Below are 139,899 nucleotides of genomic sequence, written 5' to 3' on the forward strand. Positions count from 1 at the left end.
CTGCCATGGCTCAGTGCAGCTCCTGGAAGTGGCGGCATGTTCCCCCTCTAGTTCCTATGTGTAGAGGCAGCCAGGGGGTTCCGCGCACTGCCCCAACCCCGCAGCTCCCACTGGCCATGGTTCCCAGCCAATGGGAGCTGTGGGGGCGGCACCTGTGAATGGGGCAACGCACAGAGCCGCCTGGCTGCGCCTCCGTGTAGGAGCCGGAGGAGGAACATGCCGGCACTTCCAGGAGCTGCCTGAGGTAAGCGCCGCCCGGAGCCTGCACCCCTGAGCCACTCCGCCCCATGCCCCAACCCCCTGCCCCAGCCCTGATCCTCCACCCGTCCCCCAAACCCCTTATCCCCAGCCCTACCCCTCCCACACCCTGAGACCCATATTTGTGGCCCCACCCTGGGGCCTTCACCCCCTCCCACACCCCAACCCCTTCAGCCAGCCCGGTGAAAATGAGCATGTGAGTGAGGGTGGGGAGAGTGAGCGACAGAGGGACGGGGGATGGAGTGAGTGGGGTCTCTGAGAAGGGGTGGGGCCTCAGAGGGGGGCAGGTCAAGGGTGTTTGGTTTTGTGTGAGTAGAAAGCTGGCAACCCTGAACACAGAAGGTTTACTAGTCGACAGGAACACAGCACAGAACAGATCTTGTTAGCACAGAAAGCAGGAACATTCAGTAAAGTCCATCTTGGGGGGACAGGAGCCCAGAGCCAGGACCCTGGCCCTCCCCCTGAACCCTAAGCCATCAGAGACTGACCCACTTCTAGCTGCCTGGCACCCAACACACACGTTGCCCCTCCTCTGGTCTTTGTCTCACTTCCTGGGGAAAGTATCATCTGGTCGCATCCCCCTCCTGGGTCTCAGGTTATAAAGGACACCCTCCATTGCTTATGGGGAGATGGCTGGAGCCACCTCACCTGCCCCCGAGGGTCTCAGCAAAAGTGACAGACCCTTATTGCCACCACCTAGGCATTGGTGCAGCACACAGGGAAACTGAGGCACACACAGTATTCATGCAAAACAGTAAGACTCACATAGGCTCACATACAACATAAAAAGGGGGAAAACCCACTTAGTCACACGCATCCATCTCTGGTACAGGAACACGGCACATAGTTCCTGTTCCCATAAGCATGGTTTCATTCAGCTGGCTGTTGACTAGTCCTGTGTAAAACAAGCTCACCTGCACCAATAACTACATTCTGTTGCAAGCCTAGAGCGTCTCAGAGCATGTCTACACCACAGACATAAAGTTGACCTATGGTAGGTCAACTTACAGGCACCACTGTGATGGCTGATGTCCATGTTGCCCTCCTTCTGTCAGTGGTGTGTGTCCTAACCAAGAACGCTTCCACTGACTGAAGAGGGGCAAGGGGGGAGGGTGCTGAGGGCCAGAGCTCTCGACTCCACTCGGCTTCCCGCTCTCAGCCAGGAATGGGGGGCAGCTGCCCGGGCTTCTCGCCTCCCCATTTCCTGCTGGGAGCAGCAGGGAGCTGTCCGGGCTTCTTGGCTCCTTGAGTGGGGAGCCAGGCGGGCACAGCCAGGCTGGGAGTGGGGAGCTGGGGGCAGCTGGGCTTTAGCTGCCTGGCTTTCTTCTCAATTTCATGGAGACAGCCAACAGCCAACACTGCAACACCCTAACTATACCAACATAAGGCCTACGCCTCTGGTGGAGGTGGAGTTATTATGTCAGTGTATGTAGTGGGGTGGCTACCCCACTCCTAAAACAGAAGGGGTTAAAAGCAGCCCTGGAGAGGGCAGTGGCTGGGGATGGTTGACTGGGGAAGCAGCCGCAGCTGGGCCATGGCCCAGTCAGGCCCCAGCTGGCCTGTAGCACAAGGCTGGGAGCCAGAGGCCCCAGGAGTCTCTCTCCAGGCTGGGAGAGAGCAGGGCCTGCTGGCCTGCTTGACAGGGGACTGAGGGTGGTGCCATGCTGGGGAAGGAGCAGGCTGAGTGGGGCGCTCCAGGCTGGCAATTCCCCAGGCTGTAGGGCTTGGTCCAAGGCCCATAGAGGTACTGGGAGGCAGAGGAAGGCAGCAGGTCTGAACCCCCTTGCCTATGATGAGTGGCCTTTACACGGCAGTCTGCCCTAGGGAGCGGGGGCTTGGTGATGACTGGCAGTAGCCCAGACTGAGGCAAGGTGGGGATAGTGGGTTGGGGGTTCCGCAGGAAGGGGAGACCCAGAGGCAGAGTGTGGGGATACTGCCCGGGGGCAGAACCCCAGAGAAAGGGGCACCGGGATCTGTGAGGGACACGTGGGCCAGAGCTGTGCGGATCACAGGCCTGCAGAGGGCACTCCAGGTGGAAGAAGAGCTAATTCCCAATGACCCACAGGAGGCGCTGCAGGGGTGAGTCCTGCAGTCTCACGGTGTAGTACGGCACTTACATTGGCAGAACAAGGCTGTAATGTGTACACTGATATAATTAGGTCGACTAGGGTTGCCAATCCTTCCAGATTGGCCAGGAGTCTCCCGGAATTGGCCTCAATCTCCTGGTTGCTATTGAAAGCAATCTGGGAGATTCTAATAGGCCAAAAGTCCAGTTCGCGGCACAGCGACGCTAAGGCAGGCTCCCTCCCTGCCCTGGCTCCGCTTGGCTCCCGGGAGCGGCCAGCATGTCCCTATTGCAGGGACAATCAGGGAGGCTCTGCATGCTGCCCCTGCCCCCAGCGCTGCTCTGCAGCTCCCATTGTCCAGAAACCATGGCCAATGGGAGATGCGGAAGCAGTGCCTGCAAGCAGGGGCGGCGCGCAGAGCCACCTGGCTGCCCCTGAGCCTAGGAGCTGAACATGCCAGTCGCTTCCGAGAGCCACCTGAGGTAAGCGCTGCCCGGCTGGAGCCTGCACCCCTCACCCCCTCCTGCATCCCAATCCCTGCCCTGAGCCCTCTCCCACACCCAACTCCTTCCCAAAGCCTGCACCCCACACCCCCTCCTGTACCCCAACCACTGCCCCAGGCTCAGGGAGCCTGGAGCCCCCCCACTCCAAACCCCTTGGCCTACCCCCCCAGCCCAGAGCCGGTACCCCAACCCCCTGCTGGTGAAAGTGAGTGAGGGTGGGGGAGAGTGAGTGACAGAGGGACGGGGGAGGGAGTGAGAAGGGGCGCAGGGGGCAGGGACTTAGGGAAGGGGTGGGGCAAGGGTGTTTGGGTTTGTGCGATTAGACAGTTGCAACCCCTAAGGTCGACGTAAGCTACCTTACCTTGATCTTACTGTGTAGTGTTGACCAGGTCTCAGTGTCTGCACATTGGCTGCCTAGGCAGAACCTGCTGATTTGCTGATCAGGTTGTTTCTTGCATTTATTTTCAGTGAGGTCTTGCAAAGGTGCTCCTTCTGTCATGCTCTGGTCCTGTGTGACACCTAGATACCCAGGCTTTGGTTCATGGTCCAGCCTGGGGCCGTTCAGAAAGCTGTTTGTTGGCTTTTGTATGGTTACAGTCTGAAGCAGCTGGAAATAATCTTTTTGGTACAAAGTTTGTCTCCATCCTTGGCAGCAGTGGCCAGCTCTTTCATGTCACCATTCTGTGATTGAAACCCTGGTCCTCTGCTTCCAGACAGCTGTCATCTGCATAGATAAAATGCCAGGTCGTGGTGTTCGGGAAATCATTTGTGAAGAGGTTGAAAGGTGTCAGAGCTAGAACTGAGCCCTGAAGTAGACCCTTGTTGTGGGACCTTCACATGTTGGTGTTTGTCCAAGTGAAGCTTGGAACCCGTGGCCTCTCGGCCATAGCCCTGAGAGCCCACTGCAGGCGGCCCAGTGACCGTCTCTAAAGGAGGCCAGTGTGCCACATCGTGTCACATGCAGCTGTGAGATTTATGAATTCTGCTTGGCCTAGCCACCATGCTCGCTGTGGGGGTGAGTGCTAGCCCGTAATCACGGGTACTGCGGTTTGATCTGAAACTTGCCTGAGCTACATGCAAGAGATCATGAGCAGTGGGGCACTTTGATGAAGGCTGAGAGCTTTCAAGGAATTTGTACGTGCAGCTTAGCTAAGAGAGGGTGCAGCAACTTGTTCAGTGTCAATGGTCTCTCTCTCTTCCCCTCCCCTGCCCCCTCCCCGCCCCAGTTTTGGCCAGGCTGTTACTTTTGCTCTGCGCCAGATCTTATGTATTTTATTTGCCTGGATAATGCTAGATAGAAAGATGGCTATTGGCTAGCCTAGTGCTACTCCCTCCCTAGGCTGCTGCTCAGTGCAAAGTACCCACTGACCAGCTGCTGCATCATGTATTTTCTCCAATGGTCCTTGCTACTCGCCCACCTTTCAGCTGCTTGCTGGCTGCAGAGGGATCTGTGGGATTGGCTCTGGGGGCCAGAGCAGTGCATGCTCAGCTCACATTTCTCCATCTCCTTTCTGCCATCTCAGGTCACCCAGGCCATCCATGGAAACCGTCTATTCTGCCCTCCAGGATGAGATCCATGCCTTCGAGGCACATGTGCAGAGCTGCCAGAAAGACTTTGACCTGCACACGCTTTACAACGTGCTGCTGCTGCTCCTCCCCGGGAGCCCGACCTGGGAGGTGCAAAGCCTAGAGCAGCTGGAAAAGCTTGTCGCAGGCAGGGACTGGCCAGGCCAGGACACCGTGAAAATTACAGGCAGCGCTGAGAGTTGTGATGTCCCTGGCTATGTCGCCTGGCTCAGCTCCTACCTGGGGTATTTAAATGCTTTAAAAGAGACGTTTGATGCTAAAGTCGTGTTCCCTTTGTGTGAGCACCTGTATGTCCACGATGAGCTGGATGTCAGGGCCGAGCGCCAGTCTCCTGTGGGTTCCTACAGCAGGTCTGGTGCTGGGCATAGGGGGGAGAAGAGGCCCCACGCTGTGACCTCCATTGCAGATATTGCCAAGCAACTGTTTGCTGTCAGGAGGAAGTGGGCCTTGCTGCTCAACCGGCGGGTGATTGACGACCGAGTCTTCAGCCCCCAGAGCCTGTGCGCCCTGCAGGGCTTTGCCAACATTGGCCCCGTCGTGAAGGTTCTGAGGCTGGTCCCTGACATCTTTCACAAGAGCTTGGCCACGGCAGCGCTTGCCAGGCAGTGGCTCAGTCTCCATGGAAGCAGATACAGCGTCTTCCAGCTGCCATCAGAACCAGGCCAGGAGAAGGGCGAGTGTAGAACTGGGCTGGCTCCTGGCACCTCTGAGCCCTGGAGGAATGGAGTGGCCATATGCCTCCCTGAGTCTGCCAACGGCTGCAGCAGTTTCTCAGGAGGCCAGTTACACCCCAGACCCAGGAGAAGCAGCAGCAGCTTCAGCTCCCATGATGGAGGAGGCTGGCTGGGCAACGTCAGTGCGATGCGAACCAAGCTGCGGGAGAGTCGAGAGGAGCTGATGGCCCTGCTCTGGCGAGTGGAACGTGCTGGAGTGCTGGAAACCCAGCTGCACGAGCTAACCCAGAGCATCTCCAGCCTGCAGCTGGAGCAGCAAGATACAAGGCACAAGCTGGACAATTTCCAGCAAAGACTGGAACAGGCAGACTGGGACATGCCTGGCAGCATACCGCTGCTTAGCAGCCAGTGCCAGGCAACGCTCAGACAGCTGGAGGACCTGGGGCGGCACGTGGAGCTGGAGGAGTATCATAAGAGCATCTTGCAGAGCGACTGGCTGCTGGAGCTGGAGCTCAGACCATGTCTTATTCGGCAGCTTGATGCAGTAAGAGGCTTAGCTGCTGTCACAGGTCACAAATCTCATCCCTGAATGGTGTGCGGGTGTTGCCACGTTCTGGAGGGTCAGGCGCATCCCCCCCCCCCCCCCCGCCGCCCACACACACACAGTGAGGACGTGGGCCTGTGTTTGTGGTGTGGGAGCCTCTGGGTTTCTGTGGGCCTGAGTGTGTGAGTGAGCATGTGTATGCGAGAAGGGGCATGGGGTGTCTGTGGGCCTGAGTGCATGAGAGAGGGGGCCAGGAGTGTGTGTGGGCCTGAGCATCCGAGTGAGCATGTGTATATGAGAGAGAGGCCCTGGGGTGTGTGTGCACACATATTGATGCACATGGGCCTGTGGGTGCAAATGGCCATGTGGGGCACAAGGGAGACAGTGCGTGCTGAGACTGAGGGCAGCAGGAGGGAGCAGGGGCGGGGCCATCTAGTAGGAGAAAGGGGTTCCTGCAAGGGGAGGGCATGGCTTCTCAGGACAGATGGGACAGCCAGAGGGGAATCCTCATAAATCCTCTGCCACGCAGCCTGTATGGCCAGACCCTGCTGTCAGTACAGGGGCCAGCGCACGTGTGACGCCTTCTTCTCTTCCCCAGTTGCAGCAGCACTGCAGAGAGCTGGAGCAGTCGCTACAGGCCGGGGACCAGGCCACACTGCAGCATCTCCTGCCAGCAAGTAGGACGGACTCTGCTTCCCTGTGTGACTCAGGGCATTGCTCCACCGCGTCTCCCATGCCGACAAATAAAGCCTGAGTCCTGCCTTTGGAGAGGGACAATGGCAGGAGGGACTGGACCCCATTTTGCTGCCTCTGTTAATTGATAGACTCTGTGTATATGTGTACTGCTCAATGCACGTGTGTGTCTGCCCCCCCGCCTGCTGCTGGATGGAGTCTGACCTGCATCTCTGACCTGCCTTCCAGGGTGGGAGACCCACAGCTGCTGCTGCCAGCGGCAATCTGAGATTTGGGGCACATGTTTCAGGAACAGACGTTAAACCTGGAAAGTGAGAGCAGGAAGGACTCAGCTCCCTAACTTGTGACTGCAAGGAATCGCGGTATCTGCCCAGCAGAGTCCAGGCCCCCTAGGCCAGCTCAGCGTTCCTGAAGAACAAGGCCAAAAGCCTTGAGCAGCCAGCATCCGCCCCCCCCTCCCCGCAGTGTATGACTCAACTTATCCTTCCCTGCAGTGTCCCTGTCATCCAAACACTCAGCCCACATGCCACCTGGGACCCACATAGCACCAGCTCCAGACTCTGCCACCAGAGGGGGCAGGAAATGCACCCGGGGGTGTGTGTGTGTGTGTGTGTGTGACACAAAGCTGTTCCAGTTGCCTAGGGCTGGAGCTATTCAAATTAAATGCCATCAGCAAAGGTCTGGGCCAGCCTAGTTCTAGGGCCCCCATCCTCAAATTTAGCAACAGCACCCCCAGTCTGGGCCCTAAGAGCACCCTGCTAGGGATCTTTGCCCCCCCTATTGCTTCCCCATGACCCCAGACAGCATGAGTTAAAATGGTGTCCTCTGCACAGTGTGACTTTGCATGCACCGTATCCATGGGGTCACATTGTATGGAGGATGCCAGTTATCAGCCCAAAATGGCATCCTCTGTCCACTTGGGCTTGCCACTGCCACTGATGGAACGACCCCACTTGGGACCACGACCCAGACTTTGGGAACTGCTCCGCTTGCCCTTTGTAACCTGGTTGATGTAACCCACCTCTCAGGCCCTGTTTGGCCAGGCTGAGACTTGCATGTTTGTGGAGTTTACATCCTTGTCCTGGGCACTGAATTCTGCTGCATGAGTCTGGGGTAGCGGGAGACTGGGCAGCCTCTCCCATGACCCCAGGGTCCAGTCATTGCCGCTGTAGGCAAGATTCCCCTGTAACGCCAAGCAGTTCAGCGCCGCGGCAGATGCTGGTGATGGTAGAGCGCGAGCAGCTAGCCTTTCATAGGTGCCGCCCCACCTCAAGGGTCGGGCCAGGCTCTACAAATGGGTAAAGCCAGGCAACTGAGGAGAAATCGGAGATGGGGAAGGGAAGGGACTCCGCCAAGGCAGCACAGGGCAGAGCTCAATTAGAATCCAGGTGTCCCGACTAGCCCTGCACTAACCTCAAGACTGAGTGCGCAGAGCCAGCTGAAAGGGCGCGTGCTTCATGTAGGGCTGGGGGCTGAGTGTCTGCCAGCCAGGAGACCCAGCTGGGTAGGTCCTGTGGGCTCCTCTTTGCCATGGAGCTGGGGGCAGTGAGGGCCTTGGCTCTGTGGGGCTTCCTGCAGCCCTGCTCTTCTCACCCCTTCACCATTTTCTGAGTGGTACCAGTGGGTCAGAGCAGGAATTCAGTCCCCTGGCATCCCCCACCCACAGCTCTGTGTGGACATTAGGCTTAAGTGCCACTTCCAGGGGTTCCAGGCCATGGGTGGTGAGGGGTGGATGGTGTGGAAACATGATCAGGCAGCCCCAGTGGTCTCCCGGATCTGCTGCCATGGAGGAGCAGCCGTTCCCTTGTGGGCTGTAGCATGCAGAGAGACTTGGAAGTTCAGTTCCTGTGAAGGGTTTATTGGTGCAGCCATTTCCACTATAGATAGAGGAGTCACAATGCACAGCCAGGCTGGCAGGGATGCAGCAACAGCAGGCCTCCTACACTACACAGAGACAGGACACGCAGCCACAGACAGACAGACATCTCCTAACCAGGAGGCTTCACTGGCATCACAGGGGCTGTTGATGTGCCAGACTGTGGCCTGGCGGGAGCAGGACCCTGGCTCTGAAGGCTCCCCTCCACCTGGCTGGGTATCCATGTGGCCATAGTGTCTGAGCCTCCCACACCATAATGAGCACCCCCATGCGTGAGGTAGGGAAGGATCAGCCCCATTTCACAGATAGGAAACTGAGGCAGGGAGAGTCAGTGGATTTGCTGAGGTCCCACAGGAAGTTCTGGTAGAGGCCGGACTCCCAGGCCAGCGCCTGTACCACAAGGTCCCCCCTTCCTCTGATGCCTGTGTGGAGGGGCTGGGGCGCCTGCCTTCTCTGACTTTGTCACATCAGGGCCTCCTGCCCCACCGAGCGTTGGTACTGGTGACCTTCGGGCTCCATGGAGCTGCCAGGTTACCCTACTACAGGCCGTGAGCACTACTGGTGATCTCCTCAGCAGAGCTGGCGAGAGCTGGGCTCTTAAGGGCCCAGGCAGTAACCCACTTGAGGCTTCAGACCCTGATGTCTGGAGAGACCTCGGGCCTTCCAGGTGTGAAGACATTCAGGGTTGCCCAGGGACAGGCCTGGGTGCCAGGGGCTCTGGCTCCAGCCACTGTGGGTGGCCCAGGTATGGGAATAGGAGAGGTGGGGAGCCACAGCAACCCAGTCACCAGGAGCATGGGTGGCCCAGTCACTGTGGTGGAGGCTATGTGTCCTGGTGACCCCAACACCAGTGCTGTGGATGCCTGCTGCTGGCTGCAGCCCATGTGGGCAAAATGCCATGTAGTGGGAGACAAGGTAGGGGAGGGAACATCTTTTATGAGATCTGCCCCCGTTGGTGAGAAAGGAGCTTTCGACCGGAAGAAGAGCTCTGTGTAAGCTCCTAAGCTGCTCTCTCACCAGCTGAAGTTGGTCCCATAGAAGTTCCCTCCCGCACCTTGTGTCTCTAATATCCTGGGACTGACGTGGCTACAACCCCGCCGCATGCTCAGTGGGAGACACTTCCTCTGGAAGCCCTCTCAGCCCTGCCTGCTCTAGGAGGCCCCTCCTCCTGCCGCTCCTTCCCTTGCAGACATCACAATCCTTAACACACATCACAGCTGGTTACTGTGGGACTGCCCATGACCTCAGACCCCTCCACCCCAGAAATACAACTTGGAGCGATCAGCAGGGAGGGCAGGCACCAGGAAGGGACTCGGACAGGCAGGGGGATGGGATTTGAACTCCTTGAAGCTCAAGAGTGGAAGCCCCTGCCTATCCACAGGGAAACCGCCTGCAGCTGGGACACAGAGAGCTTGGGGCAGACTGGACACAGGCTCCTGAGTTGCCCTAATCCTGGCCCCGCTGTATAGGACGTTCTGCAGCCCAGGATGGCACAGAAGCTCTGTTAGAAACCAGGCAGGGCAGTCTGAGGTGCAAAGTAGCCCATGACAGGGAGTCGTGCAAGGAGCCCACTTGTGTGCCCGCTAAGGCAGCTGGGCAGCCCAGCTGGGGGCGGCAGAGCAGACGAGTCTTGCCCTGCGCAGGCAGAGTCCGGCCGGGCACCGAGACTGGGACTCTGTGTGGGGTCCATGCCTCCCTCAGACTCCATGGAACGTGGAGCTTGGGCTGGCATTTGGAGGAACCAGAGCTCTGTGGTGAGTGGATGGGAGGTGGCGGCTCCCAGCTGCATGGCCCCCCTTTGCTAACCCACATACCAATGCAGCCTCAGTCTCCAGTGAGGGAGACCCATGACCAAAGGGAGTGTAGGCCCCTACAGAGACTCTGGATGTGAGAAGTGTCTCCCACTGGGTCCAGGTGGAGACAAGCTCACGCTTCCACTGTGCGGGTGGGGGCGGGAACAACCCTGCCCACCTCCCTCCAGGGTTCCGACACAGCTGCTCTTTGGTCCAGACAGGAAAACATCTGACGTGTAGTAAGTTCAAAGCCATTTTGATTGGTCCTTAGCCAGGGAGAACGCGTGGGAACGAGCAGCTTTCCACAGGGAGGGGGTGGAGCCGCTCACACAGGCATGTGCATCTCATTGTACTCGTCCCGGCCATCTTCGTCAAAGTTCGGCTCTGCGTCCTCCGAGTCCAGCTGTGGGCAGAGATAGAAGCTGGGCAGTGGCATGGCAGCGACCAGAGCGGGGCTTCTGGTAGCCATCCCACCAAACTCAGACACCAGCCCAGGAGCAGGAGCCAGGGCCCTAACTCACCCTGCTGGGGGGATGTTGGTATCGAGCGCTTTGCTCATTATGTCGCAGGACACTCACGTTGTCTCCTTCCCCTCCCGTGCGACCCATTCCTCCCTCCCCACTCTCTGGCTGGTGTCCTTCCCCGGCCATTCCCCTTCCCCTGGCAGCTTCAGTGCTCATGGTGCTGGCCCCTCTGCTAGGCAGCAGCTGCCCTAGGGAAGGCAGCGAAGCTCCTCCACACCTCCAGCTGTTGATGCAGGCTCTTCTCTGTGATGAGGACCCTGGACGCCACCCACAGAAGATGGAAAGAGGCCCCAGCCCCATGGCTCTCAGTCTAGAGAGCCCTGCTTTTGACAATACCAAGGTCCAGGGAACTGGGTGTATTGGTTGGGCTGTCCCAGCCTTATCCAGGGAGGGGAAGGCCAGATAGCACCAGACCAACCTCACCAGATCCAGCAGCCCTGACCATGAAGAGAGAGATGGAGCAGGGAGCCCCCGTTCCAGGCTTCTGCTTGGCATCTGTGCCCTTCCCACACCCCAGGCTATGAGCTCACTGGGGCAAGAGCCCCTGGCTCTGTTTGAAAGTGCTGGGACCAGATAAATCACCACCCACAAGAAGCTGGAGAAAGCTCCCAGCCCCTCTGAGCAGGCAGTGCCCCACATGCCAGCTGCCTGAGCGAACTGAAGACAGCCCAGCCCTGGGGAGATGGATGCTGTCACACAGAGCTGCTTACGGCTTTGAGCTCCCGGTCCTGAAAGAAGCGGGGCAGCAGGAAGCGTCGTAAGGGCACCGTCATAATCAGGACAAAGGGGAAAGCTAACGAGGCCACTGTTGATTTCACCACCCAGAGCACCACGATGCAGGCCAGCTGAATGCAGGTGAAGAGGTTCATTCTCCAGGTCTTCACCTGGGGACACAAGTCCAGCCTAGCAATGCACCATCCCTCAGGGACATAAGCCACCTCCCACTCCAGCCTGCGCGTCGCCCCATCCACTTACAGCTGGCTCCCCACCTACAGCACAGCCCCACTGAATGCTCAGCCCCTCCAGCCCGTGCGTCACCCCATCCACTCATAGCCAGCTCCCCGCCTACAGCATGGCCCCACTGAATGCTCGGCCCCAGTGCCCTGTCTACAGCACGGCCCCACTGAAAGCTCAGCCCCTCCAGCCTGCGCATCGCCCCGTCTACAGCACAGACCCACTGAATGCTCAGCCCCTCCAGCCCGTGTGTCGCCCCATCCACCCAGAGCCAGCTCCCCGCCTACAGCACGGCCCCACTGAACGCTCGGCCCCAGCTCCCCATCTACAGCATGGCCCCACTGAACGCTTGGCCCCAGCTCCCCGTCTACAGCACGGCCCCACTGAAAGCTCAGCCCCTCCAGCCTGCGCATCGCCCCGTCTACAGCATGGCCCCACTGAATGCTTGGCACTTCCAGCCCATGCATCACCCCGTCAACAGCACGGCCCCCGTGAACACTCAGCCCCAGATCCCCATCAACAGCATGGCCCCACTGAATGCTCAGCCCCTCCATCCTGCATGTAGCCCCATCCACCCATCCCCAGCTCCCCACCTACAACACAGACCCACTGAACGCTCAGCCTCTCCAGACAGTTCACGGATAGTTCCCCTCTTACATCTCCCACCCATCAGCCACCCCCATGTCCTAGCCCCAGCTCCCCGAACAGCCCCTGCTCACTCACCTTGATGACGTAGACGTGATCCGGGTGGTGCTTGGATGGCATGAAGATGAGGAGGAGACGCTCGTAGAGCTGGATGCCGGTGAGAGACGTGACCCCCATGTAGAGGAAGATCCCGAAGAGCACGGCCAGGGGGATCCGGCGCAGCATGTTGCCCATCACAATGGACAAGCCTGCAAGGACAGAGCTGAGGGCATCACTTACCTGCAGCCTCCCCAGCTGCATGCCTGCTGCACATGGACCATTGTCCTGACACCACCTGCGTCTCTCTAGCTGCCACGTGGTACAGAGTAGGCGCAGTCACTGTCAGGAGTCCCCAGCTGGGGGAGCTGTGGAGAGCAGGATGGGGTGGGGGCTCTATGGAGCTGTCAGGGGCAGGGCTGGGGCAGGGCTAATGTGCTGGCCATGGGGAGATGTCGGGGGCAGGGCTATGGCGGGGGCTGTGGGGAGCTGACAGGTGCAGGGCTGGGGCGCTGGTCATGGGGAGCTGTCGGGGACAAGGCTGGGGCAGGGGCTGTGGGGAGCTGACAGGTGCAGGGCTGGGGCCGGGCTAAGGCGCTGGCCATGTGGAGGTGTCAGGGAAAGGGCTGGGGCCGTGGGGGCTGGGCTGGGGCGCTGGCCATGGGGAGCAGGTCGGGCACTAGTTGTGGGGGCAGGGAGGGGCACTGGCTGTGGGGAGCAGCTGGGGCGCTGGCCGTGGAAAGTTGTCCAGGGAGGGTTGGGGCGCTGGCCATGGGGAGCTGTTGGGGCCAGGGCTGGGGCGCTGGCTGTGGGGAGCAGGGTTGTGCACTAATGGTGGGGGCAGGGACGGGCACTGGACGTGAGGTAGAGGTGCTGGCCGTGGGGGGCAGGGTAGGGGCACTAGCTGTGGGGAATGGGTGGGGCACTGGTTGTACATGCTAGGTAAAGTCGATGGCCGCAAAGTAGCAGGAATGGTTTTGGGGTCAGGGCAGAGGTGCTCGCCACAAGGAGCGGGGTGGGGTGCTGGTTGTTGGGGGCAGGGTAGGGTGCTGACCACGAGGTAGGGGTGCTGGTTTGGGGACAGGCCAGGGGTGCTGGCTGTGACAGGGTAGGGGCGCTGGTTTTGGGGGTAGAACGGGGTGCTGGCCATGAGGTAGGGGTGCTGTGTAACTAAGCTGGCCTGACATGAGTAATTACCACTTGGAGGGAGGCCTCATTTCTTGGAGGATAGAATTTGAGAGGTGTATAGACCATTAGGTTGAAAGGGACAGAATGTCTGAGCCAGCTGAGACAGGAGGGAGAACAGGCAGGAACCCTTTACTAACAACAGACAAGATGAGCTAGGAACACAGAGGTGAGGTACAGAGTAGGTCGAGCGTTTTGGACCCCAGAGAATGCGATGAAGTGTTCTCCCAGAGCTGGACAAGCTCTGTGGAAAAGGTCTTGGCAGGAGTCCCACCACGCTGGTTGGGGGAGTGGAGTAGGGCCGCTGGCCATGGGGGTGCTGCTAACCCTACCCCTGGATGACCGAGAGTGCTAAAGGAATTGGCGGATGTGATTGCAGAGCCATTGGCCATTATCTTTGAAAACTCATGGCGATCGGGGGAAGTCCCGGAAGATTGGAAAAAGGCTAATGTAGTGCCCATCTTTAAAAAGGGAAGAAGGAGGATCCTGGGAACTACAGGCCGGTCAGCCTCACCTCAGTCCCTGGAAAAATCATGGAGCAGGTCCTCAAAGAATCAATCCTGAAGCACTTAGACGAGAGGAAAGTGATCAGGAACAGTCAGCATGGGAAAGTCATGCCTGACTAATCTAATTGCCTTCTATGATGAGATAACTGGTTCTGTGGATGAAGGGAAAGCAGTGGACGTGTTATTCCTCGACTTTAGCAAAGCTTTGACATGGTCTCCCACCGTATTCTTGTCAGCAAGTTAAAGAAGTATGGGCTGGATGGATGCACTACAAGGTGGGTAGAAAGTTGGCTAGATTGTCGGGCTCAACGGGTAGTGATCAATGGCTCCATGTCTAGTTGGCAGCCGGTATCTAGCGGAGTGCCCCAAGGGTCGGTCCTGGGGCCGGTTTTGTTCAATATCTTCATTAATGATCTGGAGGATGGTGTGGATTGCACCCTCAGCAAGTTTGCAGATGACACTAAACTGGAAGGAGTGGTACATATGCTGGAGGGTAGGGATAGGATACAGAGGGACCTAGACAAATGAGAGGATTGGGCCAAAAGAAATCTGATGAGGTTAACAAGGACAAGTGAAGAGTCCTGCACTTAGGACGGAAGAATCCCATGCACCGCTATGGACTAGGGACCGAATGGCTCGGCAGCAGTTCTGCAGAAAAGGACCTAGGGGTGACAGTGGACGAGAAGCTGGATATGAGTCAACAGTGTGCCCTTGTTGCCAAGAAGGCCAATGGCATTTTGGGATGTATAAGTAGGGGCATTGCCAGCAGATCGAGGGACGTGATCGTTCCCCTCTATTCGACATTGGTGAGGCCTCATCTGGAGTACTGTGTCCAGTTTTGGGCCCCACAGTACAAGAAGGATGTGGAAAAATTGGAAAATGTCCAGCGAAGGGCAACAAAAATGATTAGGGGACTGGAACACATGAGTTATGAGGAGAGGCTGAGGGAACTGGGATTGTTTAGTCTGCAGAAGAGAAGAATGAGGGGGGATTTGATAGCTGCTTTTAACTACCTGAAAGGTGGATCCAAAGAGGATGGATCTAGACTATTCTCAGTGATAGCAGATGACAGAACAAGGAGTAATGGTATCAAGTTGCAGTGGGGGCGGTTTTGGTTGGCTATTAGGAAAAACTTTTTCACTAGGAGGGTGGTGAAACACTGGAATGCGTTACCTAGGGAGGTGGTGGAATCCCCTTCCTTAGAAGTTTTTAAGGTCAGGCTTGACAAAGCCCTGGCTGGGATGATTTAGTCGGGATTGGTCCTGCTCTGGGCAGGGGGTTGGACTAGATGGCCTCCAGAGGTCCCTTCCAACTCTACGATTCTATGACCTCTGCCCCCCAGGTTCAGTAGCTTGGGGCTCACCGACGAGGACAGCGATTGCAACTCCTGTCACGCGCTGCTCCTTCACCTCCTCGATCTTCGGCTTCTCCCCCGGAGCGATGGCCTTGCTCATGACGGTCAGGGCATTGACGTGGGTGACCGAGCGCACGGTGGCAGCAGTCAGCCAAGGGAGCCCGAACAGCGCGCAGAGGCCGCCCATGGTACCGATGAGCAGCAGGTCCAGATGGAAACCGGAGCCTTTCAGGAGCTTCCTCTCCTTCTTACTGACAATCAGGCTGGGGAGAGAGGAGGGTCCTGCTGTCGGCGCCAGGCCTGCTCAGCCCCAGGTCCCCCCATGCCTGTGCTTCTGGGGCAGACCATGTGCCCAGTGGCCCTTGGAGTGGGGAGCACTGCTCATGAGCTGCAGAGGTGCAGTTGGCAAAACGAGCGGCCAGCCAGAGGAGAGTCCAGCCTGGCACGTGGGGGAAAAGGGGATATTCTTCGCCGCTCCTGGCCATTCTCCTCTCTGCCAAGCCCAGGGACAGGCTCCTTTCCTGGGTGAGGCTGGCGCAGGCTATGTAGACTCCACCTGGCAGGGGAGGGGAACCCACAGCCACAGTCGCTGTGCAGGAAGAGCCATTACAGGAGAGTCCCAGGGAGCAGAACCCTGCCTCCTCACGTCCAGACTGGGCATCCCGCAGCCCAAGCCTGTGACTGAGGCTGAACGTCCAGGGCCCAGCCCAATGAGGAGAACCCCCCACCTCGTCCATCTCCCTGCACAGTTGCCAAACACTGGCTCAGAGCTCAGTGGGACGAGGAAGCTGTGGGTGCAGGCAGCAGTACTCACGTGGTGATCTGGGTCTCCATGAAAATGAGGATGAAGACCAGGAGTGCAGGGATGGCTGAGGCAAACATCATCCACATGGGAAAGGCCTGTCGGCTGCCCAGGGGGTGAATGAACCAGCCGCGCTTCTGGGGAGACGTGACTGACAGCCCAGTGGGAACATTCAACTTCTGTGAGAGCAGGAAAAAAACAACATTTACTCAATGACATTCAGCCCCTCAGCCCCCTATGGCTCTGACCTGGCTCTCAGTACCGCTGGGATCCTCAGCCCCCTATGGCTCTGATCTGGCTCTGGGTACCGCAGGGATCCTCAGCCCCCTATGGCTCCGACCTAGCACTCGGTACCGCTGGGATCCTCAGCCACCTATGGCTCCGACATGGCTCTCGGTACCACAGGGATCCTCAGCCCCCTATGGCTCCGACCTGGCACTCGGTACCGCTGGGATCCTCAGCCACCTATGGCTCCGACCTGGCACTCGGTACCGCTGGGATCCTCAGCCCTCTATGGCTCCAACATGGCTCTGGGTACCGCAGGGATCTTCAGCCCCCTATGGCTCCGACATGGCTCTGGGTACCGCAGGGATCCTCAGCCCCCTATGGCTCCGTCATGGCTCTCGGTACCACAGGGAGCCTCAGCTCCCTATGGCTCTGATATGGATCTCGGTACCGCTGGGATCCTCAGCTCCCTATGGCTTTGATATGGCTCTCGGTACCGCAGGGATCCTCAGCCCCCTATGGCTCCAACATGGCTCTCAGTACCAGAGGGAGTCTCAGCTCCCTGTGGCTCTGATATGGCTCTCGGTACCGCTGGGATCCTCAGCTCCCTATGGCTCTGACCTGGCTCTAAGTACCGCAGGGATCCTCAGCCCCCTATGGCTCCGACATGGCTCTCGGTACCACAGGGATCCTCAGCCCCCTATGGCTCCGACATGGCTCTCGGTACCACAGGGAGTCTCAGCCCCCTATGGCTCCGACATGGCTCTCGGTACCGCAGGGAGTCTCAGCTCCCGATGGCTCCGACCTGGCCCTCGGTACCACAGGGAGTCTCAGCCCCCTGTGGCTCCGACCTGGCTCTCAGTACCGCTGGGATCCTCAGCCACCTATGGCTCCCACATGGCTGTCAGTACCACAGGGAGTCTCATCCCCCTATGGCTCTGACATGGCTCTCAGTACCGCTGGGATCCTCAGCTCCCTATGGCTTTGATATGGCTCTCGGTACCGCAGGGATCCTCAGCCTCCTATGGCTCCAACATGGCTCTCGGTACCAGAGGGAGTCTCAGCTCCCTGTGGCTCTGATATGGCTCTTGGTATCGCTGGGATCCTCAGCTCCCTATGGCTCTGACCTGGCACTTGGTACCGCTGGGATCCTCAGTTCCCTATGGCTCTGATCTGGCTCTAAGTACCGCAGGGATCCTCAGCCCCCTATGGCTCCAACATGGCTCTGGGTACCACAGGGATCCTCAGACCCCTATGGCTCCGACCTGGCCCTCGGTACCACAGGGAGTCTCAGCCCCCTGTGGCTCCGACCTGACTCTCAGTACCGCTGGGATCCTCAGCCACCTATGGCTCCCACATGGCTGTCAGTACCACAGGGAGTCTCATCCCCCTATGGCTCTGACATGGCTCTAGGTACCGCAGGGATCCTCAGCCCCCTATGGCTCCGACATGGCTCTCGGTACCACAGGGATCCTCGGCCCCCTATGGCTCCGACATGGCTCTCGGTACCACAGGGAGTCTCAGCTCCCTATGGCTCTGACATGGCTCTAGGTACTGCAGGGATCCTCAGCCCCCTATGGCTCCGACATGGCTCTCGGTACCACAGGGATCCTCAGCCCCCTATGGCTCCGACATGGCTCTGGGTACCGCAGGGAGTCTCAGCTCCCTATGGCTCTGATATGGCTCTCGGTACCGCTGGGATCCTCAGCTCCCTATGGCTCTGACATGGCTCTCAGTACAGCAGGGATCCTCAGCCCCCTATGCCTCTGACATGGCTCTCGGTACCACAGGGATCCTCAGCCCCGCACAGCTCTGACCTGGCCCTTGGTATTGCACATGTTAAATCCAGAAGGGGCCATCATCATCCCCGCATTCTGAGCTCCTGCATAGCCCATGCCAGAGACCCTCATCCCTCCCTTACTGCATCCAGCCCATCAGCTGCGGTTGAGCAGGGGTGGAGGTTATCGAAGGAAGTGCCTGGGCTAGATATGAAGACTCCCGGTGATGGAGAAGCCACCACATCCCTGGGTGGCCTGTTCCGGTGGATGGTTCCCCTCCCCATTAAACATCAGTGCCGTATTTCTAGTCTGCGTTTGTCTCACTTCAGCTCCCAGCCGCTGGGTGTCACTCTGCCTCTGTCTGCTGGGTTAAAGAGCCTTGGCTCTCAGGGCTTGTCTGTCTGGTTCAGGAGTCTCAATTCTACTGAGCACTAGTGTGTCGCACACTGTCCTGGGGGCTGGCTCTGGAGGGGGCAAGTACCCAGCCTGCCTGTGACAGGCTCCACTAAGGAGAATGAGCTGACCCAGCTGGATGGCAGTTCATTAGGTAAGGAGCACCCAGGCCTTAGCCAGGGTCATGAGGGCTCAGACAGGGAGTGGAGCAGAGAGATAGAGAGCTCCTAAGCAGAGCTCTTCTCAGGGCTCAGCGCGGAGCTCAGCAAGCGAGGGACCTGAAGAAGAAGCTTTGAAAGGGAAGAGCTGTGAATGCCAAGCCCTAGCAGAACTTGGTCCCAGTGAGAGGACCTCACCAGGAGCTGCAGATCACAGAGGAATTATATGCCAATAGCTGCCTTGGTTTGAGCTCTGTGGGGACCCTTCCCCAGAGATTCTGACTCCAGAAGAGGATCCTGGGTCAAGAGCTCTTCATAGGTAAGGAGCCTGGATGGAGGTAGATGAGGGACATAAGTGGAGTTGATAGACTAAGGTTAATTTGGACCCCTTCTTCCTTCTCTCCCCCCATCTTGGAGGCTCATTTGTGTAGCACATTTCACCATTTTGAATTTAATAAACTAGACCCCTGAAGAGGCACAGTTTGATATATATAAGCCTCATTGGACTTCTTGAAAGCATGTTAAGGGAAACTGAGGCAGGGATGCAACCAGGGTTTCATGTACTAAGTGGCTCAGCGGGACTCTGCTGGTGTGGACTAAAAGTTCCCATTTCAAACAATACTACATTAATGCGCACAAGGGAACTTTTAGTGCACACCAACAGGGTCCACACAGGACAGTTAGTCCACAACACGTTAGTGTGCATTAGAATTTTACATCCTCGGGGAAGACTAATGTACTATGTAGACAAGCCAGAAATCTCCCTCCCCCTCGTCCCCCCGGAAGGTATTTACAGACAGTGATCGAGTCACCTCCTCACTCCTCTTGGATACACGAAATACAATGAGCTCCTTAGTCTCACTGCGAAGCAGGTTTTCCAGATCTCAAACAGTCTCTGAGCCCCTTCCAGATACTCAGTATCCCTTCTGAAGTGCGGGCAACAAAACTGGACACAGCCTCCAGTAATGGGTTTCGTAATGCTGAATTCAGAGGGAATACCACCTCCCTTCTCCTATTTAGATTGCACAGACCTCAGTTGTACACATTTCTAATCCAGCTCTCGGTAACACGCAGACCCTCAAACCTGCACAACTCTGATCTGGCTCTTGGTGTCACAGGAACCCTCAGTCCCTTATGGCTCTGACCCACATCTTGGTAGGACTCAGTGCCTCCCGGGGCTGCTCCCACAGCTATGATTCGCAGAAGTATGTGCACAAAAATCTCTCTTTGGTTTGCACCGTATTGACCGAGAAAGTGGGAAACACAAAAACATCTAGTTACACAAGCACAATGAATGGAACAATCAGTAGTCCCAACCATGCTGGGCTGGTGTCCAGGCTTGATGGGAGCGCCAGCACCTACCTGTGTGTACGTGTCTGTGATGGTGTAATCCACCAAGACCATGACCAGGATCGAGATGGGGATTCCAAAGTCTCCAATGATCCGTCGAGCCTGCAAAGCAAACACATTTCAGTGGGAATGCGCAGGCCAAGCTCTTAGACGCTGCTACAATGCCAGGCACTGTACAGAGCCCTGAGACAGGCTGACGATCCATCCCATCCAAAGGACAGGCAAGATGCCCACTACAAATGTGAATGCTGCTAGTGAACAGAGGAAACAGGAGCTCTGGTCACTCCCTGACCGCACTGGGCTGCTTTTCTCCCTGCTTGGGCCCCAGCTGCTCTCTAGCCACATTCAGGTATCTGGGCTACTCCAGACACCATCTGGCCCTGGGAGACTGGGTGGGAAGCCAGCAAACACCAGGCACATTCTAGCTGGAAGTGCCTTAGGAAAGCACTCAGGTTCCAAGGCACTGAGTGCTGTATTAGTGTCTCAGACGGGCAGACGGATCACAGAGAGAACTAAAATTAAGTTTATCCCTCCTTCCATGCCAGGTCATTCTGACACACACTGGAGTCCAGTCCCCTAGGATTAGCCTGACCTATGGAGACTCATACACCCACCAGTCCCTATGGCTGTAAAGCTCCAGTTTAGCAGACCCTTGACTCCAGATTCAGCCAGAGAAGCCTTGCTGAGGGCCTGAAGTGTTTAGGCCCAAGCAGTGTTTGGGCTGATGGATTCCTCCATCTAAAGATACCCTGGGGCAGATGTGGGTAGGACAGATAAGTGTGAGCAGCAGCCAGGTCTTATCTATGGCCTTGGCCTTGTGCCAAGGGAGCCTGCCCTCTCCAATGGCATTCAGATGACTGTTGGTGTTTATTTTATTGGGCCTCCCCAATGGCACCAGACTCACCTGGAGAGAGACAACACACCGGGGTGCCAGCTCTCTCTTCAGGCAGCTTCCTATCAGCATAAACAGCCCTTTGCCCACACAGGCCTGGTAAGAGCACATGAGCCAGGACAGGGTGCCAGGTTCAGACATGCTGGAATAGATAATGCTGGTGCCACAGAGGGCAAAAGTGTGCAGCCAAAAGGGATGCATGGTGAATGAAGAAAAGGAGGACTTGTGGCACCTTAGAGACTAACCAATTTATTTGAGCATAAGCTTTCGTGAGCTACAGCTCACTTCATCGGATGAAAGGGACACAGGATTGGGCCGTTGGGACACAGCTCAGCAGCTTACCTTGCCTCCTAAGAAACGGCTGTTCTTGAACTTGCGCATAAAGAAAGCGATGAAGAAGGTGCCCAGCATGAGGATAAGTGAGAGGAGGGCAGTATTGGGCTGCATCCTGGTTCCCAGAGACATGGCATCAGCAGAGAGCGTGCTGGCATTCAAGCCACTCTGCAAACTCGGCGGGTAAAACTTCAGCAAAGGATGCTCTGCAAACACCTGGACAGGGGAGACAAGCAGAGGGTGCAGTCACCAACCTGTGCAGAGGGACGGGGGAGGACAGTCAAGTGTGAGCTCAGCACTGTGTGTTGCCAAGCCCATCACGGCACATCCCCAAACAGCTCATCTCACAATCTACCTGTGAGGTTAGAGGAAGAAAGAAAAGAAAAAACTAGTTATGCGTCCAGGTACTGCTGCAGGGGAAGGGAGAGAAGGTTTGGGGTGTGTCCCTCTACGCTCCCCGCAAAGACCTGTGCACAGCAATGCGGTCAGAGCGCACAGGGGGCACTCATGTTTGGGGACTTGAGGGGTAGCAAAGAATTGTTTCACAGGCCCAGCCAGAAATGCTACAGCACTCTGGCCCTGCATCAGTGCCATCTATGGTGGCAGGTGCCTAGATCAGACAGCTGGGCAGACACTCTGTAGCATCTCTCCCTGGGGACGGTTCACCTTGTAGAGTTTATAGAAGGTTTCATAGATGAAGATGAGGGAGATGAGGAAGGCAAAGATCTCCTGTGTGAAGGGCGAGATGTATCGCACCAGGAAGCTGCCTTCAGCTGCCACAATGATGAAGATGAAGACAATGAGCCACAGGCCAATCCACACTCTGCCCGTCAGGTACTCGATGCCTTGGCTCTGGCAGAACTGAAATAGGGAAATGAAGGGTTAATCACAGCCCATGGGACAGCCTCTCTCCTCTGCTCTCCCACACACACTCTCCTCCCCTCTCCCATTCTACATGGTTCTTTATCAATTTCTGGAATGGCGTGTGTACATTTTTCCATGTAGCCTAGCAGGGAAGGGGTTAAGGTATGGCTGGAGGGAACAGAAAATGCTTCATTTGCTGAGTAAAGTCACAGACTTAGTATCTGTTGTTTCACTGGGCCTGTCCTGCTCAGACTGCAGTGTTAGTTACTGGGGCGCATCCCAGGCACACCGTGCATTGCACATCCCCTCTGCCCTGCTTCTGCCATGCTACAAATAAACATGACACCAACACAACTCCCCAAGAAAACTCCTGCTCAGTCTAGTCACCAGCCCCCCAGGAGAGACCAGGCCGCATGCTTGGGTTCAGCTGTAAGGCAGACTACACCCCTGTCAGATAAACGCCCAGCAAGCCCCGCTGTAGGCATGCAAAGGAACTTCCCCAACCAACGGCAGCTGAACAGACCTAGAAAAACTCCCTCTGCTATTGGAAGCACACAGTGTCCTGTGCATTGACTACCACCTCAGTCAAAGCACCGCACACTCCAGCCCCAAACCCTAAACACACTCCACTCCTATGCAAGCCTGGCTACTAATGCCAGGAACAACGGTACAGACAACCCCACTCAAGCACAGAGAACACTACAGATGGGGAGGAAGGAGGGAGGGAGAAGCACAGAACTCTGACAGGCCTTCACCCGTTACAAAACCCACAACCCCAAACTAGTAATTTAATCATAATAAACACTACGGATCACCACAGAACTGTCAATCAAACGGCAGTCACCACTTTATATGAAGTGTATGGATTTCCAAAAAGCCATGGATACAGTGGATAGAACAGGGTTATGGAAGTTACTATGCTACAATGGAATCCTCAGAAATTTTCATTAGGAGCTTTTATGAAAATATGACGAGTCAAGTAATACATAACTGACTCAGTCATTCGAGGTTACTATGGGCATCAGAAAAAGATGTCTTATGGCACCCGCAATCTTTTTACTCGTAGTGGGTTGGGTAATGAGAAAGACTACAGAACAACCAAGGGGCATACAATGGAGCATAGGCGCCAAGCTCTGCTGGCGCCGGTGGGTGCTCGACCTGCCCCGGCCCCAGGCCCTGCCCTGCCTCCACCCCTGCCCCGCCCCCATTCCAACCCCTTCCCCAAATTCCCGCCTCTTCCCTGCTTCCTCCCCTGGGCAAGCCGCGTTTCCGCTCCTCCCCGAGCTTGTTTTGCGGCGGCAAGCACTGGGAGCTAGGGGAAGAAGCGGGGACGCAGTGCACTCAGGGGAGGAGGCGGAGGTGAGGTGAGGCAGAGGGGCTGGGAGGGGAGCTTGGCTGCTGGCGGGTGCAGAGCACCCACCAATTTTTCCCCATGGGTGCTCCAGCCCCGGAGCACCCATGGAATCGGCGCCTATGCAATGGATTGTCACACAGAAGTTCGAGGACCTTGACTTTGTAGAGGACATCAACTTGCTATCCCATGACATTAGAAAGATGCAACCCACAATGCATTATCTCCAGGCCTATGCACAGTTAGCAGGCTTGAAGATCAACACAGCAAAAACTAAAACCATGAGAATCAACACATAACAAGACACACTAATAACACTTTCTGGGACTGACATAAAAAAGTTCTGATGTTTCACATATCCTGGTAGCACTGAAAGTACAACAGGAGGAACAGATGACATTAAAGCCGGAATAGCAAAAGCCAGACATGTTTTGTAACTCTAAAGCCAACCTGGAAAAACTGAAATCTTGCCTTCCAAACTAAACTTCAGATATTTAATACAATTGTAAAGCTGGTCTTACGAAGCGGTGTTGAAACTTGGAGACTTATTTTGACCTTTCTATCAAAATTCCAATTTTTCATCAACAGCTGCCTTAGACAAATGCTCAATACCAGGTGGCCAGAAAAAAATCACAAACGAGGAGCTCTGAAAGAGGATGAAACAGAAACCAATAGGATAGGAAGTTATGGAACAAAAATGGAGCTGGCTAGGACATATGTGGAGAAGAACATGACAAGACATGGAGCCCCTGGGTGAGAGGTAATAAGAGAGAAAAAGGATAACATGCAAACACACAACAGAAGCAGAATGGAAAGCTCCCAAAATGACATGGGAAGAAGCTAAGACTACAGCAGGAGACTGGCAAAGATGGAAGACCGTGGTGATGCCCTTAGGTTCTGCATGGGATAGAGAGGCATAAGAGAAAGCACTTGAAAACCAAGAAACACAGACTCCCTGGAAATGTGGAAAAGCATGACTAGACCCACTGTACCTGACCCTGAAAGACATTTTCCTTTCCACAGTCCACAACGTAAAGATGCACAAGTATGAGACGTCTCCAAACTGGCTGGCATAGACCCTCTCTGAACATAACTCGGGGATAAGCAAGAGGCAGCACAAATAACCACAATATGAAATCCCCTGCTGCCACATCAGAAATGAAGAATAATGCTAGGTGAGTGGTTACTGCTCTCCTAGAGAGACTGGACTGGACTGCCTGGGATGCAGGCTACAGTGGGATACAGTTAACTGAATCTGGAAAATCCGCACGCAAAAGAGAGGAGAAAAAGTGACTGAGAAAAGGAGCGTGGGCTGCACGTATGAGCATTCACCACAGCAATGCAGATCAGGGCCTGGTTTGGGCAGGAGCTTATATCAGGGCTGCTGGCTAGGGCAGCACTGTGAAGCATTAATAAAATCACAAGCCTAGACAGGCTCAGTGGAGTGGACCATGGTGAGAGGAGGCAGAAGTGACTGGGGTGAGCTGGAAGGGACAGGCAGGAGGGCAGGGCCAGCACTGGGTGCCCTGTGGTATGGTAGCAGTCTGCAGGAACGTTTCGGAGTCACCCCTTTCAGCGTCAGAGGAGTGCAGCTGCCCCTCTGATCAGATAAACCATGGCAAGCCAAGCACAGTGCAATGGCTGAGGAAGCATGGGGCAACATGTGACATGATGGCTTACAAGTACCTTGAAAAAAGCTTCTTCAAATACCAGAAGGGGCCCCGAGAAACCAATGACAAGGAGCGGCTGAGCTCCAAGCAGGGAGAACAGGATCCCCAGAACTGAGGTGGAGATGATCAGCTCCGAGACCCCCATGAGACCCTCTGTCTTCTCTCCTAAGAGAGAACAACGTGTACGTGATAAGCCGCCCTGTGGAGAGCGCAGTCCCCCATAGAGTTACTCTGGGGCGGATACACCATGCACAGGCAGGGAGTCCCCTCCTCCCCCCTGCACAGACATAACTGCCCTGCACTGGGCAGGGGGTCTCACATTTGAGGGTAGAACCCCTCTTCCCCTCCTGAGAATCCTGGAGCTGGAGAGGTCGAGTCACATGGAGAGAGCGCAAGCTGTGTGCAAAGCACAGCTGCAGCCTCCTGAGCGAGCGGCGCTGAAGCCCTGAGGCCAGACCAGGCACAGAATCTCAGACGGCAGAGCCAGCGCCCCCCAGTCCAGCCCGGGCTAGTTTGTGCAAAGAGCAGACAGAAAGCAGGCCCATTACCTAGGAGTCCCCCGAAGGTGATGGCAGGAGAGAGAGCAGCAAAGTAGATGAAGAGAACGGCTGCAAGGCACTGGCTGTGCAAGGCGTCTCTGATGTCACTGAGATATTTGGGGTACCTGCGCTTTATGTCCCGAACCAGACCTCCAAAACAAATGCCGGTTCGTCTCAATGGGTCGTCCTCAGCGTCCCCCTCCTCTTCCTCCTCAGCCTTCACTTCACACAGCTCTGGGGAGACATGGTGTACGGGGGTTACAACGGGAATGTAGGAAAGAGATCCACCCCTCTCTCCTGGGGACAGATGCTGGCAAATACCCACCTCCCACAGAACAGGTGAGCAGGAGGCAAAAGCTCGGCAGGCTCCCTACACACCCCACATGAAACCTGGGCTTCCCCTCCACCCCCACCCCACGGCCATGCTCCACCCCCTGGGCCTGATGCCCCCCCATGTCCGTGCTCTGCCCCCCTGGGCTTCCCGCCCCCCATGGCTCCCCATAGCCATGCTCTGCCCTCTTGGGCTTGCCAGCCCCCTGGGGCCTCCCACACATTCCCATCTCTGTTACAGGACTCAGCCCAGCTCACCCCACACTACCTGTCCTCGCTTTATCCTATGCAAGGGGGAGGCAGAGGCCTCCTAGCCAGTGCCCCTGGCACAGCCCCCATTGTGCCCTCCCAGGGCAGACAGGGAGACACTGGATGCAAATTCATTATCTGCCAAAAACAGAGTGAGGAGACCTTTAGCTTCCTGGACAACCCCTTCCTTCGTGGACTTCTTCTGCTCCCTCTCCTTTCTCTTCCTCAGTAACTCTTTCTGGAAGGTAGCGATAGACCTGAGCAAGTCTTTCCCCTCCACTTCTGATGGGGGAATGACAATGCTGCAGTCCAGGAATTCGTTGATGGCATTGAGGAGGTCCTGGCGGTCGTCAGCCATGTACGCAGCCTCGTGGAAGAGCTGCAAGATAGACAGGAGGCTCAACCAAGCCAAAGACACCACCAGACTACTTCTGCAGCTGCACAGCGCCTGCCCTACTGCCATAGCCCAACAGATCCACATGCTCCAGCATCCCTGCCCCACTTTCCATGCCAGAGCAGATCCCATCTCCCCGGGATCTCTTCTCCTTCAGGTGTTGGATCAGACCAGTGAGACTGCTAGCTAGATATCCCTACCACCTGGTATCAGAGCAATCTGCTCATCTAGCCAGTATCATAGCTCCTGTCACACCAGCGTTATGTAGCTGTTTTAGGCTGTTCTAAGGGACTTTTCCCCCACGGTCTCTAAATGCCAGGAGTCAAGGAGATGCTTCTAGTTCAGAATCCAATTGACTGGTGAGTCAGGCACTCAGGGACCACAGAGATGGATGGAGTATAAAAATTGGATAGATGGTGCATAAATAGATCAGATCGCTGGTCCACTTGGATCAGAATCCAGATTACTGATGTGACACAAAAGAGCACTGTTCTCTCTAATCTCATCTTGTGTACTCTGCCGCACTGACAGACTAACAGGGAGGAAATCAGTGCTGTGGGAAAAGGCTAGGAATTGTTAAGCACTGTAACTAAGGCACAAGAGAACAACGCTGCCTGGATTGCCCTCAATACTCAAATCATCTGCAGTTCTGCCTTAAGAAAATGACTATACTCAAATGTCATGCTTCAAGGCTTCATCCAGATGCTTGCAGGAGTCAGGAAGGAATTTTTCGTCCAGTGCACTATTGGCCAGATGTATTCTGGGTGTTTTTTTCACCTTCCTCTGAAGCATCATTGATTGGCCACAATTGGAGATGGGACATTAGTGCGGTGGACAGTGTTCTGAGGTGGAACAGAGAGTACTCTTTCTAAATGCCTGATTGAGATGTGTTGCTCACATGCTCAGGGTCATTCTGACGCCTGATCTGGAGTGGGGAAGGAATTCCCGCTCCACCCCTTGGGGGAGATTGGCAGAAACCTTGGGGAGGGGAGGGGGTTCACCTCCCTCTGCAGTATGCAGTGTGGATTTCCCTATCGCTGCAGGGCCTCAGGCATTGATGGCACCTTGGTCTCTCCTGTTCTCTCCCTGAGGCACACAGCAGCATCTCCTGAGGACTGAAATGCTTTGGTCTAACTTAGGTCTTTGGGCTTAACAAGGGGTATCTGGGTGAAATTTAATTGCCTGCGGTATACAAGTGGTGATAGTACATGAGCTCATGGCTCCTTCTAGCCTTAAACTCTATGAAACTAAGAAAGAACTTGGAATGCCAGGCACAAGGGGCAGTCAGTGCCAGGGGCTTCTCAGAGACCTGAGCGTAAAGACATGGAACATGGGGGAGGCAGCCAAACGGGAACTGTCAGAGGGAATCCTTGCAAGGAAAGGGCAGGAAAAATGGAGAGTAAGGCCATGCCTACACTATGGCTCAACAGGGTGCCATAGCTGTGCCACCTTAGCACTGTAGTGTAAATATTTCCTGTGGCCACTGGAGGGGTTTTTCTGTTGCTGTAGGTTATCCACCTCCCTGAGCGGTGGCAGTTTGGTTGACTGAAGCATTCCTCCACTGACCTAGCCGCATCTACGCTGGGGTTAGCTTGTCATAGCGACAGTGCTCAGGGACGTGAACCTCTGCAAGCTGTAGCAACGTTGACCTAACTTTCAAGCGTAAACCATGCCTAAGTTTCTGCTGCCCGGAGGGTTAAAGGAAGAAGAGAGGTTTAGAGAAAGCAGGGGGACAATAGTGCAAAGAAAAAAGCAGGCCCATTAACGACGGAGGGAGGAGTTTAATGAGGACTGTGAAATGGCTGAGGTACTGCACCACTTTCAGAGCATGTCTGAAGTGAAAGGGATGGGGAATTAGGACGGAATTAGAAGTCTATAAGGAGGTCAGGGACAGCTGAGCTCTCTGCAACATACAGACTCCATGGAGCTGCAGCTTCAAATCCTGGCAAGGCTAACTTGGCCCTTCACCCTTCTGATACCTAGCACTTGGCATGGCCAAAGCACAGCACCAACACTAACTAGCTAATCCTCCCACCTGTGTACCACGTCACTACCATCCTCCCCAGTTCACTGACAGAGAAGTGAAGGGAGAGGGAACTGGACTGACCAGGGCCACCCACAAAGTGAGTGCAGAGCCAGGGTTAAAACAGTACAGCTGCCGGTTCCCAGTCCAGGGCTCGGCCCATCAGGCCCATGCACCTCACTCTGTGGTGTCTTTCAGCTGAGAGCCCTCAGAAGCCAAGGAGCCACCTGCTCTACATGAACATTCTAGTGCCGAGCGCAGGGCATTCGGACAATCTCCCCTCCTATCAATCAAGTTTCCCTGTTATTCTCACAGTCCCAGTCAGTCCCTCTTGAGCAATAACCAGCAGATCCCCCAGGCTTCTTTGGATGGACTCCCTTCTTCTGGATCATGAAGCTGCACTCCATGCAGCCTATAAGTCTCTGTGCTGACGCCGATCTGGCTGGGTTTGTTACCTAGCAAACAGCTGGGGATATAAAGTTTCCTATGTACAATCTCCTGCAGCCAAGAGGACGCTGAAAGCTAGTCCAGGAATGTTTCATTCTCACTCTTCTCCTCCAACCCTGGATGTCTGTAGCAGGCGCCTATAATTGTCTCTCCTTTGTCATTCCTTGTCAGAGAATGAGTTTCACTGCCACACTATTCAATCCTAAGGTTAGACAATAATCTGCAACAGTCACCGTCACTTCTAGCTCTTGACGTCCATGTTCCCTGTGCCAGCCAGGCACTGGGCACTGACACACAAAAGCATCAACCCTCTTCTCATTCTTCCTCTGCCATTTCAGAGCACTCTCCCTCTTGCCTTGCGCTGGATGTTGGAAGTACACACGAGCTGAGCACAAAGGCCTCTTCTCCTCTGCCAGACTCTGAGGACCCCTTTACTCCTGCTCTTGGAATGAAGTTTCTGGGGATCTCTCCTTTTGTGTTCACCTCCCAATTTAGCACTTCCTGTCCCAGCCTGATGTCAGTCCTGGTCTTTCTCTTTCACAGAATCATAGAATATCAGGGTTGGAAGGGACCTCAGGAAGTCATCTAGTCCAAGCCCCGGCTCAAAGCAGGATCAATCCCCAACTAAATCATCCCAGCCAGGGTTTTGTCAAGAATTACCTTAAAAATCTCTAAGGAAAGAGATTCCACTGCCCCCTAGGTAACGCATTCCAGTGTTTCACCACCCTCCTAGTGAAAAAGTTTTTCTTTTGTACTGGGCCATCCTCCCTGTCCCAGGCTTGGCTTCTCTGATAAGACCTGTCCCCCCCAGAGCTCCCTGTCCCTAACCCCTGTCCAGAAGAGACTTGGTACAGAGCCTCTGCAGCTTTTCTGTCCTGTGTCTGACCTCTGTCCCACCATACCACTATTCCCCATGCTCTAGCAGGAATGCACACCCAGCGCCTCACCTTGTCAGACATCAGGGTAGAAATGGACCGTCCAATTTCATGGTAATCGACGTTGGCCTGACTGGGTCCCAGCAGGACAAAGATGAACCTGACCGGAATTGGGACCTCCAGGACAGATTCCAGGAAGACAGCCTCATTCAGCCGGACAAAAGCCATAGTGGGCTGTTCAAGGAACTGCACACAGCCTACCAGGAGGCAAAGAACAAAACCACAAGGTCACGGCAGAAGTCAGGAGTCCCAGGTGACAGAGACTGCAGCCCCAGAGCAGCACTAGCGTGGAGAAGGGAGCCCCTGGGCACAGGCCCCATGGTAACTCTCTCACTCAGGCATATGACCTCCCTGCACCATCTGCCTGGACATGCCCTGGTAACATGTTGACAGTGACATACCTCACAGCTTGAGGGAATTGAAACGTAAACCTGAATCTCAGTTGTCACTGAAAAGACAAATAAAGTCTCTTTTCTCGGCTTTGACAACACTCCTGACATAAACCTTCGGATGGGGATGGAAATGTAGTATGAGGTAGCCCTTGCAGTGCAATCATTAAGATTGCGCAGAGGTTTCTGTTTACAGCCAATTTTTCAAAGTGCTCTAAAATCCACATGCCTACTGAGATTGGTCTGAACATTACTGTGTCAGTTGAGGATCCAGGGTACAGTTAGTGAAGCCAGGTTGGGAGCAGTTGGTCAAGAGGTTCCTAAGATGCAGCCCCCACCAAATTACCTCATTTAAAAATCTGCTGGCTCTTATAGTGTATTTTTGCCCTGCAGCTAGGGAAAAAATAGAGGCAGGATCAACAAGGAACTGACATGAGTTTATCTCAGCTAGTGAAAGCCAACAAGAACCAGCCACCAAGCAGTCCATTTTTTAAAGTGCTATAAAATTAACAGGCACATTCAAACAGGCTTGAAACGTAGCCCTGGTCTACTGTGACAAAATGAGACTGTTCTATAATATTTTTATGAGTCCAGTAGGTGCCTCAGTTTCCCCTATGTGCTGTGTTGTTACCCAGTGGGTGGAAAAGGCCTCTCAGAGCAGGCCAGGAGACGTAGGTGTGGGTGTCACCGAGCTGTCTGGGTCTGGTCCGGTCCCCATAGCAATGGAGCATTGGAGAAGACAATGGCAAATCCAGTCACCAGGACAGTGACACCTAGCAGCCAATGTCCTGGAGTCTGACAAAAAAAGCTAAGTCAGCATGATCCTTAGTGTGGACACAGATAAACTGGTAGAAAGGTGCCTTGTATTTACAGTCCCTACATTCACAGCAAGAAGCTATACCAGTATAAAGATATAAGAACATAAGAATGGCGATACTGGGTCAGACCAAAGGTCCATTTAGCCCAGTAGCCTTTCAGGGACACTCAGAACATGGGGTTGCATTCCTGACCATCCTGGCTAATAGCCACTGATGGACCTTTATAACGGTCTGCCTCCACAAGAAGGGTTGTACCACTTTAACTATACAAGTTTCTAACTGATAAAATGGTACAAAAACAGTGTGTAGACAAGCCCTTATTATGGCAGTTGACGGCCTGGGGTACAGATTGTGGTGTACCTTTAGGGCCATTCGTTCAGTTGGCTCCTAAGATACAGCTCCCCTCAAAATAACCTCATAGATTCATAGAGTTTAAGACCAGAAGGAACCATTAGATCATCTTCTCTGACCACCTGTGGAGCACAGATCAGAGAATTTCACCCAGTTTCCCCCTTTTTAACCCAATAACTTGTGTTTGGCTAAAGCACCTCTTCCAGAAAGACCTCTAGTCTGGATTTGAAGCCATCAAGAGCTGGAGAATCCACCACTTCACTTGGGAGTTTGTGTCAAGGGTTAATTACTCTCACGGTTAAACTATTTCTAATGTGAATTTGTCTGGTTCAACTTCTGCCGCAAATGTGTGTGTGCGCCTTTCTCCACTAGATTAAAGAGCCCTTTAATGTCCTGTATTATCTCCTTCGGAAGGTATTTAGATACTGGAGTCAAGTCACCTTGCCATCTCTTTTTGACAAGGTGAACAGACGGAGCCCTTTAGGGGCTTGTCCTATACAGACAGTTAGTGTGTGGGAAGGGTGGGTATAAGTCTGCAGGGCACTTCCTTGCCACAGCACTAACTGGCCATGTACTCTGCTGCCATGCACGAACAGTTCTGTTACGTGCTTTGGTCTCCTGTCCAGCATTAGATCAAAGTGCATGATGGAACTTCTAGTGCACAGTGGCAGAATCCACAGAGCCAGTTAGTGCACAACAAGCTAGTGTGCTGTATATTTACACCCCAGCTTTCTGTGCACTAACTCTCGGTTTAGACAAGCCCTTAGTCTGTCACTGTAAGAGAAGGTTATTCACCCTGTGAAGTAACTGAGGTTCTTCGAGATGTGTGTGTCTGTGGGTGCTCCACTTTAGGTGTCAGCGCGTCCCTGCACCATTAATTGGAGAATTTCAGTAGCAGTGTCCGTCTGGCCTTCTGAATGCTGCAGTGAGCACATTTTTGGGAATATGTGACTCACCAAGGCACAAGAACATAAGAATGGCCATACTGGGTCAAACCAAAGGTCCATCTAGCCCAGGATCCTGTCTTCCAACAGTGGCCAATGCCAGGTGCCCCAGAGGGAATGAACAGAACAGGGAATCATCAAGTGATCCATGCCCTGTCGCCCATTCCCAGCTTCTGGCAAACAGAGGCTAGGGACACCATCCATCCCTGTCCATCCTGGCTAATAGTTATTGATGGACCTATCCTCCATGAACTTATCTAGTTCTTTTTTGAACCCTGTTATAGTCTTGGCCTTCACAACATCCTCTGGCAAGGAGTTCCACATGTTAACTGAGCATTGTATGAAAAAATACTTCCTTTTGTTTGTTTTAAATCTGCTACCAATTAATTTCATTTGGTGACCCCAAGTTCTTGCGTTAAGAAGAGGAGTAAATAACACTTCCTTGTTTACTTTCTCCACACCTGTAATGATTTTATAGACCTCTATCATATCCCCCCTGAGTCATCTCTTTTCCAAGCTGAAAATTCCCAGTCTTATTAATTTCTCCTCATATGGCAGCCATTCCATACCCCTAACAATTTTTGTTGTCCTTTTCTGAACCTTTTCCAAGTCCAATATATGTTTTTTGAGATGGGGTGACTACCTCTGCACGCAGCATTCAAGATGTGGGCGTACCATGGATTTATATAAAGGCAATATGATATTTTCTGTCTTATCTATCCCTTTCTTAATGATTCCCAACATTCTGTTTGCTTTTTTGCTGCTGCTGCACACTGAGTGGATGTTTTCAGAGAACTATACATGACGACTCCAAGATCTCTCTCTTGAGTGGTAACAGCTAATTTAGACCCCATCATTTTATATGTATAGTTGGGATTATGTTTTCCAATGTGCTTTACTTTGCATTTATCAACTTTGAATTTCATCTGCCATGAGGATGCAGAGTGAATGTCCATCTGACACAGACAGTGTCAGGGCATGATGTGCATCACTTAAATCCTGGTGAACCAGGCATAGCTGAATAGGAGTGGTTGGACCCCAGTGTAGACCCTAATGGTCTGAGAGGGAAATATAAAGAATATTTTTTAACACAAGGAAGGATAAGTAACCAACTAGTAACTAACTATAAACTTTTAACTATTTCTGTAAGTGTGTAACAAGCTAGTAGGGACACCACTGGGAGCTCTGTCTCTGGAGGAGGATGTTTGAGAAGGAGCTGAGGGGGTCGGTTTGCACGTGCTAGATGAGGCACCCGTGGTGCCACGAGACAGGAACCGTGCATGCACGACCCAGACGGGCACTGCTGCTGAAATTCTCCGATCAACGCACCGACACCTGAAGTGGAGCACCCACAGGACCATCACTTGAAGAAGAGCACAATTGCTCCAGCCCTGCAATCATTTTTATGTCTCTCTTCTGCAGTCTCTCAAATTTTTCAACATCCTTTTAAAATGTGGGTACCAGAACTGGACACAGCATTCATGGGCAGCAGGTGGAGCCCCCCTTTGGGGCGACTAGTCCCCAGCTCTGCCCCTTCCACCTGCACCCTCCCCACAGCTGGAGTCCCAAGACCCCCCTGCCCTGCTCACCTCCCATGGCCGGAGCCACAAGCCCCCGTCCCCCTGCCCTCCTGCTGGTCGCAGGAGCCCAGGGCTGGCTGAAGCCCGGAGGGCCCCCTCCCCACTTGGAGGAGCCCCAGGCTGGACGAAGCCCTGAGCGCCTCCCACCTTGGCTGGAGAAGCCCCAGGCTGGCTGAAGCCCCGAAACTCCCCCTGCCTGGAGGGCAGAGCCTCACCTGGCCAGTTATACCCACCACCCATGGCAGGGTTCCAAACTCCATCTCACCAGTGCCATATGCAGAGGTAAAATCACCTCCTACTCGCTACTTTTGTTTATGCGTCTGTGACAGAATGCAGGCCAACAGCACTTGTACTAGCATTCTGATCACTGGGTCACCCTGGAGTAAACCTCATGGCAAAATTGTGCCCAGATGATATATTTGGGGATGGGCTGGAGAGAGCTACAACTCACTAGCACAGGAAGGAAGTGCGTGAGGGAAAGACAGACACTGGCAGGCTTTTGAGAGTCAGAGCCAAGAGCGATCTTTTGAGGGAAGATACCTTCTGTCTCCCCTATCCTTGGCGGAGTGAGCTAGGCAATGTATGCCATGATAAGTACAGAGCGTCACCAGTTTGTAAGGGCCATGTGGAAAGAACACCGTAAATAAAATGCACAAGATGTTTGACCAGAAGAATGTCTGAGTGGTTTGTGGCTAGACAAGAGACAGGAGCAGGACAACACAATGTCACAACATCCCAGGACCGTATAAGCACTTTTTGCCACAGCATTACACTGGCAGCTCATGTTGAGTTGTTTGGCCACTATGACCCCTAAATCCTTTTCAGAGTCACTGCTTCCCAGGATACAGGCCCCATTTCTGTGGGTGTGGCCTGCATTCCTTGTTCCTGGATGTACAACTCTGTATTTGTGTTAAAATGTATTTTGTTTCCATGGATCCTGCCTGGAGCGAGGGTGTCTCCAGGTGGTCTTATACTTCTCACCTTGTCTAAAGAGGGTGTTCGTGATAATCATGCCACTTTCTAAAGCATTTGCTCAAGAGGAGGATGCCGTTGGAGTTAGCTTTTCCTACTCCTTTTCCAATAGTGCCATTCCAGAGATCTGACTCCTGCCCGACACTAGCGTTAAAATCTCCAAGGAGAATGATCTTGTCCTCCTTGGGAATGTTGGTCAAGACTTTGTCAAGATCTATATAGAACTGCTCCTTGATATCCGCGATAGAATCAAGTGTTGGGGCATATGAGTGTTGCTGAGCTCAGGACGAAGAGTCATAAGACATTCATTGATTCCTACCGGCAATTCTGTAAGCTGAATGACAAACTTATTCCTAACAGCAAAACCGACACCATGAATGCACCTGTCCTTTGCAGATTTTCCTTTCCAGAAAAACGTATAGCTTCCACCTTCTCCTTTCAGTTGACCTTATCTGGGCACCTTGTCTCACTCAGGGCAGTGACACTGATGTTATATCTCACAAGTTCCCTGGCGACGACAGCAGTTCTTCTTTCTGGCCGTATGTTATCTTTGTTATCCATTAGGGTGCGAACATTCTATGCAGCAAAAGTCACTGTCTTTTTATAGCTTCAACCGCCGGCAGAGTGATCCCACTGGATGTGGTAATCCAGCCAGAAGTGTATGAGACAGCCTAGGCTTAGGGCACCTTTTCTAGCCCTCTCCCCATGTGGGATGAGCAGAGGTGTGATAAATGAAGGGGGGTAGCTACCTTTTATGGACACCCTGCCAGCCAGTTAGCTATAAAATCCCTGTTAGTAGCTGCTCTCTACTTGCTTCACCTGTAAAGGGTTAAAAAGTCTGACTGCGTGCATAGGTAAAGGGAAAAAGAAAAGGAGTACTTGTGGCACCTTAGAGACTAACCAATTTATTTGAGCATGAGCTTTCGTGAGCTACAGCTCACTTCATCGGATGCATACCGTGGAAACTGCAGCAGACTTTATATACACACAGAGAATATGAAACAATACCTCCTCCCACCCCACTGTCCTGCTGGTAATAGCTTATCTAAAGTGATCATCAAGTTGGGCCATTTCCAGCACAAATCCAGGTTTTCTCACCCTCCACCCCCCCCACACAAATTCACTCTCCTGCTGGTGATAGCCCATCCAAAGTGACAACTCTCTACACAATGTGCATGATGTGGACTACAAGCCGTCAAGAACACTATCCCCGACAATGTCACGGCTAACCTGGTGGCTGAACTTTGTGACTTTGTCCTTACCCATAACTATTTTACATTTGGGGACAATGTATACCTTCAGATCAGCGGCACTGCTATGGGTACCCGCATGGCCCCACAGTATGCCAACATTTTTATGGCTGATTTAGAACAACGCTTCCTCAGCTCTCGTCCCCTAAAGCCCCTACTCCACTTGCGCTATATTGATGACATCTTCATCATCTGGACCCATGGAAAAGAAGCCCTTGAGGAATTCCACCATGATTTCAACAATTTCCATCCCACCATCAACCTCAGCCTGGTCCAGTCCACACAAGAGATCCACTTCCTGGACACTACAGTGCTAATAAACAATGGTCACATAAACACCACCCTATACCGGAAACCTACTGACCGCTATTCCTACCTGCATGCCTCCAGCTTTCACCCTGACCACACCACACGATCCATCGTCTACAGCCAAGCTCTGCGATACAACCGCATTTGCTCCAACCCCTCAGACAGAGACAAACACCTACAAGATCTCTGTCAAGCTTTCTTACAACTACAATACCCACCTGCGGAAGTAAAGAAACAGATTGATAGAGCCAGAAGAGTTCCCAGAAGTTACCTACTACAGGACAGGCCTAACAAAGAAAATAACAGAACGCCACTAGCCGTCACCTTCAGCCCCCAACTAAAACCCCTCCAACGCATTATTAAGGATCTACAACCTATCATGAAGGATGACCCAACACTCTCACAAATCTTGGGAGACAGGCCAGTCCTTGCCTACAGACAGCCCCCCAACCTGAAGCAAATACTCACCAACAACCACATACCACACAACAGAACCACTAACCCAGGAACTTATCCTTGCAACAAAGCCCGTTGCCAACTGTGCCCACATATCTATTCAGGGGACACCATCACAGGGCCTAATAACATCAGCCACACTATCAGAGGCTCGTTCACCTGCACATCCACCAATTGATATATGCCATCATGTGCCAGCAATGCCCCTCTGCCATTTACATTGGTCAAACTGGACAGTCTCTACGTAAAAGAATAAATGGACACAAATCAGATGTCAAGAATTATAACATTCATAAACCAGTCAGAGAACACTTCAATCTCTCTGGTCACGCAATCACAGACATGAAGGTCGCTATCTTAAAACAAAAAAACTTCAAATCCAGACTCCAGCGAGAAACTGCTGAATTGGAATTCATTTGCAAATTGGATACTATTAATTTAGGCTTAAATAGAGACTGGGAGTGGCTAAGTCATTATGCAAGGTAGCCTATTTCCCCTTGTTTTTTCCTACCCCCCCCCACCCAGATGTTCTGGTTTAACTTGGATTTAAACTTGGAGAGTGGTCAGTTTGGATGAGCTATTACCAGCAGGAGAGTGAGTTTGTGTGTGTATGGGGGTGGGGGGGATGTGAGAAAACCTGGATTTGTGCTGGAAATGGCCCACCTTGATTATCATGCACATTGTAGGGAGAGTGGTCACTTTGGATGAGCTATTACCAGCAGGATAGTGAGTTTGTGTGTGTGGTTTTTGGGAGGGGGGTGAGAGAACCTGGATTTGTGCAGGAAATGGCCCAACTTGATTATCATGCACATTGTGTAGAGAGTTGTCACTTTGGATGGGCTATCACCAGCAGGAGAGTGAATTTGTGGGGGGGGGGGGTGGAGGGTGAGAAAACCTGGATTTGTGCTGGAAATGGCCCAACTTGATGATCACTTTAGATAAGCTATTACCAGCAGGACAGTGGGGTGGGAGGAGGTATTGTTTCATATTCTCTGTGTGTATATAAAGTCTGCTGCAGTTTCCACGGTATGCATCCTATGAAGTGAGCTGTAGCTCACGAAAGCTCATGCTCAAATAAATTGGTTAGTCTCTAAGGTGCCACAAGTACTCCTTTTCTTTTTGCGAATACAGACTAACACGGCTGTTACTCTGAAACAGGTAAAGGGAAGTGAGTGGGCACCTGGCCAAAAGAGCCAATGGGAAGGCTAGAACTTTTTAAAATTGAAACAAGACTCCCCATTTGTCTGTCTGTGGTTGTTCTCCCGGAGAAGGGACACAAAGCAGAGCCAGGAATGAAAAATCATCAAATCATCCCTAGAAACTACTCATTTGAAACCCCCGATATGTAAGTAGATCAGGAAATGTCTAGGAAGATGCGATTAGGTTTGTCTCTTATTTCTTTATGGCTTGTGGACTCCCCTGTATTAACCCCAGGTGCTTTTGTTTTGCTTGTAACCTTTAAGTTGGACCTCAAGGAAGTTATTTTGATGCTTAATCCTTATAAGTGGTTCTTTTTAAAATCTAGCAATAGTCTGAGTTTTTAGATGTATTTTCTTTCTTTTGGTTTTTAATAAAATTTACCTTTTTTAAGAACAAGATTGGATTTTTGTGTCCTAAGAGGTCTATGCACATGCTGTTTAATTAGCTGGTGGCAACAGCTGATTTCCTTTGTTTCTTTCTCAGCTCTTCCCCGGAGGAGGGGTTGTGACGGGGCTTGTGGATACCCCACAGGAAGGAATTCCCAAGTGCTTCTTCCTGGGTTCTCAAAGGGGGTTTTTTTGCGCTTGGGTCATGGCAGCATCTACCCATCCAAGGTCAAAGAAAAAAGCTGTAACCTTGGGAGTTTTATTCCAGCCTGAAGTGGCCAGTATTAATTTTTAGAATCCTTGCGGGCCCTCACTTTCTGCACTGAAAGTGCCAGAGCGGGGAATCAGCCTTGACAACAGGGGATCCTAAAGAGGACTGCTCAGTCACGATAGTAGCTGCTGAATTGCACCCATCTCAGTCCAGGTGCCAGATGACCATCTATCGCCGCCTATGTGCAGATTCGTGGCTAGGGACTGCCAGATTCACTAATCCTGTCCCTGTCCCCGTCACCACTAGTCTGTCACCGCAGGGCTAGGAAAAATATTATTTCCCATGGTAGAAGCCTGTGCATGATTTCTTTTAACGTGGGGAAGCTGGTGCACCTACAGTGACCACACAATCATGACAGCTTGGAGGTATGAGGCCCAGTGGCAGGGAAAGTCCAAGACGACTGGAGATCTCCACTTGCTGCAGCCTTCATGCACTTTCACAGCCGTTGAGATCCAAAGACCCTCTTCCACCTGATCCACCATTAAGGACTTGGGGGATTGGACCATGCTTTGTCTGGGACCTCCCCTTAGACCTATTCACCTTGGGAAACCCTACCACAAACATGAAGCTCCCGACAACTTAGCTCTGAGGATCATTGGAACATGCAAGCCCCTTCACCACAACAAGATGATGGTCCCCAAATAGGGGCTGCTATGCCTACAGCTGATGATGATAATGAAAATCTCTGGAAGGGATTAAAGACTGCCATTCTCTCTGCATGTGCTGAGTCCATTGGCTATGTCACCCGCCATCACCAAGATTGGTTTGATGAGAATGATGCTGAAATTCAGGACCTGCTTGACCAGAAAATAAAAGCTCATCGCATGTGGCAAAATGACATATCACACCAGCAGAAGAAAGAGTCATACAAGCAACTTAAGGCTAAAACCCAAAGGAAAATCCGTGACATCAAAAATAAGTGGTGGCAAGAAAAGGCCCAGGAGATAGAGCTTTATGTTGATAAACATGCATGAGGAGGTTTTTTTCAGGCAATAAGGGCCATTTATGGCCCATGTTCCCATAGACGCACATCACTCCGAGCCCAAGATGGTTCAACGTATTTTAAGGACAGCGAAGCCATCAAAGCCAGATGGAAGGAGCATTTTGAGTTACTCCTGAACCGTGAGTCAACTGTCTCTGATGCCACTATTGAATCTATACCTCAACGACATGAAAGGAATCTCTTGCTGACCCCCCCGCCCCCGAAGAAATAACGCGAGCCACTATGAAAACTAACAACAAGTCAGCAGGGCCAGATGGCATACCAGCTGAAGTCTATAAGTTTGGAGGTGAAGAACTGGTAGGGAAGCTCCACAAAATTTTTTTTTTTTTCATACCTGGTATAATGAGAAGATTCCAGAAGACCTGAGAAATGCTAACATTGTTACAATCTTTCAGAAAGGAGATAAGTCAGAGTGTGGAAATTATTGAGGCATTGCCTTGCTATCTACAGCAGGGAAAATTCTTGCCCGTATCCTCTTAAACTAATTACTTCCCCTTGCTGAGGAAATATTGCTGGAATCTCAGTGTGGTTTTAGACCGTCCAGTCGGACAACCGACATGATCTTCATTGACCGCCAAATCCAGGAAAAATCTTGGGAACAAAATCAGGGCCTGTTCATGGCTTTCATCGATTTGACAAAGGCCTTTGACTCTGTCAATCACGAAGCCCTGTGGAAGGTGCTGGCCAGGTTTGACTGCCCTCCAAAATGTATTAAGGTCCTAAGACTTCTCCATTATCAGATGACTGCCACACAGTTCTCTGAAATGGTCTTGAGAAGGAACCTTTTGTCATCAAAACTGGGGTTAAGCAAGGATGCATTGTTGCCCTAACCCTGTTTTCCATCTACTTAGCAGTCATTTTTATCCTTGTTAAAGATCACCTCCCCAGCGGAGTTGATATTTAATACAGAATGGATGGGTGGCTCTTTAATCTTTGATGTCTCTACTCAAAATTTAAAGTCTTCAGGGTGTCCGTTACTGATCTTCAGTATGCTGATGATTGTGTTATCCTCGCGCACACTGAGAATGACCTTCAGCCCATACTGGATTTTCTTGCACAAGCTTACCGGAGCCTCACTCAATATTGAGAAGATTAAAGTGTTCTATCAACCTGCTTCAGGCCTTGCACATGACCCACCACAAATAACCATTGAGGGACAGACTTTGGAGACAGTCGAGCACTTTTGCTACCTCGGTAGTCAACTTTCTCAAAATGCAAAAATCGACAGTGAGACCCAGCACAGAATCCAGTGCGCAAGTGTTTCCTTTGGGAAATTGCTCAGATGTGTTTTCATGGACCATGACCTATGGCAGGACACCAAGATCCAGGTCTAAGAGACAATTGTTGTTCGTACACTCCTCTATGGATATGAAACCTTGGTGACCTATCAACAGCACCTAAAGAGTCTGGCAAAGTATCACCAACGATGCCTCTGGAAGATCCTTTGCGTCAAGTGGCAAGATCGCTGCACTAACGCCAGCATCCTCTCTGAAGCCAAGATCACCAGCATGGAAGCAATGATCCTTCTGCATCAACTTTGCTGTGCCGGACATTGTGTGCGGATGCCAGACTCTCACCTCCCAAAACAAGACCGCTACTCTCAGCTCACCTATGGTCAGAGATCCCGTGGTGGTCATAGGAAATGCTACGAAGACACACTGAAAGCGCATCTTAAGAAAACTTATGTGGATATCACATGCTGGGAAGAGCAAGCCACCAAACAACCCCAATGGCATCCTATCCTCCATCAGGCAGTGGCCTGCTTCACGGAGAAGCGCCTTGCCCTCGAAGCTGAAAAGAGGGAGAGCAGGACGGAAAAAGAAATAACTTTCTCTCAGCAGGCAGCTGCCCCACCACAAAATGTCTGTACCTACTGCAGGTGGATTTGCGGTTCCAGGATTGGACTCCTGGGTCATCTCAGGATCCATATGTAAATCCATGGTAAAGATCATCCTTGAATCGAGGGATCACCAATCAATCAATCACCACTGATATTGTACAGTGTCCTTTTTTAATCAGAATGTTGTGCAATATTAAGTCAAACATACATCGAGGCAGTTATCTCATCAAAGAATTAAATCAGGTTTGTTTGGCAAGACCATTCTCCATAAAACAGTGATGACTGGTATTAATTATTTTCCAATCCTTTAATTTGTTATTAATTGAATCCCACACCAGCTTCTCCATTACGTTGCCTGGGACCGATGTCAAGCTAACCAGCCTACAGTTATCCCCATCATCCCCTTTGCACTTTTTGAATACTAGCACATTAGCATTCTTCCACCCTTCTGGAATTTCTTTGTTATTCCAGGATTTACTAATAATTAACAGCACCAGGCCAGCGATCTCCTCAGCTGATTCTTTTAGAATAATAGAAGATTTGGGTTGGAAGAGACCTCAGGAGGTCATCTAGTCCAACCCCCTGCTCAAAGCAGGACCAACACCAACTAAATCATCCCAGCCAGGGCTTTATCAAGCTGGGCCTTAAAAACCTCTAAGGATGGAGATTCCACCACCTCCCTAGGTAACCCATTCCAGTTCTTCACCACCCTCCTAGTGAAATAGTGTTCCCAAATATCCAACCTAGACCTCCCCCACTGCAATTTGAGACCGCTGTTCCTTGTTCTATCATCTGCCACCACTGAGAACAGCCAAGCTCCATCCCCTTTGAAACCCCCCTTCAGGTAGTTGAAGGCTGCTATCAAATCCAAACTCACTCTTCTCTTCTGCAGACTAAACAAGCCGAGTTCCCTCAGCCTCTCCTTGAAAGTCATGTGCCCCAGCCCAATGATCATTTTCATTGCCCTCCGCTGGACTCTCTCCAATTGTCCACATCCTTTCTGTAGTGGGGGGTCCAAAACTGGACGCAATACTCCAGATGTGGCCTTACCAGTGCCCAATAGAGGGGAATAATCACTTCCCTCGATCCGTTGGCAATGATCCTACTAATTCAGCCCAATATGCCATTAGCCTTCTTGGCAACAAGGGCACACTGCTGACTCATATCCAGCTTCTCATCCACTGTAAGCCCCAGGTCCTTTTCTGCAGAACTGCTGCTTAGCCAGCGGGTCCTCAGCCTGTAGCAGTGCATGGGATTCTTTCATCCTAAGTGCAGGACTCTGCACTGGTCCTTGTTGAACCTCATCAGATTTCTTTTGGCAAACTCCTCCAATTTGTCTAGGTCACTCTGGACCCTATCCCTACCCTCCAGCATATCTACCTCTCCCCCCAGATTAGTGTCATCTGCGAACTTGCCGAGGGTGCAATCCATTCCATCATCCAGATCATTAATGAAGATGTTGAACAAAACTGGCCCCAGGACCGACCCTGCTTGATACCGACTGCCAACTAGACATCGAGCCGTTGATCACTACCCGTTGAGCCCAACAATCTAGCCAGCTTTCTATCCACCTTATAGTCCATTCATCCAATCCATACTTTTTAACTTGCTGGCAAGAATATTGTGAGAGACCGTATCAAAAGCTTTGCTAAAGTTTTAGGTCTCCCTGGTTCAAGTTATCCAGGCCTGCTGATTTAAAAATGTTTATCCCCAGTAGATGTTGTTTAACATTCTCCATCTGATGAAGTGAGCTGTAGCTCACGAAAGCTCATGCTCAAATAAATTGGTTAGTCTCTAAGGTGCCACAAGTACTCCTTTTCTTTTTGCGAATACAGACTAACACGGCTGTTCCTCTGAAATTCTCCCCTTGGTTACTGATTGACCAAAAAGTACTTCATCGTCTCCATGTGCTACGAGTACATCATCCCGCTTCTTTCCAAATACAGAACGGAAAAACTTCTGCTTTCTCTGCATCATTAGCCATTTTACATCTCCAGCTAGCAACGGGCCTATACCATTGCTAAGATTTCTTTCATTCCTGACATCCTTAAAAATACCTGAATCAATGTTCTGCACTTCATAACTCCAAATTTACATTTCTTGGTATCCATTTCCCCTTCTTTTCATTGGCTATGGATTGCTTTTTCTATTCCTAGTAGTTCCTCACAGTCTCTTCTAGTCTTGATGAACCTAAATAATTTTGTGTCCTCTTATTTTTCCACCTCCCTGCTCACCCCTTTTCCTACGTCCCCATGCTCAGGGACATCTCCACTTTCAACAGTTTCCTCTGAAGCCAGTTCCAATGATACCTCCTGACCCATTTCTTCCCCACCAAAATTCCTGAAGTAAGGAGTCTGTAGAAAGCAGACTGTAGGAAAGAGTCTGTAGGATGGGAGCTGGCCCCTCCCCTGCTCTAGAGTCTCCTTGTGAGAAGGAAGAATGTATCTGTACTGTCTCCACTGTGAGGTCCACACAGCCAGCAAGAGGCCACCCTGACCCTTCCTCAGCCAGCCCAAGTGCCTGGGGAAGTGTCATTCCACTGGCTATTGGGCAGCTTCTCATACCACAACTCACACAGCACTGCAGGGTTCATACCAAATTCCACCGGTGAGGCTCAGGGCCTTTACCCAGCCTGCTTAAATAGGCTCTGAAACTGGCCCGAGCGTGCAGCTTTAAGTAGAGATGGGCAAAACAATTTGGAAATGCACCACACTGAAGTGTCACTGGAAAGTGAATCCAATGCTTGACAAGGTTCTGAAACATTCAATGAAGGGTCACCACCCAATATTCCTCCCTCCCAGAAGGGGGTTGAGATGGGCAGAGCTAAACATTTGCCTGCCTCCCAGTCCCCACTCTACTCCCCACCATCCCAGCTGGGAGCAGCTCTTCCTGGGGAAGGTCCAGGGATATGCTGTCCCCCCTCAGGGCATGGCCTGGCAAGCTGACTGTAGCAGAGAGGCTTTTGGGGCCTGAAGGATACCCCCAAAAGCCACCAAGTCCCCCGTAAATGACAGCAGGAAGAGGCAAGAAGGGGCTATTGGAGGGAGGTTCTCAGGGCTTAGAAAGTGGCTCCCTCCCCCCTTAAAGTTTGGATAACAGGGATTGGCATCCAAATACTCCAGGCAGGTGAACGCATGTGTCTGGCTAGGCCCCAGCCTGGGCTCTGAACTGGGCCTTCCCAGCGGGGTTCTGACTGGCACTTCTTACCCACGAGGACCACGGACGCCTCAGCATCATCAGGAATCTTCTCCATCAGTTTCAGATATTTGCCACGATGCCCCTCGGAACTGTGCAGATGCAGATTTTTCTATCCCAGTCAGAAAGAAACAGGTGAGGACTGGACTCCCAGGACCGACTCCTCCCCTCCCCAGCCCCCTGCGTCACCGGGCCCGACTCCTTCCCGCCCCCACCCAGCCCCCTGCATCACCATTTACACTGGGCCAGACTCCTCCCCTTCCCCACTCAGTGCTGCATGTCACTATTTACACCTGAGCCTTATTCCCCCCCTGCCCCCGCACTGCATGTTGCCATTTACACCTGGATCTAATTCCCCACCCCCTCATGTGTTGTCATTTACTCTTGGGCCTGATCCCCTGCCCCGCATTTCACCATTTACATTGGGCCTGACTCCCCCAGCTGCCCCTCACCATTTACATCCAGGCTCAACTCTCCCTGCACCATCATTTCACCTGAGCCCAAGTGCTGCCCCCCACCTCCATACACACACACACGTGCTGCAGGGCACCATTTACACCTGGGCCCAATCCCGCATCCTGCACAGCATGTCAGCATTTACACTTAGACCGGGGGGCGGGGGGGGTTTAACTCATTAATGTTTATAAAGCACTTTAAAATCTGTGGGCAGAAGGTGCTGGGAAGGGCAGAGGCTGAGTAGTATATTTGTGTGCTGCAGCCATGTCTCGGGGGCCCAGCCATGGACCTGGGCCGTTAGTCTCTAAGGTGCCACAAGTACTCCTTTTCTTTTTGCGAATACAGACTAACACGGCTGTTCCTCTGAAACCTGTCGTTTGTTATGTATGTGTACAGCATCTGGCACAAAGGGAAGGTCCCTACCCCATGGAGCTCACAATCTAAGACAGGAGATGACATGTGGATACATCAAACCAGCAGGAACGCTTGGGTCCAGTAAAGTTGTTTTCTTGTCTCTGGACATCTGGGCATATGCGGCTGATTAGAAACTTCTCCAGGGTGACAAGCACAGTCTCTGAGCAACCCCCCAACCTGCTCTGCCCTTCTAATCACACAGAGGACTGACAAGATCCAAAAAGCGGCTTGGTGCCACAAGTCAGTTATTTCCTCCTCTGCTGTTGTGGCATATTGTCCCTCACCCCCCTAGGAGGAGCTGGCTCCAGACTTTCCCTGCACCAGTTCCATTCCTCTACCCTCGTCTTCACCCAGCTCCCCTTCAGCATCCTCGCCAGTCTCTTGTTCATCATTAGCACCAACAAGAGACAGAGAGGCAGGCAGACTCAGAGGTGATGCAGCAGCCAGCCAGCCCTTGAATGAGGGCAGCAGCACTGCACTGTCTAGGAGAATGGTCCCAGACACAGTGCTGCCAGGGGAGCTGTCACTCACACCATAAATTAAGGCCAAGATTTATCAAAAATGGGAGTCTAAAATTAGATTCCTAAATCCATATTTAGGCACCTCAATAAGTGACCTGAATTCAAAGTGCTGGTTGCCTGCAACTGCTGCTGATTCAGTGGGAGCTGCCAGGCACTCAGCTCTTGTGGCGATCAGACCACTTATTCAAATGCCTAGATAGGGGTTTGAAAGCCTCACTCTTGGCTTCTGCTTTTTTCAATGGTGAGTTTCTAGCCCCCGAAGAGTGCGGGGTGGCACCCCAGGTCCCTGCCCCAAACAGCTCCATTGTAGGGCTGTGGGAGGTAGGCCAAAGGTAAAGCAATAACTTGCAAGTCCCCCTTCCCTCACCTCTTTGCACTCCAAGTCCTGGGCTCTGGAGTCCAGCATCTCGATGCGCTCCTCACCCATCAGAGGCACGCATGTGTCGGCCGTGTGGTTGTGGTTGTGATGGTGGTTCCCCACTATCGAATTCATACTGGAGCTGGAGTGGTTTCGGGGGAAGAACCCCTCCTTCTCATCATTGGGGTGGCTGGAAAGGACACCAGCAGCTTTCAAAAGTGCTAGTGGGAGTCAATGGGACAGTCACTGCCCTCCAGCTTCCTTTCAGAAGCAGGATGCTGGGACACTCCAGTGGCAGCAGCAGTTTCATGGGCTGCACTCAGCTGGCGCTTGCAGTTTGGGAGGCACGAATAATTCATCCCCACAAACCAGCTGTGGCTGGGCAGGAGACGTATGAATTCCCCACTCAGAGATTCTTCCAGTCTAGATAGGGCCCAGGCCCACTGGGGGAGCAGGTGGTGTTGGGAGACAGCAGCCCGGATCCAAATGAACACAGGCACTGAACTCCCTCTGAATGCAGGAGACAGGTTTATGGCACTTGGCTGGAGCAGGGCAGGGCTGGGCATCTGTGCCCTACGCTCCCTTTGCAAGAACCAGAAATAAAGCAACTGATCTCTGATCTGCTCCAATCACTTCAGGACACTCCTCTCTGCTTGCTCCACCCCATGCCCCCTCTCACTGCCCCACTAGAGCCCTTTTACCTCATCATCATCTTGGCCCCACAGTCCCCACCTCGCTTTCCCTCAGGAGCCATTTCCTCACCACCTTGTCTCTGTTCACTCTCCTGGCTCCCTTCCCTTTCTATTCACCTTCCCCTGGCAATCTCTCAGGAGTCCCGTCCTGAGGGCCCTTCGCTAGCTCTTCTATTGCCTCCCCCAAGGCTCTGCTCTCCTCCCAATTCACCCACCCCACACCGCGGCCCTGCTACCTCTGCCCCAGCCTATGACACCCCCAGTCCCTCTCCCCCTCAGCATGGCCCTGCTTCCCTTGTGCCCCCAGGCTGTGACTCCTCCCTGCTCCCTTCACCTGCCCCCAGGCTCTGATCTCTCCCTGCTCCCCTCAGCATGGCCCTGCTCTGATGAACACTCCCAACCTTCCCCTCCATCACTCCCTCAGAGGCTCTGGTTCCTCCACTTCATCACCCACCACCAGGGCCAGGCCTTATTCTGAATTCAGGCTGTGAACTCCACCCCTTCCCTTTCTGTTCCCTCTACTGCCCCGGCTCCCTGAGCCTTTCACCTCTGATCCTGCTTCCAGCTCTCCACCCCGATTCTCTCCATCACTCCCCCATCCCCTCCTCACCCCCCTGCCCCCTCACGCAGTCCCCAGCTCCTGACCGCCTACCTGTGCTTGAGCAGAAGGGCACGCAGCACATTGGCTCTGTCCTCCCCTTTGATTTGGTCAGAGATAATCATGGTCTCCACCACGAGGTGAGCGATGCCAGGAAGGGTGGTTTGCTCCAGGTCCAGCAGCACAGCACCTGGGTGAGGGAGTGGGAGACAGCTGGTCACGGTGCCCACCTCCAGCATCCCCACAGACCCTGCCCAGATACTGGTGTCACCAGCTGGGAGAAAGCAAGCACCAGCACTGCCTTTAGGCAGGGCTCAACGAGGCCAAGGGGCCTGGCACTTCCCCCATGGCCAGTCAAATACACACTGGCATCAGCCACCTCCTCACACTCGCCCACCTCCCACACGTGCCTCTGCCCCTCACCGCCATTCACCCACATTGCACGCTAAGGGTTTCTCTGCACTGCAGTCAGAGGGCAGACTGCAGCACTGCAGACATACCCAGGTTAGCTTTGAGCTACCTAGCCTGAAGAACAATTGCAGCAAAGCTGCAGCTGCATGGGTGGCAGTGTGGGCTGTGTGTAGCCAGGTACGTACGCGAGCCAGCGTGCCCACGGCTTTGCTGCTGTTGTTACCGGAGCTAGCTAGATGTGCGCCACACACCCCTCACCCACGAACACACCACTCTCCCCTCGCACTCTCATGTGTGCACTGCTCACCCCCACCACACCTATGTGCGCACACGTACACACTCTACTGACCCTTCACACTCATTGTAACAGGATGGCTTGCCCCATGGGCTGGACTAAGCTAGCCCTGATTACAGGATGATCCCTCTGAGTGGAGTCATATGACTCCAGTACAAAGGGACAAGGAAGTGGCAGGGGACAGGAAAGCCCAAGAAACTGCAGTTATGTCTGTAGACCCTGAAGGACTCTGAGTCAGCACGGGGAAACCTCAAGAAGCAGAAGAGTGAGGAAACTCTCCAGGCAGAGAGGCCTGGAAGAGACTGCAAAGGCTTGTGGAGAAGGCCAAACTCCAGGCAGGAGGTGCTGGGAAGCAGAAAGATGTCCCTCAGAAAGGTGGGGCTGGGATGAAGACTGTCAGTTCGTGTTCCGTTTTTGTGAGACTTTGTGTTATTTTGGATTCTTGGGAGACAGAGACCAAACTGGAGTTGGGGCCTAGAGGTCAGCATGCACCTGAGGGGACTGAACCCCAGGAGAGGATTGTTTGAACTACCTGTGAACTGAGTGAATACTGAAAGGGGCCTGCTTATTGGGGGGGAAGCAGAGGTAAGGTGCTGCAGAGCCACCTCTGGCCACAAGGGGACACTCAGAAGGCGGCTGCCCATATTACATTCACACATGCACATGGCTTGCCCCACACACCCCCACCACTCATAACACATTCACTCCGGTCACCCCTCACACTCATGCCCAGGGACCAGACACCCTAACACTCTCATACACCCGAGCCACTCCCCCCGCACCCATCACTCCTCCCTCACACTCATCCACACGCTTCCATTCAACTGCAACTTGCTGGTGGCCAAGCTATCCAGCGGGTCACGCAGACCCCTCAGGCCTTTGCACAGATGGGGCTTCATGTAGCTTTCAGGGCTTGCTCCCATGATCCTCTGTCATTGCTAAGGATAAGATTTTGTCAAACAGATTTTGTGACTTTGAGAGACCTCTGAGACATTTTCTGCTTCAGCCCCATGTCCTGGAGTGGGGGTGGCCCCGCAGTGCCGAGCTGCCGTGGGCAGCAGGGGCTGGAGCTGCTAGTCCTCCCTCCCCCAGCCAGCCTACCCCCTCCCATTATTTTGAGTGAAAGTCATAGACAGGTCACGGGCTTCTGTGAATTTTTGTTTATTGCCCACGACCTGTCAATGACCTTTACTAAAAATAACTGTGACAAAACCTTAACCTTAGTCATTAGTCTCTGTTCCTGACTCAGGGGTCGTGGCTGTGTAGGGCCATCTCTGCATCTCTCTCCATCGCCCAGGGTTGGACACAGCTTCCTCATCACTTGGTGATATGACGTCTGGGACCATCCCCAGCAAACTAAGGAAAGCTCTTTCCCTTTTTCTGGGCCCAGAAGTCAATGTGAGTGTCTGTCCCTGTCTCTCCTCTGCCCTGCTGGCTGCCCAGTTGCCCCCTCTGGGCTTGGTCAGGGCTTTGTGTTTCCTGGTTTCCCTGTGCATAGAGAGTATGTATCAGGGGAGAGTCGGTGTCATTCTGCCCAGACCTGTCTATCACTGGTTTGGGTTTGTGCACCCCAGTCACGCCGAGATTGGGGGTTTTCTGGGAGGGTCTAGCAGCTTGAGCATTGTTCGCTTTGCCCAGGAAGCAAACTGCCCTGCCCCCGGAGCTGGGGCTGCTGCCCTTGGGGACCCAGGATGGAGGAATGGGCCGTGCTTGCATTGAGGTTAGCTGCTGATCCACTTGTGCTTTGTGGTGGGGGGCTGTGACAAGGTACTAATTAGAAAGACTGCAGAATCAGCCCCCTGCCATGCCAGCCCCATTTGGGCAAGCTGGCTGGAAAGAGCCTGCCCTAATTGGGGAATGAGAGCCACCTACCAGCCCAATTAGTCCAGGGATATACAAGAGGCTGGGAAGAAGGAAGTGGGCTGGTGGGACGTAGGAGAGTGAGGGAGCGCAGGCAGGGAGAAAGCCCTTCCCCCCTGGGTTCAAACACAGGGAACCCAGAGCTGTATAAGCTGTATGGTGAGAAGCTGGTGGGAGCACAAACTTGTAAATAAAAGCACAAGTAGTTTCAGAACCAGAGGGTCTCTGAGCGACTTTATCTGAGCCTTGCAGAGGCAGGAGCCAAGAGGGCCAGCTGTGCTCTGTTACAGGGGCGAAGGGGGCATTTGCTGCACTGGCTGAGGTGGCAGCAGGAGTGTTCTGTTGTGGGTGTCAATGAGTAGGGGGAACCGGCAGGTCCTGCTTGGCAGCTGTTGGGGGTGAAGTTCCCATGTGCAGAGGATTTGTCTACATCACTGCAGCTGGATCACAGCGCTGAATAGTTTTAGAAACCATGTATTGGGAGGCGCTGTTGCTAGGGGTTTCTTTCAGGCCTAGAAAAGCTAAGAAGCGTTTTATTGCCATGCTTTTACAGGCTGTCTGAAGCTCCCCTGGTGTTGTTCTGAGGCACAGGCCTGTATCATTTCAGACGTGTTCAGACTCATGTTTCTGCAGTAACATTTTAGTTTGTTTTGGGGCTTTTTCTGAATACCCTGACATGTGTCTCCCAGAGCGACCTCCAGGGTCCTGGTACTGTGGGAGGGTTCTAACAGGTGCGTGTTTCTTTGGAGATGCTCTTGTGCAAAGCATTTAAATCCAATACACCTAAAGAATGCCTCTCCTGGGTGCGCAGGGGCCTCTCCAACTTGCTCTCCCACATAGTCTGGATGCTAGGAACAGTGCAAAGTCATCCTCTTCCCAGAGCATAGAAATAAATTCAGCTCAGACCTTCTCCGTTGCCAAGGCTGGTCCTAGGGCTCCTCCCTCAGGATTGTTCAGCCCATTTCCCTAGTCCTCTCTGTGTAGAGGTAGAGCCTTACCTCACCCTTCCTCCCTACCCCCTTTCGGGCAGGATAATGTGCAATCCTGTTACACTTGGGCTCTGGGTACCTTTCATTACAAGATACAATACAAAATCATGTTAGTGCTAAAAGAGCAGCACATTTGCCACCCTTGCCCCAACACAAACGCACTGAGCTCCAGGCAGCCAATATGGCACATACCAGTCTCCCAGCCCCATTGTTCCACTTACCCACCCCCAACCCCTGCCCAAATGCTTGCTCATGCAGGGGGCTTTGCCAGCAGACTCAGACTGTTCCAGACCAGGGGGAGCAAGTTCCAAAGTCAATAGCTCCACCCAGAGAATGCCCTGCTAACAGCCCCCGCTCTTTCCTACTGAGAGGGCCCTGGCTCAGGTGCCGCTGTGAGCGTGTAGACCAGGGGAAGAGGTGTCGCCCTGGTAGGAGGTTCCCAGGCCATTCCAGGCTTTAGAGAATGTGACTCATTTCAACAAAACACCTCCGACCAGCAGCTCACAACTGCACAGCTTTTGGCAATGGTGTGTCCTGTTTCACTAGTTCCCATCTAGCTTGCACAGTCTCCTGCCTAGAGAGGACCTGAATTTCTTATGGAAAAGACAAAATTTAAAAACACAAAACCCTGTTTGGCCTCTTTATTGGCCCAATGCACAGGCCCTGACACAGGGTGCATGTTCCAGCCAGTGCTTAAAGTCAGCAGTTGGGTCTGACAGGACATGGGGCCTTGCACACCAGAGAAGGGACCCTGACACCCATGCCAAAGCCTGGTCACACAGGCCATAGGAGCCTCTCTCACTTCCTTAGCTTTCCTTAAAAGAACCTGGGCTGAGACACTGTTGAAGTGTCTTAAGGAAACAGAACCCATGAATAGCAGCTGCCCTACAAATGTCTCCCCCATGAGGCCCAAATTCACCTGGGCAGGTCTCCTGTCCTCTCTCTGCAGGAGCCCAATCGGTCATGCAAAGGCTGTCGAGACTCACCGTGAGCAATGGTCTTCCTGAGCTCCAGTAGGCTGCGGAAGGATAGTGAGGCTACATGAGGCTTCCCCCACCGTGCTGTTTCCTCCTCCACATCCTCCTCAAACTTGATCCAGCGTGCTGTCTCCTTCCAGTGCATCTCCTGGTTCTTATCTACGACCAGCTCGTTCAGCTCCACAAACACCTGCCGCCCGGGGTTAAAGCAAAATCATTCAACTCGACAGCAGCGGGGAGCCTTCTCAGCAATACCGGCTCCTCAGGCGATATCACCTTGTCTTCACCTCACTTCAACAGCTGAGTGGAGAACACTGGGCCCAAGGACTCTGTTAACTGGCCCAGGCACAGGACACCTAAAGGAATGGGGGAGCAATGGTGTCCTCTCTCGCTTTTTAATGTACAAAAGGTTTGGTGACCAGAAGCAGCTAGAACAAATATCCCAGGGACAGCTGGCAGGAGTCCCCAGCAATGCACAACACCAGAGCATAGCGCACCCATTCTTTCACATATGCCACTTCAGAGCACACAGTGACCCTGGAGGGACATGAATGGTTCTACACTGCAGCTCTCATTGTCTCCAGTGCAAAGATTTTGCCTCTCTCACCAATCACTGGCCAAGACAGAAGAGATTCCCCCCTGCCCAAGAGACCTCCCATCCTGTCACTGCTCTCAGCAGGGTGGTGCCATTACTGTGCTGCTAACTCCCCTGATTTTATTGCAATTATCAGGATATTTGATGTGTTTCTTAAAACCGGACCTTTTGCAGGGATATGATTTTTGTAAGAATCTCTGCTTTCATTTTAAAAAGCAAGTTTTCAGCCATCCTGGCTGTGGAGAAAAGATTGAAAATCTGAACCCTAAGACCAGAAGGCAGAAAGCAAACAATCAGAACCCCACATTTACTACTTTTAAAGTCTCGTTATTTCTAAGCCCATCTCCTGCTTTTGGGGGCCTGACGTGATTTGTGGTCACCTGGGGAGGGTGTGGCTTATATACCTCATGGGGCCGCCTGTCCAGCTTCTTCTTCTTCTTCTTCTTCTTGACAGACGGGGTTGACACCATCTTCCTGCTGGTTCTGGTGCTCTGGTTCCTAGATGGTTTCTTCACCAGATGCCGCCTCACACCAGGGTTATCTTCAAAGCGGTGGCCTGGAGACAAAGCAAGCAAGGAAAGATGGATGGTGTGTTTAATGGAAATGTGCTGGCAGGCAGGCAGGCAGGCAAACATACAGGTCTCTCAGCAGCTCCTGCTAGCATTCCCATTACAGCTGAAGCGCTCACGCTCTAGCGAGTCAAGTTCTTGTAGCCCCCAGTATTTGGCTGTTTCTAACATTTGAGAACTCTCACCCGTTGGGATGACTCTTTCCAAGCTGCACTCTGCCTGAGCATGAATTTGTCAATTAAAGGTCAAATAAATTGATTATCCCATTTCTGAGTAGGAGGTGAGTTCCTCCCAGGGGTAGCAATGTCCTGAACCCTTCTGGGCCAGCTCCAGCACCACAGCATGGGGGAGAGCAATGTTACAATCTGACAGGGAAACTGCCCTGAGTGATAAGTGCCTTTGAATGCCCAGGGACTGCCAGGCACTAATGGTGGCTCCAGGAACAGCCTCGCAGGGAGACGATGCCTAAGGTTGGGTAAGAAGCACTCAGTGGGAGAGTATTTTTGTGCTCCATTTTAATGTTCCTCTGCTCTTTGTGAGCAAGAGAGAAACCTCACCCAGGAAAGGGGCTCTCCTGGCTGAGTCTGGGGGGGTTTTTGCTGTAACATGGTGAGAATTAGGCCTGATTAGGCTCTGCTGGGAGAGTCTGAAGATCAGATTTTGTGTCCTTGCAGAGCTTGGGGTGTGAGGTTCGTTTTTAAAAGCCATTTCTGTCAATGCTCCACGTGCAGAAAGGCCACGCTAAGTGTGACTGTGGCTAATTCAGCCGTGTAGCATGGAGGGGAGGGATTCCTCAGCCACAGCCCAGTGACACATGGAAGTATCTATGGCTGCAGAAAACACTGGATGACATGTTCTGTTACATGATTATGCAATGAAAGGCTGCAGTGTAATAATGCAAACACACAAGGGGCCAGAGTGAAGGCTGCACAATTAACTCTAGCAATCTCTGACTTCCAAGGGATCAGTCATGCAGCTTTCTTGATCTCTTCCAGTTCTGAGTTGCAGCGCCCAGCTGGCTGACTCAAAGACACCTGAACAGCAAGGCTGCATTACAGGCTGACCACTGCACTCTGTCAGCGCTAGCTGTTACATCTACACCTGACTTGGCTCCTGCAGTGCTGGTGGCATTAGCAGAGAAAAGGGACAGTGGACATAAACCCCCATGCAACAGGCCTGAACAGTGACTGCCCTTCTGACTGCATTAGTGCTGTGACAACAGCGTGCTGTGGAGGGGTGAGACTCCCCTGCCACTGCCCAAGCCGAGGTGGAGAAGCTGAAGCTTCCTTGGAGAACGCAGATGAAAGGGGGCTTTGTTACGGGGTGATGAGCCACAGCGAAAGGTGGATTAGGCTAGTCAGGGAGCCCCCCAGTCCACTGTTTCCTATTATGTGCTGGTCTGTGGAGCTTCCCCAGGCCTGCCTGCAGGGGAAGCCAAGATCTGTTCCCCCTGAGAGGCTCATCAGGGAAGGAGAGTCATCTTGCCTGGGAGGCCCCCAAGTCTCTCAGGTCAGCCCTGCCTGCCCGGGATGAAGGGCAGCATCTGCACACTGTCCTCTTTCAGCCAGGCCTCAAGAATTTTGACCTTCAGAATGTGAAAAGCACCAGACTTCAAAGAAAAGCGATTTCCTCACTGGGGGCGCTGCAGCACCTCAGCAACAGTTTGCAGTGCTATGCCCTGTACCCATGGGAATGTGGGCCCCTTCCAGCCACAGGAAGGAGGTCTCCAGCGCCAGGACAGCCACACCACAGCCTCGCTCCTTGGGAATCTGGGTCACTACGTTAAAGATAGAATAGATCCATACTGAGCCTGTGGGGATTTTCCCCATTGACTGCGCGGCTGATGTGAGTCCTGCTGACAGTTTGACTCTTCCACATTCCATTACTGGAATATCAATGGCAGCCAATAACTGCCCATTGATGCCAGCGAGCTGCTGCTGGTGTTCTGGGAGCTGCACTGCAAGGGGGCCACATGTTCTCTCTGCATTCATGTGCGTGCACATGGATTTCACTATTTGTATGGGCAGAACAGTGTGTCTTTGTGCATGACAGTCCTTTATGAATGTGATGCGAATGCATGTGAAAAGAAGTGTGTGGCTGGTGTGTGAGTGCAATGAGCGTGTGTGATCTGTATGAGGTGAGGGCACAAGATGTGACTACACCTTTTGACACTATGCTCACGAGGCACATTACCAAACTGACTTGTTGATGTATACATTTCTTCGCCTCCATCCTCATTTAGTCTCACAACACACCCGTGATGTAGGGAAAGCGTACTTATCCCCATGCTACAGGTAGCAACAGGGGCCCAACAAGCCTGAGGTCACACAAGTGAGTCTCCCAATGGGAAATCCCAATCCAATAGCAGGGGCAGCATTCTGCACTGGTCACCTGAGGAACAGCCCCAGCCATCATGCCCTCGAGGAGCTAGAAGCCTGGAAAGCCATGGCGAGGCTTTGCCTGTGAAACTGAAGAGGCCAAGCCTCTCACTAGCCCCTCCAGTGGCCTCTTGCAGTCGGGGCAGACGACGGAGCTCGGCAGGCTCTGCATGAGGGCGCTCAGTGCAGGTGAGCAATTCCCTATAAATACTGCCTTCTGCAATCTCTTTGGGGGGAGGGATAGCTCAGTGGTTTGAGCGTTGGCCTGCTAAACCCAAGGTTGTGAGTTCAATCCTTGAGGGGGCCATTTGGGATCTGGGGCAAAAATTGGGGATTGGTCCTGCTTTGAGTAGGGGGTTGGACTAGATGACCTCCTGAGGTCCCTTCCAACCCAGATATTCTATGATTCTATGGAAGAAAGCATTGGAACCTCTCAGACACCTCCACTGCCTCCGCTAAGAGCGGTGGATGCAGAATGATGATCCCGTGGTCGCCATGACGGAAGGCAGCTGACAGAGCTAACTGACTCAGCGTGCAAAGATGGGCCTACATCCTTCAAAAATGGCCACTGGTTTGGGGATCTCAGTAAGGAACCCAGCCTGAGGCACCTTAGGACCAGTTCTTCAGAAGGGCTTCCAGTGGCTTCAGACTGAGTTCTGGGTGCTCTGCCCATCCACAAATCAAGCTCAAGGTATCGGACCTTCAGCACTTAAGATCAGAGGTCACTATTGTAAATCTGGCCCTTGTTCTGAGTCAGCAGCAGGAGATTATCAGCTAAGGCGTGTCTAAAGAGAGGCCTAATGCGTGACAAGCCTGCTGTGCACCAAGTCACGGTGTGGACCCTGCAACCGCACACTAAAAGTTCTTGAGTGCAGGGGTTCTCACCCTTTTTCTTTCTGAGGCCCCCCAAACATGCTATAAAAACCCCACAGCCCCCCTGTGCCACAGCAACTGGTTTTCTGCATCTAAAAGCCAGGGCCGGCGTTAAGGGGTACCAAGCAGGGCCGTTGCCCAGGGCCCCATGCCACTGGGGGCACTGTGAAGCTAAGTTGCTCAGGCTCCTGCTTCAGCCCCAGGTGGTGGGGCTCAGGGCCCCAACGCTTCACCCCCGTCCAGTGGGACTTAGACTTGTTGGGACCCAGGGCAGAAAGCCGAACACTGGCCCTGCTTGGCAGACCCCCTGAAACCTGTTTGTGGCCCCCCAGGGGACCCCGGACCTCTGGTTGAGAACCACTGCTCTAGTGCACTGATGTCCTGCTGTTACAATCTATGGAACTTTAGTGTGCAGTAACAAGGTCCAGATGGCCAGTTAATGTGTGGCTTGCTAGTGCCCTGTAGGCTTTCATCCCGGCTTGCTGTGCACTGAGTTTCTGTGTAGACAAGCGCTAAAACACTCGGCATAGTCGTCTGCCCCACCCTGGCCTAAAGCCAATGCGAGTGGAGTAAAAAGAAACATCCAAGGACACCAGATTCTGCGGAAGTTGCCTTATCACTACCTTTTTGTGATTGTGCCAGGAGTGAAGTGTGAGACAGGATGATAACTGGTGAGATAGAAGCTGGGAATGGGCAACAGGGGATGGATCACTTGATGATTGCCTGTTCTATTCATTCCCTCTGAAGTACCTGGCATTGTCCACTGTCAGAAGACAGGATGCTGGGCTAGATGAACCATTGGTCTGACCCGGTATGGCCGTTCTTATGTTCAATTTCCAAACACAGTTTACTGATCAAAGGTCTAATGATTGGTACATGTCCCTCCCAAAGAAAGTAATCGAGAGTCTCCTCCACTAAGAGATTCAGCAGGTTCCCCTGGCCTTCACCAGCCAAGGAGCACCTGTGCTGGACAGTCAAGCCATGGCCCAAAGCTCTCTCTCAAGAACCTTAGTTTGCAGCTGACACACCCAGGGCCACACATACTACTAAATTCTTCCCCACTATCTTTAGTCCACACTGCAGAGCCGAGAACTTGATACCAGCTGATAGTGCAGTCAGATCCCAGACCCTAGCTCAAATTCCAGCAAACAGCGTACATAACAGCCTGAGACTCTGCCCTAGGCTTTGCATATCCTGAGACTGCCAGGCTACACTAGCTTGGTGCCAAAGACAAATGATGAAATGGCGTTGCCACAATAAGTTCCAGTCCAGGGCTGCATCTTCTCTGGCTGTGGGGCAGACCACTCCGGATCTGCATCCAGGATTGCTCAGGTAACATGACAGAGAAATGCCTCAACACCACAGTGACTGGTCCTGCACAGATACCTGAGACACAACACAGACAATGGGCAGCGTCTTCCAAGTGCTCAGACACAGGGGCACAGAGAGGGAACACTAGGAACTGTCTGGATGGGAGCTGTGTGCTGCAAACTCTAACTCAGGGGCGCCTATTCTGAGACACAGAGCAATGGACAGACAGCACCCTGCATGTGTGAGTGAGTGTGAGAGAGAGCTCAGTTCAGGGCCCTGAGCCCTTCACTGCAGTGCGGGAGTGCAGGTCAGGTACTTACAGACAGGCTCCCCACCAGGGTAACCCAGCTGGTTTCTGATGGCCTCCCATAAATCATAATCTTCAAAACTGAGGGCAAACTCCTCCAAGTCTTCGTAGCAGACCGTGCCGTGGATGCAGCTGCCTGTCCCCACCTCTGGGCTGTCACCACCTCCTGCCTCCTCTCCATCATGAATGGCTGTCATTGTGTCCTTGGCAAGGTCAGGGGTCAAGGCCCATGAGCTATGCACCACACTTGCAAGACCAAAGTTTGGTGTCGTTTATCTGGAGTTCCAGAAGACGAGCTGCCCAGCAAGGTCCCTGCTCTGGATGACCTGTCAGGATTTTTGTAGCGCCATGGAGACCGCCATGCCCTCACTGTTTCGGTCCCCCTCGGCTGGGGGAAGGCATGTGATGCTGGTAGCGGCAGCCCTTGGGACTGATGAGCTCCTGGAAAGAAAGTTTCCACTGGGGGAGGTTTGCTGCGGGAAAGCTTGTAATTTGCAGGGCTTTCTTCACTAGCTCTCTGGGCCAAGGGGCTCTTCATCAGCAGAAGGGTTTCCTGCTGGAGGTCCAGAGACCCTGTGCGTGTGTAGCACTGTCTGCTCCTCTCCCTCTCTCCCCCTTTGATGTCTCGCTCCCTCCCTCTCCAGCCTGGAAAGCAGCCTATTGAATTCTCCATGTCCTCAGGCCCAGAGCATGCATTTCCATGACGTCTCTTCCATCTGCTCTCACGTACGCACAGGGGCAGATCCTAGGACACGCGCCGCACCCCTAGGGCCCCAGGTGCCTCTCTAAACAACAGGAAACACAAGTCACAGGTCCCAGCTGGGCAACAATTATCCAGTGATTCTGGGCTTCAGCTCCCTCAGAGTCACTTCAGCAGAGGTTTCTCCCTTTTTCAGAGAGGACAGCTCCTCAGACAAGGCTGCTGCAATACCAGCACCCTCCTGGCAAGCATAGGCACTGCTCGCTGGGAAAGCACGTCCAGAGGAGAGGGCTGGAACTAAGGGATGCATGGAGCCCTCAAATCAAGAGGGTAACAGGATGGAGGTGAAAAAAGACACAGAGCCAAGGGGTGGGAGGTGAGGAAAGGGTTGGAGCTACATGAGTGAGTCCAAACTGAGGGCATCAGCAGAGTGGAAGGGGGGAGTCCCAGGCAAGGCAGCAGGGGGCTGCGGGTTGGGATTAAGGGACACTAGCGGAGCTGTGGGGAGGGGAAAGAGAGCCCAGGACTGCAAGGCAGGATAGAAGAGCATCAGCAGAGCGGAAGGGAGAGCCCAGGGCTGGAACAGCAGGAAGGGTGCCGCAGGTAAGGATGGAGGGCTAATGGGGAAGAAGTGCTAGCTGAGGTCTCTTGTTCCAGGACAGTAAGTGACCGTTGAGATGGTGGTGCCTGCGAATGCAGCTAACAGTCTCCAGATAAAGCTGCAAGAAGTGTTTAGACTCCAGACTGTCTAAACCATCAGGTCAGAGGCACATCTAGTAACTGGGGCCCTGGGTCTCTCTCCAAGGTCCCCTGTATTCCACACCAGGAGGTGACAGCTCCCTGTGTGACAATGAGGATGGTTCTATAGACCCCAAAACACTTTACAAAGTCACCAAACTGATACAAGCTCCCCAGGAATCACCCACCCTCGCTGAAAGGCAGCCTCGACGTGCTGGGGGAAGGGGAGAGCAAAGCACAGGGACACCACATACCAGCAGGGGAGCTGGAATAATTTTTATAGCAGGGGTGCTGAAAGTGGCAACCATATATTTGGTTAAAAGAAAAGGAGTACTCGTGGCACCTTAGAGACTAACAAATTTATTTGAGCATAAAGTTTCGTGAGCTACAGCTCACTTCATCGGATGCATTCAGTGGAAAATACAGTGGGGAGATTTTATATACACAGAGGACATGAAACAATGGGTGTTACCATACACACTGCAACGAGAGTGATCAGGTAAGGTGAGCTATTACCAGCAGGAGAGAAAAAAAAACCTTTTGTAGTGATAATCAGGGTGGATTTCCAGCAGTTGACAAGAACGTGTGAGGAACAGTGTGGGGTGGGGGTGGGGAATAACTATGGGGAAATAGTTTTACTTTGTGTAATGACTCATCCACTCCCAGTCTTTATTCAAGCCTAAGTTAATCGTGTCCAGTTTGCAAATTAATTCCAAATCAGCAGTCTCTCGTTGGAGTCTGTTTTTGAAGTTTTTTTGTTGAAGAATTGCCACTTTTAGGTCTGTAATCGAGTGACCAGAGAGATTGAAGTGTTCTCCGACTGGTTTTTGAATGTTATAATTCTTGACTGATTTATGTCCATTTATTCTTTTACGTAGAGACTGTCCAGTTTGGCCATGTACATGGCAGAGGGGCATTGCTGGCACATGATGGCATATATCACATTGGTGGATGTGCAGGTGAACGAGCCTCTGATAGTGTGGCTGATGTGATTAGGCCCTATGAGGGTGTCTCCTGAATAGATATGTGGACACAGTTGGCAAAGGGCTTTGTTGCAAGGATTGGTCCCTGGGTTAGTGGTTCTGTTGTGTGGTGTGTGGTTGCTGGTGAGTATTTGCTTCAGGTTGGGGGGCTGTCTGTAAGCAAGGACTGGCCTGTCTCCCAAGATCTGTGAGAATGATGGGTCGTCCTTCAGGATAGGTTGTAGATCCTTGATGATGCACTGGAGAGGCTTTAGTTGGGGGCTGAAGGTGATGACTAGTGGCGTTCTGTTATTTTCTTTGTTGGGCCTGTCCTGTAGTAGGTGACTTCTGGGTACTCTACTGGCTCTGTCAGTCTGTTTCTTCACTTCAGCAGGTGGGTATTGTAGTTGTAAGAATGCTTGATAGAGATCTTCTAGGTGTTTGTTTCTGTCTGAGGGGTTGGAGCAAATGCGGTTATATCGTAGAGCTTGGCTGTAGACAATGGATTGTGTGGTGTGATCTGGGTGAAAGCTGGAGGCATGCAGGTAGGAATAGCGGTCAGTAGGCTTCCGGTTTAGGGTGGTGTTTATGTGACCATCGCTTATTAGCACTGTGGTGTCCAGGAAGTGGATCTATTGTGTGGACTGGTCCAGGCTGAGGTTGATGGTGGGATGGAAATTGTTGAAATCATGGTGGAATTCCTCAAGGGCTTCTTTTCCATGGGTCCGTATGATGAAGATGTCATCAATGTAGCGCAAGTAGAGTAGGGGCATTAGGGGACAAGAGCTGAGGAAGTGTTGTTCTAAGTCAGCCATAAAAATGTTGGCATACTATGGGGCCATGCGGGTACCCATAGCAGTGTTGCTGATTTGAAGGTGTACATTGTCCCCAAATGTGAAATAGTTTTGGGTGAGGACAAAGTCACAAAGTTCAGCCACCAGGTTAGCCGTGACATTGGCAGGGATACTGTTCCTGACGGCTTGTAGTCCATCTTTGTGTGGAATGTTGGTGTAGAGGGCTTCTACATCCATAATGGCTAGGATGGTGTTTTCAGGAAGATCACCGATGGATTGTAGTTTCCTCAGGAAGTCAGTGGTGTCTCGAAGGTAGCTGGGAGTGCTGGTAGCGTAGGGCCTGAGGAGGGAGTCTACATAGCCAGATAATCCTGCTGTCAGGGTGCCAATGCCTGAGATGATGGGGCGCCCAGGATTTCCAGGTTTATGGATCTTGGGTAGTAGATAGAATATCCCAGGTCGGGGTTCCAGGGGTGTGTCTGTGCGGATTTGATCTTGTGCTTTTTCAGGGAGTTTCTTGAGCAGATGCTGTAGTTTCTTTTGGTAACCCTCAGTGGGATCAGAGGGTAATGGCTTGTAGAAAGTGGTGTAGGAGAGCTGCCGAGCAGCCTCTTGTTCATATTCCGACCTATTCATGATGACGACAGCACCTCTTTTGTCAGCCTTTTTGATTATGATATCAGAGTTGTTTCTGCTCAAATAAATTTGTTAGTCTCTAAGGTGCCACAAGTACTCCTTTTCTTTTTGCGGATATAGACTAACACGACTGCTACTCTGAAACCTGTCATATATTTGGTTATTACTACAGTCAAGCCAGGGGGTGCTGCTGCATCCTCATAACCCCTAGTCCTAGCACCCCTGCACACCAGGTTCAGACAGGAAGTGAAGCAGAATCCTGTCACCAAAGGAAACTCTTGGCAGTATCTAGGGAGGCAGACTGCAATTCTGCCAGGTGAAATTGGGTCAAGCCAAGGGTGCTAACACCCTACTCCTGCTACAAGGACCCTGGAGTCTGTAGCCACTCACCATGAACTGCCAGGACTTCGGTTCAACTTTTCAACCAAAATTCAGCATAGCGCTGGGGAAACACCAGGGGACATGTTTCCTTGCTCCTGCACCCAAGGAATGGTGGGACCAACTACCAGGCCTAGCTCCCAGGGGGATGGCAGAGTCTTAGGGCTGACACAAAGTGGGGAGGGAAGGTATGGCTGGGTTACTCAGGCCTTCCAACCAAGGGGATGGGCCTGGGGGTAAAGGCCCAGGCCTGACGCCAAGGGGGATGGGCCCGGGGGGTGGGAAATGCCCAGGCCTGATGCCCAGGGAGATGGGTCCGGGGTGGGAGAAATGTCCAGGCCTGATGTCTATGGGTTGGGCAGAGGGTGGATGACACTTGTACAGGAGACACATTAAATGTCACAAAGCAGGGCCTCACTTTTCATGTCGTCCAGGTCAGCAGACGCCAGCATCTGGGCCTCGGCCTCATCGGTGGGGACGCGCTGGTACACTGCACTCTCCAGAGTGGTCATACTGCCAATGCACATCCGCTCCTTCAGGTCATAACTCACCCTCTGCCCGCTCACCACCTGGCTCCAGGGCTTGCGCCTGTCCCATCCCCGAGACGAACATTCTCTGGGCTCCGGGAGGCTGAGGAAACAAACGGGGAACCTGGCAGTAGCAGCAAAGCAGAGCTGGCAGCACTGGGGTGGGATGGAAGGGGGAGAGGTTGTTCCCAGTCTGAACTCCTGTTTGTAAGTCTTTTCTCATGAGATCATCCTCTGGGCTGAAGGGTCCCTCCCAGCCCTGACCTCAGACCCAGTTATCTGAAAAGCTTGAGAGTCCCTGGCCAGGAGCAGGCATGTCTCAGGGACTCCCAAACTATAGCTGGGGGCTTCAGGAAGTTAGGCCCAGTGAAAGCTGCTTCTGCTCCCTCCCCTACAGGGTAAGCCCCCCTTCCTTACAAGGGATGGAAGTCCCTCATGGGCCCACAGCCTCACAGTTCTTGCTCTGTGTCCACAAGCCCTGTCCTGGCCTGTCCCACTGCTTCCCAGTCTGTGGGTCAGGAACCAGGCGCAAAGGAAAGTCAGGCTGGAAAGGCAAGCTCCTCCCTTCCTGGCATGGTGCCCCCCAGATACCTGTGCTGGGGACTATCCAGTCCCCAGGTGATACCCCTGCTGGTAAGGGAGCCTAGTCACGGGGGCGATCATCTGTACCTGGGAACCAGGAAGGCTGTATCCAGACCCTGCCCCAGTTGGGTCTTGTAGCATACCTGGCTGAGCGAGTGAGCGATTCGGGGACGGGTGGGCACATGCTAGCACCCTTTCCTCCTTCCCAGGCAAACCCACATGGTGAGAGAGAAGGGGAAGTGTAAGGAAGGAGAGCTTGGATGCAAGGATGTACCCAGCCTCTGCCTCTTGTGTCAGAATCAAAGGGGAATTCATAGATTCCAAGGCCAGAAGGACCCCTTGGGATCATGAAGTCTGACCTCTGGAATAACCCAGGCCAGAGACCTGCCCTAGAATAATTTCTAGAGCAGAGCTTTTTAAAAAATTCCAGTCTTGAATTAAAACGGTCAGTGATGGAGAATACACCACGACACTTGGTAAGTTGTTCCAACAGTTAAATACTCTCACCATTAAATCTCACCTGATTTCCAGTCTGAATTTGTCTAGCTTCAACATCCAGCCATTGGATCGTGTTAGGCATTCCTCTGCCACACTGAAGACCCCATTATCAAATATCTGTTCCCCATATGGGTATTTATAGACTGTGATCAAATCACATATTAATATTCTCTTTGATAAGAGAAAGAGATTGAGCTCTTGGAGTCTATGACTATCAGGGCTTGTCTTCACGCACACCACTGAACCTGTGTTGCTGTAGTGAAGACATTATTATGCTGACGGGAGAGCTTCTCCCATCGGGGGAGTTAACCCACCTGCGTGAGAGGTGTAGCTATGTCAGTGGGAGAAGCTGGGGATTAGGTCAGTGTAACTGCGTCGCTCGGGGATGTGGATTTTAAAGCATTAGAAAACAAGCCTAGGCCATGTCTACACTATACCTCGCATGGGCATGTTTTCTAATGCTTTAATCATTCTTGTGGCTCTTCTTTGAATTCTTTCCAATTTATCAACATCCTTCGTGAACTGTGAACACCAGAACTGGGTGCAGGGTTCCAGCAGCATTCACATCAGTGCCGAATACAGAGGTAAAATAACCTCTCCACTCCTAGTCGAAATTCCTGGGTTTGTGCATCTCAGGATCCCATTAGTTCTTTTGGCCACAGCATCATACTAGGAGCTCATGTTGAGCTGATTCTCCACCAGGACCCTCAAATCTTTCTCAGAGTCACTGCTTCCCGGGAGAGAGTCCCCCATCCAGCATGGATGGCCTTCATTCTTTGTAAAAACATGCATCTAGGAACATTTAGCCATATTAAAATGCATATTGTTTGCTTGCGCCCAGCTTACCAAGTGCTCCAGATTGCTCTGCATCAATGATTTGTGCTCTTTATTCTTCACCTCTCCCCCCAATTTTTGTATCATCTGCAAACGTTATCACCTGGACCAAGATTTCACCTATGTGGAATTTGAACCCAGAACCTTTTCGTTTGAATCCGAGGATGCTACCTCTTGATGTTATGAGGAACTGAGTGCCTGCTTTGTTGATTTGACTGTTGAATTAAAAATAGACTGAAACTGTTAACTGATCTTCACTGGGACTACCCCTATACTTACTTAGGCACATGCTTAAGTACCAGCTGAATCGGAGTCTAAATAAAAAAGCCTACTTAATGAGCACGTTTTGAATGACCAGCCAGCCCCAGGTCAAGTCCATCCTACCTGCCGAGAGAGGCCGGGCCCGTCTCCAGCAGCAGGTCAGCGCGATGTGGCATCGGGGACATGATGCCACACTCCTTCTCCACATGGAACTGTGCAGAGGCCAAGGCACCGCAGGATTCATCGTCACTCCCAATAGTGAACTGCAGAGAGGAGACAAGTCTGAGCACAAGAACCAGACCCTGCCCTGCATGAGCGAGCCAGACCCGCCCCACAGGGAAAGGATGGTCCTAGATCTTCCCCCCACTGCTCCCCTCAGATGTGGGCCATCCTAGACCTAACCCTCTGCCACTCAGGGAATGAACCATCCCATACCCTCCCCACTAAGCACTGCTACCCACAGTATAGAGCCAGTCAGACCTATGCCACCCAGGGAATGGACCATCCCAGCCCCTCCTCCCCAGGGTGTAAACTATCTCAGCTCCTCTCGCCACCTAGAGCATGGCCCATCCCAGACTCTGCCCCTCATTGACTCCCGGCACCCAGTGGTGGAGCCTGCAGACTCCCTCGGCCCCTCCCACCCCAGCCTTGCCTTTGGTTTGCTAGGGGGCTCAGGCTTAGGATTGTCCCTCTTCTCATGAGCCTCTGTCTCTGACACTGGTGAGACCTCTTTCTCCAGGGCCTCTTCTGCCTCCGACTCTCCTTCCTCCTCCTCGTCCCCCTCCTCCTCCTCGTCCCGTTCCTCCTCCTCCACTTCCTGGATGGTGGGAGTGATGTCCGAGGGGGGCACCGAGGTTTTTTTCTTTTTTCTCTTTCTTCTCTTCCTCCGGTTGGCATGGGGGAACCTCTTCTGGAACTTGAGGGCAGGAGGCAGGTGGGTGGAAAGGGGATGGTGGATATGGTGGGAGGTTTGGCGATGGACTGAGAAAGACAGAGAGAGTCAGGGGCAGGAGGCAGCAGGGACAAACACGACCAGGCACCTCAGAAACCACTCCAGGAAACTGCATGGACGGGGGGGATCAAGGGCCGGGGGAGCAGCCCACAGGGCCAGAGCAAACCTCCTTAGCTATGTGGCAAGAATATGAGCCAGGCCTGCTTGGTAACCCTCACTAGCCCATCATTACACTCTATGACAGAGCTGTCTCTGCTCAGTGCGCTGCACAGCAGGGAAAGGCGCTCCTGAAAGGCAGCCAGTGGGCTACTGAGAGCTTCAAAGCCAACAGGCTGCCCGTGCTCCTTAGCCTGGTAGAAATGGGGTGGACCTTTTACAAACCGCCCTCCTCTGTCCACAAAAATGCTAGAGGCCACATCTTTTAGGGTCTTCTAATTCCAGGTGCACTGTGAGAGCAAAACCATGTAGGCGGCCCAGTACCTGACTGCAGGTGCAAATCCGGTCCTTAGTCACCTGTGTGACAGGACTTGGGCCTGCAGGTACCAATGGAAGGCTACGTTTTAAAAATCTGGATCTAAAACAAGAAGAGACAAGCCTTTAGTTTAAACCAATCCGCAGAAAGGAATTTGCTGGGTGTGAAGCCACAGGAGTCTCAGGGACTGTGCAACAAGAAGAAATTAGCGGCATTATTGTGCATTGCCTCAAAAACACTAATTGTCACCCCACTGGTGTATGAGGAAGCATAAATGCATCATTCCACATGAAAGGAAAGAAAGCTGCTTTTGCAGGGTTTTACTGGAGACAGAGAGCCTCCCCGAGACAACCTGCTGGAGACACACTGACTCTGTGAGATGTGAAGCAGAGACATTGAGACAGCCAGAGAGGCAACTGGAAGTTACCAAAACACTGGTGGCTCCTCAGGGTTTGCAGCTTTGGGTCTACACGGCAGCTCTTTCTGCCACATATTTTGTAATCCACTTTTATTTCAGGCTTTTCCCTCTTTCCTATAATAAGCTAATAAAATCTACTTGGATTGAAAAGTGGCCTGCAAAGGACGATTTAAAATGAGAGCTTGCACCCCCTCCTCTGCACACAAGACGGCCAGGTTCACTGTTGTTCCAGTTTTGCTTTGGTTTCGTTTTTCAAGCATTTTGTGGTGGTGGGCTGGTTTTGGGGGGGCGGGGGCAGGGGGGATTTTGTTTGTTTTGGGGGCTTGGTTTTGCCCCTAGAAATATCGGGATTGTTGAGTCTGCCCTGCCCTGATTCTACTGGGAGAAGCTTTTTGGCAGGGCAGAAGTGTGCCTCAGGGAGTGTATTATGAGCTCTCAGACGTCAATTGAAGGAGCAGAGCTCTTACTCTTTAACAAAAGTTTCCTTCACCCAAAACATTCACTAGCCATTTGAGTTAAATATTCATGCCCAAAACCAAACTGGGACCAAAGCACTTTACACAGGCTGGCTGATCGAAAATCCCCCTTGTGCTGCTGCTCCAGCTTCCGCTCCCTTGGCTCTTTTCTGCTCATGACAGAGTCTCCAGAGTGTGCAAGACCTGAATTGCTTAAGACATATTAAGTGGGGGAAAAAAACTTGACAGAACTAAACCCACCAGTGCCTACCAGGACTCTTTCACCAGCATAAAGGCACAAACAAAGGTGCAGGCCCAGTCTCTTCCCTTTGCAGCTCCAACTGGAATGGGTCATCATGTGGCATGTTAAGCTGAGACAAAGAACCTGAACACTGACCTGACGGAAGGCTTGAGCTGCCTGCCAAGGGCAAGAGATTCTGCAATCTCTAGCCCAAAACAGTGCTGAGAAAGGGCTGACATATGCCTGCCTGGCCACCAGAAGAGAAGAACTCTATGCTTGACCTCTGCACTGTGTCTTCTAAGTCAGGATTGAGCATTCGTAACAAGAAAGTACATCTCAGCTAAACCCACCACATCTCTCTTCTAAATTCAGAATTTGCACATTCTCCCATGATTCACCTGCACCACGGTACCTCCTCCCAACTTGTCCCTCTGCCCCCTTGTGTGCACCCAGCACATCCTCTCCTTCCCTGCTCCACGGCATCTCCTGTCCACCTGGAAAGTTCTGCCTCAGTGGTGGCTCAGATACTCAACCGCTCCTTTTAAATCTGTCTTCAACAAGATAAATATAGAAAAGGAGTTTGAACAATCCATCTGGAAGGAAGAGCCTGTATAATGGCTCCTGACAAGGAGCAGGGGACACTTGTAAAATCTGAACATAAACAATTCCATGGGCTCAGATGATGTCACTCTAGGATCTTAAGAGAATTAGCCCATGAATTTACTGGCCCACTGATAATTAGTTCTGAAGAGTCCTGGATAATGTGGAGAAACATCAGAAGACTAGACGAAAAAAATGTGGTCCTGACTTCCAAAAAAGGAAAAAGAGGAATAATGAGCATCTCAATCACCGCTCAATAAGGCTCCCTTCTCTCTCCAGCAAAATATTGGACAATATGAAGAGAAAAGTCACTAAAAATCTAGAGTCAGTTTTTCAGAGAAACCTCTGTCCTGGCGGCACAAGCAAACACCTCCAGCACTAACACTTGTGTATGCAGGTGATACTTTTGAGTGGAAGTTCGATCACTAATCTAGACAGGTGTTACAATCTGTCATCTTAAGGCAGAATTGTTGGTGCTCAGCAACTCCATGTGCAGGTGATAGTGTACACTGATGTTTTGAAAATATGGAATCTAGGAGGAAATGGAAGCATGAGCAATAAGTGGCTGTTGGGGGTGGTTTATAACAAACAGAAACATCAGTGCTTGTTTGACAGAAATTCCAAAGGAGTGGCCAACCAGAAAGCAGCATGTGTGATATATGTGAAATTTAACAACACACTTGAGATTTCAGAGTAACAGCCGTGTTAGTCTGTATTCGCAAAAAGAAAAGGAGTACTTGTGAGTACTCACGAAAGCTTATGCTCAAATAAATTGGTTAGTCTCTAAGGTGCCACAAGTACTCCTTTTCTTTTTACACTTGAGATTGTGTCTCACACAATCTATACTGGAAAATAAACTGAAATTGACATGCAGTGAAACACCAGAGCTTGGAAAATTTGCCAGACACTTGCTAACCAGAAGACTAAATCTACTGGCTTCTCTCTCTGTCCCTCACCCTTGGCTGCTAAGGGCAGTCTCTGCTGCGCTGGTCCTTCTGTGAACAGCTCCCATGCCTGCCTCTCTTGCTGTTCCCCAAGGAGCTGTAGAATGAAACTAACATGATTCTGAGAGACAAGGTGGATGAGGTAATATCTTTTATTGGAACAACTTCTGGTGGTGAGAGAAACAACAAAAGTTGTCTCTCACTAACTGCAGTTGGTCCAGTAGAAGATACTGCCTCACCCACCTTGTCGCTCTAATACCCTGAGACTGAGGTGGCCACACCACCACTGCATAGAACATGACTCTGGTCTGTTTCATGGCTGCTATTGAGAAACCTATAGGGATGCCTGAACCTGTGGCACCAGGAGCTCTGGAGCTGTCTGTCTGCAGATTCAGGAAGGCAGCTTGGCTTCAGGCCACATTTGGAAGTTTCTTCACAGACATAAGGTCAAGAAATGTTTTTAAACAGAAAACTTAAGTTATGTGGAAATTGCTGTGATGGTTCCCAGCTGCCAGGGTGAGGAGGCGAGTGGATTCCCAGCCTCCGAGGAATGCTACCCTGTGGACTGAAAGTGGCTAAATCTCTACACAAGAGGTGACAATAAAAAGCAACTGACAGAATGGGGGCTACAGGCATGTGGCTGAGACTGAGTATATGCAACCACTTCCTTAACAGTCTGCAAGAAGGAGGTAAACAGCATATTACTGAGATCTGCAGACCTGACTGAGCCCCAAGGGTATAGAGGGGTTTGGTCTGATGGACATTTGTGGGCACGCAGGCAGGCAGAGTGTTCAAACCAACATACGTTCAAAATCTCTCTCACTGTAGTTGCGTCTCTGCTCTTCCAGATCCCTTGATGCTGACTTGCTTATCAGGTCCCCAAACCTCTTGATTGACAAGGTCTTATCCAAATCCTCATCGTCCTCGGCGGGGGGAAAGGCCTCCTCAGCATGATCGCTGTCCTGCACAGAAATCGCCAGATAGCAATCAAACCCTGTATAGCTCTCCAGATCTCAGAGCCCCACGAATGGCGCACCACTTCACATGAGCTCAGGAGCTATCACGAAGCAGCAAATACTGTAGAGCTACTCACACCACAGTGATGCAGACTATGGAAGTACCTGGGGGCAGAACCCCAATCTGAACTGAGAGCCAGAAAAAAAAAAAACAGCAGGGCCCCCAAACCTGGACCCCCACATCCCAATGTCCTCTCCTCATCATCACAGCCACTAGTACCTTCTCTGTGCTGCTCCAGTCTCTCCCCAGGGAAGGCGCTTACATCACCTACTCGTGAGTGGTCCATCCCATTGCCTAACTGCTCTCACAGATAAGGAACATATCCTGTTTTTAGCTGGAACTTCCCCTTGCTCAGTTCAGGCTGCTGCAGAGTCTGTGCTAGTTTTCACCCTACGTTCCTGCTGCTCCCTTAGGTATGTAAAGAGGGTGGTCCCGTGTCCTGGAGCTTCCTCTTTCACTAGCGATGAGGGGCGAATGTCTCAAACCCACTCTCAGGGCCCAAGTGAGTGAGGAACTCAGAGGTGAGGCTTCCTCCCTGTCACGGAGTCCCTGGGCGATGCTCTGGAACTGCTCCCCATGAAGCCAGTCAGGACTCTGGGGCAGTCGCCTTTCTGTGAGCAGCCTGTCTTCAGGACACACAGCTCACACAGCTTCCACCTTCCTGGGTCTGACCTCGGAGCATTCAGCATCCTCTGCCCCTCCGTGCGCTTCCCCCAGCGAGTCCGCCCAGGCGGGGTCCTGGGGAAGCCAGAGGGTCCTGCACCCCAACTTCGCAGTCAGACGTGACTCTCAGCCAGCCAGTAAAACAGAAGGTTTATTAGACGACAGGAACATGGTCTAAAACAGAGCTTGCAGGTGCAGAGAACGGGACCCCTCAGCTGGGTCCATTTTGGGGGGCAGTGAGCCAGACAACCACGTCTGCACTTCACTCCATGTCCCAGCCAGCCCCAAACTGAAAACCCCCTCCAGCCCCTCCTCCTCTGGGCTTTGTTCCTTTCCCGGGCCAGGTGGTCACCTGATTCCTTTGTTCTCCAACCCTTCAGCTCTCACCTTGCAGAGGGGAAGGGCCCAGGTCATCAGTTGCCAGGAAACAGGGTGTCGGCCATTCTCTGTGTCCAGACCCCTGCACACACCTGCCCTCTAGGGCTCTGCAATGATCATACACCCTTACTCCACCCCCTAGATACTTAAGAACTGCCTAGGGGAAACTGAGGCACCCCCCCCCCACTATTCAGAGGAAACATTAAGAACAGTCCCACTTCGTCACATCTCTCCCCCCTTCGAGATCGAACTGAGCGGGGTCACTTTAGCCGGTGACCTGGGGAAGTTCGAAGCCACCAACGTTCCCATGGATGCCCCAGCATCTCTCCCATTCCTTGGTAGGAGTTACACCAGGCCCTTCCAGTTTCGCCCCCTCCCTTAGGTCAGGGGTGGTCGATAGCACTCGCAGGCCGCATGTGGGAAGGTTTATGCAGCCCATGCCCTTTGGCCACCCCAAGAATGTCTCCCCATTGACCATCACCTTCTGCTCCCACTGGAGGTCCGAGGGGCCTGGCCCCAGGAAACTCCACACAGACATATAGGTTGGGGTCAGGAGTGGGAGCCTGTCCACATCCCCAACTATCTGGCCGACGGAGTCTATGGCCTTGGGACCCAGCAAGGGAGCTAGACACCGGGGCTTTTCCGCAGGGTCCCCCTGGTTCAAATCGCCAGCCTGCTCAAAGGCAGTGAGGTGGGCATCCATACCCCCCCCCTCCTTAACCAGGGGCAGCAATTTAGTCTCGAGGTTCCCTGCGGAACTGGCCCCCCGGGATCTATCCCCACTCACCCCGGGGAGGTCCCCTAGGCCTCTCCGCCCCACCACCGCCAGTTCATGCTGCTGCTGCTTCTGCAGCTCTTTCTCGGGCTCTCGCTGTCTCCCACGGTCCTCTTGCTCTCGGACTCAGCTCCAATCCCGTCCGTCTCGATCCCCCGATGGGGAACCCGATCGTGAAGACCCCCGTCTGGTCGGGGACAGGAGTCTTGGCGATGCCTGGCTCCCGCTCCAGCTGCTCCCAGATCCTGCTATAGCCCCAGTTGGGGTCAGGAATCTGTCCCTTAGAGCGGTCATTCTCCTCCAGCTGCACGATTAACTCTGCTTTGGTGAACTTTCCAACGCTCAACCCTCTCTTTTTGCACAGGGTGACAATGTCCTTCTTAAGGAGACAGTGACAGGCCATCACTCCGCTCCTCCCAAGTTGTTGTGGACTCACAGGCCCGTGTGTTCTCAGCTCCCCACGGTTTCCAGGGAGAACCCCTAGTGTGCCAGCCGTTCTCGAGGTCACCACCTCTTTGCCAGGGTCGAGCTGCAGACTCCTCCGCCCCTGAGACTGCTCACTGCAGTCCCCAGGGGGACCCCATTACTGCACAGTCCTTCTCGCTGGTCACACACTCCCAGGGGTTAACCGCCCCTCGAAACCGCTCCTCTCTGAGCCTTCAGCAGGCCTGGTCCTCGGCAATCTCCCTTCGTGTTACTGCTCCCCAGTCACTTACTGCAGGAAGCGCCATCCACGGGGTGCAGTACATCCCACCGCTGCCACCAGTTGTCACGGAGTCCCTGGGCGATGCTCTGGAACTGCTCCCCATGAAGCCAGTCAGGACTCTGGGGCAGTCGCCTTTCTGTGAGCAGCCTGTCTTCAGGACACACAGCTCACACAGCTTCCACCTTCCTGGGTCTGACCTCGGAGCATTCAGCATCCTCTGCCCCTCCGTGCGCTTCCCCCAGCGAGTCCGCCCAGGCGGGGTCCTGGGGAAGCCAGAGGGTCCTGCACCCCAACTTCGCAGTCAGACGTGACTCTCAGCCAGCCAGTAAAACAGAAGGTTTATTAGACGACAGGAACATGGTCTAAAACAGAGCTTGCAGGTGCAGAGAACGGGACCCCTCAGCTGGGTCCATTTTGGGGGGCAGTGAGCCAGACAACCACGTCTGCACTTCACTCCATGTCCCAGCCAGCCCCAAACTGAAAACCCCCTCCAGCCCCTCCTCCTCTGGGCTTTGTTCCTTTCCCGGGCCAGGTGGTCACCTGATTCCTTTGTTCTCCAACCCTTCAGCTCTCACCTTGCAGAGGGGAAGGGCCCAGGTCATCAGTTGCCAGGAAACAGGGTGTCGGCCATTCTCTGTGTCCAGATCCCTGCACACACCTGCCCTCTAGGGCTCTGCAATGATCATACACCCTTACTCCACCCCCTAGATACTTAAGAACTGCCTAGGGGAAACTGAGGCACCCCCCCCCCACTATTCAGAGGAAACATTAAGAACAGTCCCACTTCGTCACACTCCCCACAGTTGCTCCTACGACACTGGCTGCCCCACACTCTCCCATCTCTGATGGGGCCTGTGCCCCAGTCTCTGGGAAGTCTGAACCCTGCTGGTTTCCTTAGGGATCTCTCACCTGCTGCCCCTTTATCTCAGGATGCACAGGACCATGGTCTGATTTGTCCTTGCTCAGAGGCTACCACACCAGCTCGAACGCTAAGCTCCGGCACTTCTGTCCCTTCCACTTCCTAAGCAGAAGCAGCTGGTAAAATTTTCCATCAGCACAGCTCGAAATGCCAGTGCTGAGCTGGTGTGGACTCCTCTGTTTCCATGGTAACAGGAGGCCCAACCGTGACAGATCTGTCTGTGCTGAACGGGAATAGGCAGCAAAATGGCCTCAGCCAACCTCCCCCACGCACTCCCAGCCAGCTCTCAGCCCCAGCAGCCCAGCTGGGAGCACGGCTGCAAGCTGCCAGGAGCTGCTACCCTGCTGTGGCCTGCCCAGGGATTTGGGAACCCCAGCTGGACTACGCCCCATAGAAACCAGACCCAGCAGGCCCTCTACTCTGTCCTGAAAGAAGGAGCACCTGGTGGGGCTGCGCAGCGCCCCCACTGGCTCTGGTGGGTGCTGCAGCCAGCTGTGTCCAGTTCTCCTCGCCCAGAAGGACCATGAGGCGGGAGGAGGATGGGGACAGAGGGAGAAGTGGGGAGAAAAGCTGTGGTACTGCTGAGAAGTGCAAGACCCCACATATAAACGCTCTTCGCAAGTGATGGTTACAATGAGAGAGTCCCTCCGTTCTCCAGATCAGACTCTGCCCATCCGTCTGTCTGTCACAGTCATTAACTTCAGCCAGCCCTATAGGGCAGGGAGTGTGAACGTGACTTTCAAAAGGCTTCAGCTATACAGCTGCCATTGAAGCAAAGCCCAACCGGAGCACTGTCTATTCCACTTTGACTTCCCGCTCTCACCGAGGCCTGAGGCCAGAGCAGATGGGACACTTGGGAGACCAACAAGGACATCCCCAGATGCTGTGAATGCCCTGGCCAGAGCACAGGCAGATCTCTGCACACAGTCCTGCAAGAACAGGACTCCCTAGGAAGGGCCAGAGTCATTGCTGTTGGATTTCCACCTCACCTGCTGCAGGTTGATGAAGACGCCTCCTGTGGGAGGGGACTCTCCAGCTGCCATGTTGTTTCAGGACCTAAGGACCGTCATGCCAAGTCTTGGCAAATCTCAACCTTTCTCTTTTACGTGCAGGCATCCAGCAAACCTGGAGAGTGGCATAACCTGGGGGGAGAGAGCAGGACAAGACAATCTGTCACCTGCAGCACTAACCTGCTTGTGGCCCTTCATCCCTCCACTGGCTGCCATATGCAAAGGGCTTAGTACCTCCCGTTCAGCCAGGACATCTCCCCTCACTGGACAGCCCCAGCACCTGGCAGTGCAAGACTATCATTCTGTGTGGAGCAAATGGAGAGCTCCATCAGGGTGGCACAGATTGCTCTGCTTGGTGCCAGCCCTGGTCCACTAGCCAGTGTGGAAGGGAGGACATAGCCCTGACATCTCTCTGCCCCTTTCCAATGGCTTGTACCGGGGAGGGAGCAAGGGCTTAGCTGTCCCTGCTCACTGGGACTGCTCCTGTGCTCTCCTTACAAGAGGAGAAAAGGCTTCTTGTGCCCCCACTCTCACATGTACTTGTGCAAAGGCAGATAAGAAGTTGATCCCCTGTGGGAGGAATAAACCAAGAAAGCCATGATGCGGAGAGGGTGGGATGGGAGTAGGCAGGGTAAGGGTACCATGTTAATTAGGTGAGTTAACTCCAGGGAGGACTGTGAGGAACTTCAGAGGGACCTAAACAAGTGAGGGCAATGGGTAACACAAAGACAAGTGGTTCGGTGTTGATAAATGCAAAGCAATGAACACTGGAAGAAAAATCTTAAACTTCTCATACATTTTCCAGGGTTCTAAATGAACTGTATCAACTCAGGAAAGGGATCTGGGCAGCTCTGAAGACAGCTCAATGGAGACCCCTGCTCAATGGGCAACTGGAATTATAAACAAGATGTGAAGAGCGTAAGGGATGGCAATGAGAACATAGAAAATATTATAATTCCCTTATGTAAATCAATGGTGTGGCCTCATGTACAATCGTGTGTGCAGTCCCAGCCAACCCATTTCACACAGTATACTGTAGATGTAGAGGGGGGTCAGAGATGGGCAACGAGTATGATAAAGGGCCTGAAAAAACTCTCCTATGAAGAGAGATTGAAAAGATTGGCATTGTTACTTTAGAAAGGAGATGAAGAAGAGAGGACATGAGAAAAGCAGCTAAAATACTGAACGGGATAAAGAAGGGAGATTGGGAACTCCTGTTCTCCCTGTTTCATAGCAGAACTTTGAAAAGTGGGAGGGCCATGGCCCCCTTGGCCTAACCCTCCCCTCCCCGTCCAGTTCTGGGGGCCCAAATGTTGTTTGAACCCAGGGTCCCAATAAAAATTAATCCACCTCTGGTTGTGGGGTGTATGATGATCAAAACAAGTGGAAAAATATCTGCAGGTTTGCATCTGTTCTGGCAGGATCTGGTGCTGCTTTGAGTGGGTGTGTCCTGGTCTGTGGGGAGCTTGCTTCTGATGATGAGCTTGGTGGGGTTGGGGGGTTGTCTGAAAGCCAGTAGCAGAGCTTTGGGAAAGATTTATTTCAGGATGTGGTCACCATTGAATATGGTTGTTATGGGCGGAGGGTATAATAGGCCAGGGGACGCTAAGCCTCCCCTGGTGCAGCCACCCCCAGACTCCTGGGCACTACCAAAACCTCTGTACCTCTTCTCCTTCACACCAGCGCCCCACACAGAGGTTCCCGTGGCTCGAGGCATCCCTCCTCACCCGTCAGCTGCAACCTTTCACTCCCCGCTGTTCCATGAGACCCCACCACGTCCCTCCTTACTCCCCTCTCCCTGGAAGCCAGCGGAGGCTCAGCTCCAGCGGGTGGCCCAGGGCTCAGGCTCACGGATGTCCCAGAGTGGCTTGGGACTCGGGCCAGCAAGCTGCCTCGAATAGCTCGGGGCGTGGGCTGCCCAGCACGGCTTGTGGTGACCTGGTGCAGCCCTGGAGGTTGGGGCAGTTTGGCCGGGGCTTCTCCAGCTGTGATTGTGGGGGCCCTCGGGGCTCCAGTGGGTGGATGGGGGGGTAGGGATGGGGCCTCAGGCAGAAGGTGGGGTTGGTGGGGCTAGCTTCCCCAAGGGGTTTTTGCCCGTCACCCATGAAGGTTGTTGTTTAATGATACCCCAGGTATCATTGTGCCAGAGTGGGATGATAGGTGACAACTAGGGGTATGCGGTTGGGTTTGGCTTTTTCTGTATAGAAGCAGGTTCTCCTGGGGTATTTGGGTGGCCATTCCATGATGTGATCTACTTCTCTGGTGGAGTGTCTTTGTTTGGAAAATGTGCGTTAGGGTGTGTATCCCAGACTTTCTCACCACACAAATGACCAGATTCCTCTGGACACAATAGGCTTCCTCCAGAAACTGCAATATTAACAACCTCTCTCATGGATGTCACCTCCCTATACGCCAGCTCCCACTCCCGCACAAAGACAACGTCACTGCATGCCCCAAATATCTACAAAACAATTGACAACACTCACATATCCATCACTTTCTCTCAGGGATGGTCTACACTAGAAAGTTAGGTCAACTCAGGTACATTGCACAAGGCTCATTTTCTCATCTTCTATTAAATCATTTCCAGAGGTGTGACAGGATACACCCATTGAGGCAAAAACATTAGACAGAAAATGTGACACAACTGCAGTGTGATACGTCTACAAAGAAGTACACTGCAATTTTGAGGCTGCACATACAGGCCATACTGACAAGAAGGTGACCAAAACCTTTCCATGTGGCTCTAGTGGGACCTTGTGTGAGATATTGCATTCAATTCTGGCTACAATACCAGAAAGACATTAACAATTGGTGTCTCAAGGATCCACCAACCAGTGTTGTTATTAATGATCTTGGAAAGAGAGTGAGCAGAGAGGGGGCAAGAGGTACAGATGACATAGAATTATTTAGGGTTGTCAAGACTGGAGAAGACAGTGAAGAACTTCAGAGGGAACTCACAAAGTTAGGTGAATGGGCAGTATGGGGCATATGAAATTCAAGGCAAAATCCTGGCCCCACTGTAGTCTATGGGAGTTTTGCCATTTAATTCAGCAGAGCCAGAATTTCACCCTCGGTGCTGACAAATGCAAGACAATGTACATTAGAACCCACATTAAATTGAACCTCTCACACACCTCACTGGTTTCTAAAATAGTTGTAACCCCTCAGGAATGAGACCTGGGCAACTTGATAGAAATCTGCTCCCTGTGCAGCTGAAGTCTGAAAAGCAAACACAAAGTCAGGATGTATAAGGAATGGGATGGAGAACAATGGAAATATTCCAATGCCGTTCTGTAAATCCGTGGGACACGTTCCCCTGGGATACTGTATTCAGTTCTGGTCATCTTAGCTAAACAGAGATAGAGCAGAAGTAAAGGGGATCAGACATGAGCAACGAACATTATGAGAGGCTTGCAAAACTATCTGTTTGAGGACAGATTGAAGAGACTGGGCCTGTTCAGTTTAAGAGGGGACATGATAAAGGTATGTATAGTAAGGTATGGCAGAGAGAAGGCAAAATGGGTACCTTTCCTTACCTTCTCTCAACATAAGAACAGGTGCTTAATTAAACTGAATGGCAGCAAAAGTAAAACCTATACAAGGAAACAACACTTTATTACAGAAGGCATAATTAGCCTGTGGAACTCAACGCCACAATATATTGAGGCCAATTGTTAGTGAGGTTAACAACCGGATAAGGGATTTGTATGGAATATGTCCTCTCCTTGTCCGTTGAAACAGCTATTATCAGATACTTTCAGAGACAGGATTCTGAGCCAGACAGACCCCTAGTCTGATTCACAGATTCCAAGGCCATAAGGGCCTAGTCTGACCTCCTGAATAACACAGACCATAGAATTCACCCAAAATAATTCCTAGAGCAGATCTTGAAAAAAAATCCAATCTTGATTTTAAAATTGCCAGTGAGTGGAGTATTCACCATGACCCTTGATAAATTATTCCACTGGTTAATTACTCTCACTGTTAAAAATTTACACCTTATTTCCAGTCTGAATGTGTCTAGCTTCAACTTCCAACCACTGGATCATGTTAGACCTTTCTCTGCTAGACTGAAGAGCCCATTCTCAAATATTTGCTCCCCAGGAAGGTACTTACAGACTGTGATCAAGTCACCCTTTAACCTTCTCTTTGTTAAACTAACTGGATTGAGTTCCTGGAGTCTATATGTTTTCTGATCCTTTAATCATTCTTGCGGCTCTTCTACCATTCTCACAGGGTATTTTCTATTATCCTATAACCTGAAAGGAGTTTAGAGAAGAACAAGTCTGAGGGCTGCAGGGATTGATTTAGAAAGAGAGATTAAGAGCTAAATCAGTCTAGTTTGGGTAAGTGATGACTAAGGCAGGGGGTGGAGAGAACATGCCAGCAGTATATAGAAAGATCTCATGGTTGTAAACACCGGTGAAGGAATTTTTTTTTTCAGGTGGCCCAACAAAGTGTAACTCAAGAGGATCAGTCTGAAATTAAGAAAGGGAAATGCAGACTTAATATGAGGAAAGTTTTGTGGCAGAGAGATCTACAAGGGAATGTGAACATTCCAGTCTGCTATGGTCTCCACATGGGTTTTCATATGAGGGATATAAGAAAAAATAAGTCAGAGAAATTTTAAACACTGAGACCTTCATCCTTTTAGTGTCTACAAAGTTGTCTCTAGGTCCATGATACAGCATTCCTGATGTAATTAATTTACAATAATAGAAGCATGACAGCAGACCAGATTCAAAGGGGAGGCTAAGAATTAAAGTCTACAAGAGCGTACGCTGATGTAGCTCACACTTTTCCTGTCCCCCTTGGCTTATGAATTTCACTAGCTTGAACCTGTCCCACTTTACCCAAGTGTAACATACAGCCTCCAAGCTCAGACATTTCTGCTCTAAAGTTGGCCCAAAGTCTAGCTGAGTGGAAGGGAACCGGTCTACATTGTAACATACACTGAGAGGCTGGAAAAGAGGAAGACAGCGAGGAAAGCAACTAACAAGAGAGGGTGTGACGATATAAATTAAAGAAGGCATGTTACTGTAGCTTAGGCAACTCCCACTGCACAGTTCTCTATTTACTTCAATGGGATTCCATGCTGGTGCTGGGATCCCTCCTCCTGGAGCAACCTGCAGGATGGAAGCCCTAAGATTCCTTCTCCATTGGAAGAATAGGTCCTAGGTAGGTTTAAGATAGTCTCACTGTAAGGAGTCAAACCTGCACCAACTCTGAATTTGATCCTCTACGTCAGGGGTGGCCAACCTGTGCCTGAGAAGGAGCCAGAATTTACCAATGTACATTGCCAAAGAGCCACAGTAACACGTCAACAGACCCGCGTCATCTCCCCTCCACCCCCAGCGTCTCCCACCTGCCAGCAGCACCACCGATCAGGAAGTAACTCTCAATCCCTGCTCCTCCTGCCCCCCGCAATCAGCTGTTTTGTAGTGTGCAGGAGGCTCGGAGGGGTGGGGGGAAGAGGAGGAGGAGCAAGGGCGCAGCAGACTCAGGGGAAGGTGCCTTGGGGGAAGGAGTGGAGTGGGGCCGAGGCCTGGGGCAGAGCCAGGGGTTGAGCAGTGAGCACCCGGTAGCACATTGCAAAGTTGGCGCCTGTAGCTCCCGTATACAAGGAGCCGCATATGGCTCCAGAGCCACAGGCTGGCCACCCCTCCTCTACAGTTTTCTGGATCAGAAGTAACACTGGGTCTGAAATGGGTGATATTCTTTGTAAGGAGGGCACAGTGAGATGGCCAAATCTGACCACCCAAATTCCTGTGGCCAGAGACTTTGTAGCACATACACTTACCTAGTTAGGTAAGAATATTTGCCAGGCTCTGGAGCTGTCTCCTCAGGGAAGTGATAGGAGCTCCATGCTTGGTACACTGAAAACAAGACTGGAAAGAACCCTGTGGGGAACCAGATTCGCAGCCGTATTAGTCTGTATTCGCAAAAAGAAAAGGAGTGCTTATGGCACCTTAGAGACTAACCAATTTATTTGAGCAGCTCACAAAAGCTTATGCTCAAATAAATTTGTTAGTCTCTAAGGTGCCACAAGTACTCCTTTTCTTCCTGTGGGGAACAATTCTGTTCCAGGCTCCCGGGAAAAGGAGTTTTGATGTTGGCTAAGAGGCATTTTCCACCTCTTAACATCTATAATCCCACGAAGAGCAGCAGCCACAACTAAGTGGGTTGAGATAAAACCAGGAGGCAGTCAGAGGGATGGTGATAGAAACAGTATGAGAATCTAGGTGACAGACGGTAGATTAAGTAGCTAGAAAAAGGAGAAAGAGAAGGAGTTCAAAGACAAGTGAGGAAAATGATTAGAGGCCTGAAAAGGCTTTCCTATGCAGAGAGATTGACTGGGACTGTTTAGTTCAGAGAGGAGATGAACAACAGAAACATAAAAATAAAGAAGAGGTGTTGAGGTAGTAGGCATAGTATACAAACCTGACCAGAACTGAAAAGATAGATTCTGCACTCCTATTCCCCCTCTCTCATAACACAAGAACAAGGGGACACAGGATGAAACTGAAAGTGTTAGCAAATGTAACACTAAGGAATGGGAAAAACTTTTCATGCAACACCGAATTAACCTATGGAACGCATCGCCACTGAGATCAGAGAAACCAAGAGCACAAACAGAATTCAGAAAGGGATTTGACATTTACATGGATGATGGTTACTTTAGACAGGGTAGCCTGTGGGGAGGATATCCACAACTGTTCACTTTGGATGTTTACACCTTCCCCTGAAGCCTCCGATACTTGCCACCATCAATGATGGGATACTAGACTAGATGGAGCACTGGTCTGATCTAGACAGAGAAATCATGCAGAGATGATGAGGTATTACTACAAGAGGCAATTACAAGGAAGGTCCTGACAATTGGGCTTCTGGGTAGCTATGGCAGGATCACATGCAGCTCAGGAAGAAAGGAACAGAGAGGGACCATGACAATATATTGCATGTGCCTCACAAGCACCCTGTGTGTATGCCTGAGCCACAAGCTGATCAGACATGTACTGCATGTACACAAGACCCTACAGTGAGGGGAGACTCCGAGAAATATCAGGGTGTGCATGAAAGCTACTTCATGACACTTCATGAAAACACAGAGCGGGCAGCATCAGGAAGCACTAGTGCAGATCTCAGGTGTGCAGGCACCACCTGTAGGCAGGAGCCAGCCTGTGGCACCAGAAGGTGAGACTCACAGGCCAGCTGTGTGTGGGAATCCATGGCTCTGGGAGAGTGGAACCCATTGTGCAGGGACCAGGTCTCTGCAGGAGTCTGCAGCAGTGGGAGAAGAGGACGCTGTGCCGGCTGCATAGGTGCCATGCTACATAGGAGCCTGCAGCAGCGGGAGGCAGGGACCCACCTATATGCCCTGTGCACCTGCTACTAGCTCTGTAATTTTGCTGTCTCATGTTCAGTGGCTCACAAACCTTTTCCTCTCCTTAATCGCCCCTGCATGCTGTCCGCTCCCTAGGACTCTCTGGCTGGTACCGGAGGGAGGTGTCCCTCAAGCACAGACATTTTGGGAAAGGCTGCACGCTCACGTCAGAAACGCAGGGCAGCAGCCGCGGTAACACGGACAGGTGGCACGGGCAAACCCCCAACAGGGCTGGCCGCCCCCGAGCGCGGCGGGGGGAAGCAGCCCAGGCTGGAGGAGCTGCCGGTCGGGGACCCCAGACAGGCTCCTGGCCACACGTCTGTGTCAATGCCACGGCCGCGCAGCTGCCGAGAAAGGGCGATGGAGGCGAGACGTACCTCGCAACCGCGGAGAAGGAAGGAGAGCCGCTCGCCTCCGGCCAAGGGACCCCGGACACACGGCGCTGCGCAGGACTCCCTCCGGCCAGGCTCCGGCCGCCGCCGGGCAGTGCTCAGCATGCGGCCATGTCCCTGCTGGGGGCCACGGAGGGCGGCTGGGTCAGGCACCGCCGCCGCCTCCGCTTCTCCAGCAGCCACGCAGCCATCCACCGCATCGGGCTCCGCTCCGCCTGGCCGCGCTGGAAATCCCGCGCCGCGAGCCCCGAGCGCCGAGCCCGGCCGCCGTGAGTCACGCAGGGCTGGGGCGGCCTCCGGCACAGGCGACAGCCTGGAGACGCACGCCTCCCGCGGCTGCCACACCGGCTCCAGCGAGTGGCTTCGCCCGGCCCGCAAGGCGCCGCGCAGCGCAAACGCGGGGCCAGGTCCCCGCGTTACCCTGCGCGCTGCCGTCACAGGTGCCCACTCCCACCCCCGGCACGTGCAATCCCCCGCTTTCGTTCCCCGCCCCCCTCGCAGGCTGGTCTGGGCACACTGGGCACACGTGCCCGCTCCCACCCCAGGTGCATGCTCCCCCCCCCCGCTCTTATTCCACTCCCGCGCCCCACCCGCAGGCTGGTCTGTGCACACTGAGGTTGCAAATAGCCTCACAATTCCCCCTTCCCAGAACACACACAAGGCCCGCAGCCCGCACTGTACACATGCCCCCTAACAGGGCCACATACACCCCCTGCTCCCACCCCCTCACGTGCCTATCCGCCTCTTCTGCTCCCCTTCCCTTCCCATCACATAGTCATACACACCGTCTGCACCCCCACCCCTCCCTGCTTCCCCGGCTCTGTCCCCACACCGACCAGGCGCTGTACGCCGTGTCCTGTGCAGTGCCCGAGGGGCTGCTGGAGCCAGGCAGGCAAGACCCAGCCGTGGCCCCCCCATGGTCTCCCAGGCCAGGTCTATCGCCAGGGGACAGCAGCGCAGCTGGGGAGCTGCTTCCCTGCAGCAAAGGCCGAGGAGCAGCCAAGCCGATGCGGGTTCCCTTCCCAGCTTCGCCACAAACACACCCTGCGCTCTTAGTCGCGCATTTCCCCGTTGCCTCGGTTTCCCTTATGGTCAGTGCGGATAACGGGACCCATCTGGCGGGGGAGTTGGGTTCGCGGACCGGTGCTGATAAAGGCACGAGACAAGAGCGGGCCGGGAGATGTGTACTGGCCGCATAACGCGATGGACTGTCCCTCACCCTCTGGGGGACCGCTGGGCAAGAGCCGGGCGCCTGGGGGAGCCGACCCCTCCAGGGCAGCCCCGTGCGGGGTCTGGCCGGGGCCCCCGACAGAGCGCGGCAGTCCGGCGGCTCCTGTCTTGGCCGCGTGGGCAGCCGTGACTGCCGCGGATCGGGGATTTGGGGGTGTTACCCGGGGCTGACTCCCGAGGAACCGCCGGCAGCGCCTGTGCGGCCGGCCTGCCTGCCCCGAGCGCGGCCGGGGCTCACCTGCACGCCCACGCCCACGCCCGCCCCCTCCCCGGGCCGATATAAGGGGCGGAGGGAGCCGCCGCCCCCCGCTCGGCCAAGGGCGCTCCCTCCACGTGCCCGGCTCAGCCCCGCCAGCCGGCGCCCTCCCAGGTAGGCTGCGGGGGCGGCCGGGGAGCCGCCTCTGTGCGGGGCGGGGGCTGCAGCGTGTCCCTGCGGATCCACGGGCCCCTTTCTCCGGAGCCCCGCGGGCGGCGGCCCCACACAGCCCGGCCCCGCGCAGGGCTCCGGCTCGGCTCGTGAGAGCGGGACGCGGCCGGCCCCGCACCGTGCGGGCTGCTGGCCCCGCACCGTGCGGGCTGCAGGCCCCGGCCCCTCGCTGGTCGGCGCAGGACAATCCGCCCCCTCCAGGCGCCGGGCGGCTCCGGATGGCTGCGGCGGGGGGACGCTGCGCGGGACTGGCAGGCGGAACTGGCGTGAAGCCGCCGAGCGGGTGCGGGAGACGCCGGAGTCACACCTGGGCTCCGCACAGCCGCGCGGCGTGTGGACCCCGCGGCTCATGCCGGGATCCCGGAGCTGCAGCCCGGCTTCTCCGCAACTTACCTGCCGGGCGGGGAGGTTGGCGAGCCTGGCGGGGGGGTGTCCCTGCACCCGCTGAGAGGGAGAGGAAGGGGCTCCTCCGCTAGCACTACCCGGGGGGGTCCCCTCACTTCCCGCCCCCGCCGCGCGTCTCCGACCCTACCCGTGCCTGGGGGGGTGAATCCCCCGCCCCCGCCGCGCTGCAGCCCAGGGGCCAGCGCCGAGCACCCCGGGAAGGGGCCGAAGCCCGCGTGTCCGCGCCCCGGGGCTGGGGCTCTGCCCTGCCCGGCGCGGCGGGCGCTTTGCAGCCGGCCGGACCCTTCGCGGCCCGGCTGGAGAGCCGCGCTCGGCAGCGGGGGCGCTCACCCCCTGGCCGGGGGGCTCCCGCCCGCCCGCGGCTCCTCTTCGGCCGCAGGGGCCCGGCTCGCTGGGCGCGTCCCCCGGAGCGCTCCCCGAGCCCGGCCGGGCCGGACCGTCCGTCTGCCCAGGGCTCCCCGCGGGGCGGGGCGGGGCTGTGCTGGGGGGCGCGGTGTCTCCAGAGTGAAGGGTCCGAGCGCTCGGGGGGGGGGGGGGTCTGGGGCCGTGGGGGGTCCTGGGGGGGTCTGTAGAGCGGGAGGACGGGGGGGAGGGGTGTGTGTTGGGGGGCGGGGGTGTGTTTGGGTAGGGGGAGGGGAGCCGGGGTTGGTGTCTGTGGAGGACGGGGGGAGGGGGCGGGGGGTGTGTTTGGGGAGGGGGAGGGGAGCCGGGGTTGGTGTCTGTGGAGGACGGGGGGAGGGGGCGGGGGGTGTGTTTGGGGAGCCGGGGTTGGTGTCTGTGGAGGACGGGGGGAGGGGGGGTGTTGGGGGGCGGGGGGTGTGTTTGGGGAGGGGGAGGGGAGCCGGGGTTGGTGTCTGTGGAGGACGGGGGGAGGGAGAGGGGGGTGTGTTGGGGGGCGGGGGGTGTGTTTGGGGAGGGGGAGGGGAGCCGGGGTTGGTGTCTGTGGAGGACGGGGGGAGGGGGCGGGGGGTGTGTTTGGGGAGGGGGAGGGGAGCCGGGGTTGGTGTCTGTGGAGGACGGGGGGAGGGGGAGGGGGGGGTGTTTGGGGAGGGGGAGGGGAGCCGGGGTTGGTGTCTGTGGAGCACGGGGGGAGGGGGAGGGGTGTGTGTTGGGGGCGGGGGGTGTGTTTGGGGAGGGGGAGGGGAGCCGGGGTTGGTGTCTGTGGAGCACAGGGGGGGCGGGGAGCCGGGGTTGGTGTCTGTGGAGGACGGGGGGAGGGAGAGGGGGGTGTGTTGGGGGGCGGGGGGTGTGTTTGGGGAGGGGGAGGGGAGCCGGGGTTGGTGTCTGTGGAGCACGGGGGGAGGGAGAGGGGTGTGTTGGGGGGCGGGGGGTGTGTTTGGGGGGGGAGGGGAGCCGGGGTTGGTGTCTGTGGAGCACAGGGGGGGCGGGGGGTGTGTTGGGGGGGGGAGGGGAGCCGGGGTTGGTGTCTGTGGAGGACGCGGGGGGGGCAGGGGGGTGTTGGGGGGCGGGGGGTGTGTTTGGGGAGGGGGAGGGGAGCCGGGGTTGGTGTCTGTGGAGCACAGGGGGGGGCGGGGGGTGTGTTGGGGGGCGGGGGGGGTGTTTGGGGAGGGGGAGGGGAGCCGGGGTTGGTGTCTGTGGAGGACGGGGGGAGGGGGAGGGGGGTGTGTTGGGGGGCGGGGGGTGTGTTTGGGGGGGGAGGGGAGCCGGGGTTGGTGTCTGTGGAGCACAGGGGGGGCGGGGGGTGTGTTGGGGGGGGGAGGGGAGCCGGGGTTGGTGTCTGTGGAGGACGGGGGGAGGGGGAGGGGGGATGTTGGGGGGCGGGGTGTGTGTTTGGGGAGGGGGAGGGGAGCCGGGGTTGGTGTCTGTGGAGCACGGGGGGCGGGGGGTGTGTTGGGGGGCGGGGGGTGTGTTGGGGGGGGAGGGGAGCCGGGGTTGGTGTCTGTGGAGGACGGGGGGAGGGGGAGGGGTGTGTGTTGGGGGGCGGGGGGTGTGTTGGGGGGGAGGGGAGCCGGGGTTGGTGTCTGTGGAGCACGGGGGGAGGGGGAGGGGGGGTGTTGGGGGGCGGGGGGTGTGTTTGGGGAGGGGGAGGGGAGCCGGGGTTGGTGTCTGTGGAGCACGGGGGGAGGGAGAGGGGTGTGTTGGGGGGCGGGGGGTGTGTTTGGGGGGGGAGGGGAGCCGGGGTTGGTGTCTGTGGAGCACAGGGGGGGCGGGGGGTGTGTTGGGGGGGGAGGGGAGCCGGGGTTGGTGTCTGTGGAGGACGCGGGGGGGGGGGGAGGGAGTGATCCCAGCTCTACATTTTGCTCTTGCTTGGACGGTGGCTCTGAGGAGGACTCTATGGTAGCGCAGTAGTGAAGGGCGCCCGGGGGAGCCGCTCTGCCCGGGCCTCTCGGACTCTATGGTAACGCGGAAGTGAGTGAGGCCGAGCCGGGGAGACGCGAGGGGGGCAGCCCCAGGGTCTCAGGCCGGAGCCCCGCCGGGCGTGGGCCCCGAGTGGGCGGGACCCCGGGGGAGGCGGAGCGGAGAGTCCCGCGGGCGCGGGGCCGCTCTGCGGGGGCGGGGGGGGTCACCTGGGCCCGTTTGCCCGCAGCCCCCGCCCCGCCCGGGCCTTGTGCGACCGTGACGCTTCTCCCTGCCCCCCAGATGGCGGCGGCGGCCCCCGGAGAGACGCTGGTCCCGAGCTTAGCCCGCCTGCTGCAGGACTCCGGTGAGCCCCGGGGGGCAGGGGCGCGGCCCTTCGGGGGGGGGTCTCCCCTCTCGGCGGTCGGGGCTGGAAGCGGGGGGGGGGCTTGGCCGCCCCTGGCTTCCCCGTGCGGGGCCGGAGGCCTCATGGGCTCCGCTCGCCTGCGCGCCCCCAGGCGGGGCCAGGGACGAGCTTCCAGAGCTCGGCAGCGGTGCGGGGAAGAAAAATGCCGAGTCTGACTGACGCTGGCAGGAGCAGACCTAGAGGAAACCTCCGCAAGTACCGCATCATTTGCTTTGCCCAGCCAGGACCACTCCTTTCCCAGTGCCCCAGACCCAGAACTACGCAGGGTCCCCCCGCCCCGGACACTGGGAATCAAGGGGTGTCTGTCTGCTCCGGAGCCGTGTCTACGTGCCATACCTATAAGGTTTTGGTCGTGCCATAGGATGTTTGGACGCAGCCTGCATATATATATCTCATAATGCCACAACATAAATCCATGGTACACCCACATCTCGAATACTGCATGCAGTTCTGGTCAGTCCATCTCACAAAAAACATTAGAAAAGATAACAAAAATGATCAGGGATATGGAACCGCTTCCCTATGAGGAGAGATTAAAACGTGGGCTTTGCAGCTTGGAAAAAAGACGACAAAAAGGAACTATGATAGAGAGCTATAAAATCTTGACTGGTGAGAAGAAAGTGAATAAGGAAGTGTCATATTATTCTTTCATGTAACACAAGAACCAGAGGTTACCCCAGGAGTGGGCAAACTTTTGCCACATCTAGGCATAGAAATTGTATGGCAGGCCATGAATGCTCACAAAATTGGGGTTGGGGGGCAGGAGGGGGTGAGGGCTCTGGTTGGGGTTGCGGGCTCCGAGGTGGTAAATGAGGAGTACAGGGTGCGGGAGAGGGCTGGGAGTGTGGGGGTTGAGGGCTCCATCTGGGGATGAGGCGTTAGGGGTGTAGGAGGGTGCTCTGGGCTAGGACTGAGGGGTTTAGAGGGTGGGAGGAGGATCTGGGCTGGGGCACGGGTAGAGCCTTGGGTGCAGGCTCCAGGCGGTGCTCACCTCAAGAGGTTCCCAGAAGCAGCAGCATGTCCCTTCTCTGGCTCCTACGCGGAGGCGCAGCCAGGTGGTTCTGCATGCTGCCCTGTCCACAGGTACCACCTCTGCAGCTCCCATTGGCCACAGTTCTTGGCCAATGGGAGCTTCAGGGGTGGTACTTGGGGTGGGAGCAGTGTGCAGAGGGGAGTCCCTTGGCTGCCCCTAAATGTAGGAGCCGGAGCAGGGTCATGTCGCTGCTTCTGGGAGCCACATGGAGCGGCCCCAGACCTTGCTCCCCAGCAGGAGCTTGAGGGCTCAATTAAAACAGCTGGCGGCCCGGATCCAGCCCCTGGGCTGTAGTTTGCCCTCCCCTGGGTTACCCAATGAAATTAATAGGCAGCAAATTTAAAACAAGCAGAAGTAAGTACTTCTTCACACAACACACTGTCAACCTGTGGAACTCATTGCCAGCGTATGTTGTGAAGGCCAAAACTATAACAGGGTTAAAAAAGAACTATGTAGGTTCATGAAGGCTAGGTCCTTCAATGGTTTTAGCCAAGATGGTCAGGGATGCAAACACATGCTCTGGGTGTCCCTATCCTCTGACTACGAGAGGCTGGGAGTGGATGATGGGATGGATCGCTTGATTGCCTGTTCTGTTCGTTCCAACTGAAGCACCTGGTATTGGCCACTGTCTGAAGACAGGATACTAGGCTAGAGGGACCATTGGTCTGACCCAGTATGGCCATTCTTATGCAAGCTTCCCATCCCAGGTCAACAGGTGCTGGCTAGCAGGGCTCATGCCAGCACTTGGTAGAGGGATGGGCTTCAGAACTTGAGCTCCAGCCTAAGCTGCAATTTCAAAATGCTGTCTGTGCAGCTATTTTTAGAATGCTAGTGTGAGCAACACTAACCCAAGTCTGTCATCCTGCTTCTGCAGGCTCTGTAGATGTAGAAATATTGTGGTGCCTATGAACTGTCTGCTACAAGAAGCAAATGCTCCCCTTCCAAACTTTTTGGAAGCCTTCTCTTTTTGGATTAAAATTTCCATGCTTGTGCTGCAAATATGAATGTGGGGTTATGTGAGAACGGAAAGTACTATTGCCATTATGAGTTCGAATTGTAATGCAACAGAGCTGCAGTCAAAAATGGCGAAGCTTGAAATTGCGTGCACGGAGGTCGGGGGGGGGGGCAGTTCCTCTGCTTGACTTGAAAGTAACATGCACAAATAGTCTCATTTTTGAGTTATGTTCAGCATGTAGTTTTTGGTAGAAAACGTAAGGCTTCAGGCACTCGCTTAACAGTCTGCAGAGAGCAGTTAGGTTTGTGTTTGTTCAGAGCTTAACCCCTCCAGCAGAGTTTAAATTCTGCAAGTCTTTCCCCTTTAATCATAACTAATTAATACAACCTTGGTGTGAAGTCCATGTTGTACAATCAAATCACTAAAAATCAGGAACTGAGGGAAGGTTGCTAAAGCAATGTGACAGTATTCCATTGCATTTGCATTTGACTGGGGCCTGGTCTACATAAAAAAATTGTACATGTTGATTGGGGTGTGCCTGTTTTTACTGACATAATGCTGATGAAAGCCCTAGTGGGGGGGGGGGGGGGGGCAAACTTCAGCCCGCGGGCTGGATCTGGCCTGCCAGCTATTTTAATCAGGCCGTCGAGCTCCTGCTGGGGAGCAGGGTCTGGGGCTTGTCCCGCTCTGGCGCTCCAGGCGGAGAGCAGGGTCAGGGGCTGCTCCATGTGGCTCCTAGAAGCAGCAACACGGCCCTTCTCTGGCTCCTATATGTAGGGGCAGCCAGGGGACTCCGCTCTGCACACTGCCCCCCTGCCCCAAGAGCTGCTCCTGAAGCTCCCATTGGCCGGGAACCACGGCCAGTGGGAGCTGCAGGGGCAGTGCCCGCAGACGGGGCTGCATACAGAACTTCCTGGCTGCGCCTCCATGTAGGAGCCGGAGAGGGGACATGTCGCTGCTTCTGGGAGCCGCTTGAGGTAAGCACTGCCTGGAGCCTGCACTCCTGGGGCTCCCTCCATGCCCCAGCCCTGATCACCCTCCTGCCCTCCAAACCCCCAAATTCCAGCCCGGAGCACCCTTCTACACCCCAAACCTCTCATTGCCTGCACCCCCAGCTGGAATCTGCACCCCTTCCTGCACCCCAACTCCCTGCCACAGCCCTGATCTCCCCCCTCCTGCCCTCTGGAGCCCTCAGTCCCGGACTGGCGGACCCTCCTACACCCCAAACTCCTCATCCCCAGCCAGAGCCCTCACCCCACCCTGGAGCCCCCTCCATACCCTGAACTCCTCATTTCTGGCCCCACCTCGGAACCTGCACCCCCAACCAGAGCTCGCACCCCCTCCCACACCACAACCCCAATTTTGTGAGCATTCATGGCCTGCCACACAATTTCTATGCCCAGATGTGGCCCTTGGGCCAAATTGTTTGCCCACTCCTGCCCTAGTGGCTGCAATTATACTGGTATAAGGGGCTTTATACCAGTTTAGGTGATTTTGCTTTCTTTGTCAAACTGGAATAAGTAACATTAGTAAAGCACTTTTGTACCAGTATCTTGCTCGTGCCAGTTTGACGAAGCAAAATGTGTAACTGCAGCTATGGTGGGGGAGGGGAAAAGGGGCACAGTGTTGCTGTTTAGCTAGTCAGTTAAAATGACAACTTATAAGTGTAGCCAAGGCTTGAAAGTTTCATCTAGGATAGTAGTAAGTGACATGTAAAATTCCTAAAGTTGAATGGGGGTAACTTTTTTCTTTTTTCTGTTTACTTTGTAGATGTGACACTTTTTGTTTATAGCCACTTCCACTGTTTCACCTGAAGAGTTAGTCTTCCTCTTTGCTGAAAAGATGCTCAAACATCAACAAGGAAGCAGGAAACCCCTAAAACGTTGTCCTGAAATCTAAAGGGGACTTTATCAGAAACTGAAATTTCTTTAAAATTAGTCAATTTCAAAAAGTCATGTCTGCAGTCTAACAGCTGAGCAGCCTGCATGTAGTGTTGTCTAGTTTGGTTTTGCTGTTTAAGCATATAACTTAATATACTAGTGTTATGCATCCAGTAAGTAAGCACAGCAGAGTTACTGCTTCTCTTAACCTTTTACTCTTGCGTTTCTAAACATTCTGACTTTACTGTGCAGTCTGAACGTTGCATTAAGGCTTTTGCTTCTGACTTACTCATTTTCACATCACATTTTAAACCATTAGTGATTTAATGCTGTCATGTCAGGCAAATGGATTGATGCTAGGTATAGCTCATGGCCATGGGAGAAAGGTCCCCTTCCTGGCCTGCAGTCACACTACTGGAAGTGGTGAAGTGACTTATGGATGGAACTGCAGATACACTGGGTTTGTTAACGGTCTGATCTCTTCACAGGAGACTTGGTTCTAGACGGCACTAGCACCCTCACCTTGCTCACCTCCACTCTGCAGCACCTGACCCAGGTCTTTGAGCAGCATCTAGTGTCCCGGAACCAGAACCACGGTTTCGTTGCACTTCCGTCACACCCAGCTGACACATCCACCATTCTCCAGGCCCAGTTCCTGTTTGACATCTTGCAGAAAACTCTCTCCCTGAAGGTCTGTAACGAAAAGGTGCCCTGTGATGATTTTTGTGGGGAAGAAGGGAGAATGATTATGGTAAGCTTAGCAGGTCTGCTGGGGTGGGGTGGACTGCTGGAGCAGATTTCTCTGTATCCCCATCTCAGGATCGGTTCATTTGAGAAGTGTATGCTTATCCCTCGATTGCATGTATATCAAAGTACTTGTCTCTGTACCCACAATGCTGTCAGTGTCTCTGGTAGAATGTGGAACCATAGTGTTCATGTAATGACGTGTATTTATTTGGTATTGCATCTTTCCCAGCAAATTGTCTCCAAAAGGTTTTGTAGAGTTAAAAACAGGACAAAAGAGAGGAATATCAAAGCAGACCCTGGTCAGGTTGGCATTGTAGTGAATAAACTGAAGGGTAAATCATAAAATATGTGTGAACATGTTAACGGTATCTGATGGAGACTGGGGCATGGATGAGCTAGCTGTCTGGCTCAAGCTTTGTAAGTCTGAGGGTGGTGGTGGTAGGCTTGGGAAAATTAGCAGAGATAACATCCCTTGTCTTTGCAAGGGTGCATGGCTACTACTTGTTGGGTTCCCACTGATACTGCTAGACCAATGGCTATTCGCTTGATTGTAGTGGGAAGGGGAATTGCTAGAATTGCTCTGGACGTACACTTTGTAATTGGATTGTAAAAAGACCAATACAAGAGATGAAGGCAAGGGTGAGAGTTTCAGACTTCCTTTGAACTAGGTAGAGATGGCAAGAGTTAGAGAATGCTTTTGCACCAAGCATAAGAAGGGCGTGCTAGGTAGTGGGAGAGGAGATGGTGTGAGCTGAAACCAGACCCAAGAGCTTATTGAAGATGTCCATTACTAATGGTAAGTGAAAACAACCTGGGAGTTCCAGGATGGGAATGATGGGACTGCTCTAAGACTTGGTCTACACTTAATGCTGGCAAAGCTGTCACAGTCACAGGTGTGAAAACACCCCTGACTATGCCCAGATACCCTCGGGGTAGACACAGCTGTGCTGACTGAGTGCTTCAGTCAGCACAGCTAATGTTCACAGTTCCTACGCTGCCAGATGTTCTCAGAATAGACAGAACATAAAAACGGCCAGACTGGTCAGACCAAAGGTCTGTCTAGCCCAGTATCCAGTCTCCTGACAGTGACCAATGCCAGATGCCCCAGAGGGAATGAACAGAACAGGGAATCCATCAAGTGTCGCCCATTCACAGCTTCTGGCAAACAGGCTAGGGACACTTCAGAGCATGATTTTGCATGTAAGACCATGTCTGCATTACCAACTTTGGTCAACATGAGTTATGTCAGCATACTGCTGCTGAGGTCAATCTTTTGCTTGTGCATGTGCATGCTTGGCTGCTTGCATTGGTGCAGTGCATACTCACCACAAGTTCTTGTGTCGATGCAAAGTGCAGTGAGACACAGGTAAGTATCCTAGTGTTCGATGTGCCACCATATAGCACCGTGCCTTTTGGGAAAAATGCTTGCATTGTGTTGTGGAGTAGAAATAAATCTCTCAGGGAATCACTAGGAGTTAAGGGTCAAGTTCCCCACCATGCAACTTTCTCCATCCCGTAATGCCATCCAATAATTTTCATGCTTTTTTTAAAAAAAATTTTACAAACCCACGTGGCACTTCTTGGTGCCTGTCATCTCCAACAGAAGCCTGTATCTCAGCTCTGCACTGTTCTCATGAATGTTGCAGATACAGGATGAATGATCCTCTGGTGTATGCCGTTCTTCTTGCCGGTGTGCAACAGCAAAGGACATGACGATTTCTTCAAGGACAGATTGTTAAGGGGTACAGCAAAAAACAATTCAGGGTTGTGGTGGCATTCTCAGAACATCTGCAGATGGTGGAGTGCTGCTCCTGGGCCCAAGAAATGAACACTGACTGGTGGTTTCGCATCGTAATGCAGGCTTGGGGTGGTGAGCAGTGGCTGCAGAACTTTTGGGTATGAAAAGCCACATTCCTGGATCTGTACTGAGCTCACCCCAGCTCTCCAGCGCAGACACACCAGGTTGAGCTGCACTGACAGAGGAGGAGAGTGGTGACCAATCTGGAAGCTTGCAGCACTGGTCAGTGGGAAATCATTTTGGATCTGGAAAAGCCGCTGTGTGGCTGTTGTCGTGCAGGTGTATAGGGCTGTGGATGGATCTGAACTGCGGTGGAGCAGTAGATGGCCCATCGGGTAGCACACCTTGCCCCAGAGTATGTTTAAAAACTGCCCATTGAGTGGAGGTGGAGCAGCCAAGTTTGAAAAGGCAAACACTAGGGTCATTATAATAGCTTATTGTGGAGCTGTGTGGTTGAAGGAGGCTTTGAAAGAGCACTTCTAACAGTCGGCCACAGTAGTGCTGTGTGCCTGATGCTGCCCTGGCCCTGAAGGTTTATGGCCTGCTAGAATTGTGTAGTGCTTGGTGTAAATGTATAAGTATTACACTGTTTTACCAAACCTTTGCACTATGCAGGGCTTACTGTACACTTACACATGACTGGGTGCCTTGAAGCCATGAGTTCTGTGGTGCTGCATACTTACAAGTAGTGGATGCTTTGAGTCTGTGTTCTGCAGTCTGTATTGTGAACTAATAAAAATGAATGTATTTTCCAAAAAAATAGAAACTTGTCACTCAAACAGGGCAAAATGTGCAAACAAGACAATGGAAACGTTGAACATAAATTAACACAACGGAACTTTAAAACTGGAAAAGCAGCAAACCCTTCTGTCCATTTTGGTGCAAAAATATCATCTGTTTTGGCTAAACATGCTGACCTGAGAGAACCACAGCTGATCTGTGTGAAGCTCTGACTTTCCTTACTGTCCCTCAGTGCCCAGTGGTAGGCATAGGGATGTGCCCATGATGCCACTTGGTATGTTGGGTGGGGGGGATGTAGGAGGCTGCTACCATGGATTTCTCGACACCCTTTGCAGCCCTTCGTTTGTGATTGTAGGACACATAGGTTAACCAGAGTCTGTAGCGTTTGTTTGTTTGTTGCCTAAGAAGCCCTATTATGTCTTGTGCATCTCCCTCTCCTTTTCTTGCTATGATACCTGCGTCTGTCCCCTCTGTCCTCCTGCATGCTGTCTGTGTTGGCCCACCAGGCCCTTTGTTTGCGGTCCAATGCAATGCTGACTTGCAGATTCTCACTGAACATTCTCCCTAGTACTCTTCTTTCTCATCCTCATCAGGATCAGATGTTCTGCAGGGAGGGAGTGCCCATCAGGGCTGCAATAGCAGCAGCTACAGGTAAACCAGATGGATCATTGGATGTACAGTCAGAACAGAAAGTGAAAGATAAGCTTCAAAACTCCCTTCCCTTATTACCATAATTTTAAACAAGACATCCTTATTGACATGTCAGGTCTGGAGTACCATGGCATAGTCCCAGCCTTGTGAGTATGGCTGGGTGAGGGTGGAGACCGGGGGAAGGAGGAAGGCGTTAAGGTTTTCAGTTGTCGGAAAGAATGAAATTTCAGTTGCTACTGCCATGGGTACAGGTATATAGGGCAATGGCACTGAATATTGGTCCTGTTCCCAACAGGTGGGGGGTGATATTAGCTAATATCTCACTGCTGAGAATAACAAAGGCATAGCTCAGCTGCTGCTGGTGTCCTGAAGCCATTTTGGCCTGTATGCGCTAGCCTGTTTGCTGCCGTGGTCTGCCTGGCCTTTAGCAGAGAGTGGCCTGGAAAAGTGTCCTACTGTGGAGAAAGAAATAAGACTCATCCCTAGACATCTTTGGGAGAAGATCGCAGTGTATCTCCATGAGAGTCAGTGGAGACTTCAGGAGGATACATAGGACATCTCTGTGTAGTCACTCCCTATGCCCCTCCTGCCTAACTCAACAGGAATGAAAAGCAGATGCTAACTCTGCCTCTGTCTGTCCCGCTGCCCCTTCTCCTATGAATAACACAATGACAAGTTGTTACCTGCAGCTTAACTTGGGGATGTGGGGCACAGTCTTTACATTTAAAACATTGTGAGGGAAAATGCATGCACACACCACGCTTCCTTCCGCTCCATTGGGCTCCTCCAGGCTTGGCTGATGGGACTGGCTGGTTTCCAACTAAGTCTTAAACAGGTCCAGGCTTGCTGCATGACTTGACACCTTCCTCCTCACCACCCTGGCACATGTCTCCTCACTGTTCATGGCTGGAGTCTCTGTTTTGGTACCCACAGCAATCTGCAGGGTCTCTGCCAAGTGTGGCATGCCTGCAGCTCGGCAACAGATCAACTATTGACCTCCCTGGCCTTGTGGTCAGGGGCGCCGGACCAAGGGGCCATGGCCCCATCACTTTCTACTGGCTGTAAGGGTGAGTGGCGGGGGTGGGGTCTCGGGGGACAGGGCCATGGTTCCGGCACTGGTGTTTCCCCCCACTTCCTGTTGCTCCTGCTTGTGGGATGCCTAGTGCAGTTCCTTGGCGTTGACATGGCACGGCAGCTGATCCCCATTGCACCCCTTTGCCAGCATCTCCGTGTCCCGTTACTGTGGTTGGTCTGCAGTTGTGCTTGTACAGCCGCTTCTCCCCACAGGCCGAGGAGACCAGACCTCCTGTCGCCTCCAGGCAGGAGCCAGGCTAGACCGTGGAGCTCCCAGGATATGTTGTGTGCAGTAGCCCAGCAAGGGAGAGCTGCAAGGTGTGCACCAAGCTGGGCAAACAGGAAAAGCATTTAAAAATGTGGGGGGTTCTGGTCACTATGACATCAGGCAGTGGAGTTCACCTTTGTGAGTGAGCAGTCACTGCTGCAAGGAATGGTGCATTGTGGGACAGCTGCTGGAGGACTGTTAGTGTAGACACAGGTCACACTCTGTCTGCACTCAGATGGTGTTGGCCTCATTAGGTCGAACATGGTCCAGGCTGTTTGGGGAGGTGGCTTCACTACAACACCCTGACAGGGCGCTGATGTCAGCTGGAGACTCATCTGAATGTAGACGCACACACATAGGTTGACATAAATCGCCTTGCGTCGACTTAACTTTGAATGTGGACCAGACCTAAGGGTAGTGTGTCAAGAGTCAGACCTGAGCTGCTTGGCTCACTACTAATGCTTTCAGCAGCAGAAGGGTTAAAATGTGTCTAGTATTTGAATGTTAATTAACTTTGAATTGTCTGGGCTCTGGAGCTGGGCATTGTTAAAACAATGGGACAGGAGATCAGAATGATGTCCAGACTCCATGGGAAATAGACGCATCAGAGTACAACTTCATCACAAAGGTTCTACGTTGTATGCTTGTCTTAACATAATTAATGAGCTAGGTCTGTAACAAGCACTGAAAGGAAGGAAGTTGCTACTGTTACTGTGCAGTAAGTGACCTGTTTGGAGAAACGGTCAGAGTAATCTGTATGCGATGTAAATAAAGGGGGAGGCTATTAAATTATCAGGAGACAGATCAAAGGCTGGGCCTGAAACAAGCTCTTCTCAAATGTTAATGTGAGTCTGGGCACCCCTTAAGTAGATACTCTGCTGTGCAAACCCACAGCTGTGATTAACCACCCTTCCAGCTGTGCTCTTGGCTGTAGTGATGAGGCCTGGAGTTGTCGGCTCCAGGCTTGGTGAGTCTCTCTTGAATGAAAAAGGGTCTGGCTGTCATGACTGCTTGAGAGAAGCAGAGATCTGTGATTGTGCCCTTGTTCCATGTGCAGCATCGCAGAACTCAGTGCTGTCTGTCCTTTGATTAGACAGTGCAGTGCCATGACTGTATAAATGTAGTGTGACCTCTGGATTTTCTGGCTCCAGCTCTTAGTCTCCTGTGTTTAATTAACATGTCTCAGTAAAACTAAAGGAGTACTTGTGGCACCTTAGAGACTAACCAATTTATTTGAGCATAAGCTTTTGTGAGCTACAGCTCAGTTCATCGGATGCATACTGTGGAAAGTGTAGAAGATCTTTTTATACACACAAAGCATGAAAAAATACCTCCCCCCACCCCACTCTCCTGCTGGTAATAGCTTATCTAAAGTGATCACTCTCCTTACAATGTGTATGATAATCAAGTTGGGCCATTTCCAGCACAAATCCAGGTTTTCTCACCCCACCCCACCCCACACACACCGATACAAACCCACTCTCCTGCTGGTAATAGCTTATCTAAAGTGACCGTGCATCCGATGAAGTGAGCTGTAGCTCATGAAAGCTTATGCTCAAATAAATTGGTTAGTCTCTAAGGTGCCACAAGTACTCCTTTTCTTTTTGCGAATACAGACTAACACGGCTGTTACTCTGAAACCTTTCAATAAAACTAAATCCTACTGTGGGGAGACAGGGACTGGGTGCAGCCATAAAATATAGTGGGCGGAAGATGGAAGCAAAAGGAAGCCCCCTTCGGTAAGGGCTGCTGGAGCTTGAGGCCTGTCTACAGCACCAGTCTGAAGCCTGGGGAGGCCCAGTCTGTTTTATAGACCCTCCGCTTGTGACTTGGTCAGACTGTCGCCTTGGTATTGGGGAAATCCGAGCACTCGCCTTTCTGCAGACTGGATGTTACCACAGGCTGCAGAGGAGCCGTGGCTCCTGTCACTGGATCTGTTCTTAGGGTGTCTCTGCGCTACAGCGCCACGGTTACAGCCCTGCAGCGGTATCGCTCTAGCACAGGGTGCTCCCTGCGTTGACATAAGGAGGCTTTGGCTGATCATAGGTAATCCGCCTCTGAGTCCACCCCGCTGTGTGTACGGGGTTGGGAGATGGGTTCGGTCGACTTCACGGCATTGCACAAGGCACCACATTTTTCCCAGCCCTGAGCAAAGTAGCTAGGTACACCTGAGCCTTAGGTGTAGACCAGGCCTGAGTCGAACCCACCGACAGGAAGGGCTAATCAGAATGGTGGGGAAAAGGAGTTCCGCTCCAGAGCTTTGGGTGTACCAGCGCACCCACTCATGCTAATGCTGGTACGGCTGCACTGCTGGGCAGGGGAGGCTGTACGCTTTCCTAGGCAAGGTCTGTGGGCTCTAATGACCGTTTTTAGTGATGTGGCATGTGTGAGCCAGGCTGCATTGGGGAACAAATGGCCTGGACCATTTGCTGAGGCTGCTATCGAAAGTAGCACCTCCACCAGCAGAGTGCTGGGTTCCTGCAGTGTCTTGTCTTTGATTTCGGGGGGGCGGGTTGCCATTGCTGCATCAGGCTTGGGCCAGAAGGGGGCACTGTTCAGGTGTAGATTAATGAACATACTAACCTTGAGCTGGTTTTATTGTGTTACATTCTGCGTGATGGAAGTCTGACTTTGGAGCAGCACCCTATGGAGCACGCCTTGGGAACCATGCAGGGGAACCATTGCCTTTGTCACTGTCTTAGGGCTGCTTTTAATTAGTTCTGTCCCCGCTTTACCATCAATGAAACTCTACTTTTTTGTTTGGGAAAGGGAGACTCACTGCATTAGGGCAAGGAGTCGGCGCCCTTTTGGAGGGAAGGGTGCTGCCTGCTGAATCTGAAAGCAGAGGACAGACGGGGGCTCTGGCAGCTCTGAGAGGGTGTGTAACCTCTGTGAGGTTGCTGTGTAACCCCCCGCCCCTCTGAGGCGTTGAATGACGCTGCCCATTCCATCCCTCTGCAGCTCGTTCATGTTCCCAGCTGTAACCTGCAATCCTCTGTGAAGATCTTCCCCTTCAAGTCTCTCCGGCGCCTGGAGGTCAGTACTGCTGGGAGGACTAGCTGAGCCTCCATCCCCAGCCATTTGGCTTTGGGGCTAGTCACTTGCATGCCCCAGCTTTTCAGAGATTGGGTGAAATGCTGCCCTCTCTAGAGGAGCAGGGTCTGATCCCTACGGCACTGGAGTGGGGCTGGGAGTGCTGGCTGCAGTGCTCCTGGATCTCTCCTGTAGAGCTGGGAGAAGGGCGGCTCCCCTGACAGGGAGGTGGCTGCTCTGGTGCTGTGACACGCCTGCATGCATTCTCCCCCTTCTCTCACCACCACAGCTGAAGTCTGTCCCTCTGCACTGCCTGCGGGGGCTGCGATTTGTCTATTCCCAGCTGGAGGCCTTAACTTGCAGTAAATGTGTCAGCACGCTGGAGGTGAGTGCTGGCTCTGAGCCTGGGCCAGGAACTGATCCCTGGGAGCAAGGACTGGTTTGCTTGGTCTTCCAGGCCCCGGGGGGCGGGGCGGGGGGGGGAAGCTGTCTCCATGAGCTACTGTTCTCCCCCAAGCAGCTGGCTGAGACTGACTCTCACTAGTCAGGAGTGGTCAGGTTTCCCTGCTGTCTGTCACACAGGCTCTAACTTCTGGCTCTGGAGGTCCTCAGTTGCTGGCTGTTCAGGTGGCATTGGCTGGCCTGGATACTCTTATCCCCCATGCCTAGTAAGAGCTTGTCTCCTTTGGGACCTTTCAGCACATCCCAACCTGTGACCCTGAGCCCTGCCACGTGCTGCATGAGGCTGCCCCTGAAAAGCACTGACTGCAGCTGGTAGAGAGGCTGCCCACAGGGAGCACCTTGCGCCCATGTCCTGCAATCCGCAGGCTGTTTGGTGGGGATGGAGGCTCACATTTTAACCTGTAGAGGCTTGAGTGGCCTTGGCAACAATTCTATCCTCATGCAACGCTTATTGGCAGCCTACTGGCTTGAGCTGGGTTAGCCAGCAGGGAGTTCTCTGAGGGTCCTCAACTCAGGAACTCTAGCACATTCAGCATAGCTGCTCTGTTCCCTGTCTGCCCTGGCAGAGAGCCAGCTGGGGTTGGTGGTAGACGGCCACTGGGGGAGGGTTTTGCTGAAGCTGTAACAATTTGTAAATGGCTTGATTAATCTTCGTGCCTCAGGTCCAGGAATAACTGATCCGAGCATGTGAATAACTGCAGACCCTCAGACGTACCAGGCCACAGCGCATCTACTTCCTTCTAAGTCTAGCCATGAGGGCTCCCACCACTCCCCATGGGTAGCAGCATGGGATGTTCTGCGGGGTGGGGATGACTGACTGAAGAATGGCAGGGGCGTGGCCTGTAGCTTCAGTGTGCAAGCCCTGTACTGGGCTGGCTACTGTCTGGTACCCAGCTACTATCCCTTTGCTTGTCAAGTGCTGACTGCTAATCTCTCCTCACTCCACCTTCCTAGGAGATAATCTCAGCCTGCGGAGGGGATCTGAGCTCTGCCCTCCCCTGGCTGGAATTGCAGACTGTTAACTTCAGCTACAACTCCATCACTGTCCTGGATGGATCGCTGGTGAGGGGACCCTGTCACTGTGGCTAGCAATGGGGTAGAGGGGTTGGGTATTGACTATGGTCATGATGCTGCCAGGCCCCATGGGAAGGGTGTAGGGAGTCTGGGTGGCAGGGCCTGGCCCTTCCTTCTGCTGCGGAGATGTTTGTTTTGTCAAGGGCCTTGAAGCTGATGCTCTAGCGCCCCTTCTCCCCTCTCTTTCAGCAACTGCTGAATGCCCTGAAGGTCTTGGATTTGAGTCACAACAGAATCCGGGACTGTGAGCACTACTTAACAGCAAGTATCTTAGGGCAAGTTCTGGGGGTTGAGCCCTGTGTTCCAGGAGTCTTCCCCGATCATGCCTGGATCTCCCCTGGTTCGCTTTAGTCTGCAACCCCCACCCTAAAGCAGGTAGCTGCTGCATAGCTATGGGCTGTGACTCGGACCCTTCAGCCTACCAAGGTTGTCTGGGCAGCATCCTGATGAGCAGCCCTTTACTTCCCTGCTAGAGACAGGCCAGAGATTCCCTGAACCTTTTATCAGCTGGGGCCAGGCATGTATGGGAGTCCAGACTTGCCAGTGCAGCCCCTTGTGGCGGTCTCAGGGGAGGCCCTGCATAGCTTCTGCTCCTGTTAGTATTGGTCAGGAGTAGACTCGTTCCACTGCTGTGCAGATATGCAGTGCTTCTTCACTACACCAGAGTGGCTAGTGTGGGCATGCTGCGCCATTGCTGGAATGAATGATGTCAAACGCTTACCTGGAATGATTAAGGCTGACACTCTGACATATGCCCCACTCAGCCTGCCATTCCACCACAAGCCAGAAGCCAGCTACCTTCCCTAGACTGGGGACCTCTCTGGACATACCACATTCACCTCCCAACATCACGAGGTCTCAGCCGCTACACCCGCAGCTGGGGCTTGCGGTCAGTGGTGTGACAGTCCTGAAGCGGCTGCCTTGTGTCAGACTGCGCCAGTGTTTTGTGATCCTCTGAGCAGCACTCTCTGGCCACACTTAGCCTTTCTCTCTAAAATAACGAAATGGGGAGGGCGTCTCCATGTGATGTGAACTGTGAAATCTGACAACCAAGGGAGGGATTTTCAAACGCAGTCAGTGCTGACGTGCTGTGCTCCCCTGGGAGTGGATGTTAACACTTGGCAGATTCCAGTAGGAGCAAAGTGAGACCAGCGCTGAGTGTGTCTGCAAATGCCACCCCCAATGTGAACTTGAACAGTTTTACTGAAGAAACCTCTCGCTGCTCTGGGACCGTGGCTAGAGCTCGGACAGACACCCCCATACGTTCCCATGCTGTGGTGTTTACAGCCACAGCATCTTGGATAGCAGTGCGAGTAGAGAGGAAGGATTGCCCAGTGGTTAGGTTGTCCTGGGACTTGAGGCAGGGCTCAGTTCGCTGTGCTGCCACAGACTTCCTCTGGGCTGGTCTCTTCCTCTGTGCCTCCTTTCTGTAGCATGGGAAAAGCCGTGCTCCACACCTCAAAGGGCGCGTGTGAGGAGAAATGCACTAGTGATCGTGAGGTGCTGGACTGTAGGAATGGGGGACATGGAAGTGCCTTAGAATTCAGTGATGCTGAATTTCCTGACTTTCAGATTTGCTCTTTCAAGCTAAGCTGTCAATCGGCTTTAAGATAGCTCTACCCTTAACGTAAAATTTTTGTTTGGGTTCCACTGTTCTTTAACTTCATGGACAACAAGCTCTGAGCATGCAGCTGTGAGCCAGGGCTCCTGGGGTCTAGTCCAGATCCGGCACAGATGGTTGTAAAGCACTTGAAGAGCTTCTGAGTGCAGCCTCTGTGAATGGCTGAGAGAGGGCTCCACCTCCTGTAACAGGAGAGAAGTAACTGCATGGCTCTGAGGGCTCTTCTCCTTTTCTCTGTGCAGACCCTTACAGAGCTGGAGTACTTAAATCTGGCCTATAACTTCCTGCCAAAGGTGCCTAACCTGGGACTTTACAGTCAAACCAAGCTGGTGACTCTGATCTTGCGCAACAATGAACTTGACAGTATTAATGGTGAGTCCAGGAAGGGGGATGGCTTGGGGAGTCATAGGCACTTGGGTCCCAGAACTGGAAGTGGCCTGGGGCCATTCCCTCTGCCTGGAGCCATTCCTTCTCTCCCTTCCTTCCCCAGCCCAGGAGGAAGAGCTTGGGGTCTGCAGTACCTCAGATCTGTCAGGCACGGCAGCTAGTGTTGATCCTGTGGCAAGGGAGAAAGTGCTCCTTTGTGTTGAATTTCCTGGCTGATTGTTGGCTTCTCTTGTTTGTCTGCAGGGGTGGAGCAGCTGCTGAACCTGCAGCACCTGGATGTAGCCTATAACCTGCTGTTGGAACATGCCCAGTTAGCACCACTGTCCATGCTGCACAACATGAGAAAAGTGAGCAAAGTGCCAGGCGGGGTGAGAGAGGGAGACCCCTGGGTCCTGAGGTGCAGGGGAGAAGGGAAGTCTCGGAGTTCAATGCAGACTCTGATTTCAGTGAGGAAAGTTGTAGGGGGGAGGGCTGGCATGGTTCTCTGGCAAGGGTCCCTGTAAGAAGGACACTGCTGTCTCTGTTCACTCTCTCAATGAATCCAGCAGGGATGTCTTCCAGAACTCTCAGCCTCACCCTATTTCCAGGTCAAGCTGAGGTTGTTTCCTTCTCCCTCGTCCGTTGCCTCACATAGGTTATGCAGGCCAAATCTTGCCCTTGGAGACCCCTGTGCACTCCTCTGTATTCCAGAGGGCTTGCATATGTCACTGGCTAGATTTGAGACCATTCTGACACACAAGTGGGAATAGACTCCAGCTGCCCTCTCCACTGTGCAGTCTCTAGTGCCCTGGGGAGTGTGAAGTACTCAAACTCTAGTCACTGATTCTGTTGCACACAAGGCACAGCTGGAGGTTAAAAACTAGCTTTACGCTCTCTTTGCAGAGTAGAACCTGAAGGGGGGGTCCAAAGAGGATGGAGCTCGGCTGTTCTCAGTGGTGGCAGATGACAGAACAAGGGGCAATGGTCTCAAGTTGCAGTGCAGGGGGAGGTCTAGGTTGGATATTGGTGGGGGGAAACTATTTCACTAGGAGGGTGGGGAAGCACTGGAATGGGTTCCCTAAGGGAGAGGTGGAATCTCCATCCTTAGAGGTTTTTAAGGCTTGGCTTGACAAAGCCCTGACTGCCATGATTTAGTTGGGGTTGGCCCTGCTTTGAGCAGGGGGTTGGACTAGATGACCTCCTGAGGTCTCTTCCAGCCCTGAGATTCTATGATTCTATGAACTACACATCAGGACATTTGTATTGGAATGGCTCTCGAGGATTCAGGAACACAACCTGGAGATCCTTTGACTTCATTCTCTATTTGAATTCAAACAGCAGGTCCAAAGGACCAAGAGAGATGGCAATGCTAGGCTTAGCTCCTTCCTGGATGGGCCACTTCATCGCCATCCAGTTGGAGGAAGTGGCTCCTTCTGTTACTAGCCCTTGCTGTGTGGGAGGGGACTGGTCGCCGGCAGGCTTGGTGGGAGTCTGGAATGCAAATGGATAATGACACATACTGTGTTGCTCTCTCTCCCAGCTGCACTTGGAGGGAAACCCATTATGGTTTCACCAGAACCACCGATCTGCAACCATCATACACTTGTCTCCCAGGGCAGCTTCCTTCAGTGTGAGTATTGGAGCCACATACTCCATATGCAGTCTGGAGAGCAGCCAGGCTGGGTCAGACCAATGGCCGATCCAACCAAGTGTCCTGTCTTCTGACAGTGGCTGGTGCTAGGTGCTTCAGAGGGAATGAACTGAACAGGGAAGTTTATCAAACGATCTATCCCCTGTCATTCAGTTCCAGCTTCTGGCAGTTGGGGTTTGCAGATGGCCAGGGCAGGGGGTTTAGTCCCTAACCATCTGGACTGATAGTCATTGCTACATACATTCTGCCCCCGGGGCTGCAGAATCAGTCTCTCTGGCAGTTCTGGGGCTGGGCAGAAGAAGAGAACTGAAGACATTAAAAGTGATTAGATGGTACCATAAAAATCTCTCATCAGTGCAGGTCTAAAATCTCCCCTGCCCCTGAAGAGTACAGGGACTATCCCTGCTTCTCTCCTATCTCAGGAATAACTTTCTTGGGAGCAGCCCTTTCTGCTCTCACCTATTGGAAACCATGACTTAGATTAAGCTACATCCAGTGACAGAGCTCATCGAAGAGAAGGTTAAGGGATGACTTGCCTCAGCATAGAAGTACCTTTTGATAACGGACTCTTCAGTCTAGCAAACCAAGGTATAACACAACCCGGGGGCTAGATGTTGAAGCTTGACCTTCAGACTAGAAATAAGGTGCCAGCTTTTGCAGTGAGGGGAGTTGGGACAGTTCACCAGGGTTGTGGTAACAGGATGTTTTTCTGGAAAATCTGCTCTAGTTCTACCAGGAGTTATTTGGGAAGGTCCATGGCCTGTGTTAAATGGTGAGACTAGACAATCCCAGTGGTCCCTTCTGGGCCTTAATCTGAGTCTCGTTCACCAGGACACTATACGGTGACTCTGGCACTAGGAATGCAGAAGGAAATCTGGTTCCTGGCAGACTGGCATCTGGCTGTGTAACAGTTGTGTCCTAGGACAGAGTGGGTGCAGGCTGGGGGTCCCAGCCAGGCAGAATGTGACTGATGTAGGGGTCCAATAGAAGGCTGCACCGAGCTCCAGCTGACTGCAGATGGGTTTCTTTGTCATTACAGCTCCTCTTGGATGGAGAGTTGCTGACTACCTCAGACCTGATGGTGAGTATGGGGTGATAAACTGCAGCTCGCTCTGGGGTGGATATGCTCCTTATCCTGGAGTTTCTTTCCATCAGCTGCTCTGCCTCCTGAAAGCAGCTCATCTCTGCTCTGTTCTTACTGTAACTGGCCGTTCTTAGGGACCATCCACGAGCAGCAGGGCAGCAGGTGAGGTGCAGTGATAGTCTGCTCCAGACCAAACTCCTAGAGACCTCCATCTCCCCCAGCAAGGTGCCATGTTATACAGCACCTCTGGGATGCCAGTTAACCAGTCAGATCTCTGCCTATGTCCATAGGAGTTGCAGGTATTGAGTTAAACTGAGGAAGGAGGGAAAGCTGCCCTAGTCAGACAGCTATGGACCTGCCACCCACTCTGGGGGAAAGAGGCAATCTCTCTGGGGAAGTCCATGGCCCCTCCATGCTTTGGCTTGGTTTGCCTCACTCCCACACCCTCCTTGGTCTCCCCTCCAGGCTCAGCTAATATTGCTGTCTTCTGTTTGCTTCAGCACCTTCCAAAATCTGGGCAGGTCATCGCCCAGTCAATCCACTCTTCGACCTCAGAGAAGACCCTGCTGGACCGCAGTGCCCTGGACAGCTCCTGCTTTGCAGACCTCAGCGACAGCCAGTCCCCAGGGGAGAGTGGGGCTGCCAGGCTCCCGCAGAGAAAATCCAAGGTCTTCTATTGGTTCTTTTACTCCATAGCTGGGGCTTCAGATGAAGGGCCTGATCCAGGGCTGACTGTGACTGAGTCTCTCGCTACCCAGAGTTACTAGCTCCTTTGTCATGAGAAATACAGTGGGGCCGCTGTCTGACCCGTTTCTCTGCTGGCAGTGTGGGAATCGTGGCCTTGCTGTATAAAGGGGGTTAGCGAGCATAGCCTCTGAGGAAGAGGCTTGGGTTAAAAGATTGAACCTGACCTACTGGAACAAATGTGATGCAGAGCAGGTGCTCTAGCCTCCTCAGGCTCTCCAGGGACTATGGGATCCTTCACGGTCTCGTCACATGGGTGGTTCTGCCACTCAGCCCTGCTCCTTCTGTCTCTTCTAGGGAAACGTTAGGGTGCGCCGGCCAAGCATCTCAGAGCCCAGTGATACGGAGCATGAGTACCAGGCACTGCCCTCCTCAGCTGGTGAGACTCTCCCCTCGTTGATAACACAGTAACTGCCCTACCCATGGGGGGGGGTCTGGCTTGGGGGCTCTGTGGGTGGTGACTCTCCCCAGGCCCCCAGGATGTTTTCTCTGTTCAGGGATGGTCCTGCGGCACCAGAAGGAGATGGAGCGCATGGATGCCTTCCGAGATCACTTTGGTGCTGACTGGCTCCAGTACAAGAGGCAACTGGAGGAGCACGACCGGGAGGAGACTGTCTCTTCCTTTTGCTGTCCTGCAAAAGAGGTCCCAGGCAGCCTGCCTGGCACCGACATACAGAGCGAGAGTACCACCCAGGAGCAAGAGACACCCTCTGGGTTGCTGAGGGACACCTTTCTCCCCTTGGACAGCATGAGGGAGGAGGAGGAGGAGGAGAAGGAGCCACAGCTGGAGGAGTCCTTGGGAGAAAGCTGCAAAGGAGAGATGGATGCGGATGAGCTTGCGGCCCAGGAGGAAGAGGAGAAGCCAGAAGGTAAATAGGTTCTGCCTGGGGGAAGCTTTTCAGCCCATCTGCATGTAGTCCTCTTCCTGCTCTGGTCACACCCTGCTATGAGACTGCACCTGGAGCTCCCTCCATCCTCCCCCTGGCTCCAGGGGAGCTGCTGCTCCCCTGCAAAGCACCAAGGGTGGAGTGCTGTGTGTATACTAACCTCTGGACATCTGACTTGGCAGTGGACCTTTGCCAGCCTGTGTTAGTGAGCCAGATAGAAGGGGATGGTGACCCAGAGCCAGACTGGATCTTCCTGCGCATCACAGCCCAACATGTGATTGAGGTGGAGCTGAAGGCAGCCAGAGTCGTCCATAAACTGGAACTGAGAAGTCTGCAGAAAGTGGAGACCTCTGAAATGACCTGGAGAAGGATGGTGAGTTGGGGCTCTGTGTGAGGTAGATCCTTAGATATTAAGGTCAGAAGGGACCACTACGATCATCCAGTGTGACCTCCTGCACAATGCAGGCCACAGAATCTCACCCACCCACTCCTGCGATAAACCTCTCACCTCTGTCTGAGCTACTGAAGTCCTCAAATCATGATTTAAAGACTTCAAGGTTCAGAGAATCCTCCAGCAAGTGACCCATGCCCCATGCTACAGAGGAAGGTGAAAAACCTCCAGGGCCTCTTCCAATCTGCCCTCGAGGAAAATTCCTTCCCGACCCCAAATATGGCAATCAGCTGAACCCTGAGCATATGGGCAAGATTCACCAGCCAGATACCCAGGAAAGAATTCTGTGGTAACTCAGATCTCACCCCATCTAACATCCCATCACAGGCCATTGGGCCTATTTACCACTTGCCCCTTCATTTTCATATAGGCCAGCATCTCAGACACAGACTTGAGGGGTGGAAAAGCCTTGGTTGGAGGAAAAGGGGTCATCGGTCCAGCATGCAAAACCTAAAGCCGACCTCTCCCTCCCGCATGTGCCTAGAGCTGCCTAGCTCCATGTTGCTGAAGGACACACAGGGCAATGCTGCAGAGGTCAGCCCTAGAGTTCGGTTAGAGACAGGGCAGGACGTGCTCTTCTGTGTTGGGAGTAGAACAAATTGCTCTCATGGGAGAGGGTTCCGGAAATAGAGCTGGTTAAAGCTCTTAACACATCGTTTGTCTTAAAGGATTGTAGCTGGGCTTTGTACTCGACCGCAGTGTAACCCAGCATAGCACTGGGATTAGCTTCCTGGCCTGGGCAGTAGCTGCCAGGTTTCTTTGAGATTAGTCCAGCAAATTTCCCTAATCGTCCAGTATAGTCCTGCTTCTCCATGGCTCTGTAAAACAGCTGGCAGCTCAGTAAACTGGTTAGCCTGTTTCCTTGCCCTCCTAGTATGCAAACCCCTCTGCCCTACTGACCACGGCCTCCCATTATAGCTTATGATCAAGTTAGACTCTAAAATAACTTATTTGTGTCCAGACCAGGTGGGGGAGGGAATATCTTTTACTGAATCAACTTCTGTTGGTGAGAGAGACCAGCTCAAAACAGAAGTTTTCGAGCTCAAAACAGAAGTTGGTCCAATGAAAGATATTGCCTCCCCCCCTGGTCTCTAATATCCTGGGACTGACACGGCTACAACCCCACTGCATTAACTGGGTCCAGACAGTCTCACTGGACTTTCCAGAATCCAGTCTGCATATGCTTAGAATTGATGATGATCTCATCTGCCTCTTACATTTCTCCTCATCCCCTCCTTAGCCCTTCTGGCAGCACTGACTCATTCGGTCTTCCCCAGCCCCGATCTGGGTAGAGGCATTGCATGGCACAGCAGGTGTTCTCTTTAACAGTGGCTTGATCTGGGCCTTGGAACATTTCTGGTGCTTTTAGTGCTTATGGGCTTACTCTTCTGCCCATTCCCTTTAAAAGATGCCTCCAAAAATGGTCCTGCCCGGCGTGCTGTGCAGTACTCTGCTAAATCCCAGGAGCATGTAGCCATGGGCTGGCCTCTCCTGACTGGGATCTGGGGTTTTTGCTGTATTTCCTCCTTGCAGGACCTGGAGCGCGTGTTCCCTGTCCTCACGCTCCATTTCAGTTACATCCGCAAGGACCGTCGGAAGCGCAGATACGTGGTGCTGGATGATCATCCAGAGCTCTGTATGCAGGTGAGGGGAGGTGTGGGGTCAATATGTTGAGCTGCCACCTGGCACAGACCAGTGCCATGAGCAGGGCTGGTGGCTCCACAGTGGACCTGGCCTTCTGTTCTGGGCCCAGGCCTGCTGGGTGTGGCTCTCTGGCACCTAGCCCAACTAAAGACTGAGTCTGCTACAACTGTAGCTAAGAGCCATGTGGCTTTTAGTTCATGCAGTAGAGGCTCATGCATTTAGCTCCAGAGATCCCAGGTTTGATCCTGCCTGCCGGTGACTGGGGTCTGTCAGTGTCTTGCGTGAGTGCATATGTACACTGAAATCCTGAGGCTCTAGATGACACTTGGGGTCTGCAGTTTCTGCTGGGTGTGTCATCTAAAAGCTCCGGAGGCTGTAGAGGTATCCCAAGATCCACAAGCAGCAGAGGACCTACTAAATGGCTTGTGCAGGACCCACAGGTGTGGGGAGTAACAACTACACCCTGATGTGTTAGGCTGTGGAGGGACCAGGGCTCCTGGCACAGGAGCCTTCTGGGGCTAGGAAATACACACTTGTTTTGAGGAGGGCGTAGAATCACAGCTAGCCAGTTAGAACCCAGGCCTTCGAAACCCTTCTGGAGGCACAGGAAGTGCATCGGCAGTGATCTCACATCCACGTTCTGGGTATTGGGAGGGTGGGGTGTTTAACCGAGAGCCAAGAGGCTACTCTAGGCAGTGTCAGTGGATGGGAACTCTGAGGAGCAAGAACACCTGGCTGCCCTGTAAATGTGGGGAAATCCTGCTGCCTGTAGCAGTGTGTGTGTCCAGGCAAAGGCTGGGAAAGAGCTGCCCCCTGCTTGGCTGCTTGCACAGACCCCAACAGTGGGTCATGGCGTCCTTGGCGAGAGCGTATGTAGGACTGCTGGGTCAGGAGCCACGGAAGAGTTCCAGTGAAACAGCAGCTGGGGTGGAGGCTTGGACTAGGAGCAGGGCTGGGTTTCCTCCTCTAGCTGGAGACCCCGGTTGGACAGTATCCGTGGGTGCTCAGTATTTGGTTAGACTGAGCTGTCAGTTTGCTTGTGAGGGGACCCATCATCCTGCAGCCATGCTGACGTGGAACTGGGGCAGCTGTCTCTGCTCATGTACCTGTTGTGAGGCTGAGGCTACGTTGGCCAAGTCTGACCGTGCTAGCTGGTTTTCCTGCCCCCCAGACTCTGTCAGTGCCTGTGCTTGAATTCCGAGCTCAGGTTTGTGCTGTGCCAGGTGTACCCAGCTCACATCCATGCCCTGGTCTCACTCAGACGTGCAGCCCCCTGGCAGCCACACTCTCCATCTCTCCCTATGCTGCTGCTTTCAGTGTGTGCTGAGAGTGCTGTCCCCTGCTCTGGAGGAGAATCGCAGACTTCAGGGAGTAGAGGAGGGGTCCATGAAGCTCCAGTGCCTGAAATGCAAGCAGGAGTTTGCCCAGCCCTTGACACCGTGGCAGCAGAGTCCATATCCTGCGGAGGCTGAAGGTGGCAAAGGCATGGAGACCTCAGCCCAGCCAAACCAAGGTATGGTGCTAGGCCAGACTGAATGCACATGGCAAACAGCCCAGTGCCCCGGGCATTGTTGCTTAAGTGTTGGCAATGGTCCAGGGTGTATGAGAAGTGCAATCAGTTGGCCATGCCGAGGGGGCACTCGTGCTAACTGAATATACTCTGGGAAGGGGACGGATCAGGACATGGGTGGGACGGAGCCTGCCTTGTCCAACAGGAAGAATTAAACAGCAGCCGTTTGGTGTGTCTAAGGCAAATGACTCTTTGGGGTCTGGGAGCAGGTGAGGGAGCTGACATGCTGCAGGTGGATGTAGGGAGTCAGCCGAGTGTTGCCTGCTGATTGGGGGTGTGGTCCAGAGAACAACACGGTCAGGGAGACTTTTTAACTAGATTGTTCATGAATCTGGCTGAGCAGGGACTCAACCAGTGGACCAGGCTGCTGTTGGCTGGGTGAGTGCCCTGGGGGCTGGGCTGGATCTTCCTTATTTTTTCCTTTTTAAAAAAAAAAAGTGGCGTGTTTTTTGTTTGGTTTGTTTTTTTAAATCTGAGTTTCTGGGCTAGGAAGAGCTATGTCTATCTAGCCCTGACCCCCTCTTTCCCCCCTCCCTCCCTTTACAGAGGCTGCTGCCCCTGGTGAGCCCATGGTCTGCCCCAGCTGCTCCAGCGACCACGTCGTCCTCCTGCCCTGTGAGAGGCACTCCAGCGCCCCGTTGCCCCCGCAGCGTCACACGGACAAACCCCTGTCGGAGCCGGGCCCCCAGGGGAGTCTGGAGGCAGCGTCTGTCCTGGGCAGCCAGAGTGGGCAGTTCTATATTGGGGGGGAGGACGACAGCTCCGAGACCGACCCCAGGACCCAGGAGCTTAGCGGTGACCATGGCAGCACCATCCACTCCAGCTCCGATGGGGATGGCAGGAGGAAGGAGCTGGGCCTGAAGAGCTGCTACTCGTCCCTCAGCCGGACAGACACCAGTGCAGGGAGCCTGATGGGGAGTTACCACTATGGCGCCTCCCGTGGGCCCACGCCCTCCCAGCTCTCGCTCAACTCTGAGTCCGAGGAGACCTGGAACCTCAGTCCCCGTGAGCAAAGCAGAGCTGCTGGGCTAGATCTGTGTGCGTGGGTCCCCGCCCCAGGTGCTGGCAGTCTGAACAGGCCTGCACCCAGTGCAGGTGGGGGGAGGCCCTGCTGAGCTGGGAGAGATGGGGACTTGGAGGGATCAGAGTGCTGAATGGAAAAGAGCCCCCACTCCAAGCAGGGATAGCTCTGACACCTCACAGTAGTAATGCTTCACTCCCCCGCTTCCAGACCCCAGGCCCCATCCTGCAGATGGGAAACAGAGTCTTGGGGGTGACTTGCCCATGCGCTGCCGATGGCAGAGACAGGACTGGAGCCTGGGGCTGGTGGCCAATCTGCTGAACACAAATGGCTTGACAGTCAGTAAGGGGCTTTGGGCAGCTGTCTCTCCTGGGTGTTCTTTGCTAATCGCTCTCCCCTGATTGGATGGGGCTGGCATGTGTGGCAGCATCTGCTCTCTAGTACCAGCATAAGTGTGTGGCATTGAACAGGAGCTGCTGTGGGTCTATGGCTGCTCCTGCCCATGGTGATCTCTGGGGTAGGTGCTGGGCTCACAGGCCCTCACTTCACAACTGCATGATAAGGGCCTGTGTTCTGGCTGTTGGCCCTGCATGCTGGGAGTTGTGCTGGACTCCTTCACTGAAGGGTCTGGGATTCCTGCTGTGGCAGGAAGCCTCCCGAGCCTAAAATCCCTGCCAGCAGGGACCGGCCTGGCCTCAACTCACCCTGCTTTGGGAGCCCGTACACCGTGCCCCTGTGTCTAACTCCTGCTGTGGAGCTCTAAAGAGGCACCCTGTGGGACTGTGCATTGTTTAGCTGGGGGGTGCCAGATTCAGCCCACTGGACAAAGACCGGATCGCATGGTCTAAAATAGCCTATTGCTAGTGCCCTTGTAGCTGAATCAGACTCAGCCCCAGGTGCCAACCCCAGAGCTGCGTGAAAAATGGGTTTAGAGCAGGGTGAGAACATCTGCAGATGGAGGATGCTTTTAGGAAAGGACTCCCACCATTTTGTCTCAGTACTGAAGGAACAGGGCTTCCCTGCTTGGATGAACAGAGCCCAAGAGGTGATGCTGTGGCCAAGAACCCTGTTCTGGCCTGGGGGAATGAGGTGGATGGGACCCAACAGACTGGTTTCCCCCTGTATGTGCACATGCCCAACAACTCCAAGCATCGCTACCTGGCTGCTGACACTGCTGGGGCCTGGTGGAGGGATTGCTCACCGGGGCAGCCTTGCTGCAGGAGCACAGGATCGCTGATCTGCCTGTTGTGCTCTCTGCAGCCACAAACTGCACCCTGGACGTGAGGGACTTCCGTTCCGTGGACCATCGCCTCAGGCTCTACCTGGACATGGAGGTGTTCGAGGAGAATGTGGAGGAGTTCCAGTGCTTCCTCAAGGTGAGGGCTTCCCACAGACCTGGCGGGCAGGCCCCAGCAGGTGCAGGCTGATGCAAGACTCTGCACTCAAGCTGACTGTACTGCCTGCACAGGTGGGCTGGGTGGATGCCTGGGCCAGTGGGGCAGGAGTGGCTCAGATGCTCCCTAATGCCCAGGGCAAGAGAGCAGGCTGTTACGGGTTGCGACCTACCCCACACTGTGCTCTTCCAGGTGGCCATGGTGAAGTTTGGCCGGTACGGGGAGTTCCCTGCGCTCCTGGTGGCCTCAGATCTCAGGATTCACGTGCTGGAAGTCACTGGGGAGATCAGGTGAGGAGCAATGCTACGCAGGCTCTGAGGCCCTGGGGCAGTTGCTTTGCTGCAGGCTCTTTGTCCTGGACTCTTGGGCATGTCCGAGTGGAGAGAGGTAAATAGTGGTGTCCCTCAGGGATCTGCACTGGGACCAGCCCTATTCAATGTATTCATAACTGATCTGGAAAAAGGGGTCAACAGTGAGGGGGCAGTTTGCAGGTGATACAAAACTACTCAAGGTAAATCCAAAGCAGACTGCAAAGAGTTACAAAAGGATCTCACAAAACTGGGTGACTGGGCAACAAAATGGCAGATGAAATTCAATGTTGATAAATGCAAAGTAATGCACATGGGAAAATATTATCCCAACTACACATAAAATGATGGGCCTGAATTAGCTGTTACCACTCAAGAAAGATCTTGCAGTCATTATGGATAGTTCTCTAAAAACATCCACTCAATGTGCAGTAGCAGTCAAAAAAGCGAACAGTGTTAAGACTCATAAGGAAAGGGATAGATAATACAGAAAATATCATATTGCCTCTGTATAAATCCCTGGTATGCCCACATCTTGAATACTGCATGCAGATGTGGTTGCCCCATCTCAGAAAAGATATTTTGGAATTGGAAAAGGTTCCGAAAAGGGCAACAAAATGATGAGGGGTGTGGAACAGCTTCCACAGGAAGAGAGATTAGTAAGACTGGGATTCTTCAGCTTTGAGAAGAGACTACTACGGAGGGAGACGATGGAGGCCTGTAAAATCATGACTGGGGTGGAGAAAGTGCTGTAAATATGAGAAGGCACAAATAGCACTTGCTTAACACACAAACTAGGGGTCACCCAATGAAATTAATAGGCACCAGGTTTTAAAAAAACAAAAGGAAGTGTTTTTTTTTTTTCACAGTACATGTAGTCAACCTGTGGAACTCTTTGTCAGAGGATGTTGTGAAGGCCAAGACTATAATGGTTCAAATAAGAACTAGATGAATTCATGGAGGATAGATCCATCGATGGCTATTAGCCTGGATGGGCAGGGATGCAAAACCATGCTCTGAAGTGTCCCTCGCCTCTGTTTGCCAGAAGCTGGGAATGGGTGACAGGGAATGGGTCACTTGCTTCTCTGTTCTGTTCATTCCCTCTGGGGCTCCTGGCATTGGTTGCTGTCGGAAGACAGGATACTAGGCTAGATGGACCGTTGGTCTGACCCAGTGTGGCCGTTCTTATGTCCCTGCTGTGCTGAAATTCATTCAGAGCTCCGTGTTCTCCCTTGGGCATTCAGCAGGAACAGGCAGCTGGTGGTTCTCCCTGTGCTTAGCCTCTCCTGGTAGAGGCCTGCAGAGGAGCCTAGGGAGGGAGAGGAGGAAGTGGAGTGCTGGGGAGTGGCTGCAGCCTGTTGTGGAGAACTCTGCTCTCTGTTTAGGGGGCAGCCAGCAGACTGGCTGAAGAAAAATGACTCTCATTACCTGTCCGATCTCTGCTACCTGGAAATGGGGCTGGGCCACCAGAGCCTGCAGATGGAGTTTGAAAATCCCAAGGCCTCCTACAACTTGCTAATCCGAAACCAGAGCCGCTGTGACCAGTTCCTACAGTGCTTGACATGTAAGAGTTGTGGGGAATGCGGGGCCTTTGTCTCTTGTCCCTGTCTTGGCAAGAGGCTGCACCTGGCCATGTGTTGGAAAACTCTTCCCTGGTGAGAACAAGCAGGTGAAATAGTCCAGTGTCCTTTCAATGGCTCACTCTAACCTGGAAACTCCAGCTGCCCAGGGACAAGAGCACCAGGGACTCATGGGTAACAGTCTGCCTTTCTGCTCTTGTCTAGATCTCCTGCAAGAGCTGCCAAGCAAGCACAGGAGCAGAGTGACGGAAATCTGCACTGTTGAGATGAGTCCCCAGCATCGGCTATGGTAAGAGCAGCCCATGGGGCAGCACCTGCCCACCCCATGTGGTGTATGCGGCGTGTTCTCAGCCTGCTACCATTGACGCAGCCCCATGGATGTGCTGGACACCCACTCTAAACACCTACCCCAAGGGCCTGCCGTTGGGCACTGGATTTATAGATGGGGGTAGCAGGTTGGCTGGGAAGCACACGGGCCAGAGAGGGGGTTTGGGAGGGAGAGGTGGCTGAGCCGGACATAGGGAGTTCTGGAGCTGGGAGCAGGAGAGGGGTGGACAGAACACAGTATGGCCAAACAGGAGAAGGTGGGACCTGATACGGGCAGGTGCAGGGCAGCATGGAGCCCAGAAGGGAGGGGTTTGAATCTGAACTGGGAAGGCAGCAGGAACATGCTTGGGACAGGACCAGGGAACTGACGGTGGGGAGGCCCCAGAGGGCAGGATGTAGTGAAAGAGAGAGAACTGCCCTGGAGCAGGCTGTAGCCATGCAGGTGGGTGTCTGTGCAACTCACTACTGTCTCCTCTTCCAGGCCTCTACTGGAAAAGGCCCTCTGCTCAGTGGCTGTAGACTGTACGTCCAGCCGCTTCTTCTACCTGCTGGCATATTTGATCCAAGGTACGGGGTGCTTGTCCCGTGCTAGGCCCTGCTCCGCCTGCAGCTGTGGCAGTGTCTGCCCACCCTGGGGAGGGGATGGGGGTGGCACAGCCGGCCCATTGGTGGGAGCAGATGGCAGGGTTTCCTGTAGGAGCCCCTCGGAGCTTGGGCGTGGAGGGAAGCAGCATCTCCACCTCTCAAAGGGCCAGTGACCGTCACCGGCTCCAGGCTGGGGCTGGACTGCCTCAGGCAGCCCAGTTTGGGTGTCAGCACTTCAAAAAGTGTCTGAAAAGCTGGAGGGGGTGCGGGGAAGAGCACAGAAATATGAGAGCTGGAGAAAACGCCCTGCAGCGCAACTGAAAGAGCGGTCTGTGTAGCTTACCAAAGAAGACAGAGCAGTGACTTGATTAGCCTGTATGTACCTTCCTGGGGAGATCTTGCCTGCTGCTGCAGGGCTCCTGACTCGAGTGGAGATGGGCAGAACAAGTCAGACAAATTCCAGTTAGAAATACGCCACACGCTTTGTCCCAGTGCGGGGGATTAACCACTGGGACAAACTCCAAAGGGAAGTGGTGGATTCTCCATCTTGACTCTGCATATCCAGCCTGGTACCTCCCTGGCGGGAGCTTTCCTCAGAGAAGTCCCTGGCTCAGTGCAGGGGTAGCTGCTGGCGTTTTCTGACCTGTCATGTGGGAGGTCAGATTAGATCATCTAATGGGCCCATCTGGCCATGAGATCCAGGGATCGAGGCTCGGGCCAGTCCCTCACCAGAGCAGTTGCAAAGAGCTGCTTTCCTATCCCCCCCTTCAGCCATGGGGAGGCTGGTCAGGCCTCCTGCACCACCCGCTCCTGGGCAGTGTGGGGGCTCCCCTCTGGGGCTGGTGTGGCTGGGCCTGCAGGGGCACAGAAGCCAGCCCCATGGGGAATCCAGGGCCTGAGTAAGGAGATCCCAGTGACCCGACTTCCTGTCCCATTCCCCCTTAGGTGCCTCTGCCTTCCCTGTGACTCTGCTGAGCACGTTCAGCACTCTGCTCCTGCTGGAGGAGAATCACCAGTGGCAGCGGGTCCAGCCCACGCCAGGTGCAGCTGGTGAGAGGGAGGTGCCCCCCGAGAGCGGTGTCCAGCTGAAAGAGAAGCAGCCAATCAGCAGCATCAGCAGCGTCATCACTTACCGCTTCTCACCCTGTGATGTCAAGCTGATGTTCTATGATGAGGTAACAGAGTGGGGCATCTCTTGGCGCACGGGGTCCCCGGTGCCTGGGGCAGGGGTTGCTGCTCTGACTCAGAGCCCACCCTAATGAGGACCCTCTGTTCTGTCACAACCTCTTTCTCCTGTCCCAGACCCAAGGGGCTCTGGCCAGGGTGGCAGGTGAGGCGTGCCACAGTGCTGCTACATGGGGTCTCTCCTGCAGCCAGCAGCTGCTGCTCTTGTTCACCAGAGTGTGCGTATGCCTGCCCCACCTGCACCAGCACAGCCAAGCCATGTCCTGGGAGCAAGGCACAGGGAGACCCCGTTCCTGTGACGAGGAGCTGGATCCCTGGCCTGAAGCCAGGCCTCCGTGCTCCATGGGGCCTGCTGCGACGGGTGGCTAGGAGCATGGATCCCGGCACTGGGCACCCAGCCGTGGGAGCGTGCACCAGCTGCTCGGGTCAGTAAGTGTAGCCAGCTCTCGAAGCATAAGGATACGGGGCACGGATCTCTGGCCTGTGAGACTGGCGCAGCAAATCCCCAGAGCAGCCACTGTGAGCTAGGTCCATCCTGACCTCCCTGCTCCCCATGTAGGTGCTGAAAGTGGAGAGCGTGTGGCACATCCACACAGAATGTCCTGAGCTGCTGGCCCAGCTGGTTGAGTGGATCCGTAGTCCCTGGGAGGAGATGTTCTCCATCGACCTGCGGAAGACAGTGCAGGAGGTCCCAGAGTGAGCATGGTAGCTGCTGACGGGCAGAGCTGGCCGCCTGGCTGGGCATGCTGTTGCGGAGGGGCAGGGTGAAGGTGACTCTGCCTGACATTCCTGTTCAGTGGCCTCTGCCTGCTCCTGTGTTCTGGACCCAGGGCCTTTGCTGGTGGGGAGGAGGGGAGCACTGAATGTTTTAGCTGGTCTGGCAGCTGAACTGACTTGGTTGGGTCTGGAGGCAAGCACAGAGGGGTGACACGTGGTGCAGACACTGACATAACCTCGTGGAAGCTGCACAAAGCTGCAGCCTGGTGGTTTCTGACAGTCTCGCTCAAGGGGAGTAGTGACCATGCCAAGGTCACTTCCTATTTATCTCTCGGGTCCAGGGCCAGTGGGAATCCAGCAGGGTGGGTGGTGGAGCCAAAGCATGCTCGGACAGGTCATAGGCAGGCATCTGGGGCAGCCCTTACACCCGACAGAGGAATCTGCTGCATGTCCACTTGCTCTCAGGACGGTCACCAGTTCCGTGCTGCTGAAACCCATATTTATTTGTGTCTGGCCTTTTGTGGCTTCCCTGATGTCTCCTGCCTTGAGCCAGGGGCTGGCTGCCCAGATGGGCCAGGGCATCCTGCCAGGGAGGGGGGCCAGGGTGACCCTGGGCAGAGTAATCTGTGCCTGCTCAGCAGGGCAGAGCCTGGCCTGCTGCTTGTAACTCTCCCTCAGTGTGATTGGGCAGCTGCTTGCGGATCCTGGGGGGCAGTGAGTCTATTTTAAACAGGACAGTTTTACTATTTTCTACTGTAATAAAAGCTTCTATTTATTGAGTTCTGTCTCCTGCATGCTGCAACCTCTGCCTCGCCATGTGCTCCTCCTGGGGCTTGCAAGCCAGGCTGGGACAGGCCCTCTTGGTACTCGACTGGGAGGCTTGCAAGGAACCCCAGGATCCTGCAGTGAGTGGACTGGTGGCTCATTGGGGGTACTCCCCAGTGTGGCACTAGGAGACTGTGCTCCTGGATGTGCTGCCTCCCTCAGGTGGGTCACACAGCCGAGATCTCTCCTCAAGGCTGCTGTTTCACAGCCCTCTCCCAAGACGAAAGGCTTAGTTTGCTGTCCTGATCAAGCCTCTGTCTGGACTATTGCATTCTGCCTCACAAAACAGCCTATGCTGCTCTTACTGCAAGTCATAGAACAATAGGACTGGAGGGGACCTTGAGAGGTCAGCTAGTCCAGTCCCCTGCACTCCTGGCAGGACTAAGTGTTATCTAGACCATCCCTGACCATTGTTTGTCTTACCTGCTCTTAAAAATCTCCAGTGATGGAGATTCCACCACTTCCCTAGGCAATGTATTCCAGGGCTGAACCACCCTGACAGGAAGTGTTTCCTAATGTCCGACCTAAACCACTCTGGCTGCAAGTTAAGTCCATTGCTTCTTGTCCTGTTGTCAGAGGTTAAGGAGAATAATTTTTCTCCCTCCTTGTAACAACCTTTTATGTACTTGTAACTGTTACCATGTCCACCTTAGTCTTCTCTTCTCCAGCCTGAACAACCCTTCTCTCCGCAGCACTGTAGTGCCCCGACACCATCTGAGCAGCCCTGGGTCAGCCTGGAGGATGGCTGTCTTCCCCAGCTGCAGGAAGTGGTCTGGGGCTAAGTGCTACTGACCTGGGTTATTCCCCACCTTCCTGCAGCACAGCCTTGAAGAGCCCCTGGGCTGGGAGGCCAATAGGGCCTCCTCTCAGCCTCCTGCTTAGATGGTAAATTGTCTCCAGGCCCATGGGCCTGCAGCGAGCCATGCACCCTGCATGCACATCAGCCAGACCCTTTAACACACCAGCTCTGCCAAGTGATCTCACCAGTAACAGCAACCTCTCTGGGCTCATGCACTTTGCAGTAATGGGTGGTTAGGGGTTTGTGGGATGGGCTAGGGCCAGGGCCTGATTCAGGCCTGCCAGGTTCTGTTCCTGCCTCTGCCCGAATCTCACTTTCAGCTGCACCTTTCAGAAACACAAGGCCTTGGAAGCCTTGTCCCAAGGGGCATGGGCTGCAGCAGGTCCTTGTCCTCAGGCGTCACCACTGCAGTGCCTTCCTGCAGCAGGCCCTGACATAAGGGTGCCTGTCTTTCCCCTCTCGGATAACCCAGGACTCCACTTCAGTAATGCCCTGCCTGGCTGGGGGGTTGTTAAAACCAGAGTGCAAATCAGACCAATCTATTTGGGACTCTTGTTATGAGCTCTTAAAGTGTGAGCACAAAAGCACTTCTCTCTCCTCCACAGCCAGGCAGGGGTGGCTGCAGTCCTGCAATGGCCAGCACCATGCGTTAGCCCAGGAGGTCCCAAGAATGCAGGGAAGGTAGCAGTTCAGTTCTGAATTCCCTGTGCGGTCATGAGGCACTGTCTCCTGGGCTGCAGTTGTGGGCAGAGAAGCTGTGTAGGACCCCTAGTGTGGAGGAGAAGGGGGTGTGGATAGTAGATCAGTGCTGGCATGGGATTAACAAAGGGACAGCCCCTGGTGCGGAGGGTCTCACTGAAGAAGAGAGAAGGAAATTCAATCAGCAGGAGGCAGTCTCTAGTTCCTGCCCCGCTCCAGGCCCCTCACCCTTGTGGTATCTGGTCCCCTCCTGGCCTGGACTCTATTTATCCTCTCTTCCCCCCCTGCCATGGCCAAGTAGGGTGGTGCTGGTGTCCCCATGGCCCAGAGGGGACCAGAGGCCCAGAAAGTCTGGAGTCAGCCTGGTGGAGCAGGTCTCTAGAATCCCAGACATGTGCTCGAACTATTGGCATCCTTCCTCCCTTGCAATGCTACTGGAGACCAGCTCAATGAAATGAGGAGTGGGGAGCAGGGAGGCCTGCCCTGGCTGCAGCACCTGCTCTGTGAGGCAGTCTCAGAGATGGGAGAACTCCCCAGCCTTGGGGAAAATGGGCCTAAAGTGGTATGCTCTCAGCTGGCTTCAAGCGGGTCCTGTGGTTCACTGTTCCCAGTGCTTGCATGTTGCTGTGTGAGCAACTCCTACCCAGCTGGGTCACACGCTAGCAGAATGACCTGAGCACGGAGCATGCTGGTGCTCGACAGGGCTTGGGCCAGAGTCCCCAGTCTGGAGCCTTTCTCTCTAATCATGCTGGCTTGTACGGGTCCCTATTCTTCTGTCATTTGAGGCCCAGCCCTGCACCTAGCTCAGCAGCTGCTCTGCATGCTCATCCCTTCCGTGCTCCCTGGGGAAGTGGGGAGTGGGCAAGGAGCTGCTGCAGCCTGTGACAAAGCATATCCTGGCTGTACCCGGACAGAGCTGGCCTCACTTCTGTGCCCACACTGCATGGTGCTGCCCATGGTATGTTCAGGGGCACGGCTGCAGACGTGGGAGTCTCCAAGCTTCTGCCGAGCTCACAGTGGTGCCCCACTATTCCCCACTTTGTCATTGCTTGAAGCTCCATGGACAGACCCGCAGCCCCTCTGCTCTGCACCGTGCCCCACTCCACAAGCTCAGAGACGGCCTTGTCCGCTCTAGCGCTGTGAATGACCGAGTGCTGCTGGCTCTGGATCTCTGGCCCCCTGGCTGATGGCCAGGGCCCTTGTAGCAGGCCCACCTCCAGCGCTCTGGTGATGGAGTCGCAGGGAAGTTCAAGAAGCAGGTGGCTGTGATTGCAGCCGGTACCTGCGACTGGGCAGGTGCAGCGCTCCTTGAGCGAGGATGGGGCTTCTGCCAAACTAGACCTCCCCTGGCCAGCCGGGAGACCAGCCGGGAGACCAGCCAGGCCCCTGCAGCAGTGCATTGTGGGAGGACCCCTGGGTCTGTTGGAGGCTGGTGCAGCTGTGTGCACACCCCCTCGCCCGGGAGGTCACTCTGGTGTGGACATGAGGCATTTCCTGCAGCACCTTGTGCTGAAAGGTTCCAGCTGTCATGCTGAACCTGGAGCCCCTGGACTCACCTGTGCTCCTCACTCCTCTCCTTACCGACCATCCCCCAAAGGAAAGGGGCAGGGGGAGGCTGCTGGGCGGATTGCTGCCCACAGGACCTGCAGACAGGCTCAGGGCCTGTGGCCCCTGGACTCCCGCTCTGGCAGCTGTGGTGGGGAGGCTTGTAACTTGGGCATTGTCTCCCCAGGCCGTAGCCAGGGAAAACTGACAGCCGGGTTGGGGCCTTGCACGGTGGCAGGGTGTAGAGCCCGCCCGGCTGCCTGGCGGTGTTTTGTGTCAGGGCAGTTGCTGCTGCAGCCTGAGTTCCTGAGAGCCAGCAGGGAGGAATGGGTTTGCAGAGGGAGCTGGTGCACTTACAATGAAAGGGTATTCTTGCCTCTCTCTCTGCTGCCCCTCCAAGCCCCTTCCAGCCAGTGGGACTGCTCCTCCTCCCCTGGCCCTGGGACTGCTCCTCCCCCTGCCCCGCCCCCCTCTGCTCTGTTCCAGGCCCTGGGTCTGCTCCTCACCTGGGTCTGCTCTGTCCCAGGCTGGGCATGGGCGGGAATAGAGGCACGAGCTTGTTGCCCCAGCACTCGCTCAGGCTGCTCTGTGGCCTTGCCAGAAGGATGCAACATCAGGGAAAGGACAAGCTAGAAAAACAGCAGCCAGAGGGAAACACCCCCCTGCTTTAGCCACGGACCTCAGGGTACTGGCCTGGCGGTCACTGGAGAGTGCTAGTAACAATACGCTGCCACTCAAATGCCAATTACCATCACCCCTCTGCCCCTGGAGCTGCTGGGACCCTGCTGATGTACTGCCCCCAAAAACCCTCCAGGGCCTCGTGAAGCCCAATGTAAGCGGTGAGGCAGTCCAGAGTGCAGGCCCCCACCCCCGCCCCCACCCCCAGGAGCAGATAGATCCATCACCATGGCAGTCATTATGCACAGTTTGGGGGATTTTTCAGAGAGGTTCAGAACATGGTTGAGGACTTCCTGTTTGATCTTCAGAAGGTTTTCTCAGGGACTACAGACAAGCCGCTGCGCGCGCTGAAGAACTCCAGGCCTTCCTGAGGTCTCTGGGTATACAGACACCCCTACAAAGAAGAGGAAATTTAGCAGGTCTCAAACTGCCCAGAGATCGCGCCTGGCTCAGTTCTCTGGAACTCACTGAACCCACTGGAAAAAGACGGAGTCCAGAAAAAAAGCGCTACCCATCCTTCTGCAGGCATCTGAAGTACCCAGGCATCAGAACAGCAATTTTGATAAGTTGGTTGAGAGCTTGATGTCTCCCTCACCTCGAGTTTGTAAGCTGCAACCTTTTACCAACCTCCCCGCTTTTGGAGACTGCCTTTCCCATTTCCAACAGGCCTGGTGGCCTATTGCAGCAGACAAGTAGGTCACAGAGGCTGTAAGATTGGGCTATGCCAGTGGTTCTCAAACTGTGGGTTGGGACCCTGTTTTAATGGGGTCACCAGGATTGGTGTTAGATTTGCTGGGCCCCGGGGCCAAAACCTGGGACCCATCACCCAGGGCTGAAGCTGAAGCCCCAGGGCTTCAGCTCTGGGGGGCAAGGATCAGGTTGCAGGACCCCTGCCTGGGGCTGAAGCCCTTGGGCCCCCATCCTCACCCCCACCTGGGGCAGTGGGGCTCACGCTTCAGTTCCCCTCCTGGGGTCATGTAGTAATTTTTGTTCCCAGAAGGGGGTCACGGTGCAATGAAGTGGGAGAACTCCAGCTACACCATCCATTTCACACCCCTGCCTTTTCATGGACCCGTCTCATGAGACTCAACCATGAATGCAGAAGTATGCTTCCTTGTTTTCCAAGCAATAGAACCACCCCCTCATGGGGGCGGGGTTACTCAAAGTATCTTCTTGCGCCAAAGAAGGATGGCGGATGGAGACCGATTTTTAGATCTAAGGCAACAGAACAAAGTTGGAGTGCCAAAGTTCTGGACAGTGACTTTGGCAGCTATAGTCCCTTCTCTCGAGGCAGGAGATTGGTCCATATAGCGATACGTCCCCCACACAGGAGACACCTACACTTCACCATGGGCTCACTCTCAATACCATGTACTTCCCCTCGGCCTCTCCTCAGCTCCAGGGCTGTTCTTTAGTCTTCCTGCAGCTTGATGACTGGCTCCTCTGGGGCTGATGTTATGAAGCAGCCTGACACCCACCCGGACAGTTCTCGCCCTCTTCCATGAGTTGAGTCTGCAGCTAAATGTAAGAATCCCAAGTGAGGCCCTGGGCCAGGAGCACAGCGGCATGGTGGGAGTCACTGGCAGCCAGCGCCATCCTTCCCACAGACAGACCTGTAATGTCGTTGAATCAGGTCGGGACAATTCAAGGAAGCCCCGGTACTAGAGTAAGGAACTGCTCGAGCCTCCTGGGTCAGGGCAGCCGCACCTTCGACCACGAAGACTAGACCTCTGCTGCTCTTAGGGCTGTTTCAGGAGGAGTTATTCCTCAACCAGAGAGAACTTGGCCAAACAGGTCACGGTTCCCCTCCAGGTGAAGGACTGGTGGAAAGATCAATGCAGTGGAAAGATCAATGCAGTGTCCATGCAGGCGTCCCTGCTCTAACGATAACTGACGCACCTCTCCTTGCTTGGACAAGGGCCTGTTCTAGGCATTCCCTCCAACACCACTAATTCTAGGAGAGATGGACAAGATCAGGCAGGACAAGGCTGGGGTTATCATCATAGTACCGACCTGGCCGAAGCACAGTTAGTATCCTTACCTGCTTCATCTGTGTGTCCAACCGGTGCTCCAGCTTCCATCTGTCCCTCGTCTCCTCTCCCAGGATGCGGGTCATATGCCTGGGGGTCTGTCTCCAAGCATGGCTCCCAGGTGTTTATGGGATTAAATCCACCTGCTCAACCAGAGCACAAGTATCACTGAACAGTAGGAGGGAGTCCACTCAAATGACTCCCCTTCGGGAATGGAGGAGGTTTAACCACTGAGGGTGGCTGCCATGTGCCTGAGTTGTCTCCGCGCTCAGCCCTCTGGGATGATCTGTTGGACTCTATCAATTGCTCCATGAAGGATCATCTCACTGTGATATCCGCTTTTCATCCCTCCAGAGTGGTTTTCTGTTTTGGCACAATGTATGTCCTCAAGCTTTATTGAGAGTCTGGGGAATCTTTACCCTCAGGCTAAGGATCCCACCCCGACTCGGGATCTCACCCTGGTACTTAGATACCTTTATGGGCCTCTGGTTGAACCTGTGGTGACCTGCTCCTTGCCTCGCTTACCCGTGAAACCGGCCCGTTCTAGTAGCTATTGTCCCAGCCCGCAGGGTTGGGGAGCTTGGAGCCTGCATAGCAGACCCCCGTTTACGATATTTTTCAAGGACAAGGTCTCCCTACAGCCTCACCCAAAGGTCTCGCCTAAGGTGCTGTCGGATTTCCATCTTATCCAGTCTACCCACCTACCAGTATTTTTGCCAAACCACATAAAGTTCAGCAGGAGGCTTCCCTTCATAGGTGAGATGTAGGCCAGGCATTGGCCTTTTACCTGGGTAGGACCGAGCAGTTTCAGAAATCGCCTAGACTCTGTCTCCATTGCAGAAAGATCGGCGGGTTTCCAGAACCTGTCGGGATGGCTCCCTGGGGGGAGCGCTGCTTGCTTTGACGCAGCTGGTGGTTTGCCTCCCGTCACCAAAGGGCTGTAGCACGCTGTACCAGATCACAAGCAACTTCCACAGCGTTACTCAAAAACATTCCTGAGCCGGCGCATGGGCCTCAGTGTGAACCATGTCTAACGCTCCACCTTGGTCCAGGCCACCAGAGCCGACCTGGCCCTTGGTTCTGCTGTACTGTCTGAAGGCCTGGACTGGTTTCCAAGGCTCCCCCGTCTCTGTGAGGATACTGCCTGGAGTCACCTGCAGTGGAGCGTGGGGTGCTGGTATGGGGGAGGGCAAAGGGCCATGGCCCCTCCACTTTTCGCCATAGGTGCAGCCCCCTGCCCCTCCTCTTCCCCCTGAGACCGCCGTCCAGGCCAGAAGCCGGAGACTGGCTGGGTAAGGGCGGCCTGGGGAGCCCCGACCCTCACCTGTCCAGGGTGAAGGGGCCCCGAGAGCAGCCCCCAGCCTGTGTCCCCGCCCCCTGGGTTCGCCGCCCAGGGCAGATGGAGGGTCTCCCAATGGCCCGGCTGTGGCTCTTCACCCACCCTCAGCCCCGCCCCCGAGACCCTGCTGAAACTGGAGCTGGCTTGGCTGGGAGGCAGGGTCTCATGGCGGGGAAAGGAGGTGCAGGGGCAGGGCCTCATCTCTCTCTTCCCCTCCCCCTTTAAGGAAGAATCCGTCGCCCCTGGGTGGAGCAGGTGGAGGGATGCTACTTGAAGAAAGGTTACTCGCCTTGTGTGGTTAGCGTGCTTGGACTCCTAGACTCTAAGGTCAGAAGGGACCATCACGATCATCTCATCTGGCCGGCCGCAGATCGCAGGCCACAGAGCCTCGCCCATCCACCCCGTAACAGACCCCTAACGTCTCTCTGCAGATCATGATTTAAAGACTTCCGGTACCGAGATGTGTCTGGGGGTGCTCCACCACCCGGCCCCTTTCCCCTCGCTTTGGCCTGTTCTCTAGCTGAACAGCGAATGAGGAGGAACTAAGGGCGGTTCGCCCACGTTGCGCTATGCACCCTCGGAGGTGGCAGGAGGTCGCACAAGAGCATCTGTGGGCTGAATGATGCTGCCAATGGGAAATCTCTGACTAAGGGCCCGAGAGGCGCACGTGCACCTAAGGACACGTTTCGAACAACCGCAGTCCCTGCTGCATAAGGTGAGTAACCTCCTCTGAGCAGGAGGGGCACAGGCAGCTCTGCCCAGGTGGGTGTCACCTTCTGGTTCCTTCCCCAGTCCCTGAACTTCCCTCAGTTTCCCTGCTCCTGGGGAAAGGCACCAACCCACAATCCCTTTGCAGGTTGAGATGGCACTGTCATTAGCCTCTGCCTCAGAGCAGAAACAGTAACCTGCTAGCTCTCCGCGTCACAGCCAGAGGGTGAAAATGGGACCCCATGAGTGTCATAAATATAAAGGGAAAGGTAAACACCTTTAAATCCCTCCTGGCCAGAGGAAAAACCCTTTCACCTGTAAAGGGTTAAGAAGCTAGGATAACCTCACTGGCACCTGACCAAAATGACCAATGAGGAGACAAGATACTTTCAAATGTCGGGAGGAAGGAGAAAAACAAAGGGTCTGTGTGATGCTTTTGCCGGGAACAGAACAGAAATGGAGTCTTAGAACTTAGTAAGTAATCTAGCTAGAGATGCGTTACTCTGTTTTGTTTAAATGGCTGATAAAATAAGCTGTGCTGAATGGAATGTAGATTCCTGATTTTGTCTTTTTGTAACTTAAGGTTTTGCCTAGAGGGATTCTCTATGTTTTGAATCTGATTACCCTGTAAGGTATTTACCATCCTGATTTTACAGAGGTGATTCAAGAATGACCTTGAGCGGATCACTGCGGACTATGTGGCTCTAGGAAGAAGGATAAAGGAGTTGGAGGCGCAAGTGGTGTTCTCGTCCATCCTCCCCGTGGAAGGAAAAGGCCTAGATAGGGAGCGTCGAATCGTGGAAGTCAACGAATGGCTACGCAGGTGGTGTCGGAGAGAAGGCTTTGGATTCTTCGACCATGGGATGGTGTTCCAAGAAGGAGGAGTGCTAGGCAGAGACGGGCTCCACTTAACGAAGAGAGGGAAGAGCATCTTCGCGAGCAGGCTGGCTAACCTAGTGAGGAGGGCTTTAAACTAGGTTCACCGGGGGAAGGAGACCAAAGCCCTGAGGTAAGTGGGAAAGCGGGATACCGGGAGGAAGCACAGGCAGGAATGTCTGTGAGGGGAGGGCTCCTGCCTCATACTGGGAATGAGGGGCGATCAACAGGTTATCTCAAGTGCTTATATACAAATGCACAAAGCCTTGGAAACAAGCAGGGAGAACTGGAGGTCCTGGTGATGTCAAAGAACTATGACGTGATCGGAATAACAGAGACTTGGTGGGATAACTCACATGACTGGAGTACTGTCATGGATGGATATAAACTGTTCAGGAAGGACAGGCAGGGCAGAAAAGGTGGGGGAGTAGCACTGTATGTAAGGGAGCAGTATGACTGCTCAGAGCTCCGGTACGAAACTGCAGAAAAACCTGAGTGTCTCTGGATTAAGTTTAGAAGTGTGTGCAACAAGAGTGATGTAGTGGTGGGAGTCTGCTATAGACCACCGGACCAGGGGGATGAGGTAGATGAGGCTTTCTTCCGGCAGCTCACGGAAGCTACTGGATCGCATGCCCTGATTCTCATGGGTGACTTTAATTTTCCTGATATCTGCTGGGAGAGCAATACAGCGGTGCATAGACAATCCAGGAAGTTTTTGGAAAGCGTAGGGGACAATTTCCTGGCGCAAGTGCTAGAGGAGCCAACTAGGGGGGGCGCTTTTCTTGACCTGCTGCTCACAAACCGGGTAGAATTAGTGGGGGAAGCAAAAGTGGATGGGAATCTGGGAGGCAGTGACCATGAGTTGGTTGAGTTCAGGATCCTGACGCAGGGAAGAAAGGTAAGCAGCACGATACGGACCCTGGACTTCAGGAAAGCAGACTTCGACTCCCTCAGGGAACGGATGGCCAGGATCCCCTGGGGGACTAACTTGAAGGGGAAAGGAGTCCAGGAGAGCTGGCTGTATTTCAAGGAATCCCTGTTGAGGTTACAGGGACAAACCATCCCGATGAGTCGAAAGAATAGTAAATATGGCAGGCGACCAGCTTGGCTTAATGGTGAAATCTTACCGGATCTTAAACATAAAAAGGAAGCTTACAAGAAGTGGAAGGTTGGACATATGACCAGGGAAGAGTATAAAAATATTGCTCGGGCATGTAGGAATGTTATCAGGAGGGCCAAATCGCACCTGGAGCTGCAGCTAGCCAGAGATGTCAAGAGTAACAAGAAGGGTTTCTTCAGGTATGTTGGCAACAAGAAGAAAGCCAAGGAATGTGTGGGCCCCTTACTGAATGAGGGAGGCAAACTAGTGACAGAGGATGTGGAAAAAGCTAATGTACTCAATGCTTTTTTTGCCTCTGTTTTCACTAACAAGGTTAGCTCCCAGACTGCTACGCTGGGCATCACAAAATGGGGAAGAGATGGACAGCCCTCTGTGGAGATAGAGGTGGTTAGGGACTATTTAGAAAAGCTGGACGTGCACAAGTCCATGGGGCCGGACGAGTTGCATCCGAGAGTGCTGAAGGAACTGGGGGCTGTGATTGCAGAGCCATTGGCCATTATCTTTGAAAACTCGTGGCGAACCGGGGAAGTCCCGGATGACTGGAAAAAGGCTCATGTAGTGCCAATCTTTAAAAAAGGGAAGAAGGAGGATCCTGGGAACTACAGGCCAGTCAGCCTCACTTCAGTCCCTGGAAAAATCATGGAGCAGGTCCTCAAAGAATCAATCCTGAAGCACTTGCATGAGAGGAAAGTGATCAGGAACAGCCAGCATGGATTCACCAAGGGAAGGTCATGCCTGACTAATCTAATCGCCTTCTATGATGAGATTACTGGTTCTGTGGATGAAGGGAAAGCAGTGGATGTATTGTTTCTTGACTTTAGCAAAGCTTTTGACACGGTCTCCCACAGTATTCTTGTCAGCAAGTTAAGGAAGTATGGGCTGGATGAATGCACTACAAGGTGGGTAGAAAGCTGGCTAGATTGTCGGGCTCAACGGGTAGTTATCAATGGCTCCATGTCTAGTTGGCAGCCGGTATCAAGTGGAGTGCCCCAAGGGTCGGTCCTGGGGCCGGTTTTGTTCAATATCTTCATAAATGATCTGGAGGATGGTGTGGATTGCACTCTCAGCAAATTTGCGGATGATACTAAACTGGGAGGAGTGGTAGATACGCTGGAGGGGAGGGATAGGATACAGAAGGACCTAGACAAATTGGAGGATTGGGCCAAAAGAAATCTGATGAGGTTCAATAAGGATAAGTGCAGGGTCCTGCACTTAGGACGGAAGAACCCAATGCACAGCTACAGACTAGGGACCGAATGGCTAGGCAGCAGTTCTGCGGAAAAGGACCTAGGGGTGACAGTGGACGAGAAGCTGGATATGAGTCAGCAGTGTGCCCTTGTTGCCAAGAAGGCCAATGGCATTTTGGGATGTATAAGTAGGGGCATAGCGAGCAGATCGAGGGACGTGATCGTTCCCCTCTATTCGACATTGGTGAGGCCTCATCTGGAGTACTGTGTCCAGTTTTGGGCCCCACACTTCAAGAAGGATGTGGATAAATTGGAGAGAGTCCAGCGAAGGGCAACAAAAATGATTAGGGGACTGGAACACATGAGTTATGAGGAGAGGCTGAGGGAGCTGGGATTGTTTAGCCTGCAGAAGAGAAGAATGAGGGGGGATTTGATAGCTGCTTTCAACTACCTGAAAGGGGGTTCCAAAGAGGATGGCTCTAGACTGTTCTCAATGGTATCAGATGACAGAACGAGGAGTAATGGTCTCAAGCTGCAGTGGGGGAGGTTTAGATTGGATATTAGGAAAAACTTTTTCACTAAGAGGGTGGTGAAACACTGGAATGCGTTACCTAGGGAGGTGGTAGAATCTCCTTCCTTAGAGGTTTTTAAGGTCAGGCTTGACAAAGCCCTGGCTGGGATGATTTAACTGGGAATTGGTCCTGCTTCGAGCAGGGGGTTGGACTAGATGACCTTCTGGGGTCCCTTCCAACCCTTATATTCTATGATTCTATGATTCTATGATTCACTTTTACTTCAATTAAAATTCTTCTTTTAAGAACCTGATTGCTTTTTCATTGTTCTTTAAGATCCAAGGGTTTGGGTCTGTGTTCACCAATGCAAATTGGTGAGGATTTTTATCAAGCCTTCCTCAGGAAAGGGGGTGTAGGGTTTGGGGAGGATTTTGGGGGGAAAGACGTTTCCAAGCGGGCTCTTTCCCTGTTTATGTATTTGTTAGACGCTTGGTGGTGGCAGGAATAAAGTCCAAGGGCAAAAGGTAAAATAGTTTGTACCTTGGGGAAGTTTTAACCTAAGCTGGTAAAAATAAGCTTAGGGGGTTTTTCATGCAGGTCCCCACATCTGTACCCTAGAGTTCAGAGTGGGGAAGGAACCTTGACATGGTGGCAGAGCAGTGGGAATAACTTGAAATCATTTTGAGATCAATTTGAGATTTTTTTGAACCAGAAGCACAGATTTTTTTTAAAAAGGACATTTTTTTTCTTTTGGGCTGCTGGAAAGCAGGTTTTAAGTTGAAAGCAGTCAGAGTTTTCTTTTGTCTCTGCTTGGGGGCCAGAGCAGAGACAAAAGGGAATTGTCTTTTGTGAGCTGGAGTTTTCTCTACATAAAGGCAGGGTAGTTAACCTCCTGCAGGGAAATTCACAAGTCTTCACGGACCTGAAGTTGTTTTTTACCTAAGAGAAACTAGAGGGGTTTTCTGTCTATTTGCCTGGAGACAGAGGTGTTAATTTGTTTGGGTTTTTTTAAGGATTTTTCTGTAGGCTGACAATCGCTATCAGAGAACATCAGGATCTGGTTACAGCACAATATATATATATATTTTGACAAGCCAAGTTTTTGTTTGTTTTGTTTTGTTTTTGTTTTGTTTCTAACTCTCGGGTGTAAAGTTAGTTAAAAACAGAGAGGCAAATATGACAGAGCCCAAGGCAGAAACAGCCAAAGAGGCTGCTCACAGGAGAGCTATGGAGGCAAGGGAAAAAGAAATGGAGGAGAGGGAAAAAGAGAGGATTCATGAACTGGAGTTGGAGAAGGTAAGGGCTGAGCGGAATCTACTGGATAACCCTAACAATCCTTCCCCAACAATCCACAAATGGGAGCGACTGTGTCCACAGTATGATGAATCCAGTGATATTGCTGAATATTTTCTCACCTTTGAGAGACTGTGCACTCTCCATAAAATTCCTGAAGCTCACAATCTGACCGCATTGGTCGCAAAATTAACTGGAAGAGCTCTGGACATATTCAATAAGATGCCTATTGATGAGGCTTCTGACTATAATAAGTTCAAGGATTTGGTTTTAAAGCCATTTCAAATTACATCTGAAACGTACAGAGTAAAATTTCGAACCCTTAAGAGAGGGCCTGGACTAAGTAATGTGGCTTATCTAAACCAGAGGAACGATCGGTTAGATAAATGGGTCCAAGGAAGGGGTGTTACTAGCTTTGACGGAATGTGTGATTTGATAGCTCAGGAGCAATTCCTGAATATGTCCAAGGAGGAAATAAAACCGTGTTTATGGGATAAGGAAATGGACTCACCAGAAAGTCTTGCTTCTTATGCTGATCGATACGAGCAGTCCCAGACCGCCAGAGAGGCAGGGCAAGCCCGGAACAAAATATGGAACAAAATGGGTGGAGGGAGGAGAGAGGAACAACCCTGGTCGCAGTTGGAGCGGATACCAGAAGGGACACCCCCAGACCACACCCTACTACTGGGGGCAGCCCAAGGCCCCAACTACACACCAAGGAATACTCCAGACACCTTATCATCCTGCCACACCGTTCTCCAGCAACCCACCTTGCCCCAGTGACCCGTTGTGACGATGTGACGCAGCAGGGAGGGGGAAGTGTTGACCTGGGGATGGGAGACCTGAGAGCCTGTAACCTGAGCCAGGAGGGGGAGGGGGAGGTAACACCTCTGCCCAGGAATGTGAAGACAGGCTGCAGGAGGGAGCCTGCTGGGAGGGGGTTTAGTTTCAGTTTGGAGCTGGGTGGAGGAACACAGGGAACCCCAGGGCTGGGGTCTAAGCTCCCTCCTCCCCCAGAAGGACTTGACTGAGGGGTCCTGGTTGTACCCACAAGCTCTGTTTTGGACTGTGTTCCTGTTGTCCAATAAACCTTCTGTTTTACTGGCTGGCTGAGAGTCTCAGTGAATCCCTGGAAGAGGGGTGCAGGGCCTGGACTCCCCCACACTCCGTGACACCCGTCAGCTGGACGATGTTTTAAATGTAACGAGCCGGGGCATGTGAAGGCCAACTGCCCCAAGAACCCCAACAGATTAGTTCATTGCACCGGAATCACACCAGAGGTCCTCAGGCCCAGATACCTCCCAGATACCCTCAGAGCAGAGGGAAACTGTGAGTGTGGGCGGGAAGAAGGTCACCGCATGGAGGGACAGCGGAGCACAAGTGTCGGCTATCCATGCTTCCTTAGTGGACCCAAATTTAATTGACCCAGAGATCTAAGTGACAATTCAACCCTTCAAGTCCAACTCTTTCAATTTGCCTACAGCCAAGTTGCCTGTCCAGCACAAGGGCTGGTCAGGAATGTGGACTTTTGCAGTCTATGATGATTATCCCATCCCCATGCTGTTGGGGGAAGACTTGGCCAGTCATGTGAAGCGAGCCAAGAGGGTGGGAATGGTTACCCGTAGTCAGGCTAAACAAGCAGTGAGGCCTAGCTCTGTTCCGGAAACTTCTATCAGGACCCAGTCAGAGGTGATGGACCTGGACCCCAGGCCAATGTCTGCAACAGCAGTAGTGGATCCAGTCCCAGAGACCCAGACAGAGCCAGTCCCAGAACTGGAACCGGCAGCAGCCAATAACCCTACACAGAGGCTCAGCCAGAGCCTGAAACCCAACATAGTGCCCCAGCGGAGAGCGGTTCACAGTCAGCGAAAACAGCCCCATCCCCTGCATCGCTTCCTGAGGGACCAAACCTAGGTCCACAATCCAATGAGGAACTGATGTCTCCAGCATCAAGGGAACAGTTCCAGACCGAACAGGAAGCAGATGAAAGCCTCCAGAGAGCTTGGATGGCGGCACGGAGCAACCCACCGCCTCTCAGCTCTTCTAATCGATCCAGGTTTGTTGTAGAAACAGGACTTTTATACAAGGAAACTCTTTCTGGTGGACACCAGGAAGACTGGCATCCTCAGAGACAGTTGGTAGTTCCAACTAAGTACCGGGCCAAGCTCTTGAACTTAGCCCACGATCATCCTAGTGGCCATGCTGGGGTGAACAGAAGCGAAGACCATTTGGGAAAGTCGTTCCACTGGGAGGGAATAGGCAAGGATGTTTCTACCTATGTCCGGTCTTGTAAAGTATGCCATAAAGTGGGGAAAAGCCCAAGACCAGGTCAAAGCCCCTCTCCAGCCATTCCCCATCACTGAAGTTCCATTTCAGCGAGTAACTGTGGATATTCTGGGTCCTTTTCTGAAAAGGACACCCAGAGGAAAGCAGTACATACGGACTTTCATGGATTTTGCCCCCCGATGGCCAGAAGCAGTAGCTCTAAGCAACACCAGGGTTAAAAGTGTGTGCCAGGCACTAGCAAACATTTTTGCCAGGGTAGGTTGGCCCTCTGACATCCTCATAGATGCAGGAACTAATTTCCTGGCAGGAACTATGGAAAGCCTTTGGGAAGCTCAGGGGGTGAATCACTTGGTTGCCACTCCTTCCCCACTCTGAACTCTAGGGTACAGATGTGGGGACCTGCATGAAAAACCCCCTAAGCTTATTTTTACCAGCTTAGGTTAAAAACTTCCCCAAGGTACAAACTATTTTATCTTTTGCCCTGGGACTTGATTGCTGCCACCACCAAGCGTCTAACAAATATATAACCGGGAAAGAGCCTGCTTGGAAATGCCTTTCCCCCCAAAATCCTCCCCAAACCCTATACCCCCCTTTCCTGGGGAAGGCTTGGTAAAAATCCTCACCAATTTGCATCAGTGAACACAGACCCAAACCCTTGGATCTTAAAGAACAATGAAAAAGCAATCAGGTTCTTAAAAGAAGAATTTTAATTGAAGAAAAAGTAAAAGAATCACCTCTGTAAAATCAGGGTAATCAGATTCAACACATAGAGAATCCCTCTAGACAAAACCTTAAGTTACAAAAAGACACAAAAACAGGAATCTACATTCCATTCAGCACAGCTTATTTTATCAGCCATTTAAACAAAACAGAATCTAAGGCATCTCTAGCTAGATTACTTACTAAATTCTAAGACTCCATTCCTGTTCTGTCCCTGGCAAAAGCATCACACAGCCAGAGAGAGAGAGGCTTTGCTTCTCCCTCCCCCCAGCTTTTGAAAGTATCTTGTCTCCTCATTGGTCAGGTGCCAGCGAGGTTACCTTTAGCTTCTTAACCCTTTACAGGTGAAAGGGTTTTTCCTCTGGCCAGGAGAGATTTTAAAGGTGTTTACCCTTCCCTTTATATTTATGACATGCCCCCCAAATCTCAGCTAGGGTGAAACGCTGGCTGGGATTTCTTCCTGGAGCTCTAGGAAAAAACAGAGTTAATAAGACACATGCACCTCTAAATATACTACCAAGTATATAAAGACTAACAATATTTTCCACATCTCAAGGACGATTTTAACCAGTTGATTCTGGGAAACTTTCATGGGAGAGTGCATCAGCCACTTTGTTAGAAGCTCCTGAGACGTGTTGGATGTCGAAGTCGAAATCAAAATCTTGGAGAGCTAAACTCCACTGAAAAAGTTTTTTTGTTATTTCCCGTGGTGGTATGAAGCCACCGTAGCGCAGCATCGTCGGTTTTCAGGTGGAAACGCTGTCCCCAAACGTATGGGCGTAGCTTTTCCAGAGCGTAGACAATGGCGTAACATTCTTTTTCACTGACTGACCAGTTGCTTTCCCTCTCAGACAGCTTCTTGCTGAGAAACACTACAGGGTGGAATTCTTGATCCGGTCCTTCCTGCATTAAAACTGCTCCCTCACCACGCTCGGACGCATTGGTGGTTACTAGGAACAGTTTGTCAAAGTCTGGGGCCCTTAGTACAGAGTCAAATTGTTCCTAGTAACCACCAATGCGTCCGAGCGTGGTGAGGGAGCAGTTTTAATGCAGGAAGGACCGGATCAAGAATTCCACCCTGTAGTGTTTCTCAGCAAGAAGCTGTCTGAGAGGGAAAGCAACTGGTCAGTCAGTGAAAAAGAATGTTACGCCATTGTCTACGCTCTGGAAAAGCTACGCCCATACGTTTGGGGACAGCGTTTCCACCTGAAAACCGACGATGCTGCGCTACGGTGGCTTCATACCACCACGGGAAATAACAAAAAAACTTTTTCAGTGGAGTTTAGCTCTCCAAGATTTTGATTTCGACTTCGACATCCAACACGTCTCAGGAGCTTCTAACAAAGTGGCTGATGCACTCTCCCATGAAAGTTTCCCAGAATCAACTGGTTAAAATCGTCCTTGAGATGTGGAAAATATTGTTAGTCTTTATATACTTGGTAGTATATTTAGAGGTGCATGTGTCTTATTAACTCTGTTTTTTCCTAGAGCTCCAGGAAGAAATCCCAGCCAGCGTTTCACCCTAGCTGAGATTTGGGGGGCATGTCATAAATATAAAGGGAAGGGTAAACACCTTTAAAATCTCTCCTGGCCAGAGGAAAAACCCTTTCACCTGTAAAGGGTTAAGAAGCTAAAGGTAACCTCGCTGGCACCTGACCAATGAGGAGACAAGATACTTTCAAAAGCTGGGGGGAGGGAGAAGCAAAGCCTCTCTCTCTCTGGCTGTGTGATGCTTTTGCCAGGGACAGAACAGGAATGGAGTCTTAGAATTTAGTAAGTAATCTAGCTAGAGATGCCTTAGATTCTGTTTTGTTTAAATGGCTGATAAAATAAGCTGTGCTGAATGGAATGTAGATTCCTGTTTTTGTGTCTTTTTGTAACTTAAGGTTTTGTCTAGAGGGATTCTCTATGTGTTGAATCTGATTACCCTGATTTTACAGAGGTGATTCTTTTACTTTTTCTTCAATTAAAATTCTTCTTTTAAGAACCTGATTGCTTTTTCATTGTTCTTTAAGATCCAAGGGTTTGGGTCTGTGTTCACTGATGCAAATTGGTGAGGATTTTTACCAAGCCTTCCCCAGGAAAGGGGGGTATAGGGTTTGGGGAGGATTTTGGGGGGAAAGGCATTTCCAAGCAGGCTCTTTCCCGGTTATATATTTGTTAGACGCTTGGTGGTGGCAGCAATCAAGTCCCAGGGCAAAAGATAAAATAGTTTGTACCTTGGGGAAGTTTTTAACCTAAGCTGGTAAAAATAAGCTTAGGGGGTTTTTCATGCAGGTCCCCACATCTGTACCCTAGAGTTCAGAGTGGGGAAGGAGTGGCAACCAAGTGATTCACCCCCTGAGCTTCCCAAAGGCTTTCCATAGTTCCTGCCAGGAAATTAGTTCCTGCATCTATGAGGATGTCAGAGGGCCAACCTACCCTGGCAAAAATGTTTGCTAGTGCCTGGCACACACTTTTAACCCTGGTGTTGCTTAGAGCTACTGCTTCTGGCCATCGGGGGGCAAAATCCATGAAAGTCCGTATGTACTGCTTTCCTCTGGGTGTCCTTTTCAGAAAAGGACCCAGAATATCCACAGTTACTCGCTGAAATGGAACTTCAGTGATGGGGAATGGCTGGAGAGGGGCTTTGACCTGGTCTTGGGCTTTTCCCCACTTTATGGCATACTTTACAAGACCGGACATAGGTAGAAACATCCTTGCCTATTCCCTCCCAGTGGAACGACTTTCCCAAATGGTCTTCGCTTCTGTTCACCCCAGCATGGCCACTAGGATGATCGTGGGCTAAGTTCAAGAGCTTGGCCCGGTACTTAGTTGGAACTACCAACTGTCTCTGAGGATGCCAGTCTTCCTGGTGTCCACCAGAAAGAGTTTCCTTGTATAAAAGTCCTGTTTCTACAACAAACCTGGATCGATTAGAAGAGCTGAGAGGCGGTGGGTTGCTCCGTGCCGCCATCCAAGCTCTCTGGAGGCTTTCATCTGCTTCCTGTTCGGTCTGGAACTGTTCCCTTGATGCTGGAGACATCAGTTCCTCATTGGATTGTGGACCTGGGCTTGGTGCCTTGGGAAGCGATGCAGCGGATGGGGCTGTTTCCGTTGACTGTGAACCGCTCTCCGCTGGGGCACTATGTTGGGGTTCAGGCTCCGGCTGAGCCTCTTGGGTAGGTTTATTGGCTGCTGCCGGTTCAGGTTCGGTGGGGCCCTTTGGTGTTGGGGTTGCAAGTACTGGGTTCAGTGCTGGCAATGGGTCTGGTGCTGGTCGTTCAACCGGTTCCGGTTCTGGGACTGGCTCTGTCTGGGTCTCTGGGACTGGATCCACTACTGCTGTTGCAGACATTGGCCTGGGGTCCGGGTCCATCACCTCTGACCGTGTCCTGGGAGAAGTTTCCGGAACAGAGCTAGGCGTGACGGCTGGTTTAGCCTGGCTGCGGGTGACCATTCCTACCCTCTTGGCTGGCTTCAGACGATTGGCCAAGTCTTCCCCCAACAGCATGGGGATGGGATAATCATGCAGCGAAAGTCTAAGGGCGAAAGGTAAAATAGTTTGTAGCTTGGGGAAGGTTTAACCTAAGCTGCTAAAAATAAGCTTAGGAGGTTTTCATTAAGGTCTCCACATCTGTATCCTAGAGTTCAGAGTGGGGAAGGAACCTTGACATGGTGGTAAAAGTGGGATTTTAAAGGTGTTTACCGTTCCCTTTATATTTATGACAGATGTGGATAAACCGAAACCAAGTGCTTCCCCCGGTGAGCGAACAGCTTTCGCCTCCCTCTGCGGCTGCACCTGCTAGGGCTGGGCCTCCAGCCTGCATGGGAACAAGAGAAGGACAGGAAGTAAAAACCTTTACCCTAAACCATCCCCTCAGGAACTTGCGTACCATCCACCTGCACCCCTCTTGCTGGTCTCTCTCCCCCAGTAACCAGAGAAACAGGGCAATAAGCTCTCCCCTCCCTTGCAGATCACTTGTACCATACCCTCCTTGGCTCTGGTATCTCCTCCCAGGATCCCTGCGTGGGGGGGTGTCCACATGGATGTTGGTGTAGGAAATGGGGATCTGGGGGAAGTGAGCATCTGGCCAGTATGTGCTGATGTCAATAAAGCCGCCCCAAGCTGTAACCTGCAGGTGCTCGCACAGAGTAATGGGAACCAGGTGGGCCATAGCAGCCGCAGGCCCAGCGCTGCTTTTCCAGGCCCAGGCTGAATCTGGCCAGGTCACGCCAGCGCTGGGAAGCACAGGGCAGCACAAACACTGGCCAGGGCCAGGAGGCCTGAGCACCTCCCTCCGGGGGAGACCTTGCCCCGCTCCAGCCAGCACCACTCACTTTGCATAATCCGGTCCATTCCCCCAGCCTGCACGACCACTGCCCCAGTTCCCGGGGGGTGCGGGGGGACTCTGAAAGCTAGACTGGACAAAGTGGTAACAGATGAGCCAAGGGCAGCGGGGGGTGGGGTGCAGAGGGGTGGGTACAGGGGGTGCTGCCTGGGCCTGCAAACAGGCACCAGGAGGGACGTGTTTGTTTAAAGGGGGGGTGGGCCAAGTGCTACCCCTGCACATTGGGCTATTACCTCAGCACAGGCCCAGCCCTGCCCATGGCCAGGCAGGTGCTCGCAGTCCTTGTGGCCCAGGCTGCTCTGCAGGGACCCGCCCAGGGAGGCAAAGGCGAGACCCATTCAGCCCTTAGCCTCTCTGCTGAGGCTGCCAGGCAGGGCCTGTGTTGGGGGCGTGATTTGAGCCATGAAGATACCTGGTGGCTGGGAACTGAGCCAAGACCCCCCACAGAATGCTCCTATACACAGCCTGTGTCCCTCCTCCCCCTACGTGCACATATAGTCCCCCCCTACCCTATACGTGTGTGTGTGTGTTTCTGTTTCTCTCACACTCACACACACACACACAGAGTGGTCCCC

General features: G+C 53.2%; 4 protein-coding genes across 14 annotated transcripts in view; 2 read left to right on the forward strand and 2 right to left on the reverse strand.

Moving 5' to 3' along the window:
* Positions 1-3,341, reverse strand: part of LOC125644827 (unconventional myosin-X) — a 305,444-nt gene extending 302,103 nt beyond the window's left edge. For both annotated transcript variants that reach the window (XM_075117658.1, XM_075117657.1), the window contains exon 1: positions 3,189-3,341. In XM_075117658.1, the coding sequence (XP_074973759.1) occupies positions 3,189-3,326 (138 nt within the window). In that variant the 5' untranslated portion in view covers positions 3,327-3,341. The remainder of the gene's footprint in view (positions 1-3,188) is intronic.
* Positions 3,342-4,355: 1,014 nt separating this feature from the next.
* Positions 4,356-7,060, forward strand: LOC125644504 (uncharacterized). The gene is made up of 2 exons (XM_048868487.2): positions 4,356-5,632; positions 6,231-7,060. Exons 1-2 carry the CDS (start codon positions 4,367-4,369, stop codon positions 6,384-6,386), a joined length of 1,422 nt encoding a protein of 473 aa, XP_048724444.2. The 5' UTR covers positions 4,356-4,366; the 3' UTR covers positions 6,387-7,060.
* Positions 7,061-8,162: 1,102 nt separating this feature from the next.
* SLC4A3 (solute carrier family 4 member 3) lies at positions 8,163-85,217 on the reverse strand. 6 transcript variants are annotated; one of them, XM_048868668.2, is made up of 24 exons: positions 85,131-85,217; positions 78,097-78,181; positions 74,939-75,091; positions 70,297-70,453; positions 66,062-66,390; positions 65,533-65,672; positions 63,126-63,337; positions 53,466-53,617; positions 52,476-52,656; positions 47,989-48,124; positions 46,654-46,834; positions 44,908-45,007; positions 29,944-30,128; positions 26,295-26,511; positions 25,563-25,787; positions 25,031-25,179; positions 21,796-21,990; positions 21,139-21,345; positions 19,917-20,006; positions 16,013-16,179; positions 15,208-15,461; positions 12,196-12,365; positions 11,229-11,402; positions 8,163-10,397 (listed from the first exon to the last, which is right to left on the reverse strand). In XM_048868668.2, the coding sequence occupies exons 3-24, from the start codon at positions 74,990-74,992 to the stop codon at positions 10,320-10,322; spliced, it is 3,753 nt and encodes a 1,250-aa protein (XP_048724625.2). In that variant the 5' UTR covers positions 74,993-75,091; positions 78,097-78,181; positions 85,131-85,217; the 3' UTR covers positions 8,163-10,319. The 6 variants fall into 6 exon arrangements, with proteins under 6 accessions (XP_048724625.2, XP_048724624.2, XP_048724626.2 ...); XM_048868667.2 differs by lacking the exon at positions 85,131-85,217 and adding an exon at positions 82,724-83,124; XM_048868669.2 differs by lacking the exons at positions 78,097-78,181; positions 85,131-85,217 and adding an exon at positions 84,789-84,853.
* Positions 84,700-119,155, forward strand: STK11IP (serine/threonine kinase 11 interacting protein). Of its 5 annotated transcripts, none has more exons than XM_048868672.2 (25): positions 84,700-84,803; positions 87,402-87,465; positions 91,882-92,084; positions 99,634-99,708; positions 99,995-100,090; positions 101,122-101,229; positions 101,431-101,502; positions 103,105-103,234; positions 103,493-103,596; positions 104,769-104,858; positions 105,919-105,960; positions 106,464-106,631; positions 107,005-107,086; positions 107,205-107,576; positions 107,777-107,967; positions 109,579-109,689; positions 111,007-111,202; positions 111,806-112,297; positions 113,541-113,656; positions 113,867-113,964; positions 115,368-115,546; positions 115,767-115,851; positions 116,371-116,456; positions 117,420-117,649; positions 118,219-119,155. In XM_048868672.2, exons 2-25 carry the CDS (start codon positions 87,402-87,404, stop codon positions 118,357-118,359), a joined length of 3,531 nt encoding a protein of 1,176 aa, XP_048724629.1. In that variant the 5' UTR covers positions 84,700-84,803; the 3' UTR covers positions 118,360-119,155. The 5 variants fall into 5 exon arrangements, 4 of the variants coding, with proteins under 4 accessions (XP_048724629.1, XP_074973760.1, XP_048724630.1 ...); XM_075117659.1 differs by lacking the exon at positions 84,700-84,803 and adding an exon at positions 87,081-87,170; XM_048868673.2 differs by lacking the exon at positions 84,700-84,803 and having other exon boundaries at positions 87,181-87,465; positions 111,806-112,264.
* Positions 119,156-139,899: the final 20,744 nt, after the last annotated feature.

The sequence above is a fragment of the Caretta caretta genome, chromosome 11, assembly GCF_965140235.1.
Source record: "Caretta caretta isolate rCarCar2 chromosome 11, rCarCar1.hap1, whole genome shotgun sequence".
In the NCBI taxonomy this organism is placed as follows: domain Eukaryota; kingdom Metazoa; phylum Chordata; order Testudines; family Cheloniidae; genus Caretta; species Caretta caretta.

Bases quoted from the DNA above. Each gene is read 5' to 3' on its own strand.
- LOC125644504 (XM_048868487.2), top strand. From the start codon at position 4,367: ATGGAAACCGTCTATTCTGCCCTCCAGGATGAGATCCATGCCTTCGAG. The intron at 5,633-6,230 runs GTAAGAGGCTTA...TCTCTTCCCCAG, and splicing joins TTATTCGGCAGCTTGATGCA to TTGCAGCAGCACTGCAGAGA.
- SLC4A3 (XM_048868668.2), bottom strand. From the start codon at position 74,992: ATGGCAGCTGGAGAGTCCCCTCCCACAGGAGGCGTCTTCATCAACCTG. The intron at 63,338-65,532 runs GTAGGATGGACT...TTGTTTCCTCAG, and splicing joins GGCCCGGCCTCTCTCGGCAG to CCTCCCGGAGCCCAGAGAAT. The intron at 11,403-12,195 runs GTGAGTGAGCAG...TTGTGTCCCCAG, and splicing joins ATCACGTCTACGTCATCAAG to GTGAAGACCTGGAGAATGAA.
- STK11IP (XM_048868672.2), top strand. From the start codon at position 87,402: ATGGCGGCGGCGGCCCCCGGAGAGACGCTGGTCCCGAGCTTAGCCCGC. The intron at 101,503-103,104 runs GCAAGTATCTTA...TTCTCTGTGCAG, and splicing joins ACTGTGAGCACTACTTAACA to ACCCTTACAGAGCTGGAGTA. The intron at 107,577-107,776 runs GTAAATAGGTTC...CTGACTTGGCAG, and splicing joins GGAAGAGGAGAAGCCAGAAG to TGGACCTTTGCCAGCCTGTG.